This window comes from Acomys russatus, chromosome 27 (assembly GCF_903995435.1).
Source record: "Acomys russatus chromosome 27, mAcoRus1.1, whole genome shotgun sequence".
NCBI classification, from domain to species: domain Eukaryota; kingdom Metazoa; phylum Chordata; class Mammalia; order Rodentia; family Muridae; genus Acomys; species Acomys russatus.
Genome location: NC_067163.1, coordinates 7,398,284 through 7,510,910, shown reverse-complemented (window position 1 = coordinate 7,510,910; position 112,627 = coordinate 7,398,284). Strand labels below are relative to the sequence as shown.

Below are 112,627 nucleotides of genomic sequence, written 5' to 3'. Positions count from 1 at the left end.
CATCCACATGGCCTGACTGAGGGCAGGAAGCGACCTGTAAGACAGGTGTGTTTGTGCCTTTCACCTCAGAATCCATCCGCTTCACCCCAGAAGGTGTGTGGTAGACCCCGAGCCCTGAAGGCAGAGACCACTACTGTAGGACTCAGGCTGGAGAGCCTGAGAGACTAGGCTGGGCCTCCCAACCTAATCCTAACGGTTCAGATAAGATGGCCTGACTTCTCCCAAGATCGTAGACCTGAAGAGCAGAGCGCTGGTAAGTATCATCAGAGAACTGTGAATGTGAGTGAACGGATTTTAAGCTGGGGGAAGGCCAATCTGACTCCTCAGGTCCTAGCTGCCTTGGTCACAGGGCTCAGCCAAATGCCTCTTCTTTAGCATATGACCGGACCATCCTCAGGGGTGCCTTCCTGGTTTCACACTCCTCAGGTGCTTCGAGGAAGCCACCGTGCAGCCACAGCTGCTTATTCTTAAAGCAAAAACAGTGGTTCTAGAAGGCAGGGTCTAAAGCATGGCCAGTTCAAACCGCTTGCACCAGACTTTCTGCCATCGTCAGTCTTGGTAAGCTCTAGTTGCCATTTTCACCCAGGACATGGGGGCGTTGAGGAGTGCAGGGGAAGCATTTCCTCCAGTGGCCCAGCAGCAGGACTGGGATTGGCGCAAACCTCCTTGCCACACCCCATTTCTGACTATAGAGACAAGCTATTTGGTTCAATTTTTCAGTAAGGTGGGAGAGCCTTGTCCAATAAAAGCTTCTCTCAAATGATTGTATCATTTTTCCATTAAAAAAAAAAAAAACCAGACTAGTAATATGAAGAAATGACAGAAGCGCCAGCAGAACAGTGGCAGCAAGGGGACTGTGAATATGGCAAGAGCACCAGCATACAGAGGTGGTGGAGACAAGAGACAGCAGAAATAGGAAGAAGCTGAGAGAAGATGAAGAGCCAGGACTAAAGAAGGCCATGAAGCGGCAGAGAAGAGAAACTGGGTACCAGTCACCGGAAGAGCTCCGGGGAGCTCTAGGGTTGAAAGCTGCAACCACCGTCACATAGATTCCCAGCACCCGACACCCATGCAGAGCCACAGCACCAGCAGACACTTGCCCTTTGCTGCTGCCACAAGCTACGGAGCTGCCACTTGTTGCGGCTGCTCATAGCTAAAGCCCAGAAGATTCTAAGCCTCCAACTTGAGTATCTTGAGCTGTAGGTTTCTGAGGCCCTTGGCTCTCAGGGAATAAGTCTCTGGATCTGCCAATCCATCCCATAAACTTCGGGCGTGTAAAGGCTGGGATTGCCAGCACTGGAGACTTCTCCTTGCCCGATTAGGTGTATCTGGGAAAAGCAGAATGACCCCCAGCCAGCTCATTAGTAATGCAGAGGTCAGAGCTGCACCAGTGCCGGGCTAATTAGCATCTATGAGGAGCTTTGAGGAGCGCAGACCAAAGGCCTCACTGGGTAATACGCAACATATTATTACTGGACACCCCTATTTTGCGTGGCTTTACAATTAACCACCTTTATGCTGACGACACCTGCTTCTACTACTTCAGCTAAGCCCCACCTTCTTAAACCGCCAAGCATCTAATTAACATTGGTTCTGCGTGTCAGGATTGAAATCATGCATGGACGCCTTCAGGTGGCCAGGAATCCTCCGATTCTCCGCCTCCTCTCCCGCCCCTTCCATGGGTAACAGGAAAACAAAAATATAACGCCATCCTGCCTCTGCGGTGGGAAGTGGAGCCTGCCTCCCGTGCCTATTTAACAGGGGTAGGTTTCCCTACTCCAAGGAGTGACTTTACATGCTGACAGCTGTTCCAGAGAGCAATGAGCTCCATTCACTGGAGGATGCAAAAGGTCCTCAAAACGTTCTGGAAGTCAAATTGACAGGAATTAGAAGCCGGTAGTGAGTGAAGGACAGTCAGATGTGACCAGAACAGTGGAGCCAGAGAACACATGACATGGGTGGGTGGTTTGGAGAAAGTGTTTTTCCTGAGTTTTGCTTATAATTTGTGGCAGACAGATTTGTTTCGTGGACGACGGGTAACCAGGAAGTGCTGCAGCAAGTGGACTCCAGGGAAGGCATAGTCTCAATACGCATGCTAATTACTGTTGTCGGCACCGAAAAAAAAAAAAAATGGCAGACAGAAACAGCTTAAGTGAGGAAAGACTCATTTTAGCTCAGTTTCAGAAGTGTCGACTTAGGGCATTTGGCCCCACGCATGCGCACAGAATATCATGGTGGAGGAAGCTTGTGGGAGAGGAGAGCTGTTTGTCACCCCCTGGGCAGCGGAGAGAGAAATGGGACGCCTGCATAGCATATCCATCCTGCAGGGAAAGTCCTTAATGTTCCCAAGGGAGGCAGGCGCCTTAAGACTCAGGAAGTAGAGGCTGGAGGGATGGCTCCTCAGTTAAAAGCACTTACTGTTCTTGCAAAGGACTGAGCTTTGGTTCCTAGCACCCACATGGCAGCTTATAGCCGTCTGTAATTCTAGGTCCGAGAGATCTGACACTCTCTTCGGCCCTCTAGGCACCAGGCACGCATATGGTGCACATACGTGTATGTAGGCGAAACACTTAGACACATTTTTAAAAAATGAATCTTGGGGCTGGAGAGATGGCTCAGTGATTAAGAGTACTGGGTGCTCTGCCACAGGACTCTGGTTCGATTTCCAGCACCTACGTGGCAGCTCACAACTGTCTCTAGCTCCAGGCACTGCATACATATGTGGCACAGACATACGTGCAGGGAAAACACCCATATACATGAAACATATAAACAAGAACAGAATGAAATACTTTTAAAGAAGAAAGAAAAGAAGGAAAGAAAGAGAATCTTAAGAAATGAGGAAGTAAACCACCCCAGAGCTTCAGGAAGTCCCTGACTGGATGCGCTAGGAGCCTCCCTCCCCAAGCTTCCGTAAGCTTTAAGGACTGCTGCAACACAGTCTCAGATAAGCCCACCTTCTAGAAAAAGACTATGACCAACTGAGCCCCCTGGAAAACGTACATTTCAACCCGTTGAGAAGCCCCTGCAAGTTGTGCACTGAGCTCTAGGTTTCCAGTTTTCATGAGTTTTCTCTGGGGTGGGCTTTGCTGATGCAGCCGTCTTTGAGTCATTGGGGGGAGGGGCAGGGGTTAGGGTGTGCATCTCTGTGATCTTCACAGGCAATAAAGAGATGAGCCTCAGGAAGCAAGAAGGCACTTCAGCCTGACATGACTCAGTAGCCAAGTCTGACTTCAGGAGTTATTTTAGGAGTATTTAAACCCAGAACAATTTGGTGGAAACTTTCCTTGTGCAGATTAACCCAATTCCACCGAGCAAAGCACACCTAAATCTCTTTGAGGGACAAAGCAAGCTAAATACTGATCAAATGAGACTACAAGGACACAAGCCTTTATTCCCAGCACAGGGGAGGCAGAGGCAGGCAGATTGATGTGAGTTCAAGGACAGCCTGGTCTACAAAGTGAGTCCAGGACAGTCAAGGCTACATAGAGAAACTCTGTCTAGAGAGAAAAAAAAAAAAAGGAAGAGAGGGAGGCAGGGAGGGTTCCTCCATGGACTGACTGAGAAAGCCAGTTTATGAGAGGGGCCTGGAGGAGGACCTGCTGCTGGGAAGTCTTCGGCTGTGCAGATTGCGCAAAGGTCACCAGCTAGAAAGCATGTCCACTCCAGCCTTCTGGGTGTAAAACCTGTTTTACACCCCTTCCCTGGAAGGAACAAGCCCCTGTTTAACATTCCAGCTTCCCTCAGTGCATGGCTATGAGCACCTCCATGCCCCCACAGGGTCATTTCTGCTCCTGTAAGGAACCACTTGCTCATAGGCCTGTAGGTTACTCCAGTAAAACTCACTGGTTGGTCTCTAGTGGTAACCTTATTTTCCTCTGCACTTGGTTCTCTGTCTGGAATGGGCACGGGCAGGTGCTTTGTTCACGTTACGGAACAGGGGCACAGGAAGGCGTCAAGATGAGATGACGTGTCTGCAGTGACCTGCTTCCTAGAACTAGGTCCCACCACCTATATTTCACCCTCTGTCAGCAATGCCATCATGTACGACTCCATTGAGGGGTGGACCCACTAGTTGAGAGCCCTGGGGTCTCTGAAATGCCCTTAGGTACCCCCGGAGGTGTGCTTCACATGTCCTAGGCACTTCCTGAGCCAGACATATTGACAATCAAAACCTACATCCTGGGAGCTCAGCAAGTAAAGAAAGCCCTGCTATACAAACATGATGGCCTGGGTTCAAATCCCCAGCACCCACATAAAAGGCCACACACATGGTGGCACACGTTTGTAACCTGTGCTTGGGGTGGGGAGCTCTTTGGTCATTCAGTACTATTTTACACCACAAAGTACAGGAACTGTTCACAGGGCCCCTGGCCCTGCCTTGGAGGATGTCCTCTGAGAGTTAAGAACAAAGCTGTTCTTACAGCCTGGCCACTGTGTCATCTGTAGCAGCTTCTGGGATCCAGGGCTCTGGCAGTTTCCTCATTTATCCGTCTAGTTGTTGTTTTCAGTCTTGAAGTGAGCACTGGAGCCTTGGACTGTTGTTGTGAAGCTGAGCCTTTCCCTTCTGCTCTGTTTGCTCCACTTGGGAGCTGTGGTGCCTGTGTGCTCATAATTGTTATACCATCGAGGTGAGTCAGCCCTGCAGCAGCTGACCCTTTTACACCATGACATTTTCTTCTGTGACAATCTGTGACAAAGTCTATCTGTCCTAACACTCTCATTCTCATTTGCTTATTATTTGCATTGACCTTTCCCCCTCCTTTCACCTCTACATCATATTTCAGAGTTTCATTAAAACTATCCATGCCCCTGTAAGTTCTCTGTTTTCTGTCGGTCCTCTGTCCACCCTCACACACCATGTCCTCAGGCCCTGCGACCACTGACCTTTTTACTATCCCAATAGTTTTGTCTTTTTCAGGATGTCATTTAGGTGAAAAGAGACAATCTGCAAAGTATGCAACATTTTGAATTGGTTTCTTCACTTAGCATCATCTAAAGTCCCCTTAGGCATTTTCACAACTTGACCACTAGTTTCTTTCTTTCTTTCTAAGATTTATTTATTATGTATACAGTGTTCTGCCTGCATGTACAAATGCAAGCCAGAAGAGGGCATCAGATCACATTATAGATGGCTGTAAGCCACCATGTGGTTGCAAGGAACTGAACTTGGACCTTTGGAAAAACAGATAGTGCTCTTAACCTCTGAGCCATCTCTCCAGGCTCTGACCACTGTCTGGATGCACCACAGAGTGCTGACTCACTGAAGGATTCTGGGTTGGGTTCCGGCGACTATGAAAGTCTGCTCTAACACACCATGCAGATTGTTCCATGGACACCAATCTCCGTTCTCGTGGGCAGATGCCAGAGAGGACACCTGCCGGCTTTACCAGAAGCTGCAAACCTGCTTTGAAAGGGAGTTAAGCTGCTTTTGTGTATATTCAGTCTAAATGATGGGCTGGGTCAGAAAAATATGGATGATGAGAACACTGGTACTCAGGGGGAGTAACTGCAAGATGTTTCCTGAAAATTAAACTTTATCTTAACTAGCAAACATGAAGGGATTTCAGAGCTGATAATTGGGTCAAGTGCAGGCCTGAAAAGTTGAAAATAGAATCACTTTTCTACTTGACACCCGGGCGGCAAAGTCATGGCTACATTATACATTCTCATAGATTAAAAACCCTGCCTCTGCGCCCCCCCCCCCCCACGACTGGGATTAAGGGCATGCGCCAACACTGCCCAGCAGAATTCTTATATTGTGCACTTGGCACTTGCTGCTCTTGCGTTGTGAGGGGTGTGAGGGGTATAAGGAGCTGGGAACTGGTCTTAGGTGAACTCCCAGATCAACTTGCTCCTCTGTATGGCCGGGGTTGGGGAGATTTGGCTATCCAAAGGTATCTGTTTGGAAACCTTTCAAGTATGCATGCAATTGTCATTCTGCAATGCTATCCTGCGCACATTTTGGGTCAAACAAACCAATAGTTACTTGGCTAAAATGAGCAAGAAGAGTGGAAACTGACCGTCTTGCAGGACCATAGCAAGTGTGGTTCTTCACAATGCTAGTGAGCACCAGCTGAGGTAGAGCCAGATGTGGGGCCAGCCACAGAAACCCATCCCTCCCAGTGAGCTTCCACTACCAGTCTGTCCACCACGCTCTGGGCAAGTGTCCTTCTAGCTCTTTGACCTCTTAACTCTGTAATGTACCCTTTCTGCTCTTCCAGAGGACCTTGGTTCAATTCCCAGCACCTGCACAGCAGATCGCAACTGTTTATATCTGCAGTTCTAGGGTAATTGGCAACCTCACACAGACACACGTGCAGACAAAATACCAATGCATACAAAAATATAACAACAAATTATTAAAAATTAGCTGGAAGGGGTGACACATACCTTTAATCCTGGCACTTCAGAGACAGAGGCAGAAGGATCTCTGTGAGTTCGAGGCCAGCCAGGTCTACAAAGTGAGTTCCAGGACAGCCAAGACTACACAGAGAAACCCTGTCCTGAAAACATAAAACAAAACACAACAAACCCTCTGTAATGTGCCTATAACCTACCTTTCAAGAATAAATTTTTGGAGCCTGGAGAAATGGCTTGGAGGTTAATGGCACTGACTGCTGCTCCAGAGGTCCTGAGTTCAATTCCCAGCAACCACACGGTGCTCACAACCATCTATAATGGGATCTGATGCCCTCTCTGGCATGCAGGTGTACATGCAGGTAGAGCACTGTGTACATATAATAAATTTTTGGGAAAAAAAAGTTCCTAATACAAGTCCAACACCATCAGGATAGGAAAATGTAAAATGTATCTGTTCAGCTGGGATAACCTGGGCCCATCGTCTGTCCTCTCTGTGACATCATCACACAATAAATCCCCTTCAGTGAGTGGTCTAAGTCTCTTGCCCCCACTTCTTCCTGTGTAGAGCAGCATCCTTACTACTCTCCTTACAAGAGGGACTGGCCCCATCCAGCCAGGTAGGAGACATCCCCGGCCACTGTGTCTTGGCTTTTATTCCAGCATTTGTCCCTCCAGGCCAGGGCCCTCTGTCCTTGGCACTGTCGCCTCTCTTCCTAGAGGTGCTAGCCGCAGCTCCACCTATCAGGCCTCCTCCTCTAGGGACATGAGGTCCTCTGAGGGGTCATGTCATCATCATCAGGCCCCAGGGACACACGAGGAACGTGACTGCAGCCGTCTTCTTTCCTCTCTATTCCATTCGGAAGTCACCTCCTCCTAGGCCTCTCTGCACATGTCTCTCTTCCCCTTCATCTTCTTCTTTTTTTTTAAATATTTTTTTATTTAATTTTAATTTATGTGCAATGGTGTGAGGGTGTCAGATCTTGGAGTTACAGACAGTTGTGAGCTGCCATGTGGGTGCTGGGAATTGAACCCGGGACCTTTAGAAGAGCAAACAGTGCTCTTAACCACTGAGCCAACTCTCCAGCCCTCCTTTCATCTTCTAAATGGGGTCTCCAAGTGTTCCTCCAAGAGGTTTTTCTAGAACTAACTGCAGGAAGGCTGGTGAGCCAGTAAGCCAGCTCCATCTCCTCGCTTCTCCAGACATGCCCAAGTGGGTGAAAGGAAGAGAGCCACGACTTGGAATCCATGCTGCCCTGTCTTGACCAGGGTGCAGCATGTAGGCTGCAAGGCTGATGTGGGCTGCTGCAAGGCAGAGAAACCAGGCATACTTACCTCCCTCTCCTACTGCTGCCTCATCTTCTCGGAACACACAGTATCTTGGAAGCATCTGCCTCCACACTTGAAACTGGAGGAGGAGCATTTTACCATAGCAAAATCTCCATGAATGCTTTTCACTCCAAAGTTTCAGTCCCCTGAAGCTGATGACCAAGCTCTTGGAAGGCAGCGAACCTGACCTCTTTGAGTTCCCTGACACTGTCCATTCCCAGTCAGTCTCTCCAAGCAACTTCTGCCTTCTTCAATGTCAGAAAACATTCTAGTCACTTCTAGGCAGCAGTTGTGCCAGGGTGTCTTTCCCCTTTAGCATATCCAAGCACATGGGAGGGAGGATGGAGCCAGCAATCTGATGCCACTTAGCAAGAAGAGAAACATCGTTTCCTAAAAGCCCATGCTGATAGCGCTCTCCGCGAGGAGCAAATACAGTCCATTCCAACTGATTTCAGTGGTTTAATTTACATCACTACAGCCCATATAAGCATATATAATACACAACCACACCTAACACTCTACCTCAGAGCAGGATGGTCAACGTGTCCTTAAAACCAGGATTTGCAAAGAAAGTCTTGTTAAAAGTAATGACTATGAGCCGGGCGTGGTGGCGCACACCTTTAATCCCAGCACTTGGGAGGCAGAGGCAGGCAGGTCACTGTGAGTTCGAGGCCAGCCTGGTCTACAAAGCGAGTCCAGGACAGCCAAGGCTACACAGAGAAACCCTGTCTCGAAAAACCAAAAAAAAAAAAAGTAATGACTATGTTAAAAGTAATGACTATGTTGATATATATATCTATCAACTAAAATAGAAAATGAATGCAACTGAGAAATAAAATACCTACTATGTGTGAATGTTTCTGTGACCAAAGTTCAGGTGTTACAAGCTTAATCCCCAATAATACAGTGTTGGGAGATGGGGCCCAGAAAAATTTAAATCAGGGAGAACTCGCCCTCACAGATGGATTAGTCACAATGTTAGTCCCCGGGGTTGGGTGGGGGGAATGAGAGGATAGGGGGTGGGGGAGGAGGGAGATCCTCTCGCTCTGCTATTCTCTACTTGAGACCCCCTACGCAGCATGCAGCCCCAGGGCACCATTCCAGCTGCAGGACACAGCCCAGCTCTCTACACCCCGTGCTTATCAAACACCAACAGCGCACATCTGGGTTCCCAACAGATCATCCAGGCGGGTCTGTGTTCAGAACCATGGACGGACAGACCATGCCCTGCAGGGAAGCCCTGATAAGGGCCAGGTCTTCATTCCTAGGATACCTGATAGCTAAAATATATCATTTAAATTCCAGAGTTAGAACTTAAACCCTTTAAAACGCACTCAGTTGGTCTTTAAGAACTGCACGATGCCGGGCGTGGTGGCGCACGCCTTTAATCCCAGCACTCGGGAAGCAGAGGCAGGCGGATCACTGTGAGTTCGGGGCCAGCCTGGTCTACAAAGTGAGTCCAGGATGGCCAAGGCTACACAGAGAAACCCTGTCTCAAAAAACAAACAAACAAACAAACAAACAAACAAACAAAAGAACTGCACGATGACATGTGAATGATTCTTGTAAAAAACAAGGGATGGAGGTGAAGAGATGGCTCAGGAGTTTACAGCACTTGCTGCACTTCTTGCAGAGGGCCCAGGTTTGGGTCCCAGCACCCACATAGTGCCTCACAAGGATCCATGACTCTTGGCATCTGACTCCTTCTTCTGACCTCCTCAGGCCCCAGCAACACGCAAGATGCAGTGCATTCACACATATATACAGACAGGCAGCAAACAAAATTAAAGATTGCCTAGATTTTATGCAATGATTAGTTCAACACAAAAATCTAACTGAACGAATGGGATGCTCAGGGGTTGGAGATGGCTCAGCAGCTGGAGGGCTGGCAGCTTTTGCAGAGGACCCAGGTTCAGTCCCAGCACCCCACATGGCTGTCTGCTACTCTAGTCCCAGGTGATCTGGCACCTCATACAGACACACATGCAGGCAAAACTTCAGCTAAAAATAAATAAGAGATTAAAAAAAATTAAGAGATTCTCAGTAAGTTTCAAATAATTATGCCCTGATCTTAAATGGTCTTTATTTAGGGATGCGTATCCTTGTGATTCAAAATCAAATATTTTAAAAGTAAAACTAATAAAAATCAACACAAAAATGTTTTATTTAAAATAGTTACAAGAGGCAAGAGGACATTGAGACGTTAAAGATCAAAAGTAAGTTTCCAAGCCAAAAATAAAATTAAAATCTCATATCACTGCTATGTTTAATAACAAATATTTGGCCAACAAATTATAATTATACAATAAATAAAAAGGCTTTTCAATTTTTCTTCTTTACCAAAAAAATCATGAGCTAATGAATTAACAAGAGGAAGTTAATAATTTTTGTTAAAAAAGGCACATCCAGGCAAAATAGTTCAGGTGATTGTAAAATACAGTGTTAAAACTCTGTATGTAATCAATTGACTGCAAATAAATTACTCTGGAAACTTCTTAAACATGACAGGAGAGTTTCTGAAAATGCAAGCAAATACGAGGACAAGGCCTCTTTGCCAGTGTTCCTGTCTCTGATGGAGGCCAGCAGGAAGGTGCAGCAACAGGCCATCTCAGGACTCTCGGCCCCCCTCAGGGATCCGCAGCCCACAGTCGGCCATCACCTGGTGCAGTCAGAGACTTGACCTCCTCTCTGGTCTCGGCACACACTTTGTAATGGCTGCTTTCCACAGCACTGGCGCGAGCAGGAGGCTAAGTGTGGTCACACTTAGAATGAGGAGATACACCTGCAACAGGCAAACGGGCAGTCATGGGAGCCCCAGGAGGGAAAGCCTACAGCCTACATGCCTCACACTCTGCAGCTTCAGAGGACATGCTGAGAGTGTGGTCCCACTGGGTGTCAACCAGAATGCTGAAGTATCTCCACAGGTAAGAGGGCATTTGCAGTGGAAGAACTGGGATTCGGCTACTGAAGGACAGCCGTGGTAAGTTCTGATAAGTTTCAGGGCAGCAGCCTGGTTTCTCTGCTGGCTTAAAGGTAAACCTGATAGGACCACACATAAGTCAGAGGGACTCAACCTGGACCCATCCCTTACCCATGATGCATCGCTGCATCAGGTTCAGTGGTGCCTCATTCAATCATGAGACGATCTCTCCAGTGCTCTTATTGTGTCCCTGGCACTGCCACTTCCTCACACTCCTGACTTAGAGACAACCACTGAACTGTAGATGCTCTACAGGCCTCCCTGGGTGTCAGCGGGAGCTTCTGTTGTAGAGTGAAGGTAACAGCTCACCACAGAGAAGATCAGCCTGTTAATTATAATTATCATAAAAGATAATGGCGTCACTTCTTGGTCTTTTGGCTAAGGTCAATTATAACAGACAACTACAGGATTAACTACTTTCACCTAAGAAATTCCACATCTTACAATGAGAAGGAAGCAGCCAGACCCAGCTTTCGTGACTCTCACCAAAGGCTTCGTTCCAGGCTAGGTCAGGGTCCACTGCGAGCATGCTAGGGTCCCTGAGGACTGGTGTGCCTGGACTACCAAGTCAGGAATGGTGGGAGTTTGGGGGTGGGGTCCACTCTTGGCCAGAAATGCTTGCACTGAAGCAGTCAATGAGCCCCACAGGCTCTCGCTTCTGTCACATTAGAGACTCACCTCTCTCGAGATGATGCCTGCTCTTCGCGCTCGACTCCCCAGAACAAAGGAGAACTCGCTGACCTGTGCCAGCCCTGCCGATACAATCCACTTGATGTACTGGCTGCTCCGCGGCAGGATGAGAGACAAGACCAGCACTGCCAATACAAACTGTAGGAATGGTTTATCACATCACCACTCATAACCAAAAGCCAGACGAAATTACTCTCGCGATACAGAAGCGAGATGGAACACATCAAGGGTTCTCATTGCTTCTAGTCGCAAACGGAGTGGGACAGTTCACACAGTGGCATGTCAGAAGGCATCAAATAAATAGAGACTATCCTTAACTCATATAGAACAAGAAGGCAAAATAAAAGGTTTGGGCTCATTGACAGAAAACAAGCCTTCCCCCAGCAAGCTGAATCAATACTAAGTGCTCAAGCCAGAGAGTCCCTCCACACATGAGAAGAGGTGAGCAGCTGGGAACTGGCAGGCAGCTCAGTGCTAGCAACGCACCAGGTATTGCTAAAGAGGTAGCCACTCTGTGACTTAGGCACCGGTCCAGGTAGCACAGTAATTTGTGGCCACGAGGGTGGACATTTGGAAGCACCCACCAGGATGGAGGAATCAGCTGTTACTCAGACTTATCCAAACAAGCCTGTGGGTCCAGAAAAGCGCTCCCCTACCTGGCGTCCCAAAGGCCTAGTTCAGACACAGCACACCACCCTAGCCCTAACCACTGCTTGCAGACCTGCCTCCATGCATATGCCAAGGTGTGGATCAGCAGTGTCTCCACACCGTGGCACCTGGAGGCACAAGCATCACTGGGGCTCTGCGGGACTGATGCAGCTGCCGGCTGGACAGGAGGGCCAATGGAAGGTGCTGCTGTGTAACGTGTGAGGGAACGCAGTGTGGACTTCAACAGCCAGGGGTGCTAAGAGGGAGCCTCATACCTTCATGATGACCACGGACAGGGTGAGGAATACCAGCACGGTCAGCTCATAGATCACAAAGGTGGGGAACACATGGAGCCCTGTGGGAGACACAGACAAGACAGCTCAGAGCGGGGTGTGGGCTCTCAACTGCAGGTCTACAACCTGTCACCCTAAGTAAACCTGTTCTTACAGAGGGATTCAATTAAAACCCGAGTCTTCCTGAACACTTTGGCAAAACCCTGCCCTGCTTCTAAGGAAAGAGGGAAGACACAGCAGCCCCCCTCCATCATGCCACATCTGCAGGGAACACAGCAGAATCCCCAAACAGCACAGGGCCCAGCACTCCTGCAGACTCTGGACCAGGGCACAGACAGCTTGAGTGTGTGCAGAGCAGGCACGGGAAGGCGGGGAACTGTTGCCCATCTACATGGTCTGTTGTTTCTCACTTGGCTCACACAACAAAGAAAAATGAGCTGGACGCGGTGGTGCACCTTCAGTCCCAGCACTTGGGAGGCAGAGGCAGGCTCTGTGAGTTCGAGGCCAGCCTGGTCTAAAAAGTGAGTCCAGGACAGCCAGAGCTGTTACACAGAGAAACCCTGTCTGGAAAAACCAAGAAAGAAAGAAGGAAGGAAGGAAGGAAGGAGGGAGGGAAGGAGGGAGGGAGGGAGGGAGGGAGGGAGGAAAAGAAGGAAGAAAAAATGGGGCACACCTTGCCCTAAGCATCTCTCATTGTCCTTTGTTCCTCCAGAAAGAGACAGGTGTAGAGGGACAGGTGGTTGAAGGTGGAAGCATCTCTGTCCACTCAAAGCTTTGTCATCTCAGGAAAACACTAGTATCTGGAGACCTTCTTCCCCATGGCAGTTCTTGGCCCTGGAGTCAACACTCTTATAGACTCCGCGGCCTCGGCTCCTGCAGACCATTTCTGCTTTGCTCACAACATAAATGTAAGAATGCTCCCTTTCCTTCCTAGGCATGGAGATGCTCCCTCAAGTGGTTTGGACTCTGGTATGTATCCACCTGGCCCCAGCTGCCGCTCCAGCTGTCCATCTTGGCCCTTTGGGGGCTTTCTTCCCCACTCCTGGCTCCATCTGCTACAGTTTCCCTTTTAAGGACCCGTTTTCAAGGCACGTGCCTAGAGATCAGACTGCTTATTTCGTTAAACCCTACTCTTCTCACCACATCCCTGATAGGGCCCTGGAGTCTCATTTGCCACCTGGTTATAAGTCCTACAGGCTGTATTACCCTGGACACCCAAGACCTGTACCACCAGCCCATGCAGACTTTCCTGGTGGTGTCAGAGTTTAGATGTTTCTGGTGTCACAGCCTGTGCACTGAGTTCAGAAACACTGTGTGGTATAGCAATATTTATCCTATCCCACAACAACCACAGCTGGTGGAGACTCCCCAGGCCAAGCCCACAGGGGACAGGTTCAGCCTACATACTGAGGCACCTAAACTAAACTCTCTGTCTTCCTAGATTCCCACCTGTGGGTCCTGCAGGACGATCTCTCTTTTCCAAAAGGCAGGAGGTCAGGCTAGGCTGTGGAGAACTACTGATTGGCCTAACTCTTGCCCATGGGATGCCCTAAGCTGGGCATCGGTCTGCACTCTCCCATCCTCAGGCTTTCCTCAGCATCCCTTCCCCTCCCAGGAGACACTGTTCTTCCTACCCTAGTTATGGTGGCTCTCCTGGGACGACGCTATCCATTTAGCCCATCCACAAGGGAGTTCCTGCACACATGCTCTGGGCTGAGAACTCCTCCTAGGTCCCTAGCCCAGAGCCCTTCTGCTCTGTGGACAGAATCTTCCTGCCCAGATGTGTGTGAAGGAACATCTGGGAAAGAGACTCCTCCACCAAAGTCAGTAGTGAGAACACAAAGTGAGACTGAGCCGGGCGTGCCTTTAATCCCAGCACTGGGTGGTAGAGGTAGGCATATCTCTTATGAGCTGAGGCCAGCCTAGTCTACAAAGTGATTCCAGGACAGCCAAGGCTACACAGAGAAACCATGTCTCAAGAAACAAACAAACAAACAAAAAACAAAAACAAAAAAAATAAGACTGAAAATCTGCAGTTCAACAACTTTGCCCCAAACGTCAGTGACAGGAGGGCGGGTGAGCTGTCAGTTGTGAGCACTCTTTACTCTCATGGTGAATGTCACACGGTAAGGTAAATATACAAGCTCTGCCACAGGCCCCAGCCGGTCTCTTGGTCTCAGTGTACTTGCTTCCTCATCTATAAGTAGAGATTTGAAAGGTGGGGAGATAAAATATGCCAAGTGAAGACCATGGCCAGCCTCGTGGTCCTTATGCTGATGCCCAGGCTACAGATGTGAGGTCCACAAGATGCTCCCAAGCCACATCCCATTAGGTGTGTAATGAGTATCTGCTTGGCCCCGCCCACAGAGGCTTCTTAATCCTAATTAGAATCCTCTTTTGCCCAGAATACTCAATGCTGGACAAGTGCTTGCATTGCTCATAGAACCAGATGAGGATGGTAAGTGGTGCCAGCCAGCAGCCTGTGCTCTCCTCTCCACAGGTGACAGCACCGGACCTCGATCCAGATCTGCCACTGCAGCATGCTACAGACTTAACTATGCCCTGCAAACTCAGGGAGACACTTTCTTCACAGGGGACCATCCCACCGGTTGGACGGTCTAGTGAGAGGAAGTCCATGAATGTTTTCTTTCTATTAAAGAACCTTTGAGGCATGAGAGAAGTGTCCTTTGTTTGAGGGACCTGGTCTGGGGTCTTTTTTTTTTTTAATTATGTATACATTGTTTTGCCTGCATGTACCCCTGCATGCCAGAAGAGGGCACCAGATTTCATAGATGGTTGTGAGCCACCATGTGCTGCTGGGAATTGAACTCAGGACCTCGGGAAGAGCAGATGGCGCCCTTAATCTCTGAGCCATCTCTCCAGCCCCGGGGTCCTTATTAATAAGACCCTGAGCTGATATCAGCACCAAAGTAGCCACTGATATAACAGAAATGAGTGAGTGTGTCTGTGTCCTAGTAAAACTTCATTTACAAGACAAGCAACAGACTAGGTTGGGACACGGACCAGCCCTTGTCATTAGTCAGAACATGGGTCTACAAAAACCTGGTGCTGCCTCTACACTATGCTGCCCACACAACCTCGGGTCATGACTCCTCCACCCTCACAACAGCAGCTCTCACTCTCCCCATCGGCCTTGGTGTCTTCAACGCAGAAAGCCCCTTCTCACTGTTCCTGTTCCTCATGCCCTGCAAGTGCAATCTCTTTTTAGACGCACACTTGCTGGCAGATGCCCGGGGTTGCCGCTGTTGCCGGCTAGTAGTGCTTGGTCTTGCTGCCGTGCCTGCAGCCATGCTTCTGCCTCACTCACTCAAGGCTGAAGTGCCTTCTGAGTGGAGTGACTGTCATTTATGTGATTAGGGCCCTGAACCAAAAAAGATGACCCAGTGACCCCAGGTGAAACGGCGGGCTGCATGCACGTTTCTTTGGAAATAAACTTGAATTCTCTTGAAGCCTAAAGAACCAAAGCAAACACACATGGAGCCGTAACCCTGGCATGAAGAAGGATCACGAAGCAGATGCTTCTGTCCAAATAAAACACTGAAGGACTCTGAGTTTAGCAGCCTACTTGGCGGCTGCAGAGCTGGCTCCACAGTTGAGCGTGGGCTGCTCTTGAGCAGGACCTGGGTTTGGTCGCCGTCATCTACACTGCGTGGCTCACACCAGCTCCAGCTTCAGAGCCATCTGACGGCTCTGGCCCCAGGAGCGCCTGGGCTTATGTGCAGATGCCCACAGAGACACAGGAACATAATTGGGAAGAAAGCAAATCTTTTTTTTTGTTTTGTTTTGTTTTGTTTTTCGAGACAGGGTTTCTCTGTGTAGCCTTGGCCATCCTGGACTCACTTTGTAGACCAGGCTGGCCTCGAACTCACAGCGATCTGCCTGCTTCTGACTCCTGAGTGTTGGGATTAAAGGCGTATGCCACCACGCCCAGTTTAAGAAAGCAAATCTTAAAAAACAAAAGCCAGTCCAAAATGTAGCTACCCGCTGGATGTGGTGGCACACGCCTTCAATCCCAGCACTCAAGAGGCTAAGGCAGCTGGGACCTCTCTGAGTTTGAGGCCAGTTTGCTCTACTTATTAAGTTCCAAGACAGTCAGGGCCACATAAAGAGATTATGTCTCAAACAAAGGAACAGAAATATAGATACTTAATGGCCCCAGATAACAAGATATGGAGAGGGCGCACACATTAGCCAGCTGACCTGAGGGAATGTGGAAATAGGCCAGATAAAACTTGGAGCTTGCCTTAGTGAGGACGGACTAACAAGTGGGAACAGAAGGCCAGGGCAGAACTAGCAGGCTGTGAGCATGCTCAGTGGGTGCCACAGGGTGTCGCCAAGTGCAGATGAGAGGAAAGATATGGGTCATGTTCTATGTGGGTCAAACTGCACTTGGCTGACATCTTGTGCCCAGATACCTACCTAGAACACTGAGGCAGCTGGTAAAATAGTCTTATTTCAGCCCGCATAGCTGCTGGGCCTCCCTAGTGTGTACCTCTCCTTCAAGGAAGACAGAGCTACGTACAGCCTTTTGTGTTTCTATGTAAATCTCAGGACTAGCTTTCAGTTTGCACACCTTCCAGGGACTGTACTCAGTCTGCAGACCACAACAGAGCATACGAACACCTAACAGTAAAGCACAGAGAGGTCAGGCCAGGGTTGCCCAGCAACACTCTCCCCTAAACGCTGCTCCAGCTCCCAGGATCAGAACCTACAGAGTCCCACAGCATCCTCGGGGACCCAGGCATGAAGCTTAAATGGTCATCTTAAATGGTTACACACATCTCCACTTTTGCAACCAGCTAATTCTTGTCCCCCCTTCCCCCACCTGTTATCCTTTTTTAAAAATAAGACTTTTTCTCAGACTCTAGAAAAGCATACCCATATACAGACACAACAGACAAATGTCGCACGCTCATCCAAGGAATCACAGCACTGGGGCGAGTACCTATGGACGCGAAGAAGATGATGGCCAGGAAGTCGCGGATGGGCTCGATGTACGCCATGATCTCCTCGGTGACCACGTGCCCCTGAGAAGAGACCAATGCTCCAGCCAGGAAGCAGCCAAGCTCCATGGAGACGTCCAGCAGCTCTGTGACCTGCGGATGAGGGAATCGGCTTCATACAGGGACAGTACTGCCCAGGCTGAGAGTGCTCACAGCTAGAAACTCCTCAACCCAGCCGAAGAGCCGCAGTGGACGGCAAGCACGGCTCGTACCTACACACCACCCCAGAGACACGGGTTCCTAGACGAGGCCCCAGGAGGGCCCATGAGTGGCCAGAAAGACCATACCCAAGAGACTTAACGTTGGTTGAGTTAACCATACTTGGAGAGGAAAAAAAATTAATTTTTCAAAGTCACCTATGAGGGTACTTTCCAACCTTTATTTTGAATATTTGTAATATGTTTTCTTTATCTGCATCAGGAAAGAGCCATATGTGCTGCAGCACTAAGCCTACTCCTCTTTCTGAGCTCGAACCTCACAGAGAAGACAGACAACCACCAGTGGGTAACTACACTGACAAGGAACCAGGGAAAGCTTCCACCGATGCAGAGAGGATAGAAGCATAAGCACGTGAGCCTCGCCAGTCAGAATGTACCACTAGAACGACAGCTGGCTCCAGCAGCCCCACGGAAATGGGAGCCAGAATCTATTGCACACGTGTATGCAAACACATGGAACAGAAAGGCTGAGATCAAAGACAGACACCACCAAGTATCAGGAGGGTGTGGAAAGACGGGGCTTTCGTTGATGTTAATGTCTCAGGTCAGTTAAGATACCCAGATGTGGGCTGGAGAGATGGCTCAGGGGTTAAGTCTGCTCTTCCAAAGGTCCTGAGCTCAATTCTGAGCACATGGTGGTTTACAACTATCTACAATGGGATTTGATGCCCTCTTCTGGCATGCAGGTGTACATGTAGATAGAGCACTCATATACATAAAATAAATAAATCTTAGATAACCAGATGTGCATTCCACAGCCCAAAACCTCCACATCCTTAGTAAGAAATCCGGGGGCAAAACTATGGGAGACAGCAAACAGCAGCTCTCACACCACCCCTAACTGGAGCAGCGACATAAACTATGAACATCTGATGTGCACCTGGTACCTAACAGCAGGTGCCCAGCCAACATTGTCAAGTGAACAGAAGGGAAAACCAAACACCAATGAGGAGTCACTCTGGCTGGTATATCCCAGGGGAAGGCAACATCGACCCACACAGACAAGGCAGCTTTCGAGAATGTTAGTTTCAAAAGGAAAATACGCTGGAAGAGTTAAGGCAGGGAAAAATTTTAAATAAGTGACGTTCTTGAAAGAGTTAGTCATCATGGGTAAGTCCTGTGCTTCCCAAGGTTGTAAAATAATACCAAAGAAATAACCGATTAATTTACTTTTCAAAAAAACTGAAACCCTGGCTCTCAAGACAGATGCAGTCTGAAGAGGGGCATTTAGGCTCCCCAGGGCAGCACCCTGTCTAACTGGGTGGCTGGCCAGGCTGCCTGCCTTTCCTGACCCTTAGCACTTCCTTCTTCAGTCTCTAAAACTGCAATCTTGAGTGCTATGCTGATCTCAGCCATGTGCAGCCCCTAGGAACAGCTCTTCCTCCCACTCCGCCTGACTCTCTGCAGACACCCCTGGGCCTAGCAGCTTGACTGTAGCAGCTCTCCTGGCATGTATATACTACAATTTCTACTTATTCGTAGAGGTCAGCGTCGGGTGCCTTATTCACCACATTTCCTCTCTCTTCTTTTTGCAGATATGGTGTGTCACTGACGTTCAGCGAGGCTGCATGGCAAGCAGCCCCAGGGAGGTGTCCGTGCCGGCCCCGTAGCACCTTAGGTGGATTTCAAGCACCTGGCACTTGGCGTCGCCTGGCTGTCCATGTGGAAATCTGAACTCAGGTCCTCGTGCCTTCAAGGCAAAGCATCTCCCCAGCCCACTGTGGCAGTTTCTTGGCGTTCACCCTGGAGGACAATTGGACTGGACTTGGCTATTATAATTCAGAGTGCTATGAACACTCAAGAGTTTCTGAGTGGGACACACGCCTTCACTTCCCCAGGAAAGGTGTTGAATGGCACAGCTGCTGAGCAGCACAGAGGAAGTGCACGGTGACCCCACTGCCACTAGTTAGACCATTTATGGGTGTCTCTAGGCCCTCCCCGGTTCTCCTCCCCAGCCCTTCTCATGGCAGGTCTACTTTCTAACACAAATCTTGTTCCTTTTGTTTTTTAGTGTTCTTTTATTTTTTTTAAGGTTATAATTATATCACTTGCCCCTCTCCCTTCCCTCCCTCTCAACTCTCTCATACACTTCCCCCCTTGCCCTCTTTCAAATATATACATGGGTCTGGTTTTGGGGTTCTGGTTTTTTTTTTGGTTTGAGTTTGTTATTTTGTTGTTCTTTGAGACAGGGTTTCTCTATGTAGCCTTGGCTGTCCTGGACTCACTTTGTAGACCAGGCTGGCCTCAAGCTAACAGAGATCCATCTGCCTCTGCCTCCGGAGTGCTGGGATTAAAGGTGTGCGCCACCACACCTGGCTCCACATTCATCTATTTTAAAAGGCTTTTCTTTATGGCTGCAGAAGTCATAGCGTTAATGAGCTCACTCTCATCAAAAGAATGAAAAGTGGTTTTAAACTTGATCCACTAGTTTGAATGCAAAGCTGGGTGCAGCTGGAGGCAGTGATGTGCTTAGTGCCTTTTTGTGAACACACATTGGTTCGTGAAAGTGCAGCATTCACAAACCACGCTTTCGCAAAGTACTTGATGATAAATAGGCCTGGCCATCGTAGGATAGACTGCATATGAAACAAGCACTCAAGTGAAAAGGCGGAGACATGACCACAAGCTTCCCTGGGACTGCACGCCCGCCATGTAACAGCACAGGCACTTGAGGATTACCGTCAGCATGAGGAAGATGAACGCGGATACGCCTAGGATAAGGATTTCTTTGTTCCCTTTGCTCTCCACATGCAGCTTTCGATAATATGGTCCTATGAGATACATCTTTATGACAAGACATAACAGAAAAACAGCAGCTAGCGAAAAGAGAATTTGTCCGATCAGAAACAGTATCCGCAGTACTTCCATGACGACGCTAGGAAAGAAAAGAGGGAGATGTTATTTCACTTCCAAATATATTTCTTTAAAGTCTACAAATAATCTCAAAATGTTTTTCTTTAACATGCTACAAAATAAATGACCTAAGTCATACATTTATTTTTAAATGCTAAAAGAAAACCTATCTATTACATTAATTTAGAAAACTAAGTCGTGTGACTCAAATGTGGGTTGTTTGGGGATCTGTGCTTTGAAGTAAGTTTTCGAGGATGTAAAGAGTTTCCTCTAGGGCTGGGGAGATGCTCGTTGCTTCACAGGCAGGAAGACCTGAACTCAAGTAACTAGCACCCATTAAAAACAAAAGGAAGTGGAAGGCCAGGTATGGTAGTGCACACCTTTAATCCGAGCATCAGGAGGCAGAGGCAGGGGGATCTCTGTAAGTTCCAGGCCAGCCTGTCTGCACAGCGAATGCCATGCTAGCCAAAGCAACATAGTAAAACCCTGTGTCAGACAACAACAACCAAAAAGAGCTGGGGGTGGCCACGTGCATGCTCATGCCCCAGTGTTGTGGGGGCCAGAAGTAGGGGGACAGCTGAGGCTTTGGGGGCCATCTCAGCTCGAGTCAGAGAGAGGCACTGTCTCAAGGGGATAAGACAGAGCAATAAAGCAGGACACCCGGTGTCTCCTCCACAGGCACAGCCCTCTCTACACTGCATACACATCCACACCACGTACATGCACACATACACAAACATGCATATACACCACACACATATATATTCATGTACACCACAAACACACACTATACACATACACCATACACATATGCACACCACACACACTCACAGGAGAGCATGCACAGGCACATACAAGCACATATATGCACCCAGACCATACACAGATGCGCGCGCGCATGGCACGCGCACACACACACACGTCTCAACTAACAGCTTTTTATCTCTATAAAAGCCATATGATAAAACTACATTCAGAAGGCTGAAGGCCTACTGAAGATAAACACGGTATTTATAGGAGTGAGCTATCGCTTGTCTGTCCAAGGCGAGAGCAAGCTTTCAGCCTCTCCCACTCGGTCTACTCTTCATTCTGGAGGGCTCCCCATATTTCCCAACTGTGGTTATATCCTGGCGGCCCGCTGGACTTATAACATAATCAAAGGCTTGCGGACAAGTTAACTTTTTTGGACAAGTTGACTTTTCCTTCCACATGGACCAATCAAGTGCAGACTAGGTTTGGGGCTGTTTCGGGGGAAGAATAGAAAGAAGGTTGAGAGGGTACAATAGTGACAGTGGCAGTGACATTCCCCACAACATCTCTTATGCACATCAGCACACAGCATAACACACATGTGCATAGATACGCATATACCGCTACTTTCCAGAGGACCCTGGGCACGTGTGCACACTGACTCAGTTAAGCCTCTGGGCTGCCTTAGGACAGGCTACCATCCCACTCCACAGCACAGCGGAGAGTAGGGAAGTCTGCAATGTTCCAGTCCAGGAGCTGGTATCCAACAGAGCCTGGAGCAGTTTGTGGGTATATGACATGACTTCAGGCACCACGCTGAGAAAGGTATTGTGTATTCCTATAAATAAATTACTTTAAGCCAAACAAGCACACAGGGCACAGACACTTACCTGGAGGATGTGCTTGCTCCAGCCTGTATGAGGGTTGGCATGACGGCAATGAACAGCCCCAGCTGCACATCCTGCATCACCAGCATGCCAAGCAGCACCGTGCTGTAGTCAATGTCACCTGCTGGTGACACAGCTACTCAGAACAAAGGCTCAGCAACCCAGAGTACCCCAGCCAAAACCCAGGCCCTAGCCACCCCCAGCCAAAAAAACCCCAGGCGCTGGCTGCCCCCAGCCAAAACCCAGGCGCTGGCTGCCCCCAGCCAAAACCCAGGCCCTAGCCGCCCCCAGCCAAAACCCAGGCCCTGGCCATCCCCAGCCAAAACCCAGGCACTGGCCGCCCCTAGCCAAAACCCAGGCCCTGGCTGTCCCCAGCCAAAACCCAGGCACTGGCCGCCCCTAGCCAAAACCCAGGCGCTGGCTGCCCCCAGCCAAAACCCAGGCACTGGCCGCCCCTAGCCAAAACCCAGGCGCTGGCTGCCCCCAGCCAAAACCCAGGCACTGGCCGCCCCTAGCCAAAACCCAGGCCCTAGCCGCCCCCAGCCAAAACCCAGGCCCTGGCCATCCCCAGCCAAAACCCAGGCACTGGCCGCCCCTAGCCAAAACCCAGGCCCTGGCTGTCCCCAGCCAAAACCCAGGCGCTGGCCGCCCCCAGCCAAAACCCAGGCCCTGGCCACTGTGACTATTCACTGCGCAAAGGTGTTGGCAAGTATAGGCCTGTCAACCTGACTCTAACCTCCAGAATCCACAAGGTGGACAGGGAGCTGACTTCTCAAAACTGACTGCAGTCCAGAAGCACACCATGGCGCATGCTCATACACACCCATAACAGTAAAATTAAAACAAAACAAAACAAAAACCATAGGACTTGGAATATTTTCAAAATAATTCAAATAATCTTTGTAATTTAAATAAAAGCAAACTTTACAATTTCTTTGCAGCAGAAGGTAGGGCATACCTGTAGTCCTAACTACAGCAAGGCTGAGGCAGGAGGATCCCTCTAGGCAAGAGTTTGGGGCTATCCTAAGCAATGCAACAAGGCCCACGTCAAAACACACTTAAGAGGGTTTATTGTCTTTAAAATCAGTTTGCTCTCAAAGAAATATTTTCATTAGTTTTGATTGAGATGGGGATGGGCAGGGTTCACTACGTTGCCCAGACTGGCTCTTAGGCTCAGGCAATCCTCCTGCCTCAGTCTCCCATGTAGCTATAACTATAAGTGCACATCATTGCCTGAAAAACCTGTTATAAAGAAAATCAGCCGGCTGGAGAGAGGGCTCAGTGATTAAGAGCATTGACTGCTCTTCCAGAGGCCCTGAGTTCAATTCCCAACAACCACATAGTGGCTCTCAACCATCTACAATGTGATCTAACGCCCCCTTCTGGCCTGCAGGGGTACAAGCAGGCAGAACACTGTATACATAATAATAAATAAATCTTTTTTAAAAAATCACCAAAATACTTTATTTCTATGGCTAGCAATATGCCACTATCAAAAGATGCTGTGGCAAACAAGATGACAGGACTGGACAATGGAAAGATGGTCTTTTTGTCCTTACCCCTGGCTCCCTGACAAGCCAGACTCAGCCCTTTCTGGTTGCAGGCACTGCTAGAGCGACCCCACTCCCTGGCCCCTCCTCTGGCACCAGAAGGGGCTCTTCCTAACCACAGCAGCAAAGCAGGAACTGCAGACTGCATTTCCACCTTAGTGGCTACCTTTCGTTCTTACGAGCAATTGCAAAACCGTGCGGATGGAGAGAGGTGGAGAGCTCCACGTGGTGGGCAGCTGCTGCTGCTGCCACTGCCACAGCCCTCCCCTCACAGCACGCCTGGCATCCACTGTGCCTTCTTCCTTACTGATGACAGAGCAACCAGCTGCGCCAAGCTCCTGCTGCCTTGACTCCCCCAGAAACTGTGAGCCAAAATAAGCCTGCCTTCCTTAGGTCACTTTTGTCAGGGTTATTTTACCATAGCAACAGAAACAGTAACTAAGACAAGTGTACATTACGGAGTGAGCAAACGTCTTCCCCTAGCCTGCCTGTGCTCACCGCTCTCAAGCTTTTCTTTTGGGGTCAGCATGTTACGTTTCAGGGATTGTGCACTGAGGCCATGGGACGGCCCCATCTTTCCTTCAGGAGCTCTCAAGCTGTGCTCATTTGCTGCTGCTGATCCATGGAGAACTCACTTTTCCAGAGCTCTCTGGGGCAGCTGTTCTCACCAGGGACTCCCCATTTCCTTCCCCGTACTTGCAGCACCTAGGGTGCCTGTTCAGTTCCACACCAGCCTGTGGAAAGGCCTTGCCACCTTGTTACAGCCATAGAAAGTCGTGTTGTCTGAACACTTCCTTGCTCAATATTTTTTAAATTTTATTTATGCTGGGCTGGAGAGATGCTCAGAGGTTAAGAGCACTAGCTGCTCTTCCAAAGGTCCTGAGTTCAATTCCCAGCAACCACATGGTGTCTCATAATCATCTATAGTGAGATCTGGTGTCCTCTTCTGGCCTGCAGGCAGAACACTGTCCAAATAATAAATAAATTCATTTTTTAAAAATGTTTTTATGTGTATGAGTGGTTTGCCTGTGTATCTGTATTTGCACCGTGTACACACATGCCCTAGGAAGCCAGGAGAGGGCACTGGAGGCCCTGGAATTGCAGTTGAAGAGGCTATGAGCTGTCTGAGTGCTGAGAAGGAAGCCCCAGCAGGCTGCAAGAGCAGCGGGTGCTCTCACCCACTGAGCCATCTCCAGCCCTCCTCAGATCCACAGGGTGGTCTTGCCTCTTGGCCTCCAGTGAATCTGTAGCACTTTTGCCAACGCCCATGAAATGCTGGCAGATCTTTCTATTAGAATAGCTGTGAGCTTATAAATTCAAGGAGAAATAGCATCTTACAGATTAGGCCTTTTTGTCCACAAACACAAATTCCCTGATTAAATAAATCTTCAGTAATACTGCATTTGTATGATTTTTTTCCCCTCAAGGGTAACACATGCCTTTTGAGAGATTTATTCCCAAATTTCTTGCATATTTTATTACTACTAATTCATTAAAACTTAAAAATGAAGTCAAGTTCTTTAGGCTAGGCTGGCCTATATGGCTTGAAATTGATTCCCTGCCTCTCCCTCCCAAGTGCTGGGATGACCAGCATCATACTCCCTGCCTGTTTTAAGCAGTACTGGGGATTGAACCCAAGGCCTCAAGCATGCCAGGCCAGCACTCTACCAACTGAGCTATATCCACAGACGTTGACCACCCCTCCCCAGCTGCACCTCCTGACAGTGCAGGTGTACCACCTTCCTCACACAAGAAATAAAACCTTGTTAGAGTCTACAACACTCGGTATATCAGCCTCCCTGCCACACACACCAACAGGAGCATGTCCTTTGACCTTTTCTATACTTTCAGTGTGGCCTTAAAAACAAAACAAAACTAGCCTCCTTTCCAAATAGTCCAGCTTATAAATCCCATGCACCTCGTTGTTTCTGGCTTATTTGCCTGGCTGTGCACCTTCTGCTGTTGCTATCCAGTAGAGCGAGTGCTGCTGCTATCCTGTAGAGCGGGGCATGAGGCTGTTAGAAATCCCTCCACCATCCCTGCCCTAGTCGCATTTCTGTATCTGTGACCTGCTCTGCCAGGACTGTACAGGTTTTCCACCTTCTGACATGACCTAATGGTACAGAGAAAGCAGGTGCTATTTCTTTAAGGCACTTGTCTCTTCCGCCAAATGCTGAGATGTCCTTGGACTGGAAACGCTGCTTCTGTATTTTGACATGATGAGGGAAAACTTTTCATTTTTTCCTATTCAGTTTTAGAGATGTACTTTAAATCTAAGCCTCATGTCTTTCTCTGCTTGAGGAAAATCGCCAGTCATTTTCTGTGGCTTCTACACAGACATCAAGCTTACCTCTCTGCGGTATCTAAATGCCTTCGTTTGTCTGCTCTAAGCTTTTTGTATCTGATCCAGTTACACAGATGTGACACCTTCATTTATGTTCAGTCATTTGGTCACGCCATTGTGGTCTAGTGAGCATTCCTGTGAAGGAGGGACTCACAGGCACCGAGGCCGACAGCTGTCTTTCCTAGCAGATTTTCTTCTCACTGTATGAATCTGCTTTGTACTTCATCCCTGGACGCACTTTCTCAGCCTCTGTCTCCTAGTCCTGCGTTCCAGACACCATCCACAGGGATACTGGGCCCGTCTGCTGGCCTGCCACAGATGTGGCCGTCAAGGTAGTGACAGCAAGGTGAGCCACACAAGGAAGTGTCACATCCATATCCCACGAGTCCCACAGGTCTGGTAGAGACAGCAATTCTCTGAGCCTCCTTCACCAATGAGAAGCCCCTAACTCCCAGGTCACACTATGAATACACTGTGACAGTCACAGTGGGACTGCAGAGCTCCAGCCCCCCAGCTTAGAGTTCATGAGGCCTGGGGCCAGCTCCCTGCACTGTCTCACACAGCTCTCTGTGCCCAGCACACCAGTGTTAGTGTCACTAGAGTCGACCACATCTTCTTGGTTTTCTCTTTACCCTTTCTCTTCTGTTCCTGGTGTGTTCAGGGAATCATTGTGAGGTCACTATGACGTCGGGCCTTTGTTTTACTTACACCGAGTAAGAAGCAAACAATGACTGCGCTGGGAACAAGTACATGAAAATGTGGATAATGTGTCAAGGACACAGAGCCGGGAGATAAAGCCACTGTGACTGCTCCTCACTGCTCCGGTCTCACCACACAAAGCAGTGACTCAGAGAAGACAACAGTTCACACACAGAACAAACAAGGCAAGTAAAAGAGCTGGGAGTTTCTTCGTTGCTAAAGTGCTCTGGTTTTATGGGGAAATTCACCAATTGTGTTAGCTCCTAGTACTGCCACAACTAAACAAACCAATGGTAACGCTGGTCCTCAACACGCTACCATCCCCACAGCCTCCATATGCTGTGCAGTGCAGACAGCTGATCTTGGTCTAATTCCCTCCCAGCTCTCTAAAGATGCTAAGTACGTGAGCACACGACAGGTGTTCCTTTTAACCCAGGGGAAGAGCTTAGCAGAAGCCTCGCTCCTTGGAGTGCTGAATGGGAACTGAGTAGCTGGTAGCAGCTGGACATCTTACGGAGGACTGACAGCCTGCAGCTGTGAATGCGCAGATACACACTAACTGCAAACATGCTTAGAACACGCTGCTCACCCACCTTCTTTATCGCCCCGGGCACTGCCCACCAGGAACCTGGACACCAGGGGTGTGCTTGATAAGGACAAGCAGGTAGAGATGAAGACACTCTGAGTGGGCCTGATGCGCAGAAGGTGTCCCCACCATAAGCCGAAGGCAATCATCAGGAGTGTCATGTAGCAAGGTCCTTGTAAGGATATCCTCCACACCTGGAAAGGAGCACATGCGTTCATCCCTACACATCTAGGACAGCAGCCCATCTCTGAACTACAGCTACAGAGTGCACAGAGAACATACACGTTCATTCCTACACACCCAGGGCAATTGCCACAGAGCAGAAAACTGACCTCTCAGGAAGGAACTCAGAGCCTATACACCCAGACATAATAAACACACGTCCTGGGCTGAGACACACTCACAGACACACACACACACTCTCTCTGTACAATCACCTCACGGTGTCCCTGGAGATTCCTTACAGTCCTCCACCAGACACCAGATACTAAAACCCTCCAGTGCTCAAATTCTTTACTCTTAAATTGTATATATTTATTTTTGTGTGTATGGGTGCTTTGTCTGTATATTTCTCAGTGCACCACATGCATGCCTGTGCCCATGCAGTGCAGAAGGGCGTGTCAGATCCCTTGAGGCTGAGTTATAAAAGATTGTTAGATGCAATGTAGCTGCTGAGAACTGATCCTGAGTCCTCTGAAAGAACAGCCCGTACTCTTAACCACTGAGCCCCAGCCTTGCTCAAACCTTCCTATTGAAGATGTATAGTATTTATTCATGTCCTTTTGTAAATGCTAAATCATCTCTAGATGATTTATAAGACTCAATACAATATAAATTTTATGCAAATGCTTATATACTATTAATTAGAAAATTAATGATAAAAATAAGTCTTTTATATATTCAATACAGAAATAGCTGTTTCTAAATATGTTCATTCTGTAGCTGGACAGATCCATTGATGCAGAACACCAATATGGAAAAGTAACTAGAAGTCATTTATACACGTGGCTTCTCTGTATCCTCGTGTGTGTGTATAGACACTTTGTTTTGTTTTATTTTGGTTTTTTTTTTGAGACAGGGTTTCTCTGTATAGTCCTGGCTGTCCTAGAACTTGTTCTATAGACCAGGCTGGCCTTGAAATCAGAGATCCCCCAGCCTTTGCCTCCCACGTGCTGGGATTAAAGGCATCGTGCACTGCCACGGCTGGACTGTGTGTAGACATTTTAAAAAATGAGATCTTCAGAACAAACTCTGAGGTACAGAACACATCTTCCTATCTTGTATGGAGGTGGAGACACAGCACCAGCTTGTGAAAGGTCACAGAGCCTGGAGGGCAGCCCGGGCAGCGTGCTCCCTAGGCCAGCAGAGGCCTTATACAGAGCTAGCCTCAAGGGCCTCTACCTTAGATGCCTTGCAGCCTAGAACCTTCCCCACCCTGCTCTAATCTTGGGGTGACAACTTCATCCCTCTGGAACTGGGAAGGGGTAGGGATGCTCCTATGCTGGTGGCAGAGCTTTCTGGCTGCAGTCAAGTGAGCACTCCCCTGACCTCCCATGATGCACAGCACCAACCTGCTGGGCTGACTCAGGAATCAGAGGGTCCCTGAGGGTTTCCAAATATACAGATGCCCTGAGCACCATAGAACCCAATGACAGGTGACTGGGTCCAAGAGCTGCACAGCCTCCTTCGCTATGTAGCTCAGACAGACTCATGGGTAGAGATGCTCAGCGCCCCAGGGACTGGTCCCAAATGCTCAGGCACCCTTCTCTCCTTCCTGTGCTTGGCAGTCACAGTAGTCCTCTGAGGCTAACTCACTCAACCTTCCTGCACAGCCTCTGGGGGTGGGGGGCTGAGCATCCCTACCCATGAATCTGTGTGAGCTGTACCTCCAACAGCCACTTAAGAGACCAACTAGGCTGTTCACACTCATGTGGGCAAGCTTTCTTCTCTTCTCTTCTCTTTCTTTTCTTTTTAACCATCTTACTAACCCTAAAGGGCTGAGAATTTTAAGATTGCTTATGTCAACATAAGATTGCTATGTGCTCTGACAGGTAACAGACTCTACATCTGGAGGGAGGAACGGTGAGACTGAGTGGTCTCTGAGACAGAAGGACTCTGCTGGGGTCCCTGGAGAATAGAGCACCCTCAGCGCTTCTACAGCACATGGAGGAGGGCCCAGGGACACACAAGCCATGGAAAGACTCGGGTACAAGTGGGTTCAGCCAGAGGTTCCCAGTCAGCATGGGACCCAAGATGCATTTGAAATGCAGCCTACAGGTGACCACTTCACCCACAAGTGATTCCTGCAAAGAAGAATCAGGAAGGCCCTATTGGCAAGCTTCCAGCAACAGCACGAATCCCCAGACAGCTGGGTACCAGCCTCACAGGCTGCTTTAGGTTTCTGTTTCTTCGTTCTCAAGGCACATCATTCTGAGACCCGAAAGTCAGGGAACAGGGCAGGGCTTGATGCACTGAACCATAGTGCTAAGGGGATGAACACCATGCTGTACAGCAAGAACCTGCTAGAAGACCAAAGGGAAGAAAAGAGAAGAAAACATAACTCTGGCTCCCCAGAATTCATAGTTTATCCAGAGAGAGGTAAAAACTGGTGAACTATTAAAATAAAAAATGAAGAGTTCAAAGGCAGGCACAGTAGCATACACCTATAATCCCAGTACTACGAAGGGCGAGGTGGGAGGGTCTCTCAGTCCAGCCAGTCTGAACTACACAACTAGGCCTTGTCTCAAAACAAAGAGAATAATTTGAGTCAAATTGCGAAGCAGGATGGTGAGGAAGGTCCTGGCATGTCCAAGAACCCCAGACTAAGCAGGGATGGGCATTCTGGGTAGGAAGACTGTATTCTCTACCAGATTCGTGTCACTTTGGCTGTTTCTAAGTGTCCCTTCTGAGGATCCAGAGAGCTGAGAGGGTGTCCAGCAATTATTACTAATTTGGAAAACACTATCAGGTGTTTTCTGCCAAACATAAGCTGCCTACACAGAAGAGACCTACTGTGGCCCAGTGCTCACTCATTACTTCCAGCTGCCCTAGAGCCCCCAGTCATTTGTATCTGCATGACAAAACAGGAAAGATGAAGACAGACTATGGTTGGCTAAGTCAGTACCAATGTCCTGCAGGAGCTGCAGGAGCTGCAACAAGCTGCACTCTTGGCGATGAAACTGCAGAGCCAAGGCACACGTCCAGGTCAGGCTGCCACTCAGCACAGATGGGGGGGGGGGTGCTGCAGGGCCACGGGATGAAGGCCCAGCCAGACCTCAAGAACACACAGAGTTTTAGTCCAACATTTTCCTTTATCAGGCCAAAGTACACTCACCCCAAGCGCCCAAAATACACTCACTTGACAGAGCAAGGACTCTTCCTTCAGGTTCTCCCAGGTACAGATGACAGGGGCAAAACAGCCCCAGTCCAAGCTAGCTCTGTTTTATAGTGCTCATGGTTATAATGTTACAGAATGTCACTCACCATCAACTTTTGAATACTACCAAAAAATTACGAAAACCAGGGCAACCTTTAACAGAATTCTGCTGCACAGATGATGTCCCAAAGTGATGTCCAGGAAGGCTCGGAGCCTTATGAAGATCTTACTGCTCCTTCTAAGGAAACAGAACTTTACCTGCCTCGCTTGCCACAAATAACTGTTTACATCGAATGTCTGTAATTTTAAAATCCTACGTGAGCCGCTGTACTTGGAAACAAAGGTCAGTTCCCATGAAGCCTGCCCAAGACGGCACTTGTGATGGCTGACCCCAGCCTATAACAAAGTGGGACACCCAGAAATCGCTTCCACCCCACCGCGTTCCCTCCCCACCCCATACAAGCTCTTCAAGAGAACGCACAGGAAAAATAGGGCTGTTTTAAATTTAGGATCTAAATTAAATATGGTTACTTTTCTTTGAACTTCAAGGTTAGAGATTACAACATATGGCGTATGATGTAAGAAACAAGGGGGAGACAGAAGCTCCTGCGAGTCAGCACTGAGACAGTTCAGAATTCCTCAAGAGGAGGCATTACCTGGGCACATCAGTCCCAGGCTGTGAGATCAGACAGACTAACAGAGCTTATAGCAGAAAAGAGGTAAAAGAAAATTAAAGGCACTAGTGACAACTAGCCTCTCTCCAGGGAAGGCAAAAAAAGATCACACAGTGTAAAGACAAATGTCAGAAACCAATGGTCACTCTTGGAAGCAAACAAGCCTTTAAAAAAGAAAGATTAAAAATACCAGATACCTAGGAGTAGTGGCACACATTTGTAATTCCAGTCCACGCGAGGCAGAGGCAGGAGGATTGCCACAATGTCAACGCTACCCTGGGCTACATGGTGAATCTAAAACAACAATAAAAAAACCAAAATATTGACTAGCTTTCATGGTGCTAGACGGTGCTATGCAAGCTACCGGAGGAGAAAAGTCATCACTAATCATAACCATCTGTGAGCCATGTACACCACAGTAATGACTGGCTTGGCAAGACACGCCCTGTGGTGCAACAGTGGTATGAGCATCACGGGAGTAACCAAGCACCTTGGTTCAAGCCCCATTCCATAAGATGAAACCCACACCTGGCACCATCACTGAGCCAAGAACCTATGGCCAGACACAGCATAGGCTCTAGAGGAAAAGCCTACGACAGTTATCTGTTGAATTCTGTTAAATGGACACAGCATTAAACTGTCTCCTAATGACTTACTATTATACCCATAGATGACCTGAGAACAAGAGACTATAGAATGCTCAGCCATAAAGGGAACATACAGACCATACTCCCTTCCCCAAGGCTTAGGGCTCATTGCAGAAAAAGGGGTGGAAAGAGTATAAGAGAAAAAGGCAATGAATGACAAGGAAACATCCTCTCGCAGGCCAGCGGTGTATATGAATTCACAGCAACTATGATGCATGCACACAGCATGTGCAAGCCCAAGCCACACGAAACCCCAGCATGGACAGGGAGCTGGGCACACAACCCCACCTCTAGCCGTGGCAAGGACGGCAACTGCTAGCTGCTAGCAGAGGGGGAGACAGGTTTTTTGTAAAACTGTATGCCCTGGTAAGTTGACCACATTCCAGCTTACGACCATACATTCGAGAGTGTCTGAGTTGCACGAATTGGTCTTTACAAGTTAAAAAAGAAAAGGGACCCAAAGTTGGGCGGGTGGACCTGAGAAGAGTTGGGGGGCCCAAATATGACCAAAACACACTGTATGACACTTGACCCTTTCAAAGAATTACAGAGAGAGAGAGAGAGAGAGAGAGAGAGAGAGAGAGAGAGAGAGAGAGAGAGGGAGGGAGGGAGGGAGAGTGCGCACACAAAGTATAAAGTTGGAAGCTAGGAAAGTGGAGACATATCGGGAAGGAGCTGGGGAGGGGTAAATATGATCAAAACAAATTATATAAAATCCTCCAAAAATAAGAAAAACGTTATTTTAAAAAATGAGTACTGTAGGAAAATTGAAAACACAGAGAGGGATATAACCATGGCTGTTCCTTGCTGACTCCTTGTGTGCGCCTGCGTCTTTACGTCACCACTATTATGTAATGTGCCCTAGTTTCCCACATTAGGTGTGACTATCGGCATTTCAGGTTGGACCCCTCCAGTGCCAGCCTCCCAAACAGCTAGGATTAGAGGTTCATGCTACTAGACACAGTTTCATGTCTCTTCTTTTTTGTTTGTTTGGGGTTTTTTTGTTTTTCCGAGATGGGATCCCTCTGTGTAGCCCTGGTTGTCCTGGACTCACTTTGTAGATCAGGCTGGCCTCGAACTCACAGCAACCCACCTGCCTCTGCCTCCCGAGTGCTGGGATTAAAGGTGTGCACCACCACGCCCAGCTTCTTTCCTTTTTTAAAGGTTTGCTTTATTTTTAATTATGTGTGTCTATGTGTGGTGGTGTGTATGCACATGAGTGCAATTGTGCTTGGAGCCTGGAAGTGTTGGGTCCTCTTGGAGGAGTTACAGGGGGACGGGCCATGGATCAAGGATAGCAAGCCTGTGAGTCGCCTGATGTGGGTGCTGGGGACTGAAAGCAGGTCCTGTGCAAGGGCAGGAAGTGTTTCAACCCCCGAGCCATCGCTCCAGACCCTCATTTTGCTTAGGGTTAGTGCTGTAACGACCACTTTCCTTAGTCTCTAGGCTTTAGTGTTTCTGTGGCTAGACAACATTCCATCAGGTAGGTAGCTTATTGCTCAGCCCATGAGCTATTCAGATTAGTTATGGCGTTCTTTTAGCATTCATTGGTTGGTGGATTTGTGGGGAGGTGCTGCAGCCTGCCTACGCAGGGCAGAGGTCACCTTGGTTTTCTCCTCCACAGTGTGGCTCCTGGAGATCATACTCTGCTGCTCAGGCTTGCACACACCTTTTCCATGCTGCACCATCCCATTAGCAGTCCTGTTTTGTTGTTGTTGTTGTTGTTGTGTTGTTTGTGGGAAGGACTGTAAGCTTTGTCACAGGTGAAAGCAATCTTGGCGGGCTTTACCCTTGGACACACCATGGATACTCTCTGAGATAAGACTGGGTGGAGCCATCCTGGGCCTGGAATTCAGGAAACAGACTTGGGGACTCCACCTGGACTATTATTTTTCTAATCAACCCTCAATGGGAGAAGGAGACCTCCCTTAGCACGTGAGACAGGCAGGTGGAGAGGAGAGAACAGCAACAGGGTCAGACCCGGCTTGAGGCAGACCGGGCTTGAGCGCGCATGGATCAGAAGGAGGCTCAGGGAACAGGCCAGAGACACATACGGACCCATCCTATGGAACGGATACTCTTGTGTAAGCTAGTTGGGTTGTATAATAAAGTTTAATTGTTAAGAAACAGAGCCAACAGTTGTTGTTTTGAGACCAGGTCTCACTGTGTAGCCCTGACAAGCCTGGCACTTACTATGTGGAGCAGGCGAGTCTTAGACTCATGGAGATCCACCAGCTCCTGCCTCCTGAGTGCTGGGATTAAAGGCATTTCTTAAACTTGTTACCATGAAGAGTTAAGGTTCCTTTGTTGTTAAATTTGTATGTATATGGATGTGCAAGCTGGGGGAAGGGGAGGCAGTGCCTGTGTGTGCTGGTGCATACCACATATGTACACTAACCAGAGGACAAACTCAGGTGTCGTTCCTTGTACCCTCCGCCTTTTGGAGACAGGGTCTTTCAGTTGCATGGAGGCGGCCAAATAGGGTAGACCAGTTGGCCAGCAAGCCCAAGGATCTCCACTTCCCAAATGCTAGAACTAGGGGCATGTACCACCAGCCCAGCTTCCAGTGATATTCATTTAATCCTCCAACACCTTTAACCTTTAAGAAATCATCTCCTTTATTTTAGAGGTAAAAGTAAAACCTCTAACTCACTTTCCATCTTAGGGATTTTTTTGTAGAGAAATACCCCAAATACTAAATAGCTATTATATTCTACCCTCAGTTTCATGCTTTTGGAGGGAATACATATAAAGCTATATGAAAATTCATCCTATTTATTAAGCTTTGACTTTTTCAAATGTATTTTCTAAAAAATAGTATCAAACTAAAATGTCATATTCTAGTTTAAAAAAGAAAAAAACACACTTGATAGACAAGAAGACTCTTTGAGTTCAAAGCCAGCCTGCTCAAAAAGAAAAAAAAAGAAAAAGGTAAATAAACTAAGTTTCTCCTGGGTAGTGGCAGACGGTTGAGTCCTTACCTTTCTCAGCTTTTCTGGGGAAAACTCTAAGCCAACAAGAAACAGGGTAAAGAAGACCCCAAATTCTCCTAATGTCTCCACCTGTACAATAGACTGAAAAGCAAAAGCATGTTATTTACATTTGCTTTCTTTAGTATACTCTACGCAGAGAACATGTGCTGATAAATCAGAGAAATATACCCTACCCACCAAAATCAGCATGTTCTAAAAGAAAGATGAATTCTGGGAATTTCTCTTATATCTAAAATCTTTTGGTTCCTGATTATGTGTATACACACACACACACACACAAATCTTTTGGTTCCTGATTATGTACACACACACATGCACACACACTTTTTCTTGATTTGCCAGAGGTTGGTTCATTATTTATTTATTTATTATTATTATTTTCGAGATAGGGTTTCTCTGTAATAGTCTTGGCTGTCCTGGGATTACAGGCATGCACAACTGCACCTGGCTCAGAGGAGTATTTATTTTCATTATAGTTTTCATTAATAAGCAGCTGTATCCCTGGCCGTGGGGGCACACACCTTAATCCCAGCACCCAGGAATCAGATTCAGGCAGATCTATGTGAGTTTGAGGCCAGCCTGCTCTAAAGAGAACCCAAGACAGCCAGGGCTCTATGTAACAGAGAAAACCTGTCTCAAAACAAAACAAAACAAAAACAAAATCAAAAAGACAAACAAAAAAGCAGCTGTGGGGGTCACTGGCTTTCACACATACAGTCACTCTGTCTTTGTGAACTCCTTTCTCCACTCCTTCCTGGGGAGGAGGAATTTTTTTTCATGAGGTGAATTTTCACATTTGGCCACATCCCAGAGGCTTTTATATGTAAGGTTTCTCTCTCTCTCTCTCTCTCTCTCTCTCTCTCTCTCTCTCTCTCTCTCTCTCTCACAAACACACACACACACACACACACACACACAGTTTTGACTCATTTGTCACTTGCTTTTAATACTGTCATACTAAATGAAAAGAAACAGGACAGCAATTTTTTAAGTGTCCCTGTGGTCTCACGCTGCCCTGAGCCCAGCATGAGCCATCTGAGTTTGCAGTGTTCTCACTCTGCTTTTACTTGCACCTCTCGCGTTCACTTTCCACTGCTTTATTTTTCCAGGTCTCTTGCTACAACACTTTCCCTTGATACCATCCTTCAACCTGTCTTTCAGTGTGGGAGTTTATTCCACTTACTGTTCTGCCCGATGTTATTTCCTTGACGTTTTCTTGTGTTTATGCTTCCTTACTGCTTCTTCTATTTTCCTTTTATTTCTCTTCCCTTCTCTTGCTCAGACCATAGCTATGGTGCCAAAATGATACACTCAAATCTCCATTTCTCAGCTTCATAATGAAAGCCTTTCAACTTCCTACAGGAAGAGGCTAATGGTTTGGTTCTACTAACCATGCCCCACTTTTAGCTAGGATGCAAATTTTAAAATATTAATATAAACTGGGCACAGTGGTGCACACCTGTGTTCTCAGAAGGCAGGAGCCAGACACAAGCAGATCTTTGTGAGTTCGAGGCCCGCCTGATCTGCAAACCCAGACCAGGACAGCCAGGGCTACACAGAGAAACTGTGTCTCAGGAAAAAAAATTTTTTTAATTAATATAATGTAAAGAGGCAGATAGCCTGTCATCAAGCCACCCTGCATCAAGAAATGCGATATTCCTATAGATTAAAGAATACATTAAGGGTATCTTGCCTGGTCTCTTCACTGACTCGAGCTCAGACATGTTTAGTCGTCACTCGTGTTTCTTTTGCATCATGTTAGACACTAAAAACAGTAAAGAATGATTCTCACCTTAATGCTGTTTAGTCCCGAGGGCCCCAGAAGCACACCACAGATGATATACCCAAACATCGTAGGCAAGCCTATCGTGGTGCACAGCCAGCCACACGGCAAGGACAGCATTCCTATGGTCACGATGTCCTAACAGACAGGAGAGGGAATAAGCACGGAGTGTACCTGGGAGGGTAGAACGGGACGGAGGTCCCTGGTTTCACCTCACGAGAATAAAGAACAAGTGATGAAAGTGAGAGGAAGAACGCTCCCCACCGCCCTGCCGGACACAGAAGCTGAGAGCCTTAAACTGTGCTCTAGGAGATGAACTTCCATCCTCATAGGACGTGTCTGTCTATTCAAGCTCTCTAGAACCATCCTTGGCTCCTGAGTATTTGAGTTCCGTGGATGCTCTGGCCTCAGGGCCCTAAGAGCTCATATGCTAATCCGTGACACCTTCACCTTTGGATTCCTCGCCGCCAGATGATTACGTAACTTAGTAAGGACATCCAGCATGGCACTGAAGCCCCCGGGTGAGTGAGACTTGGAGCCAGGTGTTTACAGTGCCCAGTATGTCACAGACAGTATTTACTCATCACTAAAGGAGGGGAAGAGACCATTACAAAGGAGCCCCAACCTTCATGGAGGGTACCCACAACGTCTGTGCAGAATCAGCTCTTGGGGGCCCATTCTAGTCGTAACCATGGACAGCAGCACCTGATGTGCGCTTGGTTCTCCTGTGAGAATCAGCACCTGGGAGGCGCCCTTGGGCCTCCTACCTTCTCTGCTCATGGGGAGAGTATGTGAAACTCAAATGCGGGCTATGCGCACTCAGGGGCTAAGCCAGGAGAGTTGCTGAGAACTCAAGGCCAATCTGCACTACATAGTGAGTTCCAGGCCAGCCCAGGCCCCAGAGTTAGAGCCCGCCCTGACAAAATAAAACAAGACAAGAAAGGCTTCTGGAAGAAAGGATCTGAGGTTTCCAGTGGAGCCTCTGACAGCAAGGAGGCTGGCATCCAGCATAAGGCTGGAGACACGGCTCAGCCTCACAGGTCAGCCCCAGGATGATGGCTGCAGCTTGCCTTAATGAAGTGGTGGTCTGCGCGTGGGATGGTTGAATCTCTGGGTTTGGTCAGAATATACTGGTTGTTCTGGGAGTCGATGAGCATGCTGAGGCCCAGACCATCCTCCACTTCCTGCTTTGTGATGTTCTGCTTGGAACTGGCCTCCTCTTCCTCCACTCGCAGAACTGCCTCAAAGTTGACACCTTTGACCTGTAAGGACAACCAATACCACACACGCAGCATTAACTGCTTTCACATTGACATTTAAAGGGTAAAGTGAAAGAATAACAGAAATGCTTTAGTATTCTGTTACAAACAGATCAGGAACACTAAGTCTGGTTCCAGGTCTGTGATCCCAGCTTAGAGGGTAAGGTACACGGGTCCAAGGTCGAGATCTACCTGGACTCCGGAGGGTAGAACAGACGCTTGGCAAGATCCCATCTCAAAATCAGAGTGAACAGAAGGCTGGCTGTGTAACTCAGCAGCGCGGCCCTCTTCTGGCAGTGTGTGCAGCCCTGGGTTCAACACCCAGTACTTCCAACAAACAAACCCAATAGTGTCCATTAGCTAGAATTAGGCAATTTTTCCACTAAAGAATTTAAAGATAAAACATTATGGCTAGCCAGGTGCAGTTGCGCACATCTGTAATCCTAATACTCTGGGAGGCAGAGGCAGGCAGATCTCTCAGTTTGGGGACAACCAACGCTATACAGAGAAACCCTATCTCGGAAAACCAGAAGAATAAAAAAATAAAAATAATAAATTAGGGCTTATGCTGCTTCCAAACATCTGCTTTCTTTGATTTATAGTATATTTTTGTTTGTTTATTGTTTGGTTTTTGGTTTTTTGAGACAGGGTTTCTCTGTGTAGCCTTAACTTGCTTTGTAGACCAGGCTGGCCTCGAACTCACAGGGATCCGCCTGCCTCTGTCCCCTGTCCCTCCCGCTCCCCCGAGTGCTGGGATTAAAGGCGTACACCACCACGCCTGGCTGATTTATGGTATATTCTTTCAAACATTTATAGCTCTAGAAATGATTAGGAGTTCCTCTTCAATCCCAGAAAAACTGAACACCCTGCTTCTATTGTCCCCACACACTCAATAACTGTTATAGGTCCACCCAAGACCTACAGCTCTTGCCGTCAGTATTAAATCAGATCCTTCCCCTTTGATCACCACATGACAAAGGAGAAGCCTGAATCTGGTTTCTGCTATGAGTCTGTCTTTTGCAAACTTTTAGGGACTCCCCAGTAGGTAAGCCCTGAGACGTAACACCCTAAACTTCCTGGCTCCAGAGTCCCACGCCAAACTGAGTGGCAAAGCTGGGGCCCGGAGACAAGTCACTCAAACAGGAACAGCTGTATGGAGCCAGCTGGTGGTGATGCTTGACTTTAATCCCAGCACTGGGGAGGCAGAGGCATGCCTATCTCTTGACTTGGAACCTAGCCTGGTCTACAGAGTGAGTTCCAGGATTGCCAGGGCTACACAGAGAAACGCTATCTCAAAACCCTAGAGAGAGGGTTGGGGGAGAGCGCAGACTAGCTAGCTCACTTCTGAACACATGCCACATTAATTTCAACGTGGCACAGAGTAGCTCGAGTCTGTCCCAGTCTCAGTTTCACTAAGACGCATGCATGACTCTCCAGAGCTCGCCAGGGCCTACACTCATCACAATGGCCCAGCCAGTGGAGGGACCACTCTGGCCTTCTACTTACTGATTTGTTGTCGTCGAAGGCATGCTCCTCTATCTCCTCCTCCAAGCGGTCCGCAGCTTTTCTCACATCTTCAAGAATCTCGTCGAGCATGGATAGACTCTTGTTTTGATGCTGCATATTTTTGAGGGCTTCCACTTGGTGCTTTTCGGCAGCAAGAAGTTCCACATACTCTGTCTCTTCCTAGTGATTTGTAACAAACGAAGCTTTAGAAATGGTTACACTGGCATATGACTGACTCCCTCCTCTGGCTTAGACCCAGGAGAAGTTTTCCAGGTCAAGGGGCCATTTGTACAGGTGCAACTCTAACTCTACCCAGCAGAGGGAGTCAAGCATCCTAAACTGCTCAAATATGCTGAGCCAAGCAAAATGTGCTGGGCAAGCAACACTGAAACATACCAAAGAAGAGAGAGCACATCAGTAAGTGATGGAGGCCCTCTGCTAACATGAAACCACGTGCTGAGCTGCCATGTGTGAGGCACGTGGATACTTTTGAGTTCATAGGCAGAGTACGAGCCAATCCTAGTCAGTTTGAGTTGAGCACTAGGATTTACATGACATATGACATGGGTAGGCACCTCTTACAAGTAATGATGACACAAACAGGCTTTGAGAGACGTACTCCCTCCAGCCGCCCGCCTTCCTAATTTTGTGTGTCACCCCACCCCGAACTCCCATCCCCCGACAGATGCCTGCACAGGGCATGTTCCTCCACCCCTGACTGGTGGCTGACCTTGATGGCTGCCTCCCGCAGAGCCTCCAGCCGTTGCCTACTGCTCTCCTTCATGTTGACCACATCTCTGTAATCCCCCTGCAGGGCTCTCTGCAGTCCATAGATGGCCTGGAAGACTGAATTCTCACTTTCGTTCAACTCTTTCTGAAAGATTTCAAATGTGTGCACCTGGAAGAGCTTCTCCTCCCCGGAGAGGCTGGCGTCCCTCTCCACGGCTCTGATGGCATTCTTGAGCTTCTTCAGAACCACGTTCTTCTGCCGCAGGAGCCCGGTGAGCCGCCGGCAGCTGTCTAGCACCCACTGCTTCCGCTGGGTGGCCGTGGCGCCCTTCCCTCGGTGTAACTTGATGGCATGTTTGGCCACCTCCTCGTGCTCCGCAGCACTGGCTATCAGGTGACAGAATGGGAGCAGCATCCAGAACAGACTGTCATCCAGGATCTTCATGGTCCAAGGATGAGGGGCGGGCTGCAGAGACTTCTGCTACAGGCGGCTTGCATTTTACACACGCATTTTCAGCTGAAAGACAAATATGACTTTGCATCAATCAACTTCTGAACTTACCGTGTGTCCAGATCACAACCAAATACTGACTGTCACAGAACCGTAAGTGGAGAGCAAGGGCATTTCATTCAACTTTAAAGACAGTTTTAAAGGTCTAAACTGGAGAGACAGCTCCAAGGTCAAGAGCACTGGCTGCTCTTCCAGAGGTCCTGAGTTCAAATCCCAGCAGCCACATGGTAGCTCACAACCATCTACAATGAGATCTGGTGCCCTCTTCTGGTGTACAGGCATACCTGTACTCAGAGCACTGTATACATAGTAAATAATCTTTTTTTTAAAAAGTCTAAAACACAGCCCCTCCAGGCACAATGTCACATGCCTGGGTTGAGAGTTCAAGGCCAGCCTATGCTACATAACACTTTGTCTCAAAACATAACACCTTGTCTCAAGACAACCCAAAAAAAAGTAGAATGGTAAGTGAATTACACACAGCTTCACAAACTGACTATGTGTGAAAGACAAAAACCTATTCTACTTAAGAGGAGCCACATGTCAAAAGCAGAAAAAAAATAAATAAATAAACTTCCCCATCACAGGGAAAGCTACCGTCCAAGATGCTGAGTGGTGTGCTTGGTCACTCTGCTCGCTTTATAAATCCTTTTGGGGTGCTGCCAATTTTCTTTTTTTTTTTTAATTTTTAAAATTTTTTTTTGGTTTTTCGAGACAGGGTTTCTCTGTGTAGCCTTGGCTGTCCTGGACTCACTTTGTAGACCAGGCTGGCCTCGAACTCACAGCGATCCACCTGCCTCTGCCTCCCAAGTGCTGGGATTAAAGGCGTGTGCCACCACACCTGGCTTGCCAATTTTCTAAAATGAGCCATGGTTAATGAGGTAAGACATGAAGGTTAAAAACAGTCACAAGCATCTGGGCATGCCTGGAACTCTGGGACTTGATCAAATGTTCACACTGTTTCCATCACTGAAATCCAGGCTCATTACCATCTCTGACGGGAGACCTAACATACACACACACACACACACACACACACACACACACACACGGGTGATTGGAAAAAGGACGTAGATAACCTGGTTCCTGCAGTCTAGTTTGGGGCTTGAGGAAGGTCTTGGTGGCAGCTACAGCTGAGGTGAGTGGAAGACACTGCTCAGGGCAGGGGAAAGCCAGTAGCAGAAATGCTCAGTAAAGGACACTGAGAAAGGGTGATCTCGGAGCCTGAAAAGCAGACCGAAGAAGAAACAAAGATTAGAATGATCAAGGGGGTTAAACTCTAGGAGTCACCCATGGAGTTATGCCCACAAAGAAAGCAAAACATATCATCTTCACACGCTTTGCAGCTCATGGGTATACCACACCTAACCTCTTAGTGGACCATCCAACTAACTGTCATAGGTCTCCTCCACCCTGGACCCAGCAGCATCTCATCTCACTGGGAATCTGCCTCTTAAAACACACACACACACACATACACACGCGCGCGCACTGTTAATACCAGCAATTTTCCAAACAAAGCGGGCTAGCAGTAACATAAATAAAAGGTGGCATTTCTACAGATTGCATTCTGACAAAAGCAGGAAGGGAAGACAATGGAGACAGGCTAACAGAAAACAAACATGAGACCTTGGGCCTCTGAGTTCAAGGCCAGCCTAGTCTACACTACAAGTTCTAGGACAGCCAGGGCTGAACAGAGGAACCTTGTCTCAGAAAACAAAACAAACCAAAACCCAAAAACATCAAAACATGAGAACTCAAAAATCCTGGAGGCCAGGTCATTTAGTGACGGTTCCTACAAGAAGGTGCGTCAATGTGTTGATTTTAAAAACAGACTGTTTCTCTCTGTTACTACTGTGATGAAACACCATGACCAAAGCCACTTGGGAAGAAAAGGGTTTATTTTGCTTATGCTTTTAAATCACTGTTCATCACAGGAAGTCAGGACAGGAACCTGGAGACAGCAGCTGAGGCAGAGGCCAGGGAGGAGTGCTCCTTACTGGCTTGCTCCTCCATGGTTCGGTTCACTCACATTGTTTTCTTATAAACCCAGGACAGCCAGCCCAGGGATGGCACCACAAATAATGGACTGGGTCTTTCCACAGCAATCACTAATTAAGAAAATCTCCTACATGCTTGCCCCCCATCTACCCGCCCCCCACACACGAGAGTTTCTCTGTGCAGCCCTGGCTGTGCTGTAACTCACTCTGTAGACCAGCCTGGCCTCAAACTCAGAGATCTGCCTGCTGCTTCCTCCCAGGACTAAAGGCATGTGCCGCCACTGTCAGGCATTTTCTTAACTGAGGGTCCCTCCTCTCAGATGACTTTAGCTTTTGTCAGGTTGACATGAAACTAGCCAGCACACTGATAAACCAGAGGACTGCCACTGTGGTCACAGTAACACTCGAAATCCCAAAGAAAACACCATATTCTGGCTTAAGTCAAAGCACTGAACTCTAGCAGGACTTGAGCAGTGAGGAAAAACAAGCCTGTTGCTGTGGTAGCTTGACTTTGTGCCAGGACCAACCCCGCTGTACCCACACAGGTTCCCAATTCAAACGCAAGCTGACCATTTCCTCCCACCTGGCAATACGCCGGATCTGTGATCTCGGTGCCTCTTGAAGTGGCTGTCCCTTCCCTGATCCCAGGGGCGCAGCCTCCATCAGAAGAGTATGCTAAGGGCAGGAACGTGAGCGCCTTTATGTGTGCTTCTCATGTTCCCGGGATGTTCTCCAAATGTGACTGTTTCTGTCTATGTACCAAATGTGTGCCTGGTACCCAAGGAGGTCAGAAGAGAATGCCAGGTCCCTGGAACTGGAGTCACAGATGGTTGTGAGCTGCCATGTGGGTGCTGGGAACCGAACCCGCACTTTCTGGAGGAGCAACAAGCTCTCTTAATCAACTCAAATAAGTTTTTATGTTGCTCACAAGCAGCCCTAAGGAGGCACAAAGCTTAGAATTAAGCCTATACTGTTTTTATATTTGAATGAGGAAATGCCCTAAACAGAAACAGAGACTTTTTTTCCCCTGGTTTGTTTGTTTCTTTCTTTCTTTCTTTCTTGGCAGGGTCCAGAATTTCTCTGTGTAGCTCTGGCTGTCCTAGTACTCACTCAGAGATCCCCCTGTCTCTGCCTCTCAAGTGTTGGAATTAAAGGTGGGTGACACTACGCCTGGCTTAGGGACTCGCTTCCTTCCTTCCTTCCTTCCTTCCTCTCTCTTCTCTTTGTTGTTGACCCTTGGCCAGTCTTCATGAGGAGCAGCAACAGCAGCACTTCCAGCATGAGATGACATAATTTTCCTAGGCATGGTAAATTCAGTGCCATAACCTCAGCCGTGAGTTTTAAGAAGAATCTGGAATGCACAGCGAGTTCCAGCCAAACCCAGACCACAGAACAAGGTTATGTCTCAAAACAAAAAACAAAGCATAGCCTTTAATCCCAGCACTGGGAAGGCACAGACAGGTGGAGCTATGTGAGTTCAAGGTTAGGCAGGGCAGCCAGGACTACATAGTGAGACTCTGTCTTGTAGGAACAAAACAAAAGAATCATAACATTTACTTCAAAACTTATTAAGAAGAAAAAAATTTTTTTTTCATTTTTGAAACACTGTGTTACTACATAAGCCAGGCAGGCTACTTTCGAACTTCTGATTGTCCTACCTCAGCCTCCAAGGTAGAATTCTGTCCTTTACAAGACAACATTTGAGTAGGCTAAAGAAGAGATGAATGAGACAGGGAAGAAAAGTCTCAACGGGGGGGGGGGAGACTGAATTAAAGCCCTTTGGCTTAAAGCTTGTTTGTTTGGTGTTTGGTTTTGAGACAGTTTCATTATGCAGCCATGTCTGTCCTGGAACTAGCCACACAGACAAGGCTGACCTTGAACTCACAGAGATCTGAGGCTCTGCCTCCCAAGTGCTGGGATTGAAGGTGTGCTCTACCATCAGCAAAGCCTGTTTTAAATTCTAAAGTCTGTTTCAAAAGAGCCCTTATACCCACATAAACACAGCAGGCAGTTGGCAAAGAGGAAGTGTATTGTTCATACGCTAATTAGTAAAAGAAAGAAAACAAGAAAGAGGATATAAATGAAAAGGTAATTCTTGTGACTCCCAAAAGCTTGAAAGTACTTTTTAACCTTGGGGGGGGGGGCAAGCATTTCATTAATTAGCCAATCCTTGAAACTACTTTGAGGGGAAAACATAATATGGAAGAGTATGAATAAGATGTCATGAACCAAAGAAAGATGAGAAAAAAACAGAGGCTGGGCAAACTGTGATTTGGCACAACGGATAACCCACAGCGTCTTGATGGTGTCCAAAGGCTTGTTCAAATAGCTACTTTATTTGTTCAGGAGGCACCTACTTAAGTCCACAAAGAAAGGAAACGCAGAGCTCACTCATTAGCCAGCTGCCTGTGTTTGTTCTTTCTCTGGTTAGGGAAGCCAAGAAGGAGAAAAAGATCCGTGAAGAGATAGATCCTTTCCGCAGCGGCAAATATTTCCCTGGTAACTAAGCAAATCCACATTTCACCACAGAAGACGACACTGAAAGCTGAAATAAAGCCACGAGGATCTACCCAAGAGGCTCCAACCAGAGGTTAAAGCCACTGTGCAGTGACCTTCTACATCGCTTTCAACTTAAGTTGACTGGTTAAGCCCAAAGGGGGTGCGGTCGGGAGAAGGGGAGAGAACTACCCCTAAATGAAGAATTAAGAGTCCTTGGGGAACGTGTAAAATATCTGATTTGCTTAGGACACCTCCCAGACTGCATAAGCTTAAGTCAAGTGTTAGAGCGCATTGCACATCCCTTATGAAAGACAATCTTGGGGGTGTTCGTTTTAAAAAGAGGCTGTCTGCCTCAGTGCCTCACAGGGCAGCACACAGGGACGACATAAAATTCCAGGAACCGGCAAAAACCGGGAGGCTCAGAGAGCTCAACATCCCGAGTCTGGGTGAAGTCTTGGGAAGCGGAGCTCCGGAAGCCACTGGAAAGAACTTCTAGAATAGGAGCCCCCACCCCAGGAAAGTGGACAAAGGCAGCCCCTTAGGAAGGGCCCCCTTTTGAAAGAGACAAACCAAGAAGGAGTAGGGTAGGAGTTCCTAGGATTGAGCTCCCGGGGTGGGGACCCTGGTAGAACGCATCTTAGGACAGTAGTCCCGCAGCCACAAAGCTCACCCCGATGGAGGAGGCCGCTCTCTGGACACGCGACTTCAGCATCACTGTCTCTGATCAGGAGCTCCCCAGCGCAGCGAGCAAACGAGCCGACGTGGACTTGCCCACATCTCTTTCCCGGCCGTGGGACCAGGACACGGAGGACGGCACCGCCCTCTTCTTACTTCAGGCTCTTCTGACGCGCAGCTGAACAGTAGTTTCGGCCCCTTTAAGCAGGCTGCCGGTAGACGGCCCGGTCGGCTTTCGCGCGGCGTGTTGCACGCCGGGAAATGTAGTTTCGAGAGCTGGCTGGCCAGTCGCCTTCCAGAGGTTGCGTAGCCTGAGAGCCACAGAAAAGCAACACCCTCCGAAAGAGAGATTACGGTTTGCCCAAAACGCCGTGCCTCCGAGCTGAAGGGCGCCTATGTGCACTGCACGCTGAGAGCCGAAGGCCGGGATAGTTTCCCAGTCCGCAACAGAGAGCGTCAGTACACTGCGCTTGCGCAGAGAGTCTGTGCCGGCAGAGACAGCGGCGTTCGCCTGCGCAGAGGGAAAGCGGCGTGCGCTTGCGCAAAAAATTGAAGCCGCTTCGGCAGCGTTTGGGGAGCATGGTAGGTGGCAGGATTTGCGTTTGGCAGGTGCGGCCAGAGCGGGGCGCGGAGGTCACCGCTCCGTGGCGCCTTCTGCATAACCTAACGGAGGGGGCTGGGTGTCCCCATCGGGGTGTTGAGGGAGGAGCACGGTTGACTTAAGGAGGCATGGCTTGGAGAGGGATGTGAGCAGCCCAGTTGGGTCTCAGGGAGGGCAGCGGCACTTGGCCTGCCCGGTGCTGACCGGCCCGGAGGGCGGGACGGGGCTGTGCGAAGGGTGACACCTGCCTGATGGGCGGAGCCGACCCGCGTCTCAGTGGACAGTGACGCCGACTGGGGCGGAGCTGGCCGAGCTCTGCAAGCTCTTGGTCCGGGGAGGTTTCTGGAAGAGGTGGAAGGAAGCAAACCCCGGGAGGTGGTGCGCGAGGCTCTTCGGGGTTAGGATGGTTTGCGATCCGCGCAGCTGGCGCCGGCCGAGGAGATCACCAATTAACTGCCTGCTCTGTTCCAAAGCCAAGATCAGGCTGGGGATCCTGGAGACCGGGAGGGACGGGCAGAAGGCCGAGGAAGAGGAGGTTTAGCCTGATAGGGTTGTGCAAAGGCCTCCTGGACCACGCAGGAGCGGCGCCTGACAGTCCGTTCCCTGGACCTGGGGGGGGGGGGGGGGGCGGGTAGCCACGCTCCGAGAGGCTGCGGGAGTCGAGGAAGACAAGTTTTGCCTCTGTCCTTAGAGCGACGTCTTGGAGTTTGAGTAGAGGAAACAGGGCTGAGGACCGCAGGGAGGGAAGAGAGGCTGCACCGAGTACCAAGAAGGGCGAGGCTGGAAAACTAGAACTTGAGAACCTAGAAACCAAGAAATAATTGAGAAGAGCAGCGAACAGACTCTTCAGACCAGCTGCTAGCAGACCAGAGCCAGCAGCCAAGCCGCTCACCTAGGCATGTGAACAGGAACGTTTCTTGGGAAGGAAATGTTGGGAGGCGGAAGATCCGGAAGCATTTGCATTTAATGACCCACTGACTCTGCAGGCTTGCACATGCCAAAGCAGTCAACCTAAAGTGGGCCTGAAACTTATCCGATCAAATTGTTGTCCTGTGGGCCCTTTGTCAATTGACCGTAAGAGGAGGTATTTTTGCTAAGCATCTCGGGAAGGATCTTATACAGGAAGGAGTACCTCTGTTCCTAGATTGTGTGTTATTTTTCACAAGGTAACACATAAATCGTTCGGAACTTTTCATTCCAATTTGCACTGTTCAGAAAGTCGCCTGCCCGTTCTATGCCAGCTTCCGCTGTTCCAAAGGGCCACTCGTCCAGGATTCTGTGTATTTTACTGATTGTCACTTGCTAAGAAAAAAAAAAAAATTCTGAACAGCTAGTGTTGTATGTGAGGAACTGTGTGGAGCTCTGTGGGAGGCTACGAAAACACAAATCCGTGGCTGCGGGCACTTTTAACAGTAGCCTACTGTAAATTTAGTATTGAAACAGCTGAAAGTGGTGAAGATGAGCCATTGGAAGTGTTCAGCAGAGTGTACCCCAAAAGGATGACCCTGAAGGAGCTCTGACTTTTCTAGATGGTTTGTTTTTTGTTTGTTTGGCTGGTTGGTTGGTTTTTTGTTTTGGTGTTTGGTTTTTCGAGACAGGGTTTCTCTATGTAGCCTTGACTATCCTGGACTCACTTTGTAGACCAGGCTGGCCTTGAACTCACAGTGATCCACCTGCCTCTGCCTCCCAAGTGCTGGGATTAAAGGCATGCGCCACCACCACCCAGCCTTGATGTTTTTTAGTGTAATATTTTATTGCAATTTAGTTGACCAAAAGGGTAAAGTGAAATCTACCATCTCAGAATAAAGTGATGGATCCGCTGTGAGAGTGCCTCTCCCAGAGTTCCATTCTAAGTAACATGTGCGCGCGCGCACACACACACACACGTGTTGTGGCACAGATACACTTGATAAATGAATGTAAAAAACCCTGAGCAGCACCCAAGATCCACAGTTCTTGGCATCAGATAATTTTTCCTAGCTGGGCGTGCTGCCACATGCCTTTAATCCCAGCACTTGGGAGGCAGAGGCAGGCAGATCTCTGTGACTTCAAGGCCAGCCTGGTGTACAAAATAAGTCCAGGACTGCCAAGACTACACAAGAGAAGCCCTATTTTGGAAAAAACAAAACAAATACCCTGAGCATTTTAAACACTAAAATAATGGAACATAGAAAGTACCCGCTAGCCCTTTGGCTCCCATGACACAGTACACTGAGCTGAAAGCCACTTGCTGAGTAGACTTTACAACTGCTTACATGGATGTAGCTTGGCTGTCCCCAAACTCACAGAGATCCATCCTCTGCCTCCTGAGCACTGGCATTAAAAGCATGCACCACCATGCCCAGCATCAGCATATTATTTTTTATGGCAAAATCTGTAAAGGAAAAATCAAATTATGTAACTGTGTTGCCAGCTCCTTCATGGACGTTGCTGCTGCTCATGTTGGCTAGCACCTTGGCACTCCCTTGAGGCCTGCAGTTGGTGGGGGTAAGCCTATATATTGGAGGGGATCTGTTGACTTCCCTGCCCTCCCCCACTTCTGCCCACTCTTTAACTAACATCAAGGAGCACCTGACACACCTGCATCCATCACATGCTCTTAGCCTGGCTGCAACTGAGTTGTCATACACTGGGAGAGGCCTACCTAGGTATGTTCAGGAGTCACCTAGCTCAGAACCAGGCATCCTTCAGCCTTCCAGATGATTACAATGTCTTTTTTTTAAAGATGTATTTCTTTATATTAAGTATACACTGTTCTGCTTGCATGTACGTCTATACTCCAGAAGAGGGCATGAGATCACACTATAGATGGTCACCATGTGGTTGCTGGGAATTGAACTCAGGACCTTTGGAAGAGCGAGCAGTGCTCCTAACCTCTGAGACATCTCTCCAGCCCGACTACAGTGTCTTGATGTACAACTCTGTATGGTATTTGTTAAATGGTGTGGATGTTCTGGGGATAAATTTGGAGGTTATTGTTTGCTATGTTGGTTTCTTTTTCTTTTCTTTCTTTTTTTTTTTTTTTTTTTCAAGACAGGGTTTCTCTGTTATACAAAGTCCTGGCTGTCCTGGGCTCTCTTTGTAAACCAGGCTGGCCTCAAACTCACAGACATCCGCCTGCCTCTGCCTCCGGAGCGCTGGGATTAAAGGCGTGGGCCTCCATGCCTGGCTTGAACTTTTCTTTTAGTGTACAGGTTTATAGTGATTAGCGTGCTCTCAGAATTGTGCGGTCACTCCCTCCCCTTTATCTCATTCCAAAATATTTTCATCACCTCAAAGAAAGCCATGTGCCCATAAGCCTTTCCCAGTTCCTCCCTCCTCAGCCGCTGGCACCCACTTAGCTACAGACTTGCCTCTTCTGCACATTCCATACAGCACCCGACATTTTCTATAATTTATGGGCCTCTGTGTCTGGCCTATTTCACTGAGCACAGTGCATCTGAGAGGCACTCACGCTGTGGCATTTGTCATTGCTTCATTCCTTTTTATGACTGAATGATAACTCTGTATACCTATACCAAAATTAGTTTTCTAACCATAACAGAATTTTTAAACCTAGCACTAACAGCTATTTCACAGGAAAGATACCTTGTCTACTCTTAGTAGAGGACCATTGGGGATAGCAAATCTTGTCTTTCTCTTACGGCTTTTTAAGTATTTCCAGCTTTGCCAGTTTCCCCTTAAGGAGGCTCTCAGAGTCATAAAAAGATACTGTCTCTGTCAGTTGTCAGATGACTGTGATAGCATATGACATCTGTCCTGATTTAATTAGTTTCATCTTAGCCAAGAATGTATCTTGGGTTCTTTTTCTGTTTTTGTTTTTAATCAGTTTTAAAGGATAGTATGTAGAATTTGTTCCTCCAGAACCTGTTTTGGAACAGCAGACTGGAGCTGCCAAGCCCCTGCCTGTGTGGCATTTTACTCGCATGTCCATTGTATCTGAACTGTTGGCCTTTCCTCTGCGAAGCTGAGTGTGTGTGAGAGACAGCATAGCTATAGCTTATGGTGTTCGCCGTCCAGACTTTTGTCTCAGGAACCCTATGTATCTTTAGTCATTGGGACTGCAGGGTGCTTTTGTTTATATTAATAATGGTGGGGAATTGTGGCGCCCGTGCCACCGCGGTACAGAGTCGAGGGCAAGGGACTGCAGATTTAACTCATGTGCATGCGTGCACACAGACACACACACACACACACACACACACACACACACACACACACAATAACACAGCAGGTCCTTTGTGCTAAGAGAGCAGCAGCCGCGGCAGCGCTTTATTATTCTCATTCGTTCAGAGTGCCAAAGAGCCTTCTTATAGGCAGCAAAACAGGAATCCTCCTCCCAGGTGAAATCCCTCAAGAGGTGATTGCACACAGGAGGAAAAGTCTCGAGGAAGTGAGGGGTGCGTTCTCAGAGCAGTAAACATGACTAGCTAACCAAGATAAACACAGACATGGAAGCTGTTAGAAACAGGACATGAAACAGCAAGACAGGCAGGCAGCCCAGTCGGGCCTGGTTCCTACAGGGAATCAAAATTTACCATGCCAGGAATTAAAGTAAACATATTTTAGAATTTTTAATAGTGGGACCTGGAGAGGTGGCTCAGCTGTCAAGAGCACCTGGCTCCTCTTGTAGGCCTGTGGTCGGTTCCCTGGCAGCTCACAGCCACCGGGAGCGCCAAGTCTTGGTGTATCCAACAACCTCTGCTGGCTTCTATGAGTACTGCACACACGTGGTGCGCAGCTGTACAGCGGGCGAAACATTCATACACATGAGAATAATAAAACTGCAAAAACCTTTAAAAAGAATTTGCAATGGTAAACCCATTTTTTGTGTGCCTTACACCTATGAAAATATCTTACTGTCTAGAAATTTTAGTGTACAAATTTATGGTGATTAGTATGTCCCAATGTTGTGCAGCCACCCCCTTTATCTCCTTCCAAAATATTTTCATGAGAAAAGATAATTCTTTGCCTCACTTCATTCTAAAATTAGAAGGCTACAGAGGAGATTACCGTGACCCCTCTGTGCAAAGATGGCATGCAGATTCATGAAGTGTTCCGTGATGGTTAAGGAGTGTCCCAGTCTTTCTGTGTCCGTCCTCCTGTTATATCACAAGTCGCTAGCGGCTTTCCCTGCATACTCATGAGGAGAAGAGTGTGAGTCAGTGACGTGTGGCACCTTGGGAAGTCTGTTCTGTCATTGTGAGCCCCCAAACAGTCTCAGCGCCCCGGCTCTGAAGTGCCCACTCACGGCTGCTGTGTTTGGACTGCATCGTCTTCCTCCCACCGCGTCATCAGCTGTGTCTTGACGCGAGCATAAGTTTTACCTCAGGAAGAGTCTGGGGTGTGCTCTGTCTGTTGTTGGTATTTGCGTCTTTGCAGCGGACATTGCACATGCATCTTATTTCCTAAGGAGCTGTGAGGACCATTTCCCTCAGCCTTGAGGCCGGCAGCCAATGACTACGTCTGATCCGTTGGTAGATTTTTTACGTGTTATTACCAGAGATTTGTCCTAAGCTAATCACGTTTTCTTCTTTGCTGCGGCAGCTAGGAGGCTTGGAGCCCGCTTTTCAGCCCATTTTCAACTCTTGTACATGGTATGCATGTCTTTTATTCTAACCAAATTCTTACCTTCTTCCCCCGCCCCCATCACTCCATCTGCATCTTGCTATTCATTATGTGTTTCTGTAAGTTAAAATTTATTCTGTGTCGCTATAAATTCCCACCTTTATTTGAAGAAGATTCAGTGTCATCGTCAGGCCTCAGCACTGGTGACATGCCACTGCAGCATGGCACATTTCTTAGCATGCACGAGGCCCCGGCTCTGGTCCCCAGTGCCACCAAATAAATAAGGAACCTGTATACGGTGGACTCTGTTTTGATTTCTAGAAACGAGCTAGTCACTTCTGCCGTTACTTTCACCAAGTTACCTTAAGAAGTAGCTGCACACGTCCGGAAGTACGGAGACGCTCTCCCGTTTCGCTGTGGACTATATATAGCACCATCCCTTGACAGCTCTAGTCTTTATTACCTACCCACAGCCTCCGCCCCACTTTTCCTCTCACGCACAGTACCATCGTCTTCATTTCATCACCACAAGCTCTTCCTTTGCTGACCTGGGGCACTTTTGTGATTACCTCCGGTGTAATTCTTAGTTCCTTTGTCTTTCCATCAGCGCGGCTCTGCAGAACTAGGAAAAGCCTAGAAACAATTGTGCTTCCAGACTTTCCATCCTCTCCTTGCTCATTAGAGCCTAAACTCAGTGGAAGCTCAGTGTCTCCGCAGGTGGGCCCCTGTGGCGGCATCTGGTCCCTGTGTTGTAGACAGGAGCCCGGATGTATATTACTGAGATGTTGTACTAGTATTTTAAGGGGAGGGGACAGGGTTTCTCTGTGTAGCCCTAGCTGGCCTGGAACTCATTCTGTAGACCAGGCTACCCTGGAACTCACAGAGATCCACCAGCCGCTGGGATTAAAGGCCTGGGCCGCCATGCCCAGCAAGTTACTTATTTATAGCCAGGGTCTCCCCTATGTCCCTGGCTAACTTAGAACTGTCCTTGGGCTTGTTCCTAGTCCTCCTGCCTCTGGCTCCCGAGTTCTAGGATTACAGACGTGCAGCGCCACTCTTGGCTTGCAGGGTCTTTTCTATAAAATGTTGATTTTTTTTCACTAGTTTTGGAGATTAAATTTGTATATATTTGCTACTTTATAGATGCTATCATTTCCATTTTTAGAAAACTATGCGGTCTTTTGAATTAATGAAGAACAAGTTTTTGCTTGCTGTTATTCTGAAAGTAGAGTCACTCAAGCAGAAAAATAAATCCAGTTAAAACGCAGGTGTTAAAAATAGAGGCTAGCCAGGCGTGGTGGCACACACCTTTAATCCCAGCACTCGGGAGGCAGAGGTAGGTGGATCTCTTTGAGTTCAAGGCCAGCCTGGTCTACAAAGTGAGTCCAGGACAGCCAGGGCTACACAGAGAAATGGCGGGGGGCGGGAGGATAAGAGGAGGGAGGGAGAATAGAGGCTGAACAAACATGGCTTCATTGGCTTTCCCACTTTTTTTTTCCCATCCCAAAGCATAAACTTAAATCGACTCAGAAGGACAAGGTCCGCCAGTTCATGGCATGCACTCAGGCTAGCGAGAAAACGGCTGTCTACTGCCTGACACAGAATGAGTGGAAACTAGACGAGGCCACCGACAGCTTCTTCCAGAACCCAGAGGCGTTCCACCGAGAGTCTATGAAGAGTGCCGTGGACCAGAAAAAGCTGGAGCAGCTGTATGGCAGGTACAAAGGTAAGGGCTGCGCCAACCCCCGCAGACACCAGCATGAGTGACGCCAGGACACCCGCCTCCTGGTGGCTAGTTCTGGTGGCCACCCTCTTTGGCAGAAAAGCTGGAGATGAGGGAGGGCGTTGAAAGACTGACTGGTAATAAAGGAGACTTCACCTAACCCCTCAGCCCCAACTTCTGATACAGCGAATGCCACGCTAAGGACAGTCACCGGGATCCGTTTTGTAGGCTGCTGTGTCAGCCGTGCTGTACCTGTTAATACCAACCCCAACCCCGCCCCGCCACAAGCTCTTCTGTTCAGGCTGAAGAGGGTTTTTGTCTTTTAATAGAACCTTTGTCCATAAGCATGGGACAGACATACGGTTTTCCCCATATGTAATGCAGTTAGTAAAGTGTCAGGTTTCATTCATCTTATTCGTGCCCGTTTTTCTTTGCTGCTGGGCACCATGGCACATATCTCTAATCCCAGCCCTTGGAAAGCTGAAGCAAGAGGATTGCTGCAAATCCAAGGACAACCTGGGAAATGCAGCAAAACTCTTACCTCAAAAGACCACAAGTGCATCATTTAGATAGAGCAGTGGGGCCCGAGAGATGGCTCAGTGAGTAAAGTACTTGCCGTGCAAGCATGAGGACCTGAGTTCAGAGCCCCAGTGCCCACATAAACGCCAACTGTGGCGACACACACCAGCAACTCCACTCCTAGGAGAGTAGGCGCAGGTGGATCCCAGGGGGTCCCTGGTCAGCCACTGTAGCCATAGCATCTGCTCCAGGTTCAGTGAGAGATGGTGGGGTTAGAGAAAGGGCTCAGCAGGTAGGAGCACTTGCTGCTCTTACAGAGGACCAGGATTTGCTTCCCAGCAGCTATGTGATGGTCGACAACCCTTTGAATTCCAGTTCCAGAGGAACGGGCACCCTTCTCTGGCTCCCGCTGGCAATAGGCATACATGTTGTTTAATATATATAGTCAAAACATTTGTACAAATAAAATGAAAAGCATTAAAAAATAATAACATGGAGCCGGCACTGGGAAGGCAGAGGCAGGTGGATCGCTGTGAGTTCAAGGCCAGCTTGGTCTACAAAGGGAGTCCAGGACAGCCAAGGCTATACAGAGAAACCCTATCTTGAAAAACCAAAATAATAATAATAATAATAACAACAACAACAAGAACAACAACTTGGAGAGAAATAAGGGAAATGTTTCAGGTTGACCTCTACCCTCTATGCATGTCTGTATGGTCATGTGCATTAACACACATGCACCACATACACAACACACACATTTCCACCATCATATATAAAAGTAATGTTGTGTGTAGTACTTAAATAACCAAGGGTAAATTTTCTATGAAGGGCAGCCTTTATTTGGGCAAAGGATTTACAGGGGTTTTTGTTTGTATCTTTGAACCAATGGAATTCACACATATACTATGATATATGGTGATACATTTACTCTGTCAAAAATGTCAAAATCGGCCGGGCGTGGTGCCGCACACCTTTAATCCCAGCACTCGGAAGGCAGAGGCAGGCGGATCGCTGTGAGTTCGAGGCCAGCCTGGTCTACAAAGTGAGTCCAGGATGGCCAAGGCTACACAGAGAAACCCTGTCTCGAAAAACCAAAAAAAAAAAAAAATGTCAAAATCTAGTTGAGATATTGCTGAAGTGTTTTAATATACTTCATTCTTTCTTTTTAGTATTATTAAGTTATTTATTTACTCTTCTTTCCCGTCACAGCTCCCCCTCCCTCTTCTCTTCCCTGCCCCTACCTCTCACCTCACCTCCCTCCCCAACACCCACGTTTCCCATGTATATCAGCCAGCCTGGGCATATCAAGTTACAGTAAGATTAGGAGCATCTTCTCCTTTTGAGGCTGCACTAAGAAGCTCAGTCAGGGGAAAGGGATCCAAAGGCAGTCAATGTGGTCAGAGACAGGCCCTGCTCCCACTTGAGGAGTCTCGCATGAGGACCGAGCTGCACACTGTTACACATGTGCAGAGGGCCTAGCCTCGCGTGCAGAGCTCCCGGGCATGCTCTCTGGTTGGCTGTTCCGTCTCTGTGAGCCCCTATGGGCCCAGGTTAGTTGCTTCTGTGGGTCTTCTTGTGGTGGCCTTGACCTCTCTGGCTTCTTCAACCCTTCTTCCCCCTCTTCCACAGGATCCCCCAAGCTCCACTTACTGTTTGGCTGTGGTCTCTGCATCAGTGTCCATCAGTCGCTGAGTGAAGCCTCTCAGATGACAGTTATGCTAGGCTCCTGTCTGCACGTTCAGCAGAATATCATTGATAGTGCCATGGGTGGGCTCCCTCTCATGGCATGGGTCTCAATCTGGACCAGTCATTGGTTGGCCCTTCCCTCACATTCTGCTCCATCTTTTACCCCTGCATATCTTATGGACAGGACAAATTGTGGCTCTAAGGTTCTGTAGCTGGGTTGGTGTCCCAGTCCCTCCATTGGAAGTCTTGCCTGGTTGCAGGAGATGGTAGGTTCAGGCTCATTGCTAGGAGTCTTAGCTGGGGTCCCCTCACAGATTCCTGGGAGTTTCCATTGTCCTGGGTTTCTAGCTTGACTCATAGACACCTGCCTCCAAATCCAGTTGTCTCTCCTTCTGTCTTCTCCCACCATGTCCCTCCTGCCCCCTCCCATCTCCTCCCCAGCCCAGTCCTCTTCTTCCATCCACTCCTGGTGACTAATCCATTTCCTCTTCAGTGAGATCCAGCTGTCCCCTCATGGGCGCTCCCTGTTACTTAGCTGCTTTGGGCCTGTGGATTGTAGCGTGGTTATCCTGTACTGTATGGCTAATGTCCACTTATAAGTGAGTGCATGCCATGTTTGTCATTCTGGGTCTGGATTTCCTCACTCAGGATGATCTTTTCTAGTTCCATCCATTTGCCTACAAATTTCATGATGTCACTGACAGACAGACCCTGAGTTCTTTTATTTGTAAACTGGACAGAGGAGGTAGGGAGTGTGAATTTCTAAGCTGTTAAATATGGCTGCATATGCTAACAATAGTTCAGAAATATTGTCCCACAGCAATAGAGCTAGCAAGGGAAATGACCTAAAAAGAAAACAGTTACTCACTTCTGCTTTGGCAGAATCATAAGAACTCTTCCTTTGCACCGCTCTCCCATGTCAGAGCTGAAGACAGACCCACAGCCATGTACCCACTCTCCCACGTCACAGCTGAAGATGAACCCATGGCCAGACAAGCCCACAGCCACGTGCCTGCTCGCCCATATCACAGCTGAAGATAAACCCACGCCCTGACAGGCTCATGACCATGTGTCCACTCTCCTGTGTCACAGCTGAAGACAGATCCACTGCCATGGGCGTGTGAAGCAAGCCTTTTGTTAGAGAGCCTCATCCACAGCTAGAAATTAAATTGGAGTTTTGGCTTTGGGTTTTAGTTTTTCTGGTGTTGATGTTAGATCCCAGGACATCAGCACACCATGAAGCACTCCTACGCTGAGCTTGTATGCTCAACCCTTAAATGAATTCTTTATTTTTTTCTTTTTTGATTGTGTTTTTGTTTTTGTTTTTTCAACACAAGGTTTCTCTGTTAGCCCTGGCTGTCCTGGAACTCACTCTGTAGACCAGGCTGGCCTTGAACTCACAGAGACCCACCTGCCTCTGCCTCCCAAGTGCTGGGATTGAAGGTGTGCACCACCACCGCCCAGTTCTTAAATTAATTCTTAATGACTGTGTCCCTTCACAAGACTTTCAGTGTTTTTTTTCTTCCCCTAAAATCCAGAAGTCTAGATTTTAAGAATAGAACTGTTTTCTGGATAGACTTTCAATGCTTCATATTTGTTCATTGACTGATATGGCTGAAATACTAGATAGAACTGTATAATAAAATAGTATGGTTCTAAAAAGCTATTTTAGGGTTGCTTTTCAATGTAGTATGACTTTTCTCCCCCTAATTTTAACAACAGATCCACAGGATGAAAACAAAATCGGAATCGATGGGATTCAGCAGTTTTGCGATGATCTAACCCTGGACCCTGCGAGCATTAGTGTTCTGGTCATAGCATGGAAGTTCAGGGCTGCCACGCAATGTGAATTTAGCAAAAAGGAATTTGTGGAAGGCATGACAGAGCTGGGGTAAGTAAATTATTCTCAACTTAAACCTTTCAGAAGGAGAAATACTTGGATCTTCTTTTCAACAAATAAATACTAATTTCATATCCATGCATGTTCTGTGTGTATTGTAAGCCTTTGGCTTCCTCTCACACTCAAGGTTTATCTACTGTCTTTATTCACATCTTTTTTTTTTTTTTTTTTTTTTTTTTTTTTTTTTTTTTTTTATTCCATAAACTTAAAACATTGTTTCCAGTGGTGCTGAGGAGACAGCTCAGTGGTTAAGAGCTTGCAGTGCCCTTGCCAAGGCCCATAGTTCAGTTCCCAGCACCCTTCCGTGTCAGGGTCCTCACAGCTGCCACAGGTAACCACAGCTTCAGTGGATCCCACCCCGCTAGCCTCCTTAGGCATCTGCCTACATGCACGCATAGACACATGTGTGCGTGTGCACACACATAACTTAAGTGCATACATATAACTTAATAAAAATAAAGCTTAATATCTTAAAACAAATATTCTTTCAATTTTGAATTAACAGTGAAGAACAGAATAAGATTTTTGACCACTCGTGTTATTTTATACTAAATGTATAATGTGTTATGGTGCCGTATTAAATACCAATAAAATTTCATTTTGGTTTTTGCTTCTCTATTTTACCTACACAGTTAGGATTAATGACTTAAGATGTTGATCATTTAGCAGATGGGACACAAAAGTAAATAAAAACTCCCAACAAAAATATCTTTTACTCGTTAAGCTTCCTGACCGGCTTTTTGAGGTACAGAGGCCAGTTGTTCCACTTGCTGGTCTTTCTAACTCTGTCTCACTGTTGGTGCCTGGGACTCGGCCCTTCTGCGCTGCTGGAAAACTGAAAGCCTGTAAAGCGGTCTCTAGAGCACACACTTATCTCACTAATTAAGAAAAACTCCCTACAATCGGCCTTACGGGGCATTTGCTTGCTGAGGTTCCCTCCTCTCAGATGCCTTTAGCTGTGTCAAGTGGACATAAAAAGCACCCAGCACAATGGTGAAGAAAGGGCTGGTGTCAAAACTTGCAGAGCTCTAGCTCCTAAGGGGTAAACAGGAAGAGGTAAGCACTGGCTAAGTTATTTGTCTTAGCCGTGATAAAACCCATGACCAAAGGCAGCCTGAGCAGGAAAGGGTTTATTTCATCCGTACACTTCCAGGTGACAGGAAAGCTGGGGTAGCAACTCAAACAAGGCAGGAACCTGGAGGCTAGGGCTGAAGCAGAAGCCCGGGAGGAGTGCTGCTCAGGCCTGCTCCCATTGCTTAGCCTGTCCTTTGTTTGTTTGTTTAACCACCCAGGACACCACCTTCCCAGGGGTGGCACCACCCTTAGTAAGCTGGGCCCTCCCACATCAATCACTAATCAAAGAATAACCCACAGACTTGCCTACAGGCCAGTTGTAGGAAGGTGTTGCCCCCCCCCACCCCCCGAGGCAGGGTTTCTCTGTGTAGCCTTTGGCTGTCCTGGACTTTCTTTGTAGACCAGGCTGGCCTCGAACTCACGGAGATCCGCCTGCCTCTGCCTCCTGAGTGCTGGGATTAAAGGCATGTGCCACCATCACCCTAGAAGGTGTTTTCTTAATTGAGAGTCCCTCTTTCTAATGATGTTAGCATTTGTCAAGTTGACACGAAACTAGCCAGCACAATGTCATCCCTCAGTAGGACAGTAGAGCAAGGAGGTAGGCGAGGCAGTGATGTCAGAAGTGGGCATGCTCTAAGCCCCGGGTTTAATCCCCAGTGCCTGAAGATGAGGAGGATGAGGTAGAGGAAAGTACAAACAGCAGGAGGGGAAACCAGCAATGTAGGAAGAAGGAATTTAAAGGGGTGGGGGCAGCGAACAGTAATTTAAACCAGGGATGGTGGTACACATCTTTAATCCCAGCACTAGGGAGACAGAGGCAACAGATCTCTGAGTTTGAGGCCAGCCTGGTCTACGTAAGTGAGGTCCAGGCCAGCCAGAGCTGCACCATGAGACCCTGTCTCAAAAACAACAACCCCCAAAAGCAGTAATTTAATAGAAATATTAAAAGGAGAGAGTGGTGGGATCAGCAAGAGCAGGAGTTTGTTGCTTTAGAAACTAACAAAGTCAAATCGCATAAGGGTGGCAGACCTCACTGCAGAGCCCCACAGACACTTATTACAAACATTTATGCCAGTAAAACTTGACAGCCTGTTTGAAATAGAAAAATGGTTTTTAAAATACAGCTTGCTGAAAACTGACAGGGAAAGATATAGGAAATTGTGGTAATTTTGTAACTTAAACATGTCAACCTGTGTCTTAGTTTCCTATCAGTGTGGTAAAACAACATGATCAAAGCAACTTACAAAGAAAAGTACTTAATTTGGGGCTTAGAACCAGAGGATTAGAGTCCATGATGGTGTGATGACAGGAACAGCTGAGCCCTTACATCTTGACCAGCAAGCTGGAGGGAGGGAGAGGGAAAGAAAGAGGGAGAGAGAGGAGAGGCGAAAAATCTTTGAAAACCTTGAAGCCCACCCTCAGTGACACACCTTCTCCAACAAAACACACCCCCTAATCCTTCGCAAACAGTTTCACTGATTGGGGACCAAGTGTTGAAACATGTGATCCTCTTGGTGACATTCTCATGCATGCCACTAGAATCTGTAATTTAAAATTACAAAGAGAAATCTTAGGATTTGCTTCATCTACCAAACTTTTTAAAAAAATAATTTATCTTTATTTTATGTGCATTGGTGTGTGCCTGCATGTATGTCTGTGTGCGGGTGTCAGATCTTGGAGTTACAGCTGTGAGCTGCCATGTGGGTTTTGGGAATTGAACCCGGGTCCTTTGGAAGACAAGCTGATGCTCTTAACTGCTGCACCATCTTTCCAGCCCCATTTACCAAACTTCCAATGCAAAGAAATCCCTAGTTTTAAACAGCCTCTTCTGCAAAGCTTCATAAAAGGAAGATGATTTCCAACTCTGTTTAATTTTGATCCCCATTACAACATACGGAAATCGGTTTCAAGTGGGTTGTAGTTCTCAGTGCTGAAAGCATTTAACCTCTAATAAATGATGCAGAAAATAACTTTATGAACATGCAAAAGGTTAAGTTTTAAAACGTCACCAATTAAACATGATAAAGGAAGGACTTTTAAAAAGTGTGCAAATAAATAAAAATTTTCGTCATACAAAACCTAAAGAAGGAAGACATTACTGCCTTCTGGGTGAGAGACCTTTAAGAATACCTGCTGGCAAATGCTTATGCCTCTTAAAGAATGTGACAGATTGGAAAATAAACAAGGTGTGAACAAGCACTTCCAGGGGCCAGTGAAAAATACTAGAAGTGGGGTGGAGCCTCGAGACTAGCTGCAATAAAACCCAGCAGCATGCAATGAGATTGGCCTGGGATGCTGTGGTGTGTGCCTCTCACATTGTTACCACATGGAAGGTGCACTCACACCAACCCGAGGCCTGCTTCTCTTAGTGACACACGCCTCATGGGACTTAATGTTCATGTGTGCACAGGCTGTGTGTGTAGAAATGCTAACTGTTATTTGTGATGAGAGGACTACAAACAGCCTACATACTCGCCATCAGTATATCTGATTATTTATACTTTATGTATAAATATATATATACTTTATGTATAAATATATATATACACATATATATATGGCTCCTGTGGCAAAGGTGCTGGCTGAGTTATATCTGCATATATCACAGGGTGAGCCTCACACACACACACGATGTAGGCCCAAAAGACCAGGCACAAAGTAGCGTGAGCTCACATTTACATCAAGCTCAGAGGTGCAGGAGTGAAGTCAGGGTGGGAGAGACAGAAAAACAAGGGAGCCGGCCTCAGATTGCTGGGGAGGGAAGGTCCTCAGCCTGCATGTGTGGGCCTGGTGCCTGCGGCAGGTGTGTTACCCGGATGCAGCTGGCACTGGGCTCACCAGCAGGAGTCAGCACATTTGTGCTACGTCCATATCCACACTCTGTAAGGATCCAGGATAGAGGACAGCCGGGGGGGGGGGGTGGGTACCTTGGTTTTCCTTAGTTGGACTTCCCCTGCTGGGCACTTGCATGTTGTTCTTACCGTGTTCCCTGTTGTACACTGAAGCAGAAAAGAGCAACCTTGTCTCACTGTGCCACATTTATGCCTTAAAGAAAGTCAGTATTTTTACTGAGGTATTTTGGGCTTCAGTGGGGAGGGGGGGCTCTTTGTCTTGTTTTGGTTTTTTTCCATTCTAATTCAGAGGTTTTTAAAATTTTTATTACTTTATTCAGATTACAACTCAATTGCTATCCCATCACTTGTATCCTCCCATTCCTCCCTCCCTCCAGCTTTCCCCCATTCCCCTCCCCTAGGTCTATGGCCGAGGGGGACCTCCTCCCCCTCTATATGGTCACAGGCTATCAAGTCTCATCTTGGTAGACTCCTTATTCTTTCTCTGAGTGCCACCAGGCCTTCCCACCAAGGGGAGGTGGTCAAATATGAGGCACAGAGTTCATGTCAGAGTCAGTCCCCGCTCTCCACTCAACTGTGGAGAATGTCCTGTCCATTGGGTAGATCAGAGTAGGGGTCGATGTTTACAACTTGTACTATCCTTGGTGAGTGCAATGGTTTGAGCAGACGCCCCTGGGCCCCGATCTACCTGTCATGATGTTCTTGTAGGCTTCTAGGACCCTCTGGGTCCTTCTATTTCTCCATCTCCTATATTTCTCTTACCTAGAGTCTCAGTAGGATGTCCTCACATCTATCCCAATCTCCTGGTAAGTGAAGGCTTTCATGGGACATGCCTTTGTTTTATAGCATTGAGGATGGAGCCCAGGCCTACATACAGTAGGCAAGCAGTCTACTACAGAATCACACCCCAGCCCAGGCTGGTTACCGTTTTTTAAAGCTGATCGTCCTTTGGAAGAAGATCAAATTTTAATACAATACAGCCTGGGTAAGGTGGTCCACACCTTTAATCCTGGCACCTGGAAGACAGGCAGGTGGATCTCTGTGAGTTGAAAGCTAACCTGGTCTACACAGCTCCAGACCAGACAGGACTACATAGAAAAACTCTAGAGCCAGACATGGTAGCGTACGCCTTTAATCCCAGCACTCAGGAGGCAGAGGCAGGTGGATCACTGTGAGTTCCAGGCCAGCCTGGTCTACAAAGTGAGTCCAGGATAGCCAGGGCTACACAGAGAAACCCTGTCTCAGAAGAACCAAAACCAAACATAGACTCTGATTCAAAAAAACCAAACCAAAACAGGTTTTGTAACACCTGCCTATTTCAAACTGAACTTGAGGCCCATAAATGCATAAGCGGTAAGCCTTCTTTCCCTCGTATTGCCCCACAGTGGTGGCACTGGCCCAGGCTGACAGTGTGGCCCAGTTCTATGGTCAGTGAATAAACACTCACCGTCTTGTCACTAGGCCACCTTACTTGGCCTCAGTATGGACGGAGCTCCTGAGGGAGCCATGCCCTTGGGGAGGGGACACTTTGGGTTTTTCCTGATGTAACAGCATATACCTTCCTTTCCCACCTTCAGAGCGCACAGCCATTGGGCTGAACGCTTTCACAGCTCTGTACTTCAAGGTCCTAACAGCATTTACAAGGGATCCTGGGAGATGAGGTTTCTGTAGATGAAGAGTGGACGGCAGACAGGCAGACCACAAGTAACAAGTCTTTCTCTGTCGTCGCAGGTGTGACAGCACCGAGAAGCTGAAAGCCCTTCTTCCCAGACTAGAGCAAGAGCTTAAGGACTCAGCGAAGTTCAGAGACTTTTACCAGTTTACCTTCACCTTCGCTAAGAACCCTGGGCAAAAAGGCTTAGGTAAGTGTGAGCCCAGGTCTGCAGGCGCCTGGTGCGAGTCCTGTTGTAAGTGGGCAGAGCCAGCGCGATCCCAGCGCACGCAGCTGAGATAGTGTTTATTCTTCCTGTCACTCGAAACATCAACTGAGAGTATCTCTTGGCTTCTAAATTTAAATATTTTAAAGTTAAAATGTGAGCTAGTTTGTGTCTCATGTTGTCTCTGTTACTGCAAATCAGAACTGGCAGCCTGAATGTTTGGGACTTGTTCCCTGCATGGTGGTTCTGCCAGCCACACCTCGGAGCAGCTCTACCGCACATGGAGCTCCACCACAGCTGCAGCACACCTGCAGCACAGCACAGCACAGCTGCAGCACAGCACACCTGCAGCACAGCACACCTGCAGCACACCTGCAGCACAGCACACCTGCAATACAGCACACCTGCAATACAGCACACCTGCAATACAGCACACCTGCAGCACAGCACACCTGCAGCACAGCACATCTGCAATACAGCACACCTGCAGCACAGCACATCTGCAATACAGCACACCTGCAGCACAGCACAGCTGCAGCACAGCACACCTGCAATACAGCACACCTGCAGCACAGCACAGCTGCAGCACAGCACCTTGCAGCACAGCTGCAGCACAGCTCCCTGCAGTACTGTACAGTTCCACTTGGGCTTCACTGCAAATGCACACATCTGGGAAATTTGTAACTGAAAATTCCAGTTTGGGGTTTTGAATTATTTGGGGGTTTTATGTAGTTTTGCATCTGAGTACTGGCTTATTTCTGGCTCATTTCTTCCTAAGCATAATCTATATCAACCTACCATTACTAGACTGGAGTATGTAAAAGACATATGTATTTATATGAATCCTCTTACAAATCTGAGGCATAGGACTTACGTGGCCTTTGAAATAAAGATTTACAGGCGTATCAGAAGGTCTGTCTAGAAGGTAAATTCTGGTAAATAGAAGCAGTACTGCAAAGGACTAAGCTTACCCAGGGCGTTAGAAAGGGGCGTGCACCTGGTTCAAGGCCTCAACTGCAGTGCCTGTCCTGACAGCCACACAGCTGTGCGCAGATGTGTGTGTTCTCACCTCCATCTTTCCCGCCCCATCCTGCTGTCCCCTGTCATCGCCTTCCCCTTCCTTGTCCTCCAGCATGGTACACATCCAAAGAGGCAGAACAGCCGGGTGGCCTTTCTTCCCACACCTGCAAAGCAGTCCCTTAGGGGGGCTTTCTTCGCGGCTTGTTTTCTCTGGTGCTGATGTTTTAACGTTGGCGTACTGGGCTGTGGCTGGTCTGCCTCTGAAGCGGCCTCCTGCCTCTCTGAGATCAGAATGACTGACAGGACAGCCTTCAGGGTTGCATTTAAAAACTTGTCTGAATAGGTCCGCTGGGATTTCAGAAGGTGGCGGGGTTCTCGCTTCCTATCAGAGAGCCACTGCGGAAACCCTCATGTATTGATTCCTATTCAAAAGATGCCAAGGCCCAGGGGGTGCTCAGTGGCGGGCTGCAGTCTCAGCCCGCACACAGCCTTGGCTTCCACCTCTAGCACGAAAACCAAAAGAGATTCAGGTAAACCGTGCTTTGCCACACTGAAGGCTAAGCCATGACTATTAGTGATCCTTTCAGAAGCTTGCGGCGCCCATTGTAGCCAGCAGACCCCTTTTCAGGCCGACTCTGGTCTCCTCATCTGAGCCCTGGGATACCGGCTGCTCCCTCGCTGTCTGCAGGACAGCGCACAACTTAACCAGATATCTTCTTCTTCAGACCTAGGCTCACCTGCTTCCCAATAACCTCTAGGACCTGTTAATGATTGGTTGGTTAATGACTTATTTCCATATCTCTTTGATAAGCAGAACCCAGTGCTGTTGTTGGTTGTTTCCTTTTATTAAGTTATATTGACCGTACTAAATAATGGGTTGCATTGTGAAATGTTCAAACAGTGTATTAAATACACTGGCCATATTTACCCGATATTGCCTTCCCTGCCCCACTCCTTCCTCTTACTGGTTGTCTTAGCCAGTGTTCTGTTGCTGTGAAGAGACGCCATGACCAGGGCAGCTCTTATAAAGAGAAGCGGTTAACTGGGGGCTGGCTTACAGTTTCATAGGCTTAGTCCATTGTCATCAAGGTGGAAGCATGGTGACAAGCAGGCAGACATGGTGCAGGGAGAAGGAGCTACAGCCTGATTAGTGATAGCAAGGAGAGAGAGAGACTGGGCCTGGCTTGGGCTTCTGATACCTCAGAGCCATGCCCAGGGACACACTGCTTCCAGCAAGGCCGCCCCTCCATCACCCACTTCTTTAAAACAGTAGTAGAGTTTTGCATGCAAATGTGGTATCTTCACCCAGTGTGGTCTTCAGTTCCGTTTTCTGCAATCAAGTTTTGACGTACTCACACTGCGTGTGACTTACACTTAATGGCTTACCAGCACTGTGTGCATACCACATTTTCTGCGTTCCTTCACTTGGTGACATGTCAAGGCTGTAGCTTGGCTTCTGTGAACCAGGCAGTAGTAAACATGGGTAGACAGTCTCTCTACTGTAAGCTCATTTTGATGATTTATATAGCACAGGGGAGGCACAGCTGGCTCATATGGTAGTTTTTCTTCCTTATTTATTACTGTGAGTGTATGCGCGTATGTGTGATATGCCATGTGATATGATCTCCACATGGAAGTCGAAAGACAATTTTGTGGAGTCAGTTTTTCTCTTCCACCCTTATGTGGGTTCTTGGGACCAGCCTCAGGCCACCAGCCTCCACATGTGGAGCTGTCTCGGGAGCCCTGTGCTAACACTCCTGGTTCTGGTTTTGAAGTGCAGGTTGTGGCTACAGTTTTCAGCTCAGCTGCTCCATACTGTGAGTGCATGTCCCTTCTTGTGCTTGGTGGCAAGGGCGGAAAGTGACAGTAGAATCTGTAGATGTTTGTAGTTGCTCTGTCAGCTGCTCCTGACTCCCCCACCTTGGGGCTGGGTACACGCACACACACACACCTATGGAGGGGAATAATGTTGAATTAAGCTTTACTTTGGGGACTAAAGGTTTTACTTTAGTAAAACATTACCTGAGATTTTACTTTGAGGACTGAAACTCCTGGCTTTTGCATCTTTCCATCAGCTCTCCCCTTTCCTAAGAGACTGAGAGAAAAGAGCTGTTACATTTGAAGTCTGTTGTAATTTGGACCACAAACATCCCATTAAATATCATCAGAAATTTCAGGAGCACATTGCTGGAGTTTTCTAGAAACTTAGCAGAAGACTGGGCTCACTGTGGCTTTAGAGTGCCTGTGAGACAATGAGGTTAGATGCTGCAGAGCCCAGCGCTCAGCAGTTAAGGGCAGGCACTCCTAAGGGTAGGGGTGGGCACAACGTGCTATGTTTGGAGCCGGATCTTTTCTGCTGTGCCTGCGTACTTCACTTTACGCTTCCAGGCCTTGTTTCGCCTGCTGTTCTTCCTGAGCTCAGCTCCTGGTCACATGGAGTCTGCTCTCGGGTCCTCCTCAGGCTGCATTGTCACTCACCAGATGTAACGCTTTACTTTAAGTAATTGAATTCTCAGAGACTTTGTTTCTTTTTTCAAAATAACTAGTCTTATCCAGGTTTTTGTTTGTTTTTCAAGACAGAGTTTCTCTGCAGCCTTGGCTGTCCTGGAACTCACAGCGATCCACCTGCCTCTGCCTCCCTACTCCAGGTTTTTAAGCAGTAGCAAGTGTTAAGTGGCTATGAGAAAAGAGCACCTTAAAGCCTCAGTGGGTGGTAGTGGTTGTTTAATTTTGTTTTTCTGTTTTCTTCTCCTTTGTAACTTAGTATAATAGTAGAGTTACTAAGCTTCTTTTAAAATAAACTCCTGAGGCTGGCATGGTGATTTAAATATGCATAATCTGAGCAATTGGGAGGCTGGTGGACTACTGCAAATCAGGGCTAACCTAAATTTTATACAGCAAACCCTGTCTCAGAAAACAAAGGCAAAACTATGGAAGAAACCATAGATATTTTCTAATACTCTTGGCAGGTTCCTTCTGTTTAATGAAGTAAAAATATTTTTAAAGTTAGTATTCATTTAACGTTCATGTGTTGAATGTCAGTGTTATGATGTCAGCTAACTTGAAAATGCGGACCAGCCTCGGGGATCCCCCATAGGCCCTGTTTTTTTCTCAGTGCCTTTGAGAACATCAACAAGTGGGTTGGCTCCTGCCTTCAGTCCCAGCAAGCCGATCTCTGTGAATTGGAGGCCAGCCTGATTAGGTTCCAGGCCACTCAGGGCTGCATAGTGAGACCCTTCCTCCAAAAAAACAGTTTAAAAAAAAAAAAAAAGGAGCCGGGTGTGGTGGCACACTCCTTTAATCCCAGCACCCAGGAGACAGAGGCAGGTGGATCGCTGTGAGTTCAAGGCCAAGCTGGTCTACAAAGAGAGTCCACAACAACCAAGACTAAGCAGAGAAACCCTGTCTTAAAAAGCAAAAAAAAAAAAAAAAAAAAAAAAAAAGATACAGACCTAATATATGTAGCCTCCATTTTTTAAATCTCCATAGCCTTAGGCAGTAGAGTTGGCCAGGTAAAAGCTACAGAAAATGTAATTATCCCTTTGCTAAGAACAAAGGACCGTCTTACTTACTTCTGAGATACTGTTGTTTATCAAATCATTCACCAGAAAGCTAAAAGCTCCTGAGTTTGTTTCTTTTATCTGAGGAAGGTTTTAAGGACTTTTCAAAGAACTAAGGAACGAATCACTTTGTGAGTGTGAGTTAAAGCAGAGCTGTCAGCTTAAGTCTTTCCAGAGCATGTATGTATGTTGTGTGGCGTGTCTGCTCAGCAACTGGCAGAAGCAGAAGCGAAGACAGGCATGCTCTGCATTTCCTGGAGGAGGCACATCCTGCTGTTGGCTTGACAGCAAGAGAGTCTTGTTCTCTGTTCCCTGTGTTTCCTGTCTGTGCATGCCAGTGTCATGTGTACAGTACTGGTGTTTTTGAGACAAGGGTTCTTACGTTACCCACACAGGCCCCGAAGTCCTGGACTTCTGTGGTCTTGCTGCCGTTGCCCCAGATGCAGTGTTTTCATTGATGCCCTTCTTTATTCTGTACTCAGCAGAGAGTTAACCTAAGCAAGGGGCTAATTACATTTTTTTTGACATGTATGTGTATGTGTGTGCATGCATGTGCGCACTCATATGCCTGCTCCTGGGATCACATGGAGAGCCTCACGCCTGCTAGGTGAGTACCCAGCTGCTGAGCTGCCCTTGGCTTGCTTCTTTGTTGGACACAAACTTAAGTGATGTCACACTGGCCACCATTAAACTCTCTGGCTTTGGGAGTCTCCATTTTTGAGGAAATGAGGTTTCATACTAATTAGGTAATTTTTTTTTCTGAACAGAGTATGCTTCTGTGTCTAGTGGAGCATGACACATGTACATTCTAATTAGCCTACCTTCTAGCACTTTCTTAATCGAGAAATGGACTTCTTATTTATTTATTTCTTTATTTACTTATTTACGTATTTTGGTTTGGGGGAGTTGTTTTGTTTTTTTAGGTTTTCAAAACAGGGTTTCTGTGTTATCTTGGGTGTCCTGAACTTGCTTTGTAGATCAGGCTGGTCTCGAACTCACAGTGATCCACTTGTCTCTGCCTCCCGAATGCTGGGATTAAAGGCATGTACCACCAAGCCTGGCTTATTTTCGTTTTCGAGACAGGGTTTCTCTGTGTATCCCTAGCTGGCCTTTGTAGACCAGGCTGGCCTGGAACTTACCAAGATCCACCTGCTTCTGCCTCCCTGAGTGCGTGCTGGGGTTAAAGGCATGTGCCTTCATGCCCAGCTAAGAAATGGACTTTTTAGAGGTTCTTGGAAAGAAATTGGTGTCGAAACATTCTCATACCAAAGTAACTATGCCTCCCTTCCTGACTTCAGTCTCAAGCCTTACTGTTTGGGGATTTTGTAGTTAGTATTTTGTAAATGGCCAAGCTCACTTGGACACTGTGACATTTTCACATGGGAATATTAAATGTTGTAAATTTATACATTTCCCTTTGGTCATGTAACTCTGGCACATCCAGATAAGGTGCTTTATAAGGAGGGTTGCTAGGACCAGAAGTAACCCAGACGCACACAGCTTATGAAGTATGCCGTAAAACGTTATTTTTCTTTCCTCCTCAGGTTCTCCTCCATTTCCCAGTGTGAGCGCGTTACATCATTAACATGGGTTGCATGTAGACCCCATGTAATGCCCTTCCTAAGGGATAAGGAGTAGACTTGTAAGCAGGACAAGACTAATCACCTTAGCCTTACAGCGGGTCCCATAGGTAAGGCCTAGCAGCCCTCCACCTGCCATCACTCGGACCTCTCCGGCTCTCTGCTTTCTGAATGAGACTCCAGCGTGCTTAGGATGGATCAGGCCTGCAGCATACCCTGTAAGCCATAGGGACTAGTGTCCTGTCCATTGCTGTCTGCCACTCATCTCTGGTTTATCAGCATCAGTGATGACCATCCCTGAAAGTCACAAGTTAGAGCACTGACATTACCATTGCTGTCCGACAGGGACGAAGCCAGACTTGAACAGTCAAGAAACGTACCCCATTGCATATTTGCATATAAACTAACCTGTCCCCTTAATATGGCTGCCAACCTGCTTTTCACCTTGCTTTATCTGACATATATGCATAAATATAATTAGGAGATTATTTCAACATAGCTCTCCTCTTATTGCCTGTGGCTAGCAGTAGTCATCTTGACTAACAGTGGCCAAGCTGAGAGACAGGCTTGCCATGTCCCTATAAGCCAGGTCCCTTTATGCTAGGTCTTAGCATATAAAAAGGAGTACTTAAAAAATTTGCAGTGAGTGGGGAGTAAACTGCTATTCCAGAAAACTCTGCCTGGAGATTCTGTTCCAGTGGCTCTTTGAAACCCAGAATTTGTTTTCCATTAAGCACACCTTTAAAACACTCTGTAGTGTAGATTTGTTTAAGAATGGTGAGGAAATCACTGTCTTCTAGTTGAGGGAGAGGATGCTGGCGTTGGTCGTAGTGGTGGAAACATGCAGAAGTTTGTCTTGACTGCAGTGAGGATTGAGAGTCCTTAGACCGCCCAGTTTCCCTGGGAACCAGCCGGATCTAGTCTGATCCACGTGGGATGTGAGTCTCCAAAACTGGCTAGCTGTCACACAAGTGCTTCCTAAGAAATGTCCTCAGATTCATAAAATTAGATCTCGTCCATTTCCAGAAAGACTTGTATAAATCAGCTCTTCTGTGACTATTGAGGAAGATTGCCAAATCATTATTTTTATTCCAAAGGGAAAAAAAAAGATTGGGGTTTATTAATCACTCTTTTTCTTTCTCTCTCTGCCCTTCCCTCCCTCCCACCCCCCACCCCCTCTGCTCCCTCATCTCCCATTTCTCTCTGTCAGATTTAGAAATGGCTGTTGCATATTGGAAGTTAGTACTGTCTGGAAGGTTTAAGTTCTTAGATCTTTGGAACACATTTCTGCTGGTAAGTGTCCATTCCTTGCATATTGTGCCTAACCAAGAGGAAGATCTTCTTATTTAAAATGCATGGGGAGGCCCAGCACTCTGGAGGGCAAGGCAGGCACGTCTCTGTGAGTTCAAGGCCAGCTAGTCTAAATAGCGAGCTCCAGGCCAGCCGGGCAGGAGCTGCTCCCAGGCTGTTCTACAGCGGCTCCTCCTCCAGAATGTTGCTTGTGGGTCAGCTACAGATCTCAGCAGCTCTCATCCTGCCATCTCCTTTGAGGAGGCCTTCGTTTCTCCCGAGGAACTGCAAATCCACAAAGTACCAGATGCACACCTGCTGCACGGCACTCGGGACTCCAGAGTGCGGACCAGCTCTTGTGGTCCAGAAGTGCCCTGGCCATCGTGTGTGATCTGACACTATTTGAAAACGCATTCCACCACATAGGGTTGGACAGGAGGCTTTTGGGTGGTGCCTTGAGGCAGACACTGTGGTGTGCTCGATACCGTCTTATAGGGACAGCCAGGTTAGCTGTGAGCGCTCTGATGTGAGTGGAGAGCAATGACATGTCCTGGACCCACAGAAGACAGTCCTGGGGACAGAAGGGATACCCAGATCTTCCACACTGTCACATCCAGTCCTGGCTGGGTACATCCCTCCTCTTTTCTGCCTGTGACCCCAGCTAGCATGCAGTCTGCCCTGCCACAGGCAAGAGTGGTGGCCTTGGGTGTTTTACTTCTCTGTACCTCAGTTTCTTTAGTGGTAGCATTCACAGACAATGTGTAGAGCAAACACTGTCTCATGGCCTAGGGACAGGCTTTGTGACATCATGTGTCACGTTACTTATAAGATGCTCAGTGGTTGTTAATGCGGTACCCAGTCCTCCTTCACTCATCCCATGACACTTGAGATGAGACCTACAGCATCATACAGACTAGACAAGTGCTCCACAGCTAACCACACCCCACTTCATGTTTGGTTTGGGGCATGGACTTGCCGAGTTTAGGCAGGCCTTGAACTTGGGATCTTCTTGCCTGGCTTACTAAATAGCTGGAATTAACTGGCCTATTTCACCAGGCTCTCGTCTTTGGGGCACACCCAAACTACAGGCATCTTCCAGAGAACCTCACAGCCATATGTATAGAAATAAGAAGGTGCCAGAGCAGACACAGTGTCCACTGAGTGGAAGGCCAATAATCAGAGTGAGAGCCTTTACCCAACAGAAACAGTGCACAGAGCAGTGACATCAGATCGGCGTGTCAGCTGGGCACCTCTCAGACCTAATGTTGGTGGGGTGGACGGGGACGGGGACAAACTGTAGAAACAACTGACAATCTGGCGGTTGATGTTTAATTTACTATATGAAATTCTCAAAGAATAAATAAAATATACTTCCAAAAAACAATAAATATATAAGACAGGGGCTGGCAAGATGGCTCAGCAGATAAGGACACCTGCCACCAAGTCTGACAACCAGAGTTTGATCCCCAGGGAGAACTGAACCCCAACAAGTTGTCCTCTGAACTACATGCATGCACAGAAAAAAGGTAAACTTGAAAAGATTTAAGGTAGCATGCACACTTAGCAGCTGTTTCCGTTCATGCACGTACTGACATGTACAGGCTGGCATGGCAGTGGTAAGGTTGACCACATGAGTGCTTTCGTAGGCAGTAAAGCGAGAGCCGGATGAGACCGGAGCCCTGGAGGCCCAGCTTTGGCTCAGAACTTGCCTCTCTGTGGCACAGGTGTGGTATTAGTCTCCATGTTTGTAATGTACCTGCAATATTAAGTAAACAGATTATTTTAGACGACGACCTCAATGCACTCAAGAAACACTTGGTGTGCAGAAGTATAAATGTGACGAAGTAAGGACTCCATGTTGCCCCGTGTCGTTTCTGAACAGTTTTAGGCCAGAGGGGAAGGGCAAAGACATTTAGAGACTGGCCGTCTGTGGGACCAAACCAGAAACGTACCGTTCTCATGCTTAAAATGCATTTAAGTAAGTCAGTATTCTTTATTTGGGCACATGGCACACAGCACACACAGTTGATATAAAGGACCGTTACCTTCACCTGCGCTGGTTTTGGGTTTGTCCTCGTCACACGAAGGAAGACGACTTACTAGCGCAGTGTGCCCCCCAGAGTCACACGACCAGAGTCACACGAAGGAAGACGACTTACTAGCGCAGTGTGCCCCCTGAGTGAGTCATGATGCGAACCTTAACCTGGTGGGTGTTTTTCTCTTATGTATTAGGAGCATCACAAAAGATCAATCCCAAGGGACACTTGGAACCTTCTCCTAGATTTTGGAAACATGATTGCAGATGATTTGTCTAACTACGATGAAGAAGGTACTAGAAGTTGTAGGACTTCACAGGGTTTCCAGAAATGCGCACATGTCCTATGATGCCAACTGACCACCTGCAGAGCAAGGGGCAGACAGTGACCAAGAAAGGCCACCCCCCACAGGGATAAGAGCAGTGAACTGCTTCCGTCTGTGTCTGCTCCCATAGCCACATCAAGCCTGGGTAGGATGGCTTCCAGAAGGCATCAAACATCTGGACATATTGTCTGTTCCTCCTCCCCATGCCAGAGAAGCACACAGCAGAGACCTGACAGAGGGGCTTGGTCCCGGGTGGCTGGCCTGGACTTTGTCCAGGGCATCTTCAGTCCTCACGCCTGTGGGCATTACCTTGTCACTGCCAGCATTCAGTCCACATCATGTCCCTCATCTCTGTCCTCTACACTCAACCTTACCCAGCTCATAACTAGGGGATTAGTGCTCCTTGGGCCCTAGGAAGCAGGGGGTCCATTTATTTCCATTCCCAGTCAGCAGGTTCTAACTGCCTATAAATTGGCTTAGGCCTGAGAAGCCAACATGTAGGCTCAGTCAGTGAGTGAGTGATCGCAAGGCTATTACACCCACCACTCAGTGACCCTACTTCCGGGAGCAGAAGTCATGTGATCAGATGCAAGCTGCATAAGCTTCAAATTATCTTGATTCTTTAGATGTTAGAATTGGGGGAAGAACATTTTTAATGTAAAAATAATGTCATAAGACTTACCATAAAAACCTATTTTTCTTCCTTTAGGAGCCTGGCCTGTCCTTATAGATGACTTTGTAGAATATGCACGACCCGTAGTCACAGGTGGGAGACGTGGCCCTCTCTAGGTGAAAAAGCCAGATGGATGGAGGGTAGGATGGGCGTGTCCTGGAGGAGACTTCTGGGTCGGTTGCTGTGTGCATTTGTCGCTGACTTCAGAGTCTTCCTCGTCCATTCATAAAGCAGATCCTTCCTCCGCTTAAAGGCTGCAGCGGCTCACACGCAGACAGAAGAAGCTCCGCGGATGCCAGGGACGCGTCATCAGGGGCTATCGCTTTAGGAGACGCCTGCATGACTTGTCTTTACAGAAAGCAGCATAGAACCCGTTTGCAAGGCTGAAAGCATGCTGTTCAGTTCATGATGTTAAGGTGAGCACCAGCGTTTCCCAACTGGAATCCTGCTGTAACTATGCTTCAAAATAGCGTCTGTGTCCTAGGAATGATGTAGTATTTTTATACATATCCACGCCCTCATGAAGATGGCCTTGTCAGAGAGCCTACTGCTTTTAATCTTGGTATTCAAGATTGACAGTTTTGAATTATCAAATCTCTAGATTACTAGATGTCTTGCTTTCATTTTCTCTAGAAGACATTGTTGCTGTTGCAACAGGGATGGCACAGGATGTAACCCAGCAGGTTCATCTCAACTGTTTACACACTGGTGGGCCTGCTTAATAAGGTTATTATTAGGCCCGGAAGCTGCCTCCTGAGAAGTTTCTTCATTTTTTTAATATATTTTATTATATTTAAAAGGACATTTTTCCATGAGAAATACTTCTTTTTGAGTGATGAATTAGATTTACAAATCAAATACACTGGTTCCCTTCACCTGTCTATATGTCTTCAGTGCCCAGTGTCCAACCCTTGATAGCCATATGCATTTGGAAGCAAACACATAGATCATCCTGAAAGAATCTACTACACCCAAACCCCTGTCTTATTGTCTATACCATGGGGACTGTACCGCGTCACTGTGCCGTGTTACCATCTGCTTTTCTGGTGTTTGTCTGGTCAAGATCCACTCACGCACACAGGCATGGAGGCCCGGATACTACCTGCTCGTCTGGTGTCAAGCTTTGAACATCACTGTGCTGACCCTACCTCACACTTGCCAAGACTTGGTGTCACAAGCGTGCCTTGCTGCCCGGCCTACATCATGGCCATGGAGCAGATATGCTGGGCCCACTTCAGGACAAGGGGACTGGTCAATACCTATGTGCAGAAAGCATGTCCCAAACGTGCTGTCAGGGCGGCTTCTGGTAATGGGACAAATGTTCCCGATCTAGGAACAGTGCAGAGGCACGCGTGCCCCACAGTGAGGCACTGTTGCTGCTGAAACAGGGATCTCACAGAGGAGGTGGAAGACTGGTACAGGAGGCCAGTCTCCAAAAAGCCAACCCCTCAGTGTGTGAGATGACATACTAGCGACCTGTCAACGCAGGTCTGTAAAAGGGAAAACTGGACATCTTTGAGAGCATAGGTAACCAACCAACTTAGTGAAAACCTGGGAAACAAAGTGTCCTTCCAGGCTCTGTGGGTTCTTGACCTGTAGTTAACTTCTGTTTAGAGAAGTTTATAGATAAAAATAACTAAAATTTGAAGGTCTGCAATACGTTTTTATTCTTAAGATTTAAACTTCTTCAGGAGAAGAACCAGTGACAGAATTCAGCAGGTTAAGGCACGCGCTGCCAAGCCTGGCAGCCTGAGTTCAGTCCCTAGGAGCCACATGGTGGAGGAGAGAACAGACTCCCACAAGCTGTCCCTCTGACCGCCACATATGTGCCGTGAAATGCATGTCCTCCCCCTACACACACATTGTACTTACACAATAAACTAAATAAGAAATAACTGTAACTTTAAAATGTTAGGTTCTACGGGATTGTCAATGGGCCGTGACGTACTCTTGCTCAACGAAGGCTTTTCAGAGAACTTTGCTTCTCTGTTCTGTTATTTACACTTGAATTGTGCATGTTACAGAAATGCTGAAACTTCAGAAATAGTAAATAAAATATTTTCCCTGGTGTTGTGACGTCCTTTATTCTTGGTTGCACAAATACCTACCTGTGCACATCAAGACCCTAGTCTTTGTCTTGGAACCAGCAGAAAGGCCATTGTAGCAACAAGAAGCAAGCCCTTGGAGACAGACAGCTTCATGCATGCAGGTGTCCTTCTCAGTACAGCTGGAATGTGGGAGCCTCACGTCAGAGTATACTACTGCAGCTACTGTACATGGGAGACCTACATCTGTTTCCATGTACTTTTGCCACATGTTGAAGTGCCAAATGTAATATTTATCCTTTTAAGTTATCTAATATTTATACCAATAAAGACATAGAAGGCACACCTGTAACCCCAGGAGGCAGACGGATCTCTGTAAGTTAGAGGCCAGCCTGGTCTACAGAGTGAGTCCAGGACAGCCAGAGCTACACGAGGAAACCCTGTCTTGGGAAAAAAAAAAAAAAAAAAAAAAACGAAAGAGTAGAGGGGGGTGGGGAAGAAAAAAAAGACACGGGAGGTGTAGCTGAGGTAAAAACCTGCAAGCTCAGCAACATAACTTTGTTTCTGAACTATATGCAAAATATCTACAAGATTCTACAACTAAACTGCTGGCTCTTCAGAAAGCTTTCTCTGTGTCCTTCTACCTAGCTAGTCTACCTTTCTCTCGGCTCCTCCAAACCCACTAGGGCTCCGTAGCTCTCTTTCCTAGAACTCTGTTTAGCCTGTGTCCTGCCAGCTGCCTCTCTGTGGTTCCTGCAAGCCCAGAGAGAGAATCCGTGCCTCTGACTGGGAGCTCCTTCCATGAGGGAGCTTCCGAGCCACAGGGCAGAGAGAGCTCTCAGAGGTCCGGCTGCTGTAAAGTAGGTCTCAAGCTCTGCCTCTACAGCCATGGTGGCTGAACCGCTTCAAGCCAGGTCAGTAGGGGCCAAGCCATCTCACCTTGGCTCACTTAGTGGAGCATCTCAAGCCCACCAGCCGACTTTGTATTGATTCACAGAGCAAAGACCACAAGAGCTCTCCCAAGCCATTTTCTTTCGAATAGGCGGGAACTTTTCACCCAAGCTGCATCAGTCCCTTCAGGACACCCGTAACTGCACCTGACATCCATTTAAGCTTCTTTATTTTTGGTTGTGAGCCTCGCCTTAATGGCTGAGCCATTTCTCCAGCCCCATTTAAGCTTTCATGTCTTGCTAACAATTAGATTTTCTATGTACAATAAACAAATAGCCTGCAACAAGCTATAGTTAGTTTAAAACATATTTACCAGACACAACAGCTTTAAGAAATGCATGCGATCTGTCCCAGTTAGTGACTGCCAGGAATTCCAGGAGAGACAACATCGTCCTTGCTAAGTGACATGGGTGCAGTGCTGTGTCAGTTTAAGTGTTCAGTACCTTTCAAACTGCATGCTCTGTGGACACAAACGTAGACTTCCCCCAGCTTCTGTTGCTGTGCCTAGCATCCTGTAACAGAGGACGCACTCAGTGCTTGTCAGCTAGACAAACGAGTGAGACCTCCTTCCTTAATAAAGTTCATCTCCAAAAGTCCTTGAACTTGACCGTCTCAGCCATTTCACACTTCATCCATAGGCTGCTCCGCCCTAAGTGGGTAGCTGTCTCTTCCTGGCTTTCTGCTGTTTGTCTTATCTGGATGGGAACGTTATGCCTTCTGGTTTTGCGGGACTGCTTTAGACTGAGATTTGTGTCAGCCGGAGGGGCATCTTGCTACACATTAAAGTTCTCACCAATTGTATTTAAGTCCAAGTGATCCCCTGCCCAATTCTGGGTGTGCCAGACTACGTCACCGGCGGGAGGGGGGGCTGCAAAGTTTGTCTTAGGCAGGGAGTAAGGAGGTGGCCCTCCTCCCAGTTCATTTCAAAGCAAGAGCCCTGGCTTTATAAAGGGCGCCTACCCAGCCTCGTATTAGTTAGCAACTCCATGAGCTGGCAGTGATGGTTGCAGCACAGGAGGCGTGAGGTAGCATGACCACACTTCACTGTATTTGCTAAGACATGCGCATTCTAAAGTTTAGCATTGGAGACCCTTAGGGACATTAAGATGTGAGAGAATGCTTTTTCACAGGGGCTAGGAGTGAAACACCTTTTAAAGTTTCTCTTATGACATTTTTTTAAATGGAGCTGAGCATCAGACAAGGGCCTTGTATACATTAGGTAATTGCTCTGTCAGAGCTACTCCCAGAGCGCTCACAATTTTATAATCAGAAAAGTTCTTTTTGTTGGCTTTCTTCTTCTCCCCCCCCCTCCCGTGTTCCTCTATGTATCCCTGACTGTCCTGGAACTCCCTATGTAAGACCAGGCTAGCCCCCAATTCAGGTTTCTTCCTACCTCTGCATCCTGAGTGCTGTCATTAAAGGTGTGTACCACCACCACGCAGACAGAAAAATTTTCTAAAAGCATAAAACTACAATGGATGAATGTCAGAATTAGGCTGAGTGAAAGGGGCAGATTAAAAAAAGACGTCACCTTCACCAAGCTGGTGACACATGCCTTTAATCCCAGCACTAGGAAGGCAGAGGCAGATGGACCTCCATGAGTTCGAGGCCAGCCTGGTCTACAAAGAGAGTTCCAGGACAGCCAGAGCTATTACACAGAGAAACCCTGTCTCTAAAAACAAAACAAAGGCTATTTCGTGTGATGGCAAGTGAGTGCCATTTTTTGGTAGGTGGGGCAGAGATGATGGCAAGGAAAAAAATGGGATGGAGCAGTAATGTTGACATTGTGACCTGCACTGCTCTGCCAGCAGGGGGCACATTCTGTCAAGGAGCTGACACAGTAGCGGGGCTCTGGGTGTGAACTGGCGCCAGCAGGCTCCTTTGCTGGAGAGCCAGTGCTGTCAAACAGCTCCCACGTGGTGAGCACAGAGCCTTTATCTCATTGGTGCCACCTGCCAAGGCAGGAAAGGAACGCCTGGCCATTTGGAGAGAGCTGGATGGTGATACAATGACCACTATAAATGTGAGCCGGGCTGGCTAGGGGTGGCCAGGGAAGGACAAAGGCAACTGCAGGGTAAGAGGGGTCACCTTCTAAGATGGAGAAGTTCAAGGCTGCGATGTTGCTGGGGAGTGTTGGCGATGCACTGGGCTATGGAAACGTGTGCAGAGAGAACAGTGTTTTAGGTTCAATCCAAGAGGAGCTGCATAAGACCAGCGGACTGGACAGCCTCGTGCTCTCGCCCAGAAAGTGGCCAGTGAGTGACAACACCATCATGCACATGGCAACCGCTGAGGCCCTCACCACAGGTAGGACTGGCTGGCATACATTCCACGTGTGTTGGGGTAGAAAGGCTGGTGCACGGCTGCCTGTGTTGATAGCAAAACAGTACCAGAACCTCAGGTGGTGCGTCGGCGCCCTGTTACCTGACACTGCTGCGGAAGGTGGTGGTTTAATATTCACCCAAGCCCGGGGGCCTGATGGGAAGCAGCTCGCATTTCTCCTGTGTGGCTTTGGGGGTTGGGGGGGGGGAAGGACAGCAGATAATTAAGCTCCAGATTCTAAACTTTGGCTTATTTCTGCTGCTGCCCAAGCAAGCCCTGGGATCTGCTCCGGTGGGATAAGGTGCAGCACAGGTTCTCAGTGCAGAGGACAAGGCGTCTTGTTCTAAGTCTGTTCCAGAAGAGTGCGGCATCCGGCTTCAACTTTGGACCCACTGAGATAGCACTGTGTTGGGGTGGCACCTCAGCTCCAAATAACTAAGGCTGAACTATCTGTATGAGCGATTCGACTTGGGCATTGCTTACGAGTAAATAAGAGTTTTGGACACAGGAGAATAAAGTTAGTCTGTTCACTAAGGAGGAGGCCAGTGCCAAGATCAAGTGTCACATGGATCTCAGAGGCATATACAGACACCCCATGTCTCTCCTAGACGCCATGTGTCTTCCTGCAGGTCTAATATTGCCATCGCTGCAAAATTAGGACCTGAGGGCAGCAACTGAGCCAATAGGTGTCACTTATGCATTCCTCATTCCGTTCATCTGTTGTGAACGTGCTCAGCTTAGTTCTGCGCTCACTGTATAGGAATGCCACCAATGTCATGTCCCGAAATAGAGTTGAAGCACACTGATAAGATATGGTGTCCCAGCTTGTTAAAAACGGTGAAGTATCTTTCTGGGTGTACACAACTATGGAATCCAAGTATTTATGGATTCTGCCATTGTTGTATATGAATATAATTAACTAGCCCCTAAATAACTAGGAAAAATAAAGCTCACAGGTAAGGTACAGTGCCACACTTTGGGAAATGGTGAATCATCTTTTCAAGTTTCAGAAATTATGAGTTCCAAGTATTTATTTCTTCTGATTTTTTTAGGCATACTTATATGTGCCTTTGTGGCCAATAGTATAGCTCAGAGCCCACCACAGTGCACAGCCTCTGGAGAACATGACATTTGAAACAAAATGGCAGTCGGTACTTATTCTTTTTTTTTTTTTTTTTAGATTTATTTATTATTATGTATACAGTGTTGTCTGCTTGTAGGCCGGAAGAGGGCATCAGGTTACGTTATAGATGGTTGTGACTCACCATGTGGTTGCTGGGACTTGAACTCAGGACCTTTGGAAGAGCAGGAGGTGCTCTTAACCGCTGAGCCATCTCTCCTGCCCCAGTACTTATTCTTGATGTTTGCTTCCTTGAGGCTGCATATATGCCAGTGCACAGCTAAGTGTCATAAAGGGCCTTGTGTGTGCCTATTTCTGCTGGGTGCTCTGTGAGTGCAGACTGCTAGGCATGTGTCTGGTTCTGGGGTTTCCTTGGTGAGCCCCTGCCAAGAAAGGTCCTGTGTAATGACACCGTGTGCTTGGGCTTAGATCAGTGGACAGCAGTCCATTCAAGAGGGGGTATGTGCATTTAGGTTTGGGTGCAGCGTTGGGCCTTTTTGATTTTGTATTTAGGGGGAAAAGTGAGTTCCCTGCCAGTCACTAGGTTAACCAAGCATCGGTTGCTATGCTGTGCCCTGTCATAGCCTCTCACTGTAGCTCATGAAAAAATACTCATTGACCACCCGTTTTGGTGAGCCTCTAGACACATGGTTCTCAGTCTGTGGGTTGAGACCCCTCTGGAAATGACCCTCTCATCGGGGTCACCTAAAACCATCAGAAAACACAGATGTTTACATTATAATTCACAAAAGTAGCAAAATCACAGTTACGAGGTAACAATGAAATAGTTTTATGGTTGGGGGCCACCACACCATGAGGAACTGTATTCAAGGTCACAGCGTTAGGAAAGTTGAGAACCGCTGTCCTAAACACTAAGCATGTTTCATCTGCTCGCTATAAGCCAAGGCTCTATCTTTAAACAGCCCAGGTCTTAACAGCTGTAGTCCCCTATAGGGGGCCTTGGAGACATGTCACCAATGGGAGGCACAGCTCCTTGCAGCAAATGCACATAAGGAGCTGTCCTACCTGCCTTACGTGCACCATTCCAAGACCATGTCACCGTCACATTCTGAAGGGTGGCTTTAGTGTTTCCATGGGGTGGCTGAGTGACTCACTCAGTGCTCTGCAGCCATGTGACAGCACATCCAGGCAACCTGGCCACGGGCTGTGTTCTTATGTCCCCTGTCTCTTGCCCAAGGTCAAGGTGGCCCCAGGATTATTTGCTGTGGTGTTTGGATGCTCTATAGCCTGCTCCCTGGACTGGAACCACTCTTGGCAACTGTCACCCATGATTCCATCACCCAGTAATGGCTATGTGGTCCATAAGCCACAGCTCATTCAGGGCCAGCATGTGGCGTTCAGGACGCAAGAACAGAAACAAGGACAGGGCCTGGTCTGACGATCTACAAGACATGTCAGTAGTGAGGGCTGCGCCTGGGACCTCACTCAGGAGTGCAACGACCAAGGAAGCTTCATCTTGTTGCTGGGCAAGTGTCTAATGACCATGGGCTTTCCTACCACGCCTTGAGCATGGCTCATTTCAGTGCCATTTGGTCTGGGCTCAGGTACGAAGCTCCACATTCCTGTTGGCTGCTGCTGAGCCTAGGCAACTGGTGAGGTGCTCACATCCCTGTGCCTTAAAATCCTTGGGGCTGAGCTGGGCACTGGTAGTGCACCCCTTTAATCCCAGCACTCAGAGAGGCAGAGCTAGGCTATCTCTGTGAGTTCGAGGCCTGGCTGGTCTACAAAGCAGGTCTAGGACAGCCAGTGCTCCACAGAGAGACCCTGTCTCAAAAAACCATAAAACAAACAAACAAAAGCCTCTTGGAGCTGTGGGAGTCAAGCAGGCTGGGGTCCCTGCCTCTGGAGGGTAAACAGGTCTGGCTGACTATTGACTGTCAGAGGCAGGAGAGGCTGGCAGGAAATGCCTCAGTGCTCAGCCTGAAGGGGACTTGAGACCAGCAGAAAAAGGGTGTGCCAGAGCTGCCCCTTGTCCCTCAGGGGTTAGAGTTAGGGTCGAGTTGGAGCAGACACACAGGTCGGAGCTAGGATGAGTGAGAGCGGATGCAAACTGTGCTGGGCTAGTTTTCTAAAGTGACTTATTCTTTAGGAGGACGGACAGGGAGGTAGAGAGAGACAGAGTGGTCGAAAGGGTCAGCAGATCAGGCGGGCTTGTTGCTTGTTTACATCCCAACCTAAAAGGACGAGGGACTGAGGCTGCTGGGTTTCTATGGACCTTTTACTTGAAAAAAGCTTTGTTTCAGTTGGAGGCAGAGATTTGTGGTATCTGATCTTATAATAATTGTTTTAGAGGGCTTGGGGAGGCCTGTGCTGCCAGGACAGAGGAAGAAACTGCCGTCTGTAAGCAGATAGCACCTGTAAACCAGTGCCAGATGCCAGAGCTCAGCAACAGCCTGGCCTTGTGCTCAGGCCCCACCTCCCAGCAGGGGTTCACAGGCAGACACAGCTAATTTTATTCCTGTCCGGTTGCCACAAGAAGCCTGGCCTAGACATAAGGCGCTCCCTCCTCCAAAAAAAAAAAAAAAAAAACGTTCCCCCTATCGTTTCTCCTGACCCAGTTCATAGCTAGGCATGAGGCCAGAGGGGAGAAGGTAGGGCTTGCCTCTCTTCTAGGCACCCAGAGGGCAGGGCAGGAGAAGGGCGCTTTCCCCAGGAGCTCACAAAGGCTTGGTCCCCATTAGGGAAGCAGTTCTGTCAATCACGTCATTCCACTTGGCAACAAGGGACTCTTTGACCTGCCCCTCTCTGCAGCAGGTAGTCACCAGGCTCTGGACCTCACTGACTGTGCATATGTGACCTTTGTCCACCAAGCTGCGGATTAATTTAGTGACCAAAAATCTCTGGCTTTGCCATCAAAACCCATCATAAAACGATGGCTGCTCTAGAGCATGTGAGGGAGAGGTGGGCCATGCACTGTGCTGGCCAAGGGGAGGTGTGCTGTATGGACTAGCTCTTTCCATCCCCTTTGCCCCATGATCTTCAAGGATGCAGCCCATTCCGTTCCCCGAATGCATTTCATTGGACCAAGGGCACATTTGGCAACAGCAGCCGTTCAGAACCTGGGCTTCCCAAGGTGGTGGGTGGGAGCTGGCACTCAGAGGAATCACCCTGTGCGGTGGGCGTACCCTAGACTCTCAGGACACCAGAATAGGAGGACTGCAAGCTGAAGGTCTAAACTTCAGCCAGCCAGCAGGGAAGCCACCAAACTTCCTTCTCTTCCCCATCGATGGGGCCTATTCCCACACGCACCGCCTCACATGTGTGCTGTCCTCACTGACATCTGTCCCCTGCCCCTTCCTCCACAGACTACTGGTGCCTAGATGACCTGTACCGTGAGATGGTAAAATGCTACGTGGAGGCGGTGGAGAGACTTTCAGAACGTCGGCCAGACCCTTCTACTCTTGAGGGCTGCTCCCAGCTGAAGCCAGATAACTACCTCCTCGCCTGGCATACTCCCTTCAATGAAAAGGGTCAGAACCTTTCTATTCACAGAACTGCCATTAGGGGCCCCCCGCGGGGTTGGGGGTGCTGGCAGCCTGCCCTGATGCTCAGCTGCCAGCATCAGATCCTTTAGTGAGCATCCGCTTGCGGGCTTCCCTGCTTGCTTAAGAGTCTGTCAGAGATGCTGTCCGCAGGACATCAGGCTTCCCTCAGAAGGCTTCTTCTTAACTCCAGTTTCCTTTAAGGAATGTTTTCCACCGCCTTTCCTTAAGGCTTGTATTTAGCTAAGGAGAAGTGCAGTCTGTGTTCACACCTCCAGTGTTCTATGCTGAGTCCTCTAGGTGGCCCAGGCTCCAAGCCGTAGAGCCTCTCTTCCTCTTGTGCCGGGCCTGTCTCCTGGTACCTCTTTTATAATACTGTATTTACTCAGAAGGGAGCAGAGTGGACACGGGCGGGCGCCACAGCTGTCAGCTCCCTCCCCAGCCCCATCAATCTGGGGACCTGGGCTCACTCTTCCCAAACAGAAGAGAAAGTAGCTAACGCCTAGGGTGTCTCTGAACTGAAGGGCACAAGAGCAGCTGAGCTGTGGCGGGACCAGGTCAGACTCTCTGATATCCAAGAGAGGCCAAGAAAGAACAACCCAGGTACAATAGAAGGCACAGTGCGAGAGGTGTAGATTTTACCAGCAGGGGAGATGTTTAACAGATAAATGTGTCACTACCAAGAATAGCAGTTTAAGCAGGTACAGCAGGACTACTGTTCTATTTTCATTTCTGCTACCATGATAAAAATACTCTAGCTAATGCTGGGCGGTTGTGGTGGTGCATGCCTTTAATCCCAGCACTCAGCAGGCAGAGGCAGGCAGATCTCTGAGTTCGAGGCCAGCCTGGTCTACAGAATGAGTTCCAGGATAGCCAAGGCTACACAGAGAAACCCTGTCTTGAAAAACCCAAAATAATGATGATGATGACAACACCACCCTGGCTAAAAGCAATTTAGAGGGGAGGGGAAGTTATTTATTTATTATGGCTCTAGGTTACAGACCATTGTTATGGAGAACTCAAGGCAAGAACTTCAACCAGCAGGTCACATCACATCCACAGTGGAGAACAAAGAGAAATGAACGCATGCTCGGTCACTTGCTTGCTTGCTTGCGCTCAGTTTGATTTCTCCAGCATTAAATGTTCAGGACCCTCTGACTAGGAATGGTGCTACCCACAGTGGACTGGGGCTTCTCACATCACTTAACTTAATTAAGATGCCTATCCCCCCCCCCCCCGACACAGAGATGCCCATACACCAACCCAATGTAGACAGTCCTTCGTTGAGACTCTTTCTAGGTTATTCTAGATTGTGTCACATTGACAATGGAAACTGGCCATCACAGCTACCAAGAAGGCCTTAGGGCCATCACTGTGGTGACATACAGAGCTTCCTGCTAGGCAAGGCAAAAGCGATACAGACCCTTGATGGCGAAATCCAGGATTATATGGCAAAATTATTTAATGAAAATACCTTTTGATCTGACATCCTAGTTCTAAAAGTCTTAAAGACCCACATGACAACATACTAAAGCAAATGCACAGAAACATGCATGAGGATGACACACGACAACATACTAAGCAAACATGCAAAAACATGCACAAAGATGACTTTCACATCATCATTGTATTAGCAAAAGGCTGGAAGCAGCTTGGTGTTCCTCAGTAAGAGGTTGGGAATGTTAATTATATAATCCATACGGCAGAATGCTAAGTAGCTATTTGAAAGAATAGAGTAGACCCGTGTGTCAAGATGTAAAAACTCTATGCTGTATATTGGTGGGGAAAAAAGCAAGATTCCAACTTCCTCTACAACTACATCTATGGAAAGGATGTGCATGGGAGGGAGATCATGGAGTGTGCATACAGGAAAGTGCTCCAAGAACAGCCCAGAGCCTTCATGGCAGAAATAAATAATATTAGTGCTTTGATGCTTGAAAGTGCAGCACATACATGAAGTGCCCAAGGAGGCCAGAAGAGGACACATGCCAGTTATAACTTAATGACACTGGGGTTTTTTTGTTTGTTTGTTTTTGGTTTTGTTTTTGTTTTGTTTTGTTTTGTTAGGACAGAGTTTCTCTATGTAGCCCTGGCTGTCCTAGACTCGCTTTGTAGACCAGGCTGGCCTCAAACTCACAGCAATCCGCCTGCCTCTGCCTCCCGAGTGCTGGGATTAAAGGCATGCGCCACCACGCTTGGCTCTAATGACACCTTTTTAAAGAGAAAATTTGCCAGAAAAGGTAGCTACATAATAAGACTCTGTTTCCAAAAAAGGAAGGAAAAAGAAAAGCGAGGTGGTGGTGGGGGCCGGGGGGGGGGGGGAAGCCGGCACATCTGACTCGATGCTGTTTCTGCCCCAGTAGAGGTACATTGTGAGACTGTCCGTTCTCAGGGGCTAACTAACTCCACTTTCTTGCAACCCGCCCCACAGATCTCTTTCCTCCTGTCCAGGATTTGGGTGGCTTATTCATTGTTCACTCACCCAATGATATTCTAATGATGGGTTGTTACATAAGCTTCATACTTCAGACATGAGTGCCAGACTCCCACAGGTTACGGAGGCAAATCTGAATCCAGGCGTCTATCATCCCTGTAGGGTCAGGATTTGGCGCTGCCACTAAAGCAATGTGCATTGGAATGCGGTACTGGAAGCCAGAGCGGCTGGAGACCCTCATTGAAGTCAGCATTGAGTGTGGGAGAATGACCCACAACCATCCCACAGGTAAAGTGGTGCTGGGCGGGTGCAGGTCCTGTGCGGCTCGTGTTCTACTTGGAAACAGAGTCGGTGTTAAGTGTGGTTATGTTGAAGAAGCCATGCAAGGGGGAAAGTTCTCACTGTTGAAATATCATTCTTGTCAGAACAAAAGAAAAGAGAGGTATAGCTCGTGAGGGGAAACTGGGCTGCAGGCTAATGAGGGGTTAGAGTCAGGTCTGTCAGCAGATGCCCTTCTTCTTGGCCTGGCCTAAGCTGCTTAGTCTCTGTGTCCTTTAGCATTTCTGAAGAGGTGCCTTGCCTCTTAAACAGAGGGAAAGGCGAACTCACAGCTCTGAGGGTGGTCTGTATGGACTCAGAAAGCCACTGGCCCGGGTAACAGAGCTACACCTCTCTCCCTGCTGCCCTCCAGGATTCCTTGGGTCTCTGTGCACTGCCCTGTTTGCCTCTTATGCAATCCAGGGAAAGCCACTTGTACAGTGGGGAAGAGAGATGCTGAAGGTGGTCCCACTGGCTGAGGAGTACTGCAGGAAGACCATCCGGCACATGGCAGGTGAGCCTGACATCTTCCTGCCCCAGTGCTTTCTGCTCCCCAAAGCACGTGTGCTGCCATTCCCACTCAAGTCCCGCACCTGCCGCCCAGCGGCTACAGGTGCGTTCATCCAAAGTCAGTGCCTAGAGAAGCCTTGACCAGTGTGGGAAGAGCTGATGTCACAATGGTCCTCACCTGGCAGAGGGCAGGCACCTGCTTCTGGTGTCAAGAAGACCCTTTCCCCGGTATGCTGATGTCTTGGGATGCCCATACCCTCTGCATCTTCAAGCTGGCACCAAGTGTCTAGGGCAAATGAGAAGTGTATCTGCAGAGGAGTAGATCGCACCTACATTTCCCACGGCCCCACCCTAACCCATACTTGACCAAAGAGATGTAGCCTTTGCCGTGGCACACACTTCCATTTGTACCAAGATGGATGTCCCCATGCCGTATGTCCCCAGAGAACACTAAAGGCTTGTGCTCCCAACATTTTCATCTGACCTCATTAACCCTGAGCCTGCCAACCTTTTGGACATGGTCAGCCTGTTAATCAAACCTCCTGGGAGCGCCATGTCTTCTAGGGTTCGGAACACAAGCAGCAAAGTATATCCTCCCCTCTCCCATTTGGCTCAAGTGTACTGTACAGTAGACATAGATACAGGAGCCCAAAGGCTGGACCAGAAAATTCAGGGCTCACTCCCCATGGAGTATAAGGAAGACGCTCCTACCCCACAGTCGTTCTCCACTCTAGGAGGGTGTGTGGATGGGGTGCAGGTGGATCCACCTGTTGTGCTGTGCACCTAAGGAGGACCTACACTCTAAAGGAGGCCACCCAGGGTGTCCTGAAAGAAAGGAGGTTGTGAGCACGGGGTCAGGGTTATGCCTTCCCCCAAGACAGCATGAAGCTGAGTGATTCCTGAGCAGTCCCAAGAGTCACATCAAGGTCACCACAGGATGTGGATGGGGAGTCATGTTCTAAAGGGTTCCAGAACATCTTTACCAGGACAAATAACACATAGGAGACCACCCACTTGGCCTCAGCACTAGAGGAAACTGGGCCTAAAGGATGGTGCCGGGCACTCTAGTTAGCGCATCTCTGAACTGTCCATCCTCCACCAACTTGACCTCCAGAGAATATTGATTTCATTTGCTTTTGCTTAGCTTAACCCATCGTCCTCTGGTTCCTCTGTCTCAAGTGGTCTAGATTAAGCCATCTTCCCCTAGTTCCTCTGTCTCACAGGGACTCAGATACCCCTGAAGGTCCCTCAATGCTACCCACGGTCAGTGGGCTGTTTCTCTCACCCAAGTAAGATCACTAGCTGCCCCCAAGACTGGAAGACAGTTGCTATTATAGAACTCACAGCACAACAGTCACATTGCTAAGGGACACCCAGGACTCCAGAGCCCACGAGGCTATTTTAAAAGGGTGCCATCCATGAGGGAACAGGGTTCACTGACAGACCATTTTGGAGGCTTTTCTGGGAGGTGACCCCTGAGGAACATTTCTTTATATCAGATTGATTTTAAGTTTGCTTAACCCAGACTTTTAGGAGCTCCGTAGACACAGCACTTTGAATAGACCCTGAGCTCACCCAGCAAGAGCTATTTTGTAAACATCCCTGGACAGTGTCCCCTGGGGCCTCCCCAGGTTTGAGGGGCAGCTGAAAGAATCAGACATGCCTTGCAGGTCCTGGGCTCTGAGTGTGGAAATCTCCCTCCTGAGCTGCTGGCTACCCCACACAAGCCTTTGACCTTTACTGGTACTCAAGTGGGCAGTGTTTCAGCTTTGTGAAGCCTGGCATGTCCAGAAGCCGAATGTGCTAGTCCAAGAAGCTGTCCAGCACCTCCTGGCTTCTCCTCTGCAGCCTCTTCCTGCCATCCTGTAGCCCTTTACCCTTCCTGCTCTGTTCTCTGCCCTCAGCTGTCCAGCCATAGGCAGAAGGCAGGTTCTAAATCTTTATCCTCCGCTATGTCCCCCGAAGCCTTACCAGCCCCTAAAGGCCAAGGCATTCCCCACCCTCTGTTGCCTCCAGGAGAGGACAGGCTGTGAGCCTCCTAGAGCAAGTGCCTCCCTTTCCTGCTGCTGACTGAACTCTCTAGACGGCTCGATCCCCTGTAAGATGAGTGGCTGCTGGCCACTGCCCAGTCGGTACCCTCCTCATCAGATGTACCAAGCGGGGATAGTTCAGCCCGCTAGGGGCTTGGGTTTCAACTTATCTGTAATAATAAAACATCTCCCCTTACTGTGCAGGTCCACATTTAAGTTAATCAGAATACAGAACTCCATTTTGGTTTTGTTTTGGATTTCTGGGTTTCTTTGGTTTAGGTTTTTTTTTTTTTTTTTTTTTTTCTTCAGTATCTTATGCGTGCCAGGCAAGCACTCTTAACCTTTAGCTGCATTTTCTCATTAATTAACATTCTAGGCTCCTAACCACCCTGTAACCACGGTCTGCTTTAAAGGACAGTTAAATAACTCTGGTTCTGTGTTGCTTCCTCCCCATATTCCGTGCCACTGCTGGAGGCAGCCGTGCCTGTCAGGGCTGCTCATTTTTGGCACAGATGATACTCCACCCCGACACCTGCAGCGGGGGAGGGCACTGTCCAAATCCCTCATCCCCATGGCCACCGTCACCAGCCACCAGCAGCCCACCTGCCCTCTGCTTGCCTCTAGAGTACCAGGAACACTGGTTTTACTTCGAAGCAAAGTGGCAGTTTTACCTGGAGGAAAGAAAAATCAGTGAAGACAGAGAGGACAAAGCCACCTTCCCTGACAACTACGATGCAGAGGAGAGAGACAAGGTGAGTCTAGCCCCAGCCCTGGGGGCGTGCCGGTACTCTGTGGAAGGAACTTGGCTGGGACACAGTGAGTGAGTGAACAATACTGGCGGGGGTGGCCAGCAGCCACAGGGACAGACTTGGATCTTCTGCCACGCACACACTGACCCACACTTCTCTTCAGACCTACAAGAAGTGGAGCTCGGAAGGCCGAGGGGGACGGCGCGGCCATGATGCCCCCATGATAGCCTACGATGCTCTCCTTGCTGCAGGGAGCAACTGGACGGAGCTGTGCCAGCGGGCCATGTTTCATGGAGGTAAGATGTCCTCCTCTGGGGTGGATACTTCCAGAAGGTACTAACCTGTGCCCTGAAGCACTTCTAGGTATTTAGGGTCCACTGATATGGGGTTTAGCCACAGAGCCAGAACACACACTCTGGGCACACTCTGCAGTCTCTGATTGCAGTACATATACTGGTCCCCTAGGCAACAGATACAGTTGCAGTAACCTACTTTGATGTGGCTCACAAGCCTGCCGACCTCACATGTGACCACTGTCAGGACAGTGGCCGAGTGTAGGGATGCTTCTCTTTCCATCTGCTCACTCCCAGCTGGCAGGTCTCCCTCAACCCGACTACCCAGGTGTACCCATCCTGCGGTTCTGTAGCCTGTACAAAGCCATGTTCCTGGGTCTGGGTGAAGTGCTTCTCCTCCTGAGGCCTATTGTGCCTCAGTGGCCCCCACACATTGGGCTTACTAAATGTGAGACAAGTGGTGAGAATAGCTGCCTACCTTCCAGCCTGTGCAGAACTCCACAAAGACAGGTGTGTGGGGGATGGGTGACAGAGCATGGCTCAGCAGGTAAAAACAATGTAACCAAGCCTGATTTATTATGCAGAGTGCTCTGCCTGCATGTACACCTGCAGCCCAGAAAAGGGCATCAGATCACATTACAGATGGTTGTGAGCCACCATGTGTTTGCTGAGAATTGAACTCAGGACCTCTGGAAGAGCAGTCGGTGCCCTTAACCTCTGAGCCATCTCCAGCCTGTAACCAAGCCTGATAACCTGAGTTTATTCCGGGACGTGGTAGAAGGAAAGAACCAACTTCACACAGGCACTATGGCACATGTGCACACTCGAGTACACACAATAAGTAAATGTACTAGAACCTTGTAGGCTGGGGGTCTGGTGAAGCTCAGTTGGAGTATTTGCCTAACATGCACTAAGAACCTCATAAACTGCCTGTGAGGAGGCTCATGCCCATATTCCCAGCACTAGGGGGGTAGAGTTCAAGAACCACCCTGGGCTGCAAAAGACCCTGACTCAAAAACAAACTGCGGGTGGAGAGAGAGGCCATCGGTTAAGTGTACTTGCTGCTCCTGGAGCCGACTTGAGTTCAGTTTCCAGCGTCATATAGTAACTCACAACCATCACTAATCCTAATTCCAGGGGCTTTTTTTTTTAACCTCTTCTGGTCTCCATCTGCAACACACACACACACACACAAACACACACACACACACACACACACACACACACACACACACACGGTGCCCATACATTCATGCAGCCAAAGCACTCAAACATAAAATAAAAAATAAGTTTTAAAAGAAGAGCAACCAAACAAAGGTAGGCTGTGGTTGGCTTTAGTGCGAACCAGAGATGGAAAGGTAGTGAGTGCAGGACCGTCAGAAATGGAGAGCAGCCAGAGCCGGGTGCAGTGGCGCATGCCCGTAAATGCAGCACTCAGGGAGGCAGAAGTGGGCAGGTCACTGTGAGTTTGAGGCCAGCCCGACTACAAAGTGAGTCCAAGGACAGCCAAGACTACACAGAGAAACCCTGTCTCAAAAAACCAAAAAAAGAAAAAAGAAAAGAAAGAAATAGAGAGCATCCCAATCGGTTCTGCATATTCAATTATGGACAATTTTATGAGTTTTTATGGGGTAAGTAGCATATTTATGGAGGAAGGTAACTTTTCTCCTCCCAGCCATGATGGGCCAGATTCCCATAATCCACTAGAAAAGTCCAAAAAGGATGGATGAAAATCACGGTGTAATGAAGCCAATCGCACATGTGTGACAACTGGGCATGTGCGCTGGCACCCAAGTCTCTGGTAGAGGAACAACTTAAGGCAGCGTCAAGCACGCCTGACCATAAAGGGGTTCTGACCGTCAGGAGACACAGCTGCCCCATGCTGATGCACTTCCTTGATCACCTCACACATACCTCCTTTATGAGAGCGCTCGAAGTCCAAAGATGGATCCCATGGCCGTCTGTCAGTTGACAAACCTGAGGCTCTGTTATAAAAGCTGAAGCCAGGCTTTTTCAGGTGTTCAGGCTGTACCAACAGGACCAGGGCTCCGACTGTCTTTAGGACTCCATTCTTTCACCCTGCCCCACCACTCACGTCTACCTCTACCTGCTACCTAACGCCCAGGTGTCACCTAAATAGGGGAATAGAGAGAAAACACCTGTACAGCAGGCACGGGTCTTGTGCTTAGAACTGTGACTGCCCTGGTAGCTGGCAGCCCAGAGGCGGCTCTGTTTGTTTTGAGACAGGGTACAGTGGTGTAACCCTGGTTGGCCTGGTGTTCACTTTCTAGCCCAGGCAGAACTCGGTGTCATGTCAGTAACCCCACCTCAACATCCTGGTTGCTAGGATCACAGCTTGTCTGTCACTGTGCCTGTCTCCTCCAGGGTCATCTCAGAGGTATGGAGGACACAGGCTTAGTCAGTGGGGAGCCCCCCACCCAGGACACATTCATGTTTGCTGTTTCAGGTGAGAGCGGGGCCACCGGGACCATCGCGGGCTCCCTATTCGGGTTGCTGCACGGCCTGGACACTGTTCCACGGGGCTTGTACCAGGAACTGGAGCACAAAGGAAGACTAGAGGATCTGGGCACAGCCCTGCACCGCCTGTCCACAGAAGAAAAGTAAAGTGTTTCCGCCATTTTTCCCTCCCAGAGGGCACCCCGTAACGTCCACACTCAGGCATTAGTGCCTCCCCTAGGAGAGGGTACAGGGGTGCAGTTTCCACATAAGGAACACCCTCCTCGTGAGCTGTGATTCAGTTGTGACTTTCCCCTCCAATACCAAACCTGTTTGCTATATAAAACACATTGTCCTAAGAAAATCTTTTTCCTCACCCTCACTGAGGCCTTGTGCTTGCCGCACCCGAACTCCAGCTGCTGCTTGTTTACTTGCTCAAACAACACTAACAGCTGTGGCTCTCCATTTGCGAGCCTTCCTCAGTCTTTCTGCCTCCTAGCTGTATATTTCTACCGGCTACCCTGCTGGCACACTGTGGGGCGGGGCATCTCTCTCTCTCTCTCTCTCTCTCTCTCTCTCTCTCTCTCTCTCTCTGCAGTCAGATGTGTTCATGCCTCATAGTAGAGATGGTTGGTGGCTTCAAGAGGAACCCAAAGCAGTCATTTAACCTCCTCACCATGTTTTGGTCACTAAGCCTTTACTGGGATCTTTCTGAGCATCGAGAAGCCAGGCAGCAGATGATTTTCTGTGTCACACGCTGTGCTTTCCTTTTGGTAGTTAGATGGACCCGGTTATGAGGAAGCCGTTAGCCATGGTGTCCTATTCTGTGGGATTTCCCAAGTAGGGGTTAGCTGGGAGTATGGGAAGGCAGATACATGCTCCTGCTTCAACTATGGCTTTTTGACACAGGTTTTCTTCAGTTGGTAACAAGCATGAACTCAGCCACCATTGGCAACAGATGGCTGGCGTTGTGCCCAGGCAGCACAGCTGGGCCTGTCATGTTGGTGCTGTGTTCTTTGCTGAGAGGAGCCAACACTGTCTGCAGCAGGAAGCTGGTGGGGGTCCCTTGAAGCTCTGATACAGTGGGGACTAGGGCAGGAAGCTCCACTTGTGGGAACCTGCACAGCCTGTGGGATGTAAACTCTCCCAGGGCCTCCCCTGCTTCTGAGGGATGGTCAAATGGGAGAAGGGGATGCCTCTTCTCCCTTGGGATAGATGTCTAAATAGATGGCCGGCAAATGGCTGCAGACTTTATAAGCAAGGGTCACCAACACCGGCTTGGGGATGTGTCGGGACGTCCTGAAGCTGCCTTGTCCCAGGTCCCGCTCTTATCCTTGGTCTAGGGAACGATCCTGTGTTTACAGGGATGCAGGCCAGGCCTGTCTTGGGGCAGAGTTGTTGGTTTTGAGAATACCTGGCTTCCATTTTGTAGAGGAGTGTAGTCACATTGTGGAGGGGTCTGTGACACTCAACACTGAGCAGGGGCGAGCACGTGTGTGCATGCGTGTGCGTGAGATGGATACAAGGAAAGTCTCCCATCATTGTACATTTCTATCTGCTACACAAGGAGCCCAGAGGAATGGATGTGACGTAATGGAGAATTCTCTCAGGAAAATGAAACTAGCCGGAAGTAGACATGTTTGAAGTTCCCTAGGACAAATACAATGCTTAGCGTTTTGAAGAGTGTCCTCCTATGTCACTGGTGGCCTTGCCCAAGAGTGGCCTTTCCTGTCTCTGTCCTTGATGCACAAGCAGAGATGCCCCCATAAGCAGCATGGTATGGTAGGGCTAGGACAGAAGCCGGCACGGGTTCCATTGTACTCTGCTAGTGGTTTTGGGAGATTAAACTCCTCTCATGTAAGAATCAGTAATGTACAAAGTAATTATGAATTAGCAAGCATAAGATAAGGTGCAATTCACCAATGTTATACAAGTTCCCCCCCCCACCCCCATTTCATTTTCCTATGACAGAGAAGTGCAACACTGAAAGGAAAAGGGAGGCCCTGGGTAACGAGAGGGGCCCAGGATCTTCCGCGTTAGACGTGTAGTGCTCACTGGCTCTGTGGGGATTACAGCCGTAATGTGCACACACGGCTTCAGGATTCAGGTGCTGCTGGGTACAGGCATATAGGAAACCCGATCTCCCCAAATTCACCTGCGCTCACACACTGGCCCAACACACAGGACACAGTCCACTTCTTATGCATCCTGCCAGAATTATTTTCAATATCAACTGTCAGTGTTGCCGTAGGCACGACGTGCTTGCACATGTGTGCTGTGTACACATGGTTTCTTTCATACATAAGATCATAGTTGCTGTACATGTATATGTTGTCTTTTGTTTTTTTCCACTAACACGGCTTACCAATCCATCATCCTGCATTAGTCTGCATGTGTGTGTAAGAGTGTACATATACACACACTAACTAGTAGTCCATGGTACGTGTGTGTGTGTAGTTCATATACCCAGACCCTTAACCGAATTTTAGATAAATGTGGGGGGTTTGTTGTTGTTGTTATGAATTTGATTTTTTATTTGTTTTTGTAGGGTTTTTTGTTTTGTTTTTGATAAGAAAGGGTCTCTAGCCTGGCATGGTCACTTTGTAGACCAGGCTGGTCTCAAACTCAGAGATCTGTCTGCTTCTGCCTCCCTGAGTGCTGGGATTGCAGGTGTGCCCCATCACACATGGTTGTATAACAAAGCGAGTCCAGGGCAGCCAAGGCTGTTACACAGAGAAACCCTGTCTCAAAAAACCAAAAATAAAAGAAGGGAGAGGGGAGAGTCTCCATATAGCCCTAGCCAAGAACTCATTATGTAGACCAGGCTGGCCTCATACTCACAGAGTCTGCCTGCTGCTGCCTCCTAGGTCCTGGGACTAAAGGTATATATCACCAGGCTTAGTTAAATTGCTCGTTTTCTTATTTTGTTCTGTGGGGATAGGATGTCACTGTGTAGCCTGGGGTGGCCTCAGACTCATGATCCTTCACACGCACTCAGCCTTCCCGGTGCTGGCGCTACAGGCTTGCTCTACCACACCAAGCTGACTTCCACATCTCCTGTGCAAACAAATCAGTCTCTACCAATAGCACAGCAAAGCTGTGTTTCATCGGAGGACATTTATTTTGCTTTCCTAGTTTTGAAGTTGTGGTGCAGGCAATATTCTATTGCCCCCTATTTTAATTGGTGGAACGAGGGGCAAGCTACAGTGTATAAACATTATACCTGGGACTAAGGGAAGGTCGTATGTCCTGCCTCAACACAAGGACACTACATCTGTTCATTCGATTTTGGAGGGAGCCAGTGCTTCTTATTCCTAGGTGACAAACTGGGGTGACTTACAGGAAAGTGTGGGTCATTGGTGCAACCTTCTGCACCCATTTTCTTTCCAAATCAACTGGTAGGCATCCTCTGTGGGTCTAGAGGCACAGACATGTAAGCGGAATCTGGGGTGCAGACTGAGAAGCTGATAGCTTCTGGAGAAAGCGATCTCAGGAAAGATCTGGACTCCAGTGTGTTCTCAAGAATGTGTGTGAGCTAGTGTCATGGTCCCCTGCAAGGAGCCATGTTCCCAGAAGAGGAGTATGTATTATGTGGACAAGGCTGGCCAGGAGACACAGGGTTTTGGGATTCAGGCTAGTTTAGATGAATTAACCTAAATGAGAGACAGAGACAGAGAGGCAGAGAGCAGAGACATAGAAAGAGAACACAGTAAAGATGGATCCCAAAGCCAAGGCCTTACATCTGCCAGACAAGTGTTCCATTAAGCCGAGGGTCTTTCATTTCTATTTTAAATTGTTTTTCCAAAGTGTTCACATCTGGAAGCCAGATAAGAGGTGGGTGTTATAGATGCCATCCCCTTCTGACAGTTGGAGGGAGTAAGTCGGCTAGACAAGAGAGACCCCTCAGAGAGGTCAACAGAATTAGGTTCCTAAGCTGGTTGCAGTGATACACACTTATAATGCCAGTACTGGGGAGGCAGAGGCAGGGGGATCACAAGTTTGAGGCCAGCCAGAGCTACATGGCAAGACCCCACCTTGGAAGGAAAATAAAAATCACCACCAACAAACATTGTGAGCCAACTGGCAAAGCTTATTATAACACCAGGTACAAATGCTTCTGTGCTGCTTGCAGCCGGAGCTCAGCCAAACGCCGGTGAAGTTGCAAGGCTGTTTTGGCACCTGGCTTCCCCACCTCCTGCAGGCTGCAAGCATAGTACTACCAGCCTGTCCCATTGAGTGTGTCTTTCTATTAATGTAGGTTTTCTGTGAGGTGGCTAGTATTGAAGAGCCTGTGTTGTGGGTGGGAAAGCAGGCATCTGGAGGCTAGGGTATCTCACTTGGGATGGAGTAGTCAGAGGAGTTTAAGTCCAGTGTCTGACAACAGACATCTTTTACTCTGCTCCCTGGTGCAGGCGGCCTCTGTGCCCTTCACAGCCCAGCCCACCTCGCCTCCCCTTTCTGAAGTGTATGCCAAAAGCACGGGCCCGTGGGTCCGTGCATCTGTCTTGAATATGGATAGAAAACCAGCTCAAGGGCATGGGACAATACTGAAAATGTCCCAACTGATGTTCAGCTCAATTGTCTGATTACAATCTCTAGCAATTAAAATCCATCCCAAAGGTTCTGTTGAGTTGGAAATGTCTTTTAGGACACTGAGACTAGCATGGCCTCTCTATGTTAAAACTTCTGCTGAATAGATTTACTTTTCACTGTTAAGTAGAGATAAGTTGAGAGCATGCTCAGGGGATTGTGGTAAAGAATCTACACGGTACATGGTAAATAAGAGGCCAATGCTGTAGAAGGCACAGCCACCAGTGCCCTGACACTGGAACACTGGCTTTGTCCTGGGTTCTGTGCTAAGCTCACCGCAGACAGGTGGCCCCAAGACCACAACCCTCGCGTGGCCCTTTGAACACCATCTTTGTGACCTTCTTGTCCTTCCATGACTCCCATGGAGGTGTCACTCAGGGTCACTACGCCCTCCCTTGGGCTTATGACTAGTAACCCTGGTGATGCCAACTTGGAGGGCATCCATCTCCACAAACCACCCCCAGTGCTCACCCCCAAACCCAGGGAAGCTCTGAAGCCACCTCTGTGGACCCATCTGTGACGTCAGCATCCCTGAATGCCACTTGTCACACCATGACTTATGTTCTTCCTTTCCTAGTTTGATTGTTTTCAAGTCCCTTCCTGCTCCATCTAGCCTTTCTTTCCTTCCTTTCTTCCTTTTGAGATAAGTTCTCAAACCCCAAACTGTCCTCAAAACTTCCAATCTTCCTACCCCCACCTCCCGAGCATGAGTGTCGCAGATGTGCACTGTCACAGCTGGCCTCAGGTAATTCTAATGTGTTTTTAAAAGCCAAGTGTGGTTGGGCAGTGATACCACACCTTTAATCCCAGCACTTGGGAGACAGAGGCAGGACGATCTCCGTGAGTGTTGAGTTTGAGGCCAGCCTGCTTTACAGAGTGAGTTGCAGGACAGCCAGGGCTGTTGTGCATGCGTGTGAGTGCGCATGCACACAGACACACACACACCTGCCTTGAAAAAACTTTTTAAAAAGCCAAGCGTGGTGGATCGCACCTATGATTTCAGTTCTCGGGAGGTGAAGCCAGGAGGGTCACCACAAATGTGCAGCATAGTGAGTTTCCAGTCTAGCCTTGGCTACAAAGTCTGTCTCAAAAAAGAAAAAACTGCTCACACCTCCCGTATTCTTTCCAGCCAGTTTTACAGCTGCTGCTGCTGCTGCTGGGCCACAGTTGGCATGTTATTTTATCTCTCTCTTACTATATGCATTTGCATGCACCATAGACACAGAGACACAGTTGCAAAAACACACAGATACATAGAAACACAAAGATAGAGACACACACTTTTTTTTCTGCATCAGTAAACAACAAACCACAAAACTTGTGTCCTCAGGGTTTTTGTCATTAATGTTTCTAGGTGATTTATTTGTGATAGGCGTTTCCATGAATTCTTTGATGAACGTGCCCTTTTCTCACCACTGTAAACCAGAAGGGTTGGCCTGGCTAGAATCCTATAGTCCTGTGTACTCGCACCCTCTGTGAAACACTGTTATTTTATGTTAGGCAACTTGCCAACTGCCTCACCATTATGCCACATCATCACACAGAGGTTGGAAACCTGCTCCTCCATGTCCACCTGCTCCTCCATGTCCACCTGCTCCTCCATGTCCACCTGCTCCTCCATGTCCACCTGCTCCTCCATGTCCACCTATGCCCTCCACTTGCTACAGGTACTGAAGAACAGCACGAGGGAGGAGCTGTCACCAGAGTAATAGTCCAAGAACCCTTTAGTCTTTCTCATATTTTAAGACACTGAAAAGTGCCCAACTCTTAGGCCGGGGTCAGCCCAGGCGATGGCTGTTGTCTGTCACTCACTGCCCAGATGACCAAATACTTCTCAGTCATACCTATAGCCACACATGTTGAAACCAGGTGCCGTCAGGGACATCGGCCAAGGCAAGCAGCCATCACTCTTGAGACAGACACCCTCACTGTATCTGTAGCTGGGTCTTCTGGACCATTTGGAAAATACTTTTTCTCCTAGAAACATATTTTTCACCAGTCATCAGCCTAACATTGGATCTTGTGGTAACGTACTCAGAACCTCAACTTAAAAGACCCCATTATTTAAACCCAGTCTCAGTGGGCTGAGTGAAGCTCAGTAGTGGGGTACACACCTAGTATATATGAGGACCTGGCTAGGTTCCATCCCAAGAAAGGCCAGAAAGCAAAGGGCAATGTTACTTGTGAAAGTAAAAATGAACCTAGATTGTGTCTCTCCCTGTAACACTGACTTGGCAAGTGCATGCATGGAACCTCTGGGCAGGTTGCTGGCTGGGAAACCAGGCCCTTGAGACAGATGATTCCTGTTCTGCGGATGTCGGTCAGGCTGTGCACGTTGCCACAAGTCCCTATATCGGTGCCCCACTTGGACACTGAGCTGGCAATGCCACAAAGGGCTCCTGACCAAATTGTGAGGATAGCCTGAGGGTCCCTGTCCTCAGGACCACCATGTCCTTGCAGGGTGGCAATGGGGACCTAGTGGAGGCCGATGAGGCAGCTGGGGTTTAGTCTGTGAGCTGAAGGAGGGGTTGAGGGATGGCAGGCAAAGGCCCCCTGAGCCAGGGAGGCCTGGTTCCCTGATAATCGTGGCTTTCGAGGAAAGGCTTCCAGAAAGAACAGCCATAAAAATAAAACATGGTGGTCAGTCAGCACATGTACTGATTACCCACCACGTGCTGAGCAGGGTGGGCAGGAAGACGCTGTGGCCCTTTGGCCTCAGTTTCAGGGTCAAGGATATGAGTTTTGGTTTGCTTTTCTGTTGCCGTCTTAAATACCATCACCAAAAATAGATTGAGGAGAAAAGGGTTAATTCCAGCTTACATTTTTGGGTCAGGAAGAACTCAAGGCAGGAGCCATGGAGGAAGCTGTTAACTGATGTGCCCACCAGGTAGTGCTCAGCTAGCTTCCTACATTACCCAAGACCACCTGCCCGAGGGTTGCACCTCCTACCATGGGCTGGACCCTCCTACATCAAGTATTAGTCAATAAAATACCCCACAATCATGCCCACAATCCGTCTGACTGAAGCAGTCCCCCAGTGGAGACTTCCTCAGATAACTCTGGGCTACATCAACCTGATAGCTGAAGCTAACCAGGAGACAGATAAAACAAACCCATAGAAGTTCTAGCCTGATGGAGACATGTCCTCTTGTTGGGCACACAGCTTCCTGGTATGGATGGTTCATACTGAGGTACAAGAGGAGGCAAGGGGTAGGCAACTAGGTTGGTACAATGACGACAGGGCAGCTTCTGTCACTAAAAGGAAGTGAGTGCAAAGCCACCTGTAGGCAGGTGGAGAGAGTGTCCCTCAGCTTGTTCTGTGGATTTGTACAAAATGGTAGCATCAGCCAGGTGATGGTGGTGCTTGCTTTTAATCCCAGCACTCAGAGAGGCAGAGGCAGGCAGATCTCTGTGAGTTCAAGGCCAGCTTGGTCTACAAAGTGAGTCCAGGACAGGCAAGGCTGCACAGAGAAACCCAGTCTTGAAAAACCAAAAAGGAAAAAAGAAGGAAGGAAGGAAGGAAGAAGGAAAGAAAGAGATGGTAGCATCATGGCTGCCAATTGATAGGGACCAGGACATGTTTTATAAATAACAATTTGCCATGGCCCCTGTGTGCCTGTAGTAGCAAGTAGCAGTGTGCTTCAGGGTGTGGCATGCTAACAGGCTAAGAGACGGGTCTGTCTGGCAGATCTTTGCAGCCAAGTTGAGCCCTGTTTGCTTGAGACCCCACTTCTCCTCCTACAAGAAAACTGAGGCAGAGGATGTTCAGAGCAGGGGCCCAGCAACCCTGGTATAGCCCCTGACTGTGGGACAGTCAAGCAAGGCCCTGCTGACTGACCGGAGCTGATGAGGAGCTGGACTAAGCCGAGGCTGCATGTGTTCAAGTGGGAGTAGGCAGGCCTCGAGACTAGCTGTCTTCTTCCCTCTGCAGAAGTCACAGTGGTGACATTCCTTAGTGCTGAGCAGCTTGGGTGTGTCCTGAAATGATTGTCCTGTCTCCTGTCCTAAATGACCTTGTCTGCCTGCCACTGGTGCCTAAATTAGGAAGGTTTATGGGCCCCCTGTTTGTGTTGGCCATGGCGGGGAAGATTCTGTTCCATCCCAGGCCAGGCTCTATAGTTCACCCAAATGCCTGAGGGACATTGAATACAGCCTTATTCGTGTCTACACACTGCTGCTAGACTAAGTGTCCCATGCGGGCAGCATAAGGCTGCCCCCCCTCCAAGCCATCCTGGTGTGTTTGCACAGCAAGGACTCTGGAGAGTTCTGGCATAGATTAGGCAAGAGGTGCCAGCAACTTGGAAGAACTGACGTAGGTGGGAGGAGATGGCTTGGACCTCAGGAAACACTCAGAGAACAGAGAGGTTTCTGTAGGGTTGTAATGCAGGGCTCACAGCTAGAAAAGGCACCTTAGAAGGCGCCCTGAAGTGGACCCTGGAGGGTGAGACACGACATGCCAGTGAACAGAGTGGCTGCCCTGCCCAGGAGGAAGCAGATTTGTAAGGCTGGGGCCGGAGCAAGGAGAGCAGAGGGGTGGGAGGGGTGGGTCTGCATGCTGCTTGCAGTTGCCCAACAGAGACAAGTGAGCCAGGTGTCCACAGGGGCCTTACTACTCATCCACAGGCATCTGCGAGGCCTGGTCTTCATGCTGGGAACTCTGTGGGCACTGGAGTGAAGTGGGAAAGAAAACAGACAAACTTTCTACTCAAGGGAAGCCTCTGTTGTGTAGTAGGGGGCGTTGTGGGCAGAAGTAGAATGCAGAATGCCTCTTGAAATTTCAGGAGGAACTCAAAGTGGTCACCTGACAACTGGCTACCCCTCATGATGTGCTGGGGGGCTGCCGTGAGCTATGAGCTACCCCTCATGATGTGCTGGGGGGCTGCGGTGAGCTATGAGCTACCCCTCATGATGTGCTGGGGGGCTGCCGTGGACTATGAGCTACCCCTCATGATGTGCTGTGGGGGTGCCGTGAGCTATGAGCTACCCCTCGTGTGCTGGGGAGTGGCTGAGGGCTGTGAGCCTGAGATTGCCCGGAAGCAGGAACAATGAAGCTGTGTCCCAAGGGGCTGGCAGTTGCTGTTCTGAGGACCAAGTATCTCAGGCAGATGAGCTAAAGCAAAGATCTCAAAGTGAGAGGAGGCCAGAATTCCATTTCCTGGGCTTTACTCCTTCATCTTGAAGTTTACCAGGAGTTGGAAGAGCATGAATGCCGGGGCCTGGAGATCAGAGGCAGCATTCTACAAGAGGATGGATGCTCACTTGGAGCCACAGTGGATGCTCTGGCGGATGATAAGCAGAGATCCACCTGAAGGAAGACTAACTTTTGCTTAATAGCGATTGTTAAACACAACTGTGACTCATCGGAGTGGGCTGGGAAATACCTGTTTACTCATCAGTTACAGGGCCAATGCCCCTCCTATGGGCCATGACGTGACAGGGCCAGCTGTGGCTCACCAGAAAAGACCTTAAGTCCCCGCTCTAATCTGCTAATGCTAGCCCATAAATCTTAGGAATCTGCCCTGCCCGGATTGAAAGCATCTGAAGTGATCGTGGGGGCTTTGGAGAACTTTCTGAAACTCCATCTGGGGCAGTTAGATAAATCCCCCTTTCATGCATGCCGAAGAGGTTAGAGTGAAGGCTCCAAGTGGCCTCAAGTGTTGGTCCCCAGTGATGGGCAGGTGGCAAGCTGCTGGACAACACCTTGGCAACATGCCAGCTTCTAACTGACTGTGATACCGTACGGCTTCAGCCCAAACAGCCAAGCTGCATTTACACACGCTAACACTCCTGGTCTAAGCACACTCGGCAAGTCTCCCAAAAAATGTCCTGTTTATACACCGGCACTGCGCAAAGCAGAAGGCAGCGTGAAGCCATGCCGAGGGGTATGAGGAGATGCTAGGCGGGCCCTTCTGTGGTGGGAGAAGCTGAACAGCTAATGCAGATGGGCTTCTTATTTCAACCCCTTTGGACCATGGGCTCAGGAGCCCTCAGCGTCATTGGGAATGGCACTCAATGTTCTGTGTGGTTGGGTCTCGTGGCCTTTAGTCAGTCAGCCAGAATATCTTCGCTTCATGTCGTCAGTATAGTTATTTCAGTCATCCTAGTGACTCACCTGAAAAGTCACTAAGACCGTTGAAATAGCCTAACCGGCCTCACAAACTGTGTGACCACAAAGCTCCAAGACATACACAGGCTGTTTGAGCCTCCTCAGAGCACCTAAGCCAGGTAAGTCCCCAGGCCTGGGGAACAAGACCCGAAAGTTTCCATGGCTCTGTGCCTCCTGGGAACTCACACAGAGGGGCTCTTGTGGCCCAGCGTGGGTACCTAGTTGAGAGCTGGTAATGATTATTGTCCAATTCCTCCTCATGGCGACTGAAGAGTGATGGGTGCCCAGGCCAGTCCGGGCCCTGCTGCGGGTACAGGCTTTGAAACTACAGATGTGTGAATTCAGCCCGAGTTGCCTTCCAGTGTGCTGATATTCTTGATGGAACGGTGGGCACATCCTGAAACCAGACCCACAGAAGATGGTGGCAGGAAGGACAGCATAGGAAGGGTGTGACTGTTCCCAACCTAGGATGGGTCAGAGATGGCGTTGTCCTCTGTGCAAAGAACAGCCAAGGAGAAAAGGCTGGATGTGGCTGGCAGAGGAGGAGCCTCGTCATGTGGTCTGTGGCCATCGAGAGCATGGACACTGTCCCTGTCAGGTTCAGTTGTGTGCATGTGGGGCAGGCAAGCTTGGAGGAGGGGCCAGTGACAGTCTGACACATCTTAAGCTTGTAGGGCCCTGTGTACACCCTGTAGGGGATGGAGGCCAGGGAAGCTCCTGTGTGCCCAAGGGGCACAGTTAGGAGGAGGAGGAATTTGGGGTGTAAGAACTTAGTTGCCTGGCATGTGAAACCTCAGATATCCAGGCAGAAGCTTGCTTCTAGGCAGCTGCCAGGGTCAGCCCAAGACGTAGAACTCAATGGCCACTGGTTACAAGATGCCCCGGGAGAGGGAAAAATGCCACCCACAGCCAAAGCCAACCCACTTCCAAGACAGAGTCATCTTACCTCAGAGGCAGGAAATCTGGGACCACTTAAATCCATCTGACTGTGCCCAGCCAGCCCCACCCCCACCCTGTGCTTTCTGCCAGCATAGCTGTTCAGGCATACACAAAACTCTCAGAATCCATTTGCTGATTCTTTGGGCGGAAGGGGTCCCTCTCCACACAGGGCGGTTTCCACGGGTGACTGGCTCAGTCTGGAGAGATGTGTCCACAGGCCTTCCAGATGAGAGATGGGTCAAACAGCAAGACTGTGACAACCAGGTGGCACAGGGGCAAGCCTGAGCTCTGAGTCTGCTGGCTGCTCAACTGTGAAACAGACCAATGGTGTGGCTTTCCACTCTGGGCCCAGGGGAGTATTGGGGCTGCCCCAGCATTGGTTTACTCCTGCAAGGACACATAGCAGCCACTGGGGGACCGGCCTTCATGACCTGAGCACCCAGGACAATGGCGCTCTTGGTGGTGGACAGCACAGCTGCTGGTTCAGGTTGGCTATTCTTGTAGAGTGGTCATTGCAGTGCGCCATGCTTACTCACACCCTGCCAAGGCTGGGGGGGGGGGGCGGGTGCGCATGATGTGGCTCTTGTTTAATTTCCTATTTATATGTCGGCTCTTTGAATGTCTCAAGCTCGGAGAGGCCCCTGTCCCTTGTAATGCTCAGGATCAGCACCAGCCTGAAGGTCAGAGGTGTCCAGACTCCCGAGAGAAGTTGCAGAAGTCCTCCAGGAGCTTTGATGCTGTCCTAGCCAGGGTTACTACTGCTGTGACAATACACCATGGCCAGGCTTCCACGTCCACATCACTATTCATCATCAAAGGAAGTCAGAGCAGGAACTCAAACAGGATAGGAACCTGGAGGCAGGAGCTGATGCAGAGGCCACAGAGGGGTGCTGCTTATAGGCTTGCTCCCCTGGCTTCCTCAGCCTGCTTTTTTTTTTTTTTTTTAATAGAACCCAGAACCACCATCCCAGGGATGGCACCACACAGTGGGCTGGGCCCTCCTCCATCAATTGCTAATTAAGAAGATGCCCTACAGGTTTGCCTGCCTGCAGCCCATCAACTGTGGCTCCCCCTATCAGATGACTTTAGCTTGTGTCAAGTTGACATAAAACTAACCAGGATAAGAATAATCTTATGAAAATGACAATAAAGTGTGTGACCATTGTGGGTTTTGTTTTCCCACAGCTCCAAGAGCAGCAAGGTTTGCTGTGAGAAGATGGCCATCGACGCTCAGACGCTGAGAAGAAGATCAGCAGGACGTGCGACGAGGCAGCTCGCACTCTCAGCAGCCTCCTACTCTATGTCCTGGACCGTGCGGATGGACCCCAGAAGGCAGAAGACAGAGCACACAGGGCCACCGCTATCCCAACACCAGGAGGGGGCCGGAGACCCACACGGTTCCAGCTTCTACAGGCTAAGTTCATGGGCACTGGCCGGAGCCCCACCTCAAGAAGACCCGGGAGGTGGGGAGGCTGATCTCCAAAGACAAGCAAGGACCTGGTAGGAGTTTCGTCAATGCTACTATCAACAAGCTTCTGGAAAAGACCAAGGAAGGATCCAGCAGTAGTAGCCAGAGGATCCTAGCCAGTGAGAAGTCGCGGTGGATTCCCTCCAGTGGGAAGAACACTGTGAAAAACATTCTAAGAAGTTCCTGGCTGCAGAAGAGAAGGAAGTTAAGGCAACACATGACAAAGCCCTGCCCAGAGGCCTGGAGCTGCCAGGGGCCTCCTGCCAAGACTTGTGGGCCGGAGCTCCATCCTCTCCAAGCTGAGGGAAAGATTTGAACAGAGTAGCTGCCTGCACTCGGAGGCTGGTGTGCTGCCCCTGCACAGGGAAGGACGGAAGAGCAAGAGCCTACAGAAGAAGAAAGTGCACAGGCCACAAGTGCGGGTGCTCCACATGACCACCATGGCCACCAGCTGTACCAGAATCCCCCCGCCCAGTTTCTGGCCTGCACAGCTGAGCCCCTGCCAGCCCTCAGTATTGCCACCATTGTCTGTGGCCCCCAGAGCTGGTTGTCCCACTGTGCAAAACTTAGTAACTTGGAGTCCAGACGCTGGCCCACTGGAGAAATGGTCACGTCCCCCAACACAGAAACCTGGAACCTGGAGGAAACAACACGCAAGGACTCGGGAATGAAGCACAGGAGGAACGGCTGAAGTCCCCGATATCCCAGGAAGTGGCTCATGTGGCCAGTCACGTGGCTGTGAACATGGCTTTCTCTGGCATGTCTGCCAAAGGCCAAGCCCTACCTGCCATGTACCAGTGTTGTCCCCACTTGGACTGGACAGCCCCGAGGTACTTGGTCGGTTGGAAAGGACAGAACGGTGGAGCTCAATACACAAGAGGTGGCAGCCGACACCCAGGGAGTGAAGGATAATATAAAAGAAGCGCCTGAAATCATCATGGCTGTGTGCAGCTCAGGAGGAGAAGCAGAAAGAACACCCTCAGGGTTAGAAAGAGAGCCCTTTTTTGCCATCCAGAGACACCTGCCAGAACAAGAGGCAGCGACACAGATCCCCCTCCTAGGCCCTTTAGCAGTGCAGGCTGAGCGGCGGGCACAACCCGCCATCAAGCCTCCGCGGATAACAGTGCAGCTTCCTGTGGTTCATGAAATGCCAGCCTCTCCTGGTCCTCCGCAGGGTGCAGCACGTCACGAGGACAGATGTTCTCAAGTTGTGAGACGAGAGGATGTGGACAAAAGTAAACGAGCAGCATGTCCCACTGTGAGTGAAGTCAGGAGGGGTCCCCAAGCTCCAACAGTACACAGTACACCCTGGGGAGTGCCAGTGAGTCTGCATCCTGCAGTGGAGTGTGGACCCCAGGAAGACCTAAGAGATGGTGCTGATGTCGATGGTGGTGCCTCACAGAGGTTCCTAATACAGTTCCTTCTGGAACTGTTCCTCGTGGAACAGAGAGCAAACACGGCCCTGAGAACACGCATGATCCCAGGAGTTGCAGTGGCACCTCAGAACAGAGTGTCACTGACCCTGACTGGAAACGACATCTGTGTCCAGAGTCAAAGGAAGCACCTACAGCTAGCAATGGCATTGCTGGGAGAAGCTACGCAGGAGTGGGCACCTGCTCTGCCACTGACCTCCAGAAAGGGGTATCCACCACAGTGCTGGTGCCACCCCAGGACTGCAGAAGGCCTGACAGTTCCATAGCACCAGGCAAGGACATCAAGTTTGGACAGGAAGCGTGCCAAGGGCCCCTGAGCGAATCAGCTCTACCACCAAGCATCACTCAGGAAAACATCAGCCATGATTTGGGCAACAACAGCCAGTCCACATTAGATAAACAGCCTATGATAAATATCAAAGCCTCTGGGAGGTGACACCTATAGGGAATGTTACTGGTCTCCCAATACCACAGCCAGATAGTACCCAAAACCCTGAATACAAGATAATAGCACGGGCAGCTGGTGCTCAGGACACTGAACTCCAGAGGATGCCACATACAGGTGATTCCAAGGATGCCGAATACAAGAAAACGCCACAGACAAGCGGTGCCCAACACGTTAGACACAAACAAATGTCATGGGCAAGTGGTACCCAGAACAGTGCAAACAAGATGACATCACAGCCACGTGTTTCTCAGGGTTGTTGAGGCCAGCATCCCACCACATCTAGGTAGTTCCCAGGAGCCTAAACACAAGGCACCACCTATGTCCAAGTGGTACCCAGGATGTTGACCACAAGACAACACCAAAGCAAGATGCTACCCAAGACACTAAACAGATGGCACTATGGGCAGTTGGTGCCCAGGACCCTGAACACAAGATGGTATCACAGACAGGTGATACCCAAGATGCTGGACACAAACAACTACATGGCCAGGTGGTACCCAAAACCCTAGACAGAAGGTGACATACCCAGGTGGTACCCAGGACACTAAGTACAAGACAATACCACACACAGATGGTACCCAATACACTGAGCCCAAGATGACAGCACAGGCTGGTGATGTCCAGGATGGTGAAAACAATACAACATCATGGTCAGGTGGTGTCCGAGACTATAAAGACAAGATAACCCAGGAACCCAGCAGCCAGCCTTCTTCGGTATCAGGCAGGTCCTCAAAGCACAAGAGTAGAGCCGCTGAAGGAAGGATCTCAGAAGACATGGTGCAGAGCCATCCCCTACAGTCAGCAGCCCCAGCCATTCAGCCCGGGAAAACCGCAGATTCTTGCCTGGTGTCTACTAAGTTTCCACCATGCCTTTCAAGTGGGCCAGCAGTGAGGGAAATCAGCTCAGGTACAGGGAGCAAAACTACAGCTGTGGAAAGAGACCCTGCTGGGCGAAAACATATCATCCCAGGGTCACATGAGAACCCAGCAGAGCCTCTGGACCGGTCGCAGCTGCCCTCCGTGGGTCCACAGACACTGGGAGGAAAGTACCCTGAAAGAGAACAAGACCTTTCAGAGCAGCACGCTCCTCCATGCATCCTCTAAGTCCAGCCGCAAAGGGAGAGGCCAGGCAGCTGGAGCTAGCCCATGGTCCAGAGCCCCCTGTCCCCACCCAGAAGGCAGACCATAGGTCTGTGCCCCAGGCAAAAAGTTTGAGGGGTGAAGCCAAAGAGAATCTATCAACACAGGTGGGCATGGGCAGGCCACAGAGCCACCTTGGATCAGAGGAAACTGGTACAGGGCATGTAAGGTTAAACCAGACTGGACAGTCAGGTGTTTCATGTGTGGCAGATCCTCAGAAACAGGCTTCTCAGGGCCTAGGAGCCAATGAAAAGATGCCAGTGGAGGAGAATCCCTCCCAGCACAAGCCCAAGGGTCAGGAGCATCCTCCAAGGCCACTGGGGAGGCAGGAAAGGAGCCCAACTCAAGGAGAGAGCCTTCGGGACAATGATACCCCACGGAACCCTAGTAAGCCTTGTGGCCTGGCTATGCAGAAACGAACCCACAGTCAGGGACAGGCCAGCCACCCAGTACCTCAGGTCCAGGGGCAACCTGACAACACAACCGAAGGAGTGTCCCCTGCTAGGACAAGTGGAGAACCTCCAAGATCGGGCCCTACATTAGGCAGTCAGCAAAGCCCAAGTGCCCAGCCCACTCCCGAGAAAGAAAGCCCCTGGCTAGTAGCAGGACCACAGTCCGCTCCCTAGAGAACACAGACAACTCTCCCTGGCTCACATCTAATGCTGGAGGCCACTCCGTCTTCCAAGCCCCTGGCCAGGATGGGCCTCCAAGTGCCCCCAGGACAGAAAAGGACCAACCAGACCATAGGCATCGCAGGTCGGTGCGCTTCGCAAAGTATTATGCCCAAAGCTTCAGTGACCAGAAAGCCTTCGATCTGTCCTTCAGGCCCACAGTCCTCAGGGCCAGCGACACCTTTGAGCCCCCAAAGTGAGAGCTCTCTTTGAGCCAGCATGCCAGTCTCCAAGTGAACATAACTTTGAGCATCCCCTACAGAGGAAATGTAGCCCTTAGCATCCCTCATTTCCTCTCACTGTACATGAACTAACCCTGGGGATGCATTCAAGAGGTGCTTGTTCATGTTCCAGGCAGCTGTGAGACCGGAAGATGTTAGCTATCCAAGGCTGCTGGCTGTGACCCATGGCTTTCACACATCCTCTGACCAGCACTGTGACTTGGAGGACACAGAGCACTTGAAGAGAGATCAGTGTCATAGGCTAAGAGAAGTGTCCCCTAGCCCTCTGCTCCTCAGAGCTTCCCAACCATGTCCCTGTCTACTACCCAAAGTGGTGCCTGTGACCTGTGACCTATGACCTGTGACCTATGACCTGAACCTCTCATATATGGGAAGTGCAGTGTTTGCCTAAGCCATGTCTTACTCTAAGCTGGTACCAGAGTCTTGCTGATCACAGGAGACAGAACCTTGGGGTCAGGGACTGGATTGTCTCCTCAGCAGACATCAGGAAAATACTGTAAGGAGCCTCAGGAGGCTTTCCCAGCACTCATCTGAGGCACACAATTCCAATCATGCTTTTGTTTAGAACTGGGTAGAGGTTAAAAACAAAAACAAAAACCAACACTGCTACTGTGACTGCCTGCATCCTACTCTCCAGCACCCATAGTGGGATTCGTAAAACAGCTTTTCTATCCTGCTGTTGGCCAAGGTGCACAGGGTTTCCAGCTGCTGACTGCCCTTCTGCTTGGAGCATTTGCTCTTCTGAGGCATGTGAGGAAGGTGAGAGCCAGCCATTGCAATACTGCTCAGGACAGTTTTCATGAACAGCTTACAGTTTCCCGGCAGCCCCTTGGTGTGTCTGCTGTAACCTGGACCGCCCTGGACATGTTAGAGACTTGCTGTTTGGTTTTCTCACAACTGAGAAAGTCCTCCAAAGGCTCCCCCTGCTCTGGAGACGGCTCTCTATTCCCTGGGATTTCCTTTGTTTTCTAGCTCAAAGATCCTTAACAAGATTGTCCCATCCTATCCTTGAGGAGTCTGACTATGGGTGGCCCCCACCCCAGCTCAGGGAAGCCTGAGTGAACAAACAGGCCATTGCACAGGAACCCAAGCCCCTGATCAAGCAGGAGGCACGAGGCCTTTGTGTGTTGAGCTCAGCCAGAGTAAGCTCCACAACTCCCTGCAGTCATTATGTGCTCCCTCTGTAGGAGGCGGTGCCCCCCCCCTCTTTCAAGAGCCTTTGCTGAAATAACTGGGAGTATGTAAGTTTCCTGAACACAGGCCACTGCCTCCTTGTGTCCTATGTGGCAACCCACAGCCATCCCCCATATCCTGGTACTGAGGAAGTAGATGCCTGGGTGTTGTTTTCCAAGCTCAGCCAATATTGGGGGGTACATGGAGTACAGCAACAGGGTGCAGAGACTCCTTGCTCTATCTAGAGTCACTAGGAAGCCAGCTCCTAGAGACTATGAGGCAGGCATGGTCCCAGCAGAGGCCACAGGCACCCTATGGAACTTTTTGGAGTTATAAACATCTACTCACACCAAGGGTGTCTGCTGAGTTGGAAAGTGGCTCCAACCGTTGAGATGCCCAGGTATGGCTATCTCCTACCAGACAGGTGCAAACCCATTTTACCAGTTTTCTTTCTTTATATACCAGTACTTTGTTCTATAAAGGACATAAGATGAGGTAGATAAAAAGCATGTTGACAGAGGAAATAGTAAAAAGTGCATGCTTATTGGGTATCCCTTTAAGAAGCATCAGTAATGGCTTAGTGGTTAAGAGCACCACTTGCTCTTCCAGAGGTCCTGAGAGTTCAAATTCCAGAAACCACATGGTGGCTCACAGCCATCTATAATGTGACAATAAATAAAAATAAATAAATCTAATAAAAAGAGAAGCATCAGTAATATGACTTGGTTGAAGGGCTTTATTTTATTTTATTTTATTTTTTAAAGACTTATTTATTATGTATACAGTGCTCTGCCTGCATATACACTCACAGGCCAGAAGAGAGCATCAGATTACACTGTAGATGGTTGGGAGCCACCATGTGGTTGCTGGGAATTGAACTCAGGACCTCTGGAAGAGCAGTCAGTGCTCTTAACCACCACCACCACCCTTTTAAGATGGTGTACTTTTACAAGGAATAACAAGCATTTCCCCCCTGCTGTTTTAAACAGGCCTGAAAGTTGTGATGCCTGAGCATGTAAGGTTGTGCAGCAAGACCCTTGCAAGTAGCACAGGGTGACCAGCCTGTCCCTACACAGCCACTGTGAAGTCACCTGTGCCTTTAGGCTGAGGGAGGCACAGCTCTGCGCAGTGCTCAGAACGCTGTAAGCAACTTAGTGCAGCTCTGATTGAAATTAGGGCAAGTCCCTGCGGTGCCTGTCAAGCAGCCTGCTGTCCTGGAGGGGAGAGACACGCAGCACTCCTGGGTTGAAACAACTAATGCTAAGATGGTGTGCAGACCATCCTCCACAAGATCCAAAATTTTTTTTTTTTTGGTTTTTTTGAGACAGGGTTTCTCTGTGTAGCCTTGGCCATCCTGGACTCACTTTGTAGACCAGGCTGGCCTCGAACTCACAGCGATCCGCCTGCCTCTGCCTCCCGAGTGCTGGGATTAAAGGCATGCGCCACCACGCCCGGCAAGATCCAAATTTTTAAAAGAATTTATTTCAGCTCCTAACACATTAGGTCAGTTAGGACTTGCAGCTACTCACTCACTC

The 112,627-nt window shown here is 48.7% G+C and overlaps 3 protein-coding genes across 4 annotated transcripts; 2 read left to right on the top strand and 1 right to left on the bottom strand.

Moving 5' to 3' along the window:
* Positions 1–10,336: 10,336 nt before the first annotated feature.
* On the bottom strand, positions 10,337–40,686 carry Tmco3 (transmembrane and coiled-coil domains 3). 2 transcript variants are annotated; one of them, XM_051169631.1, is made up of 12 exons: positions 40,180–40,686; positions 39,450–39,629; positions 37,755–37,946; positions 36,694–36,822; positions 34,890–34,982; positions 27,219–27,405; positions 22,036–22,156; positions 20,222–20,417; positions 17,267–17,417; positions 12,283–12,362; positions 11,348–11,497; positions 10,337–10,471 (listed from the first exon to the last, which is right to left on the bottom strand). In XM_051169631.1, the coding sequence occupies exons 1-12, from the start codon at positions 40,621–40,623 to the stop codon at positions 10,358–10,360; spliced, it is 2,037 nt and encodes a 678-aa protein (XP_051025588.1). In that variant the 5' UTR covers positions 40,624–40,686; the 3' UTR covers positions 10,337–10,357. The 2 variants fall into 2 exon arrangements, with proteins under 2 accessions (XP_051025588.1, XP_051025590.1); XM_051169633.1 differs by having other exon boundaries at positions 22,036–22,153.
* Positions 40,687–46,323: 5,637 nt separating this feature from the next.
* Positions 46,324–74,420, top strand: Dcun1d2 (defective in cullin neddylation 1 domain containing 2). Its single transcript, XM_051169756.1, has 7 exons — positions 46,324–46,445; positions 53,542–53,758; positions 57,686–57,854; positions 63,521–63,651; positions 71,037–71,119; positions 73,349–73,445; positions 74,187–74,420. The coding sequence occupies exons 1-7, from the start codon at positions 46,443–46,445 to the stop codon at positions 74,264–74,266; spliced, it is 780 nt and encodes a 259-aa protein (XP_051025713.1). The 5' UTR covers positions 46,324–46,442; the 3' UTR covers positions 74,267–74,420.
* A 4,657-nt stretch (positions 74,421–79,077) lies between these two features.
* Positions 79,078–110,257, top strand: Adprhl1 (ADP-ribosylhydrolase like 1). Its single transcript, XM_051169684.1, is given in 23 exon segments — positions 79,078–79,453; positions 83,915–84,079; positions 86,688–86,813; positions 87,217–87,357; positions 90,008–90,135; positions 90,296–90,428; positions 92,893–93,046; positions 105,703–105,755; positions 105,758–105,955; positions 105,958–106,155; positions 106,158–106,202; positions 106,205–106,444; positions 106,447–106,608; positions 106,611–106,769; positions 106,772–106,804; positions 106,807–107,400; positions 107,403–107,854; positions 107,857–108,120; positions 108,122–108,181; positions 108,183–108,336; positions 108,339–108,946; positions 108,949–109,582; positions 109,585–110,257. Coding segments are annotated over 23 exon segments (5,205 nt in total). The 5' UTR covers positions 79,078–79,242; the 3' UTR covers positions 109,878–110,257.
* Positions 110,258–112,627: the final 2,370 nt, after the last annotated feature.

Excerpts from the sequence above, each read along its gene's own strand:
- Tmco3 (XM_051169631.1), bottom strand. The coding sequence starts at position 40,623 with ATGAAGATCCTGGATGACAGTCTGTTCTGGATGCTGCTCCCATTCTGT. Across the intron at positions 34,983-36,693 it reads CGGGACTAAACAGCATTAAG|TCTATTGTACAGGTGGAGAC; the intron begins GTGAGAATCATT and ends TTTGCTTTTCAG. Across the intron at positions 22,157-27,218 it reads TGCCCGGGGCGATAAAGAAG|CAGGTGACATTGACTACAGC; the intron begins GTGGGTGAGCAG and ends CTGTGTCACCAG.
- Dcun1d2 (XM_051169756.1), top strand. Across the intron at positions 57,855-63,520 it reads GAAGGCATGACAGAGCTGGG|GTGTGACAGCACCGAGAAGC; the intron begins GTAAGTAAATTA and ends CTGTCGTCGCAG. Across the intron at positions 63,652-71,036 it reads CCCTGGGCAAAAAGGCTTAG|ATTTAGAAATGGCTGTTGCA; the intron begins GTAAGTGTGAGC and ends TCTCTCTGTCAG.